Source organism: Eubalaena glacialis, chromosome 3 (genome assembly GCF_028564815.1).
Source record: "Eubalaena glacialis isolate mEubGla1 chromosome 3, mEubGla1.1.hap2.+ XY, whole genome shotgun sequence".
NCBI classification, from domain to species: Eukaryota; Metazoa; Chordata; class Mammalia; order Artiodactyla; family Balaenidae; genus Eubalaena; species Eubalaena glacialis.
In genome coordinates, this window is record NC_083718.1 from 136,998,807 (window position 1) to 137,142,985 (window position 144,179).

General features: G+C 37.1%; 2 protein-coding genes across 2 annotated transcripts in view; one reads left to right on the forward strand and one right to left on the reverse strand.

Annotated features, from left to right (window-relative positions):
* Positions 1–8,193: 8,193 nt before the first annotated feature.
* On the reverse strand, positions 8,194–60,137 carry IL23R (interleukin 23 receptor). The gene is made up of 10 exons (XM_061186467.1): positions 60,068–60,137; positions 56,851–57,147; positions 50,325–50,448; positions 39,567–39,727; positions 35,333–35,478; positions 30,007–30,163; positions 17,409–17,498; positions 15,006–15,111; positions 12,405–12,495; positions 8,194–8,841 (listed from the first exon to the last, which is right to left on the reverse strand). Exons 1-10 carry the CDS (start codon positions 60,135–60,137, stop codon positions 8,194–8,196), a joined length of 1,890 nt encoding a protein of 629 aa, XP_061042450.1.
* A 44,009-nt stretch (positions 60,138–104,146) lies between these two features.
* Positions 104,147–144,179, forward strand: part of C3H1orf141 (chromosome 3 C1orf141 homolog) — a 44,924-nt gene continuing 4,891 nt past the window's right edge. Inside the window, 5 exon segments of the mRNA XM_061183949.1 lie at positions 104,147–104,221; positions 107,710–107,867; positions 124,839–124,951; positions 131,468–131,535; positions 142,110–142,252. Coding sequence (XP_061039932.1) covers positions 104,147–104,221; positions 107,710–107,867; positions 124,839–124,951; positions 131,468–131,535; positions 142,110–142,252 — 557 coding nt within the window.

Below are 144,179 nucleotides of genomic sequence, written 5' to 3' on the forward strand. Positions count from 1 at the left end.
CTATATGGAAGAGCCTCAGAAAACACACTGAGGCCTGAAAGTTCTCTGATGCCTTCATGTAATATTGTTTTCCTTCTCATGGGAAACAGATGGAATTAATAAATTGTGTCATTGTCTATTATTCATTTACTCTTTTAACAAATATTTATTGAGCACCTACGATGTGCCAGGCACTCTTCTAAGCATTAAAGATTGGTGGGGAAAAAAGCAGACAAAATTTCTGCCCTCCTGGATCTTACATTGTAGTAGGTGACAATGAACAATGTATGAAATATGCAGTATGTTTGATTTTAGATGGTGGTGAGTACAATAAATAAAGAAAAGGGAGGGGAGGAGAGTAGGAAGTATGGGGGGCAGGTTTCCAATTTTAGATAGAGTGACCAGGGAAGGCCCAGAGGTAGTGTGCTAGTGAGCAATGCAACAACCTTGGGGAAGAGCATTCCAGGAAGAGGGAACAGCAAGGCAAAGGCCCTGAGGTGTTTGCTAGGTGGCCAGGGGACAGAGAGAGGTACACCAGGTAGGGCTTCACAGGTCACTGTAGTGACTTGGACTACTATTGTTTGTGGGATGGGGAGCCATTGACAGGTTTTGAACAGACAACATTATTTTAGCAGGATCATCCAGTTACTGTATTGAAGATGATCTGTAGGAGACTTTTGCAATGACCCAGGCAAGGGATGATGGTGGTTTGAACTAGGGTGGTCGAGCAGAGGTAGTAAGAAGTGATTTAATTTCTGGATATATTTTAAAGGTGGGGTGAATGGGTTTTCCTGAAAGAGTAGACATGAGGAGTAAGAGCAAAAAAAAAAAAAAAAAAAATCAAGGATGACACCAAGATTTGTGAGCAGTACTATTTACTGAGATGGGGATGCCTGTGAGAAGAGAAGTCTTGGGAGATCATCTTGTATTGGGTCTTACAGCCTGCGATGAGGTGCAAATGGACATGTCAGACAGACAATTGAATGTATGAGTCTGGAGTTCAGGGTCAAGGTCGGGCTAATCTGTTTTCATGACATGTAGATAGTGCTTTAAGCCACAAGAATGGACGAGATCACCAAAGGAGAAACAAAGGCCTGAGCTGTGGGGCCTCCAGCATTTATGTGACAGAGAGGCCTAGGAGAAACCTGAAAAGGAGGCTGAGAATGAGTAGCCAGAGAAAGAGGTCATGGGCTAGCAGTGTCCTGGGAGTGAAACGAAGAGAGTGTTTCAGGAAGGAGAGAGTAGTCAACTCAGTCAAATCTTCTTCTGCAAGGTACACCAAGATCCGTGTCCCTGTCCCAGAAAATAGGATGAGGAGAGAGAACATGAAACTCCAGTGATTGCCCAGGGTCACACACTTGGCATGTGATAGATTTGAGATTCAAAAACCCTGATTGTTTAACCTTTATCCAAGCTCTTAAAGGGAAAATAAAACAAAGTGTAGTCCACCTACTTGCAACATCAGTTGTATTTGTAGCTCTACATGCTTTTCTGCAAATTTTTTGTTAAAAAAATTTGGATTTTTAACAGAAGGATTTCCATGCTTAGTAAAACAAAGGAAACAAAATGGGAAAAAAATAAGAGTTTTAAAAAGTGCTTTTAAAAATCATCATTTCATTAAAGTTATGAGGATAGGCTGAAACCAACATCTAGCATTTTTCCAAAGTGTTTCTGGGTTTGTTTGTTTGTTGCATTCGAATTGCTTTTCTGCATTACACTGGGCTTTAGTGAGCTCCTTCCCCATCCCTCACAAGGTTCTACATATGCTGCCTCTGTTCAATCAAGTAGAATCTCTGAAGTAGCATGCTGGGTGGAATGTGCAATGAATACTAAAAAAGGAAAAATGAACCTGCAAATACTTGGCAGCTGGCAGCTTCTTAAAATCCTAATCTCATTTAATGAAATACAAGTGATTTTCAATTTTAGCTACTAAAATAATATTCTGTGTTGAATACCAAAGTAAAATGAGTGCTGAACTTTGTTTAAATCCAGATGAGAAGAGGTTTTAAATAAGCATCACATCAGCCAGTATCCAATGAATATCAAACTTTGCATGTTTACCATGAAATCCTGAACACTGAAACAAAACAGCAGGAGTATGATGAGAGTTTAGGGTTGGTGTTGTTTACTAGGTGGACATGAGCAGCCTGCACTACCTAAAATGCATGCTTTTCAACTTTTCTAGTCCTTTTTCCTCCTCTTCAGTCTGCAAGTCTAGTGACACGTCCTGCCTCTCCTCTCAGGTACCTCATATTCCCATTCTTGCTGTCTCCATTTAAGTATCTATCCCTTCCCCCAGACTCACATATGTGTATACAGACATATATAAGAGGATTCATTACAGGAATGGGTATACTAGTGAAAAATTGGAAACAATCTAAATGTCCGTTAACAGGAGAATAGGTAAATATATTAAAACACATTTATTCTATGGAATACTATGCAACTGTTTAAAGGAGTAAAATAAGGTTAAATATAATGATGTAAAGATTTCCAAGATACATTGATAGATGAAAATAACAAGTCACAGAATAATACTATATGTTAACCACATAGGTAGAAAACATATTGGAAAGAACACCATTAACTTGTTGAGAGTCACTATTTTTGATGATGGGGATGACACATGGGAAGCAAGGGTGGGAAGAGGCACTGTCACTTTTCATTCCATTTACATTGGTATTGCTTAGATTTGTTTTTTTCATGTATAACTGTATAGCTTAAAACTATATATATATTTTACTATTGTACTCTTTCTTTCTCACTCACTTCTAATAAAATTCTCAGGCAGGATGTGAACAGAAAGAAACAGGTTTATGGACTTCCGCATCTCACACTTGGGTTCCAGTGTTTGACTATTTATGATTTCCTTCCTGTGCTCTGACAAAGTCACTAATTTTAGGTATGCCTTTATGGTTAGAAACAGCATTTTGTTTTGCTTGAATTTTTGAACCAGTGATCTCAAGAACTGTGTTTCTGCAACACTTGCTTAGTGTATATATATATATATATATAATATATATATATATATTTATTTTTCCTCATAAAGCTAGGCCTGAATCCTCTTCCTACCCCAAACAAAAAGGGATCATTTACGAATAAGTTCTTAATTTGTTGCTAAATGCTAATTATGAGAATTAGATAATAAGTTGTTTTCCTGTCATAAACATAAAGGAAATGCATCTTCAGAAAATCGATGGAAATTCTGTATATAAAAGATGCAGATTATTTATCCTAAATTAAATTAAAAAGTGAAATTAGCAAAATGGCTAGGGTAGTCCTAACATGAAACATTAATTGGGATTTAATGGCGATAATCTTAGCAGTAGGAAAGAGACATAATAACATTCTATCAGACCTTTGTTAGATATCCTTGTAATATTGCCTTAACGATAGCATCCAGGAAAGTTGCACACAATCCACTCCATGAATCAGAATCCAATTATTTTATATTGGTTTCATGCTTTTACCCAAGAGAGATCCATAAATTGTTTTTAATCACTTCTTTTATCTTAAATCAATAGTGTCTGCCAAGTGGGTAATGTTTTCCATTAAAACATCATCTCCCTATAATTAGTATGATTACTTCATAAAGAGATAAACTGCAGCACAATTTGGCAGTCTTTGGGTTTATAAAATCTAATTATATTCACAACACAATATTTTATTCTTAGTAATCACAAAAAGAACATAAACTTGAACAAAACCCAGACATTTATGATGAAGTAACTGGAAAGAAACAAGTTAATTATTGCATATAGTACCACCTCTATTAGTAGTCTCCGAGAGAAAGCTTTTTACAAAGTCATTCAGAGTGCAGGGAGGTTCGAGGGAGTTCTGGTCCCCTTTGCCTGGTGGCAACCTTGTGGCTGAGATGGGGAGTTTAGTGCAATCCTGAGGTCCAGGCTTCTCAAGGCTGGGCTAGGACCCGGATCACCCAGGTGTGAACTAGAAATTCCCCAGCCTTGGATTTTCATACGCAAGCCTATGCATGGATGCATAGGCTGCTTCAGCAGCAGCTACAGAGGAGGGGTAGCAGGGACAAGCATGAACGTCACCCTCTGTTTCAACAGAATATTTGCTTTCACTTGTTTTATATTTGGGGCTTCTGCAACAGATTTCATTTGGAGAAAGGGGATCAGTTGCTAAAATTTATTTTTGAAAACCTCTGCCCTATGCCATAGTCATGTTCTGCCTCTATGTCAAAGGGACTGAAAGTAGAAGGAAAGAAAAGAAGCTGGGAACACCTTCTGACTGAACCAGGAGGGCCAAACAGCAACCCATGTTACCCAAAAACTGCATGCTAAAACTCTAAAGCCCTCTTATAGCATCAATATTATTTCTAACTCTGGCAAAAACAAATTCCTAATTTAAAAAAGGGTAAAACACACACACAAACCAAGAAGATACCCCCAAATTGTACTTCAATTTTTCCTCCCCATATTGCTTCTATGTAAGAAAAGAGGTAGGAGGCAAAGAAGATTCAAGAACAGGAGGAAATTGGATGTCCCTTAATCAGCTTCAGTATTGTCCAGAACCAAGGTGTTCCATTTTGCTTCAGCATCACTGCATATTAATCTACCTTTCTTTCTTTATATTTCTCTCCCCTTCTTTCCTCTCAATGGTGTCTCGAGGGGCTTTTTCTCTCTTTCTTCCTCCTTCTCCGTAACCCACACCAATAAGTATGACACATTCATTTAGGAAGCAGCAACTTAGAAAGATTGTGAGACTCAGAGAAAGAAAGTTAATAATAAGCCCAAGGGCTAGATGGAAAGATGAAAAGATACAAAGTTGTCCCCTAAAGCTACAGAAAATTCTGACTGAGGAAGGGACAGGTGGCAGAGGTCTGGGGTTAGGGGCAACTTGTCCAGGAGGGAAAGAAGTAGAGACATTAGCTCTGGAGAATTCTTCTATAAAAGGGACTTATCAGTGGCAAGCTGATTCTCACGTGCAGCTCCTACCTGTGATTCAGATTGCAATGTCCCCTCCTGGGAGAGACCTTCCCTGACTGCCCAGCTCAAAGTGGCCACCAAGTCCTTCTCTATCACATTATCCCATTTTACCTCTCTACATGGCACTCATTATCTGGCTTTTTTTTTTTTAAAGAAATTTATTTATTTATTTTTGGCTGCATTGGATCTTCGTCGCTACGCATGGGCTTTCTCTAGTTGCGGCTAGTGGGGGCTACTCTTTGTTGTGGTGCGCAGGCTTCTCATTGCGGTGGCCTCTCTTGTTGCAGAGCACGGGCTCCAGGGCACTTGGGCTTCAGTAGTTGTGGCCCACGGGCTTAGTTGCTCCGCGGCATGTGGGATCCTCCCGGACCAGGACTTGAACCCGTGTCTCCTGCATTGGCAGGCGGACCCTCAACCACTGTGCTACCAGGGAAGCCCTATCTGGCATTTTTCTTCTTTATTTTTTTCTGCCTCTCTCCATCTCCTATCCTCACCCTCTTCCCCACCAAAAGCTCCCTGAAGGGCAGTGATTTGGTTCCATGTGCTATCTGCTTCTTGCAGATAGCTCTAAGGCTGCAAGGACTTGGCTGGTTTTGTTAACATCTATATTGGTTCAAAGTGCCTTACACATAGTAGGGGCATTCAGCACTTCATTGAATACTTGTTGAATAAAGAATCATAGAAAGATGGGCTTCCCTGGTGGCACAGTGGTTAAGAATCTGCCTGCCAATGCAGGGAACATGGGTTTGAGCCCTGGTCCAGGAAGATCCCACATGCCGTGGAGCAACTAAGTTCGTGCACCACAACTACTGAGTCTGCACTCTAGAGCCCACAAGCCACAACTACTGAGCCCGCATGCCACAACTACTGAAGCCCACGCACCTAGAGCCCATGCTCTGCAACAAGAGCAGCCAGGATGATGAGGCGCACCACAACAAAGAGTAGCCCCTGCTCACAGCAACTAGAGAAAGCCCGCGCACAGCAGCGAAGACCCAATGCAGCGAAAAATAAATAAAATAGATAACTTTATTTAAAAAAAGAATCATAGAAAGAAAACCCTTTGCCGTTTACCAAGGTTGCATTGTGATGAAGCAGTTGAAATTTTCTCTGAGTTGGGGCAATGGCAAGCATATTGCTTTGTTTATAGGTATAGCCTCAAATTTTAGTCCGTTGGGACCAACAAGGGCCAATGGCATGGATGGAACTAGAAGTGTCTCCTCCATTCTTAATGTGATGTGGGTGTGAGGAGGACACTATAGGAAAAGAAAGCAGCCCCCTTCCTGCTCCAGGGGGACAAGAAGGAGATGTTCTAAAGGAAGCACTGACTGCATTGAAAGCACACACAGAAGATCAAATAATGCTGCAATCCTATAAGCTTGACAAAAGCTTTTTTGATGTGTGGCAGGTTACAATTATACTGAAATACACTATGAAAATATTTTTCACTTGTTAACAGATGTCTTCAGCAGATTGGTAAACATCAAAGATTCATCTTGGTCTTTTGTTATTTCTATCTCAAATACTACCTGCCTCTTTGCTTCATTATATTCTCCCATTGGATAAGGAATAACACAAAGGCATATGATCATTTACAAGTCAAGATATTTAATATTAGCATTTCATTAGTGATTTAAAACATACACCTTTCAGAATATGTGAAGTACAACAAATATATACATATTTTAGGGTAAACAGAATAGAATTTCACAGCAGGAGATACATTTTTTACACTAATTGTATGTTCATTTTGGAGTACAATGGCTTTAGTAAATGATATAAAGTAAAGAGGACCATCAAGGCAAAAAAAAAGAGATGAATTGTGATAAATTATTTATATGTTGGACATTAAACAGTCTTCATAGACAGAGTGACCAAATGATTTATCATCCAAAGGGATGTTTCTGAGAGGGAAAAGGCACACTGGCCATAATCAACACTGGGACAACAGACAAAAACCAGGATAAACCAGGATGTGTGGTCATCCTCCTCATGGGGACATTTAATGACAACAAAACTGCTTTTGTGGTTTTTTTTTTTTTTTTCAAAAGCCAAAACAAAACAAAATAGCTTGCTCATGTGCTAACAACCGGTCCTTTTTTGATTAACTGCTTTGTTTGCTAAAATAAAACTATTTAATCTGAATATAAATTATTGCTGACAACTGTTAGAAGAGAAACTCAATGTGTAAGCTATTCAATTTTCAAATTGTTCTGATCACTAGAAAAAAGTTCCCCCTGATGTAAAAATTAATCATAATAGAGAAGTCTGCTGGGTACCATTTCTCAATTAAAATATGCATTTTATATTTTTAAGATCACCCACTTCCAATATTGACCTGGTTGGCAGATAGAGTTCATCTCCAGTCCCAGCCCTTATTGACTGCGGCCATCGGGAGCACTGTGTTGAGAGGATTCTGAGGCCACCTTAGGGCTCAGCAGAAAGGCACATGGTGGTGAGTTGGAGATGTTTACAGGAGACCTAGGATATGGGGCAGTGACAGGTGTGGCAAGCATTGCCATCCTAGATTTGGAAAAATACCTGGTTTAACAATAATTTTCTGACAGATATCTAATATAAAAGAAATAATTACACCTTGTTGATCCTGCATCTTCTACCTCAATAAGTCTACTACAGTGTAATTAATACACCAACTACATCACAGGAGAACAATGCCATCACTCTGAACTGGAATGAAGACAACTATCTAATGATTTCCACACATCACTGTTTTACAACTCTCTCAGTCCAAAATCAAAATAAGGAAGATCAAATTCTTAACATCTGAATAGAAAGTAGTAGGGCAAAAACCCAACACAGTAAACATGCAATTAATTGTTCCTCTGTTTCCATCCCTTACCTATTTTGTTGTCTGTGGGCTGTATTTTTATCTACTCGAGAGAACACTAAGTAATAAAATGAAAATTAAACTTGCTTTTCCTCTTGTAAGCGAATACTAATATCTCGATTTCAAAGAACGATTTTCAGCATTTATTTCACTACCACATATTTTGTATTATTTATCCTTCATACAAAAGAGAGATCTGTTTTGTGCCTTGTAATGAGGAAAATTTAAAAAGATATAGTTGATACATCTTCTAAAATATAGGAGGCGTCCCTAATATTGTTGCTGCTTTTGTGGCCATGAATTATGTTCCATCTTTGGATCTTAATTCTCCAATTAAAAAAAAATAGGGCAGAATTAAATTTGTGTCGAGGGAGAGAGCCATCTTCAAATTGCAAGGCAGCTTTTGACTACACAGCTCTACTTTTCTAAGAGTGTAATCCTGTTGAAGTGGCTTTCCAAAATATTTTGTGGAAAATAAGAATTTATAGACGGTAACGCCTCGTTCATGCTCCCCAAACAGGTGACGAATTCATCAGGCAGCAGGGTCTGTTCTGGAATAGTTTCATTTGGTGATGTATTTTCCAAAAGCATGGTGGTTTCCCCCTCTACAGGGTTTTGCATGTCTGGAGGACTGCATTCTCCTTGATTTAAAATGAGGCTTAATTCTTCAAGAAGTAGTGTGTTGCTTAGCGAATTCATACTTGAGACAGAGAAAGAAAAATTAGGATATTTTTTAAACCTGGCATTCTTTCCCAGGTTTAAGCAATCAGCTGGTGGTTCCAGAGTTGAGGAAGCTGTTTCATTATTGCTGAGATGGTTTCCCCCAGTGAGAAAATTTGAAATCTGGGGTTTATACCCAGTGTTGAGATCAGGAATGTATACAACTGTAGTGTTGGTGAGTAGTGACTTTTGCAGGCTGTCGTTTGTCTCCAGGGATCCTGTATTCTTTTCCCTCTTGTAGTCCATGGGTTTTTCTTCTGGGAGAAAGATTTCTATCTCTGTAATCACTGGATCAACATATAGGACCTGTTCGCTGGAATTATTATTCATAAACTCACTTTTTTCCTAGAAAGAAAAGACATTGTTTTATTTTACAAAAGAAGTTTAAAGGAGCCAACTGGATAATTGAGGAAGGACTGGAATTTTGCTTTCCCTCAACTTTCCTTTCCCCCTCATTTTTCTTCATATTGTTTCTCTTCCCATATGATTTCCTCCTTTTGTCTTTTGTTATCCTGCTCCATTCCAAATGTTTGTTAAATTCTCCCAGGAGGAGACTGAAGGAAAGGAGTAATAAAAATAATCCATGCTGTAAGCACATGCCTTTATTTAAAAATTTTAAAGAGAAAGAAGCCTCTTTCATATTAACTTGCAAATTATTTCAGGGCCTTTTAAAATTTTGGACTATTTCTTAATATTATAGTTCCTTTCTACAAGAAAATACTTTGTTGCTTAAATAAAAGAAAGTTTGTGGGGGTGGGGGTAGTGCGTGGAGAATCCTATTTTGCTTCCATTTGAGAATAAGGTTGTAGTAAATGCTTTGTGCTGTGGTTCTAAAAGTGTGCAGCTAGCTGCTCATAATTCAGACATGTCTGTGATGATCAATCAGGAGGGTAGGTGAAGAAAGTTTTTATTTGTATAAAAGCCTGATGACTCTTCTGGTAAGAAAAGGACCCGAGGCCTTCCAGCTGATGGCTGGTTTCCCAGGGCAAATAACTCTCACCCAACACAATTACAAAATTATAGCCACTTGCTATGGACTGAATGTTTGAGTCCCTCCAAAATTCATATGTTGAAGCCCTAACCCCCAATGTGATGGTATTAGGAGGTGGGGTCTTTGGGAGGTAGTTAGGTCATGAGGGTGGAGCCCTCATGAATAGGATTAGTGTTCTCATAAGAAAAGACACGAGAGAGCTGATCTCTCTGTCTGCCGTGTGAGGACACAACCAGAAAGCAGCCATCTGCAAGAGAGCTCTCACCAGGAACCAGATCTGCTGGTGTCTTGATCTTGGACTTCCCAGCCTCCAGGACTGTGAGAAATAGATGTTTGTCATTTAAGCCACCCAGTCTATGGTATTCTGTTGGAGCAGCTTGAACTGACTAGAACACTACCCCTTAGTCTTTGGGCAGAAAACAAAACCTCATCTGAAGGAAACCCTAAGGTTCATTTCTAATTCCAGGAGCCCAGAATGGGAAGGAAGTTTGACAAAGACGAAGACCTTGAACAAAGCAGCGTGAAGGGTCATTCAAATTTTCTTCGGCTCTGCCTCCCCAAGGCACTTGCCAGGTTTGGGTTGGGAAGGGCAGACATGTAGTCATGGGTCAGATGAAGTCAAAGGAGCTAGAGTTGCTATAGTAAACTGAGAGGAAGGGGGTGTTTTCCCCTCTTCAGGCTGGCAGCTGAGTGGAGAAGTGGATGGGAGTCAGACCATAGTGAAGAACATAGAAAAGCAACAGGGACTATCCAATGTGAGGACAGTAAAAGAAGAGGAGAATCTGATCACAGTGAGGGCAGGGACAATTCTCTGAATCACAGAATGTCCCCGGTTCCCTAGGATAACTAGTGGGGGAGCAAGACAGAACGACTAAGTGGAATGCATATCAAGACCACAGTATTTATTAGTTGTAGTTTGGTGACTATGTACTTGTCCTTCAGTCAGTTGTTAACTATGTACTTTATTCTATATGTGGGTTCAGTTATTCCAGACCACCCATCCACCGTGTAGGCAACATTACCTCCTTCAAAATCAACCACGTCCACACCCTTTCTCTCCTTCAAGGATCCAGAGACAAGGATCCCTCCTCTTGCTCCAGGTGAGCCTTTCCTCCTCATCCCTTCATAGTTGTGCTTGATCAGTCCCCTCCCTCCCCCCCCCCCATACTAGTCCTCTCAAGCCCGTTCAATTTAGTACAAACACGCTTCTGAGTCCATACTGCTCTGGAGCTACTGTTAATACATTCGTTGCATCAGTATTGAGAGTATTTGATCATGTGTCAGCATAGCCCCTTTCTTACTTCCCTTCTTGTCTACACTCATCAAAAGATGTCTCCACTCTCAGTCCCCTTCCATTCACTTCTAACTGAACCCCTGGACCGGGACCACCAGTGACCTACTCCTTGTCACGTTCCACAGATGCATTCCACTTCTTATGTTACAGACCCTCTACAAAGTCAGCACAAGGACCCTTGCTTCTCGACACTTGGCCCACAACTCACGATGCTCATTTCTCTACCTTCCCATTCTTCCTCTTTCCTAGGACCATTCCTATTCCAATGGACACCCCCTCACTGACTCCTCGCTGTCTTTAGCAATAGTTTTCAACCCCTTAACAGTGTTCTCAGCATGGGCTGTGTAGTGGAATCACTTGGGAAGCTTTGGAAAATGCTGAAGCCTGGGTCTCCCCCTGCCCTCCCTCCCCCAAAGACCCTGGGTTGTGGCCTGGGAATCAGGATTCTAGCATGCAACCAAGGCTGAGAACTGTTGCCTTAAGGACTCCCCACCTGGAGCTAGGGAAGGAGTTGGTTAACGGGCTCACTAGATCTCCAAATCGAGCCACTTTTTCTTGTTTTACAAATACTTGTCTTCCTCACATCATTTGAACAAAGGGTTCCTAGGCTAAAAATAACTTTTTTTTCAAGTTTGAAAACTACTGATTGGCAGAATGAAGTCTGAGTTCCATAATAGGGCCTCCTGTGATCTGATCCCACTCTGCATTCCCACATTATTCCAGCCACTCCTCACATCAAGTGTTTCCACAAAGCAACACCCAACATGCTCTTCTCACCTCTGTGCCTTTGCTCATGTAGCCTGTCTATTTTGAATGTCTTCCGGTTCTCCTGATCAACTCCTTGCTGTCTTTTAATATGTTTCCTCTATACTCTCATCATGTTTGGTCTCATCTCTGTCGCTGTACTACGTCACTGCATTGCAATGCTTGAATGATGTGTCTGTCCCATCAACTGAGTTTTGAACCCCTTGACAGCCAGGCTGGAGAGCCAGAAAGTTTAGGAGCACACATAGCAGATGACTTCCCCTCTTCCGTAATCAGCAGCAGCTCCTCCATAACCAGCAAAGTCCCCTGTAGCCTCAGGGTCTTCCTGGGGCACACTTCTATTCTTTGCTAAACTGGAAACCTGGCCTACCCCTGGTGACGCCATCTGCCATAGTCTCCTCACATTCATCTTCTCGAATTCCACTGGGTCTCAGGAGCAAAGTGGTGTCCTCCTTGGGCTCCACCTGCTTCTGCAGTCTCATGTAAAACAGAAGCCCCTTTGTGTCTCTGAGGCTCGATCTATTGAGATTTTCTTCCCTCTTCCTTTTGTCCCTGAAGACACCTTCCAATTGCTTGGCCACCAAGTGGCTCTGGCACCTGGCTTACAATCTTCCATTCACTCTTCTCTTTTGAATGGCATTGCTTCTCTCTTTCATCTCTTTTTTCTTCCCCTAGTCCATTCTCTCATCTCTCTTAAGTATGATTTGAAATATGTATAATTTTATCTCTACATAAGCTATACAGTTGTGCAAATATGCACACATATTTCTTTATTTGAACGGAAATTCTACTCTAATTATTGGACTGCACTCTTAGTTTCAGCTGCCATTTAGTTTGTATTTGATGGTGTTTAGTTACCTGTAGCATTTTCACAACATTGCTATTTTCTATATTAGGTATATCTTCATAAAGCCACTTCGGTATTAGCAATAAGATTCTTCTTTTAATTCTAAAAAACAAAAAATGACTAAGAATAAGCATCTTACTTGAGGATTGGTGCAGGCAATCATCTTGGAGATTAGGAAATCAACTAGAATGGAATGCATAATTAAAACCAAACTTTCCGATGCAGAAACTAAGATTTCCATCTCTTACTTTAAAAAGTTATGTGGGAAGTTGATTCAATATCTTTTCAGATTTTCCTCTTCTCTCTATTGCTCTGCCTGTCTCTAATAAGCCGGAACATTACAGAACACTCACACTAGATTCAAGATAAATGGGAGAACCACCCAGGAAGTGAAGCTATACACATGTTAAATATGGCAAACCATTATAAGCGGAGATGTCAGTGTGGAAAAGTTTGTAAAACCTAAGGGATATTTTGTAAAACTTTCCAAGGGGACCATAACCACAGAGAAATATTAAAGAAGAGAATGTCATATAATAAAACTATAATATTTGAGCTCCTCTAATTGTAATGATTCTAAATAAGGTTGAGATGATAGTGGTGGCTCCAGACTTTCCTTATGTAGTTGGAGCAGGAGTCCGGGGAAGTTGTCTTGCAGTTGTGTGGCATGGTGAGAACACCAGTTTTTACTTAGGCTGTGTGCTTATTACGGATCTCTGGGATCGGGTGATGGAAGGAAGAGTGAGAAGCTGTAAACACCTCACTTTTCCTCCTAAGCTACCCCTTGGCACTGCCACTGTGTTGAAAGCACTTTCTGCATTTACATAAAAATTGATTTGAGCAAAAATGTTGTCCCGGGAGCTTCGAAGAGACTACACTGATCTCTGGCACATTATTATGTGTTAACAATGCACCACAACAGATCAGACTCTTGTATCTGTTTATGCAGCTTCTCTAAGAACTTTTACTAAGTAACAACCAAACTAGCTGCATGGACTTTGCTTGCCCAGTTTGACCTTGAACTGTAGGGTAAAAAATAATTTCTTTACACATATTTATACAATGTTTTATAGTTCAGTTTTTTAAATAATTCACACTCCCTTTGTATACCTAAAATTAGACCAAATTAGTAAGTTCATGCTATTGAAGAAAAGTTTTTATACAGCATACTGATACAGTGAGAAAAATATATATGTGTGTGTGTATATATATATATAGATACCACTCTTGTTTTCATTATATTTAAAATTGTTTTGCTCTCCATTTTCCAGTTCTGTTTCTGAAATAAGGCTTTTATAAACAATGTAAAGTTATAGTAAAAACAGTATCTGCTCATATGTAAAATAGTAATATTGGAATTATCTCTAGTTTTATCTTTTTAAAAAGAATGCTTATTTAAATAATTAAATTACCAAAGAATTGTTTTATTTTCTTATTTATTGTTACCAGTAGGAAGTTAATTTTTAGTTCATAACAAACTTAATGTTATTTAAAATTTTACACTCTCTAGGACATCTTTGGATAATAACACAAATATTAATATGCTTATGCACTACAAGTTGGAACATTAAGATATTTCAAAGGGTTTTATAATCAAGTATATTTTAAAACAACCTAAAACAAAGTTCCATATTAGTTTTCTCACCTCACAAGGGTACCAGGGATATATTTATTAATGTGTAATTTAAAAGCTTAGGTTTTGAGGAAAAAGCCTACGTAAATTAAAAAAAAATCACTAGTGTACTTTATTCACAATAGCTCATTCTGAATCTCTCTACTGCATTTTGATTATAAATTTCAAAGAAAGAAGGATTATCTCATGAAGCAAGTGATGGCAAGAAATAGAAACTCAGTGCCAATTAGGCAAAGAACATTCACATGTGTTAAATTTGTGCGTCACTGGACGAACTGGGGGACTGCCACATCAAACAACTCTATTAACCAATTAGAAATAGTGCATCTGGTAAAATTTAGGGTGTCAAAGGCCTTGCTTCCCTCAAAGTCTCATTTTAAAATAATTAGGCATTGATCTTTATTATACTAATACCATATTGGAAAAAAATGACTGAAGGAGGCCAAGGGGAATGGGCATTGGGGCTGGATGCTAAAACACTAACACGATTGGTATCAAAGTGATGAATTCACACGTTGCCACACTTCTCTTCACACTGATTCAGGGGATTTGCTTGGGTAGAACTTGAGGTAGGTTACGACTTAACTACTGTGAAGAATTCAGGCACTGTAGACAGACTTGAGGGCACAATGAAAAGGCTGCGTAGGGAAAGAGAGAACATGGGCTGAGACGTCAGCTGCGTCTGGACTCCTGGCTTAGTGTTTGGTGACCTTGGGCTGAGCACTTAACCTCTCTAAGCCTCGTGTAAGTCATCTGTAAAATAGGCCACTGAGCTTTTCTGGCAGGATCTTGCAAGGATTAAATGAATGACATTTGTAAAGAGTTTGGCATGGGTGGGTACTCATTAAACAGTTTCTTCTGTTTTGTCTTTCTCTCAAGAAAAATGTTGATGAACTTTTCTAGTAAATCACAGAATTGACTACATTTTGATGGTACCAATATATGTCTAAATGAGAAAACAAATTGTACAAAAACTTACTCAGTTCTGAGCGATCTGTTAAATATCCCAATCAAAGAAAGAATTGATAAAATAACGGCAAAGAAGACCATTCCCAATAGAAGCCCAATGTCTTGTTGCCCATTGTCTGAAAGGAAAGAAAAATAATTTTAGGTATAATTTCCATCTATGTGACGCCAGAATCATTGTTCTTTCTACTCTGCTCCAAGTGAAGGTCATTGATCTCAAAGGAAATAGGAAGGGGAAATAAAATTAACCTTTACCTTGGGCTGTAAAGTGACTGCCCTTCCAAACTGCACGACAATACCTTTTGTTTGAGAGAATTGGGCTGCATGTATCTGATGTCAGTGAATTGAGTCTCTGGCAAATGTGGTCAGCATTAGACATTTTTCTGAGCTTGTGCTTGCATATTTTATATAAAAAAGGTTTAGTGATAAACATCATTTGGTTTGTTCGACACGAGTGAGAATTCCCAGTTGCTTGCGACAGAGTCTAAAGCTGGCCACAATCACACCTGAGTTTTTTTTTTTTTTTAACCTTTTGTACAAGACAGAAGTTATGTACAACTTGTCACCATTCTTCGAAATTTATTGTTCATGAATTTTTTCCTGCTGAAAAAGAACATTCACTCTACTTAGAACAATGTATGTTATAAGAGAGAAATCCAAATTGCCATATATCTTACACTGACATTTTATTTTAAAAACAATGCTTTTTTTGAATTTTGAAGTGGAATTAATCACCTGTAATCTTTAAATAATTATTATATTCAGCATGTGTTACCTACCAGGCTCATCCCATTTTCTCCCTAGTACATGAAAAACCCTATTTTCTATTTTCAAATGTAAACTTTAATTTGGACATGACTTGTCATGCTGGAGTTGGTTCTGAGCCATGCTGGGTATTGGCCCCTTCCATCCTCCTTCCTCCCTTGCTTTGGCAGACGTTTATCGGATACTTACCATGTGTCAGACACTGAATTGGCCCTGCCCTAGTTATTCCCCAGCTGCACCTAACATACACTTGGGGGTCTCCACGCTGTCCAGCCCCTCTCCTAAAGCCACTGGTGGGCCAGGGCCAGTGTGGCATGGAATTAGTGTTTTCCTAGGACTAAAATACTATTGCTAAGGATTTCAAGCAACTAACGGGAGGTACTGGCTTCCACATATCCTTGTGCATTAGTCCTGGAGGAGGATGAGGAATTCCCAAGTTAACATGGGGCCAGGTAAAGGGGTTTGAGGAGTAGAGCAGAGTCACCAAGAGAATAACCTGAGATACCTGGGTTCAAACTAGATGCTGCCCCTTATCAGCTCTGTAACATCAGAGCATAATAATGAACTTGCTGAAGCTCAAGTTTCCTCTTCTGTAAAATAATACCTATCTAATAGAGCAGCCATGAGTTCCTAGCCTCCACAATTCCCACAGAAATATCAAGGTGCAGGTCTGTGCAGGCATTTGTAATTAGGGATCTGTGCTGAACCTAAGCACTTGGCCCATAATTGATTCACAACACAAATTCAGAGTACCCTTACATTGCTTCATTCCCTTTATAACACTTGCTGCCACCTTCCTTTTCTTGTTTTGTTTGTGGTTTCCCCCACTCCCACCCCACCCTGTCTGTCTGGAATGGAAGCTCCATGAAGACAGGGACTTTGTTCATTTTTTTCACTGCTGATTCCCCAGTACTCAGAATAGTGCCTGGCACATAAAATATGTGCCTGGCAACATAGAATATTTTTTGAATAAATAAACAGAAGTCCAAAGAATATCAATATCACCTGCCAAAGTTTTTATACTATTCTTGCCAGATTTCTATGCAAGGAGATAAATGCTCTACAACCTGATCTAATATCGTTTTTATGCCTAAAACATTTAGGTATGCTTATCAATGGAAAATACTAAGTCATACTAACAAATAAAATGGGAGCTGATTTGTATAAGAGAAAGAGCACAGACTTCAAGATTTGAAAATTGGATTTGAATTTTAGTCCAAACAAGTTCCTCAACCTCTCTGAGCTCCAGTTTTCCCAGCTGTAAAACAGATACATAGCACTTACCTCAACAGGTTGTTTTGAAGATTGATAAAGATTTTGAAGATTGAAAAAGATGATGTATATGAAATTCCTAGCACATGGTAGACACTCAAATAATGGTATTTTTTAGGAAGAATTTTTGAGGTCTTGAGCCCCAGCACCAATTGAAATGAACATGTATCTAACCCAGAGCAAAAGCTGGCAAAATCTACCTAAACCAATCCTTAAATTCAATTTTAAGCAGATTTTTGTTCGATTATTTTCCTATGGAAAGCATGTGGCATATCTTACTGTCAAGAAACTTATGGCTGACACATGATTTTTCAGTATGGAGCATTCAAATGGATGATTAGGAAAGACTACTCAACAAACCTAAGCAGTATTTTCTTACCAGAAGTAAGGTGTCCTTCAAAGATGGAAGCAATTAGAAGCCCAGAATTCTGAGTATCATGTTGAAATGATTGCAGTGTGACCTGGGGAACTTTTGAACAAAAAGAAAACAGTGTCAGCTTTTTACTTTTTGCACTCAGGTTACCCAATTTCCTAAGAGAGTTTCTTCACTTGTTTGGAGATGATTAAAGTAAACCAGTAACTTTAATAGGCTGGAAAGATGGAGTAAAAGCAAAAACCTGTGTGTGTGTGTGTGTGTGTGTGTGTGTGTGTCTTTTCTTCTTTTTATTAAATTGGGTAAATCCTAAAGGAGGAAACATTCAAAGGACAATAAAAACTACCTAGGGTTTGTAAGACTTGAAGGTGTGTCCACTAATTTCATGAGGCTTCTAGGCAACAAATTCCAAGGAGCTTTATTTCATTCACCGAGCCAGAAAAAAAGACACAACTGGTCTCTACTTGATTCCTTCCAATAGATGATGCAATAAAGTTTAGGTTTCCTTAAGAGCCTCCAAGATGTGTTACTTTTGCCTTTGCACAGTCTTAGAGATGCTGTTCGTGAACAGCCTCTTGGCTTCATATAAGAAGCCCAGTTTTGATTAGCAGACACTTTGAGGTTATAACATAAGGGTGGAATGCCATTAATGACTTCCCTCTGCTCCTTCCCTGCGGGCAAGGATCCTGGCCAGCCCTGTCTACCCATAAAGCCTGTCAGAACACTGCTAATGAAATCTTCTGACGAGGGTGGGGTCAGCTGCCTTGGTAGCTAACTTGTTTTCAGTCTGAACTCAGAAGAGTCCTGGATGGGCTTCCCTGGTGGCTCAGTGGTTAAGAATCCGCCTGCCAATGCAGGGGACACGGGTTTGAACCCTGGTTGGGGAAGATCCCACATGCCGCGGAGCAACTAAGCCCGTGCACCACAACTACTGAAGCCTGTGCACTACAATTACTGAAGCCTGTGCACCACAACTACTGAAGCCTGTGCACCACAACTACTGAAGCCCGCGCACCTAGAGCCCATGCTCCACAACAAGAGAAGCCACCAAATAAGTAGCCCGCACACCTCACCTCAATGAAGACCCAATGCAGCCAAAAAAATAATAATGATAATAATAAAATAAAATAAATAAATTTATAAAAGAAAAAATAGGAGTCCTGGAGTTTCCTTACCCACCTCCTCCCTCCTGATAATTAAAAGCTGCCAGAGGTGACTTCAAGGACACAATTCTCCCAGCTGACAGAAGATATTCCTGAAAATGGTTCTAAGCTGTGGATCTCCAAGAGGGCCTCAAGCCCTATTTATTCAGTCATTCTGATTTCAGTGTTCAAATTCTTCTATTAAAAGAATTACTTTGGGGGCCAGGGAGAAATCACAACTTGAGGTGTCCTTAACTGCTACGGAGATATCATAGGCTTGTATAACATGCTATGTGGCCAGGGCAACTCTCTTTGAGAAAAATATCACAGAGTTCCAATAAAAAGATTCCTATGGGTCTTTGGAAATGTTTTAAAAAGGCTGATCTGGGTGCAAACACAGGCTCGATTGAAGAGTAGTTTTCTAAGAACAATGGGTAGGGAATTTTAGAAGATGAAAACATCAGAAAAGCCAAAAGTTCTTTCCTGTGTTTTTATTCTCACTTCTCCACAGCAAGAGGGAAATGTTTCACTGTGAATTGTGACAAATCAGACTCTTTCTGGCTCCTCAATGCTTCACTACGTCTCTTTTTTCCATAAGTATGTGGTTCCATCCCCAGTGGTCAACAGCCAGGTTTATTCATCTAAATTAGTATTTTACAGGCTTATGTTCATTCTCAGGGAGCCCAAGCAGGAGTCTGCATCTACATTATTTTACAATTTTAAGAAAAATATTACATTAAAATGTAACACAACTTTCAATTTTGCAAAATCATGGGTTTATAGCATACGTTGCTGGATTATTTTTGTTTTCACTTTTATTATTTTAAAATTAACATTTTTATTTAAAAATAATATATGGTGCTGTTGGCTTTTAATACAGGTTAATATAATTATGTTGTATAAACTACAGGTGGTTATTTGGCAATGAAACGTCAGTTATTAATTTGCATCACATAAAAATAATTTTCATATCTGACTAGGGCTTTATTAGCCCTAATAGAGAACAAACATAATCTTCCTTTAGAGTCTTTTTGTTATCATAGTTGCAAATCAACCAGGTGTATTAATTTAAATTAGATTAAAGTCATTTAAAAGAGATGCTTAATTATAAGAGGGTAATTTCACAAAGAATCAGATATCTGAAGTAAGACAGTTTATAAACAAAACTGTCAGAGAAGAAATCAAGCCAATGACAAATTTTTTTTATTAATGTGTATTGGAGTATAGTTGCTTTACAATGTTGTGTTAGTTTCTGCTGTACAGCAAAGTGAATCAGTTATACGTATATATGCTGTACCTATATCCACTCTTTTTAGATTTCCTTCCCATTTAGGTCACCATAGATCGTTGAGTAGAGTTCCCTGTGCTACACAGTAGGTTCTCATTAGTTACCTATTTTATACATGGTAGTGTATATATGTCAATAACAAAATTTTTAAGCGAAGGACTGAAATGAAGCCATATAAACTATTATCTTCATGACATACTGCCACCAAGTGGCTAGGTCATTTCTTCTTAAATCATACTTAATATTTTTCATTATAAAAGCAGTAACTATAGTAGGAGAAAATAATTTTAATACGAAAAATAAAAGAGAGAGGGAAAAAAACTCTAATACATCCCCTTAATCCACCTGCCATGACTGAAAAACATTGTTTATATCAACACTAATCATCAGTGTATTGCCTAAAATGCTAGAAAAAAATCTCATGGTATTTTCGTTATTTATTTAATATCTGCGGTGTTATGTCTGTAAAGAGACAGTTCTGTCCCTGCAGTGGAATATTAAATTATGCTTTATTACTCTCACAGCATATATTTGAGTATACTCAGAAACCCCAAATCATCTCTAATTTGGTAAGAATTTTTATATAACTTATACACACTGACATTGGACACTAGAGTTAGTCTTAACAGAAGACAGTATGTTTATAGGGAGTTTAGAATGGTTTTTAAAAAAGATGTAGTTTCTTGTTCTTGGACAAAACTAGAAGCATAACTACATTCTTTGGCCTACCAAATACCAGCTTAATTTAATCAAATCCACTCAAAAGGAATTAGTTTTAGCAATAATGTATTCCATCTGTTTCTTAGGGATAATGTCAAATCAGTCTCCTCAGCCTTTCCCTCTACGTCTACCATGGGGCAAAGTGTGTTTTGTTATTCTTTTAAAGTGATGATTTATCGAGTACTAATTATGTTCCAGATACTGTACTAGACTTTACATGCTTTCTCTCATTTAATCCTTACAACAACCCAATCAGGTAGATAGTACTATTGTCCTCATTTTATGGATGAGGAAACAAAGGCATAAAAAGGATAAATGACTTGTCCAAAGTCACCTAGGTAGAGGTCCAAGAGTGAAAATTCCTACCTGGTTCTGGCATGTAATTTTTGCTGGTCACTGGCTCCATTAATTAATAATCTCACTTTTGTAGCAGGATGGCTCCAGGTGGGGTAGCTGAGTCAGCCTTGCAAGCAGTGCTCCCATGCTGAGACTTAGCCATTGCTCCCTGGAGGCTGGGCAGTGTGTTGGAGCTGCCTGGCCTTGTAGGGCTCGGAACCCACCACAATGGACGATGGTTGGGCTAACCATTGAGCACTGATTCTCAGACTCTTCCAGCCTAGAGTTATCTTCTTCTGAACACCAACTATTTCCCTTTTATACAAGCAATACGTGCTAATTGTAGGATGCTTGAAAAGTATAGAAGAGTATGAAAAAGAAAATACAATTTTACATTTGTTCACAAACTAGAAACAATCATTTTTTTGCATTTGTTAACAGTCTTTTGTGTATATCTGTACCCTAGTTGAGACCATGCTCTTTACTAAATGCTGTGTCTGGGATTTTAAAATTTAATATTATATCATGAACATTTTTAAATTTTATTAAAAATTGTTCAGAATCATCATACTAATGGCAATTTAATATTTCATGATGTTTGTACTCTGTTTATTCAATCATCCCCCATTGAGAAAGTGTATAGCTTGGTGATTTCAAACACCAGCTTTGGATTCAGATGAAACTTAGTTCAAATCCCGGCCCTACCACTTGGAGTTGCTAGGCCCTGGGCACGTTGCTTAACTGCTTTGAGACTCAGTATCTTCATTTGTAAAATTGGATAATAACAACGCTTCATTCATCAGGTTTGATGAGATAGTTCATACAAAGCGCTTAGTACCATGCCTTATACAAATTAAAAGCTTAATAAGCGTTAGCTATGGCTATGATTGGACTTTTAGATTGTTACCAAATTCTTACTTTTATAATTAGCTTTTAAATAAATATCATTGTACGTAAGACTCCTTTCCATAGCTCTGCTTATTTCCTAAGGCTAGATTTCTATAAGTGGAATTACTGGGCCAAAGGGTATGGATATTTATAAGGCTCCTTTGTTTATTTTTGTCCTTGCCAGTCTTGGTGTCAGAGCCACACTAATCAAGGCCTGCATCTTAGAGGTTTGACCAGAGCTGACACAGGGACCTTTCTAGACCTTTCTCTTTCAGAAGTTTCTAGATATTTAAGAAAGAGGAACCATATTAAAGGTGTGTTTTTCAAGTTAGTGAAGGTTTTTTTTTGTATCTTGTTTTTCTTAAAACACAAACATCTCCTTTTGATTTCTTTCTTTCTATTCTCCTTCTTCTAATAATCTCAGCTATTCACAGCATTTACATGCTATCTGCCTAGGCCAATTTAGCTCTATGGTTGGAATTCAACATTATTGGGCCAAGGGTGAAGATTTGACCCCAGTCCATGTCAGATGGCAAAGCAAAAGACAGTGGCCAGACCTATCAAATAGGCACCAGAAGCCTAGGGCAGAGAAAACAATACATCAGAACAAACTCTTTACCACACCTCGAAAAACAAGTCAAACGATGAATCATTTCATGAGTTACCATGTTATCCTTGTATATTAATGATAGGAGGTTGTGCCTAGGCATATTCAAGGGACCGTCTTCATGCTTATATTCCTAGGCTGTAAGTACTTGGTACACAGAGAGTAAAGAAGGTAAGAAATATGTATATGGCAATCATATTGTTAAAGAGAAAGAATAAGAGAAGGAAAAGGTAAAAAGCAGCAGCCACCTAGACATTTTCTTGAGTGACGTGGACCACACAGAGGTGAGGGTCTGATGTCAAAGTGTAGCAAAATTCTATGTGCAAGAATGGGCAGCTTCCAAGTTTTACCCAGTGGTTTAGGATTCTTCAAAGGTGCAACCTTGCTGTCAAGCCAGCATGTACCTGTTCCTGAGTCTGAACAGTCTAGTGGACATTTGCCATTTTTCAGTTGCCCAGCACCAGGACTTACTCTGTGGGCATCCTAGGGTAGGTAGGAGGCCAGTAGGGCCTCCCACTGTGGTAGCCTCAATGGAGCAGAGACTGCCTCTCCCCACAGCCAGCAAGTAGCTGCAAGCAGATGACCTAAGCCTAGCTCATCAGATGTCCTCTTCCCCACCTCGCACAGGACACACAGCTCCAGGAAATCACTTAGAATCCAATATGAGTGCAGCAGCTATATCCAGGGCCTGGTAACAGCAGCACCAGTGGAGTGTCCAGGGCACAGGGCAGGCAGTGGCAGTGACCATAGTGCCAGCTGCAGAGTTCTCACCAGGTTCTTCCTAGGCTGCGATTTTGGCTGTGGTTCTAGTTCCTGCAGTCCCTTGGATCCTGCTCGTGATCATTTTGCCAGCCTTTCTACTACTTTCCAGCTATCTTTCCCACAATTCCCTTCCTGCTTAAGAGAACCAGATTTTATTTCTTTTGCTTGCACCTAATCGCAGTGAAAAACTGTGTAGTTGGTAAAAATTGCAATTGTTGGTAGTGGGTGGTTAGGTGAGGAGACATGGTAGGACAATAATGACCCCACAAAGATGACCATGCTCTAATCCCTGGAATTTGTGTAATAGATTACCTTATATGGCAAAAGGGATTTGAGATGGAGAGATGATCCTAAATTACAGGGGCGAAATTTCAAGGGTCTTTATAAGAAGGAGGCAGAAGGGTCAGAGAAAGAGATTGGCAGATGCTATACTTCTGGCTTTGAAGATGAAAGATGAGGCTGCAAGCCAAGAAATGCAGGCAGCCTCTAGGGTCTGGAAAGCGCACTGAAACTGACTCTCTCCTAGAGTTTCCGGAAGGAACACAGTCCTGCCAATGCCTTGGTTTTGGCCCAGTGATATTTATTTTGGATTTCTCACCTCCATAACTGCTAGATAATACCTTTGTATTGTTTTAAGTTACTGAATTTATGCTAACATTTTACAGAAGCAATAGGAAACTAATACAGGAGATTATTACTTCCTCATGAAAAAGCATAATCTTTATTCTCTATTACCGGATTGCAAACCTCAGAGAAATTGTGAAACTCTTTTATGAATTGCTTTCTATTCTACAAAACCCTGGTGGTTTATTAGGGACAGGACCCAAAGATTAAATAAATCCAGATGAAGGGTCTAAAATGATTAGTATTTCAAGGAACATTGTGTATATGTTTAACCCAGTTTAGTAACCACAAATCTACAAATTTATAATCCATCTCAATATGAATGAATCAGAAATCTCTAATTACAAATGACAGAATTTTTGCAGGAGTACATTCTGTGTGCCACTTCTAATTTGCATTATATTTAATGCCACCTATATTTGGTTCCATTGATATAACATTTGTTTTAGTGGCTAAAAAGCCACTAAAAGTCCTGGAAGATTAGTGAGAATCTTTGAGTCACTGGTAATGCAACAACAAACAGTATTTTGTGAGAACAAAGTACGATGTGGTTTAATATCTTGCTTATACTTGCCTTCCTCTGGAGAATTGTCAAAAAAAAAAAGAAGAATATGATTTCTCTGGGAAACTTTTCTACTGCAAGCTGCAATTCAAGCAAGTTAATTAGTCATTATGAAATGTGACTGCCCTTCCCTCAGGCTTCTGACTTGTCTTTAAAGGGATTATAGAGCCTCTACCTTTTCTTCATTAAAAAGGGATCTGTATTACAATGCAGAATTGAAAAACATTCCTGCCAGGAAGACCTCTTCTCACAATGGTAGTAGGGAATTCATGTTCACATTTTCAGTGTTGGTTTTTTATGCTGACAAACCATCTTTTCCCCTTTGGGGCTCTTTCTGTACTGCTTAAAGACCCCAGGAATTTTTACAGCGACTATCCAGGTTGGTGGTCTAGAAGCTGCCATTTCAGCAGCCCCTGGAGGTCTTCAAAGCCTCTGCTGAAACCTCACACCCAGAGGCAGGGGAGGGTGTAGGCAGAGGGGGTAATGTGGGACGTGATGGTTTACTGGAGCCTCGGTCCTGCATCCCGTGCTTCTTGGGATCCTGGGCTGCCAAGAGAGTTGGGGTGCCCAGTGACTGAGGAAGCGGTGGGCAGGAGGAAAAGGAATAGAGAGGGAACCGGACAGTACTAGAGAGAGTGGCCTGAGACTCTCATGTACCCACCCTTTTCTGGCCCCCAGAACCACTCTTACCAAGGCAATGGCTTGGGCACTCTGTTCTCCCCCTTTCTGTCCACATTTCCTACCCACACCCTTCATGACACTTCTCCCTCTTAAAGGGTGTGTCCAACTTCCAGAACACTGGTTTTTACACTTCGCTGCAGAAGTATCACTAGACTAGAGGCTGAGGAATCTGTATTTTAAACTAGTACCAAGCATTTCTAATGTAGATGGTCCACAGACCCCACTCTGAGAAGCATTGCTTTCAAGACATTTTCCTGAGCCAGGGCCAGCTGGAAAAACACACTATGCATTTCCCTGTGGTGCCTTGTCTTGGGCAAGGTCACCTTTCCCATCTATACTTTGTCCTCATCTCAGACTGCACTGTCCTATCCCAAGGTTTCTATTGTTTCATTCTCATCACTTTAACCCAAACGTGCTTCCACATCTTGTATTCATTGCCAAAGTAGAAATAGTTGATAGCATCTTACAGTTCCCTCTTCTCTCATTTATTTGCATTTCATAACAAGCATTACATTAAATGAAGTTACGTTGGCATATTAGCTAATGTGTAGAGGAGAATATGGTTAGGTGGCCCAGGGGAGGTTGACATGGGACCCTCCTAGGTCTCTTAGGAAGGAGACCAGCAGAGCTACAGGGTAAGTGCTGGAATCCTACAGCCTGAGCTCTGCCCTGGCCCTACCATTTCCCAGCTTTATAATGTTCAGCCAACTGCTTAACCTCCCTGAGCCTCATCTCTTCATCTGCACAGTTGGAATAACAGTTTTATAGGGCTGCAGTGATGAGTAAAATCCTTATCGCGGTGCCCAGCACACAATAAGCATCCAGTAAATGTTAGCTATATTATTTATTATCCTGAAGTCACCTGGATTCAGTCACTGAATTAGCCTCTTGTTATTATACCAGTATAGAAAAATGTGAGTCTCTAATCTAGAGAAATTTCTCCTATGTTAAAGCCCAAGAGTAAGTAATCAACTAAGGTTGATTTTTTTTTTTTTCATTTTTAGTACAGGAGTCCCCCCTTATCCAACGTTTTGCTTTCCTTGGTTTGTAACCTTGGTCAACTGGGTCCAAAAATATTAAATGGAAAATTCCAGAAATAAACAATTCTTAAGTTTTAAGTTGCACACCATTCTGAGTAGTGTGATGAAATCTCATGTTGTCCAGCTCTGTCCCACTCCAGATGGGAATCATCCACGGATCTGGCCTGTTAGTCACTTAGTAGCTATCTTGGTTATCAGAACACCGTCTTGGTTATCATGGTGCTTGTGTTCAAGTGACCCTTATTTTACATAATAATGGCCCAAAGTACAAGTGCAGTGATGCTGGCAATTTGGATATGCCAAAGAGAAGCCGTAAAGTGCTCCCTTTAAGTGAAAAGATTCAAGTTCTCGACTTATTAAGGAAGGAAAAATAATCCTATGCTGAGGTTGCTATCTTGTACGGTAAGAATGAATCTTCTATCCTTGACATTGTGAAGAGGGAAAAAGAAATTTGTGCTAGTTTTGCTGTCATACCTGAAACTGCAAAAGTTACAGCTATAGAGTGTGATAAGTGCTTAGTTAAGATGCAAAAGGCATTAAATTTCCACAAGATATTTTGAAAGAGAGAGACTACGTTCACATAGCTTTTACTATAGTATATTGTTATAGTTGTTCTATTTTATTACTAACTATTGTTGTTAATCTCTTGCTGTGCCTAATTTAGAAATTAAACTTTATCATAAGTGTGTATGTACTGGAAAAAAAACATAGCATATATAAGGTTCGATACTATCCGTGGTTTCAGGCATCCACTAGGGGGCTTGGAATATATCTCCCACCTGTAAGGGGGGACTACTGTGTAAGGCTTTGTTTTCCATTGAAGTCTAAATACTCTAAGGAAGGAAAAGATAACACGTCATTTAACCCTTATTATAATTGAGTTCCTTTGGTTTCTTTTGGAGACCAGGTTTTTAAAGACCAAGGAAAGGCACTATCCAGAGGGAAAGTGATACAGAAGAATGCTAGGGGCCTGCAGGAAAAGCCATACCTACTTCATGATTTGTCCTGCTGTGCCATCTGGGCATAATTTTGAAAACACATTGTTTCAGGATGAATCAATTTAGTGATACACATATGAGAATTTTAGAGAACAAAAACAGGAAATTCCTGCATGGAGGGTGAAGTATTGCCTGGGCTGTGTTTCTTCAAACATAAATAAACCTTAATTACTGGGAAAGTTTAGCCAAAAAACCCCATTATTAAACAAGTTGGTTATGAAACAATTCAAACTTCAGTTGTGAGGTTTGATTCTTACTGTTTGTATTTCTATATTTATAATGTTATATACTTTTGTATTGACTGTCTTCTCTAGAATTAAGGGATCTTTGTCTCTGCTTACTGAGGTTCTGCAAGTACCTAGCAAGTGTCTGGTTCATGGTAGAGGATACATGAATACTTCATGAACAACTTAAATGAATTGCTGTCTTTTCATGGATACCTTTTTTAAAAGAAATTGATATTAAAGATTTACTGAAAAGCAGTTTGGCAACTTGCATCAAACATCTTAAAATGTGCTTAACTCTTGATCCAAAAAGACCTAAAGACATAAGGAGAGTCCATATACAAAGCTATTCAAAGAAGTTTATTGATAACGGAAAAAATGCAATAACCTAGATATTGTTTAAATAGAGAAATGATTAAATGGTACTACATCCATAAACTGGAATGCACCCATTAATAGGTTTTTAAATTCAACAAGGTAGATTAAGTAAGAAAGTCAGGATATAAAACAGTACATATACCACAGCATCAACCATTTAAAAAATATGTGCATAGGAAAAAACTAGTATTAAATCCATTAAAATGTAAACAACACATTTCTAGCTTGCATATTACAACAGACTTGCATTGCTTTTACAAATAGAAAAAAAGATAAATTTTTGAAAAGATTTAATACTAGCACTTTCCCTAACCCACTTTCCCTGTTTCTTCTTTAATGTGTCTTAGAAAGGAACTTGTACCAAGAGAATAGTTTATGGTTCCTCTTAGCTAACATGTTAAACATGGATAGATGCAAGTTTTCAGGGATATTTCATCTTAACTGGCATTTTTGCCTCTTAAGTGGTTTTTTCCCCGTTAGAAAACAAAGACTTTACGTTTAGAATTGTTGCGGGGTAGCTGATGTTCCTGTTCCTTCTATGTGAGGCTTACGGCCTTTACTTTTAAAGGAGAACATTTGTGGTCCTATACAGTAGTCCCTTGGTATCTATGGGGGATTAGTTCCAGGACCCCCCCCCCCCCGCGGATACAAAAATCCGAGGAAGCTCGAGTCCCTTAATTAAAATGGAGTAGTATTTTCCCATAACCTATGCACATCCTTCCGTATACTTTAAATCATCTCTAGATTATTTATAATGCCCAGTACAATGTAAATGCTATGTAAATAGTTGTAAATACAATGTAAATGCTATGGAAATAGTTGCTGGTGTGAGGCAAATTCAAGCTTTGCTTTTGGAACTTTCCAGACTTTTTTTCCCCAAATATTTTCTATCTGTGGTTGGTTGAATCTGTGGATGTGGAACCCAGGAATATGGAGAGCTGACTGTACTTAACCTGTAGGATATTTTAGTAAGCTGTTCCTCCACTTTGATGTATAGTTGACCCTTGAACAACACAGAGGTTGGGGTGCTGACCCTCCACACAGCCAAAAATCCCCGTATAATTTATAGTTGGCCCTCAGTATTCTGGGTTCCACTGCATCCCAGTTTTGCATCCGTGGATTCAACCAACCACAGATTGTGTAGTACTGTAGCATTTATTGACAAAAATCTGTGTATAAGTGAATTCGCAGAGTTCAAACCCATGTTGTTAAAGGGTCAACTGTAATTGGTTAAAGAAAGAAATTGATGACACTACTGAGGGCTGGTGGTGAGTAAGAAAACTCGTGTTCTCCTTTAACTGCTGTTTACCCACTAGCAATGAAGCAAATCATGCTTCAGTTTCCTCATTTGTAAAATGATGCCAATTACACTACCAAATATGACTAATGTAAAGGTAAAACAAGCTTATATATAGTAGTACTTTGTAAGTGGTAAGTAAATGTTAATTATCAATTGGAATAATCTTGCTAAACAATTCTAGATTTCATTAAAATAGATTATCAACTAAATTCTGACTCTTCTAAAATGGCATCTGAAGTCCTAAGAATTTTAACAATATCAACTTAAAACAGAATACCTTAAATTAAAAAATTACTTTAAAAAAAGAGAACTGATAACCAGTATTGTAAATGATTCCCTTAATAATGTGTTTCTGAGATTTTGGCAGTAGGGGGCACCAAAAGAACTTCTTAGCTTGTCTGGCTCTTGGCACCTTCTACTTATTTGGTGTCCATCAATATTTATAATGTATGTCAAAGTGTGTTGAAAACATAAAACACAATTCCAAGACGTATTATAGTAAGAACGATATTAACAATGCTGTGATTACAATTAAGTACTTCAGTTCTGAAAAAAAAATTTTTTATCTAGTGTATAAGCTACCTACAGTAGGGAGACATCTTCAGGATAATGGGGCCACTATGGAGTATTATGAAAATTACTATAGATTCATTTTATGATTTGCTTACAATTGAGTCTATTTGGCTAAGATTTTATTGAACGATGTGTAAATGACTAGAAAATTAAACGAATAATATTAAGAGCAGGAAAATACCTAAAGATAATAGCTCAGCTAGATTTTATTGAGAAGAGAATTACGTAATCCCATGCATACTAAACAAGCACCCCCAGGTGGTTTTTATTGGTTTTTATGCCCTGGAATGTTTGAGAACCACTACATAAACTGTAGTCAGCCTTAACAAAATCAAAGGAAAATGGCAATTTAAATGTTATCACCTACCCTAGAATAGTTTTGTCGATTTTGATAGAAATTAAGGAGAAACAAATATATACTTAGAAAAGAGACAGAAGTCAAAAGAGAAGCCTAAGAGATTAAATATATAAATACACTCACCTATTTCAGGAGTTTTATGAAAAAAGGGTGAACTCCAGGGCTGCCAGTACCTTTTAGCTTTTTCTTGACATCTTACTTGAAATACGTACTTAGTGTTTGGCTGCAAGTAGAATTCTGACTGTTGCACGTATGTAAAATTGGTGTCAAATTCTTTAACCTAAAATAGATGAATAATCATAGTGAAATACCATAAAGAAATGATGCAGTGTGCTTTTAAAACAATTATTCCATTTAGCAGAAATGTATGGGACACTTAATTATGTTCCAGGACCCTGGGAAAACAGAGAGGAATAGGCTACTTTGTATAAAAGATGGCCAAAGATAATCAAATACATGTTATTTAACCTTAAAAGTGAAATACATGTTGCTTAGTGTTTGACAACTCTTTCAAGCTTTTAAATATCAAGAAATTCCAAAATGTAATATATTCTTAATTTTGGAACAGCTGATTTTAATAGGGTGGGAGAAAGGGGGACATAATAGCAATTGTTTGAATTCAGTCTTTCTTCCCTCGTCTTGCTCTCTCTCTCTGCAGTTGCATATTTAGATCAATAATTCTTCCTGAATGATGAAATAATTTCACTTGTGAATGATGACTTTTGGAAAAAATTACCTACAAACTAAGCTGTTAAATTGGTCCTTATTGCAGATCTATGCATTCTACAAGGATATATATATCCTTTCTCATATATATATGAGAAAACAAAACATTTAAGACTGTTGAAACATGAAAATCCAATGGAAGATAAGCAAGAAAATAGCTGAGGGATAAACTTAAAAATCATTTTTCTGGGACTACAACCTGCTATAAAATATAATGAAAAAGGACCCCCAGACAAGCTGGTTCAGATGGGAGAGAAAAACCAAGGCATTTACACAGCGCCTTAGTGTGTTGTAATAGTGGATCTACTGAAAAAAGTGAAGCACAATTGAAATGTAAACATATAAAAGTCTAGAAATGCATTTATTCAGCAACTGGGAGAAAACAGTTACCATGAAAGAGAAAGTTAAAACTATCACGATTAAAACACACACACACACACACACACACACAAGGTATACACGTCATTTAGAGATTCTAATGTTAAAACCCAGTCTTAACATAAATCTTTAAAACTTGCAATGCATTGAAAATGTAAAAATCATAAAAATACCTGTTTTGGGATATCACGTTTCCTGAAAGATATCATTCAGAGTTTCCATGAGCCACATTTCTACCCACGGCCCTTGAAATTTTCTGCTCTTCTAAATATGACTGAAGGCCCCTAGAGTCTACTGGGATCCAGGAGAGATTTTATTAGTGCCAAAAGTTTGACTTCCATATGCACCCTGCTTCATATGAGCTGCTTTTGGAGGGGAGTTGCTGTTCTCCAATATGTCTCTTGCCATTATGTTTATAGATAAGTCCTCTAAGAAGAGAAATACCCTAAAGTACAGCCAGAGTTCTAAAATAGAAAGAAGAATTTTATGGAACTGTTAACAGTTGTTTCTACTAAGAGGCCAACCAGGTGCCTGCTTAGGGCCTTGCAAGCTGAAGATGGTAGCTTCAAAATGATACTTTCAGAGGCTACAATGGACATTGAGAGAGCTGGACCTAACTGTGTTCCTATGCAGAGGGTATGACCTCAAGGGCCAGAAATATAACTTTATTTTTATAGCAGCTGCTTTCTTTTTAGAGCCTCAATTCTGAAGGCATGAGGCCTGGAAACTTAATCTCCATCATTTTGAGGTACCTCTTTTCTTAGGGTTACACCTAAATTTCTGGGAGCATCCTTGGGTGAAGGGGAGAATCTCAACCTATTCAGAGTTCTATAATCCCAACTTCCTCTGACTCCCAACCTGGGGCATGGCCCAGAATGAGGGGTCCTGCTCAGTAACCACCCAAGTCTAAACTCTATTTGTTCTCTCCCCTTACCAACCTCTTCCCCTCACCCATTTCCCCCTCTCTCTGCTCAGGAATCTTTATCTAGTGTTTGGTGTGAGAGGGAAGGGGGATGGGGATTGAGAAACCCAGTCATGACTAATCACATGTTCTTACAAGTCTTCTGTCCTATACTAGCATTGACACTTTTGAAATGCAAAGGCCAAGGATTTGAGCCTTGGCTATCTGCCTGCCGTTCTAGTAGCCATTCCGGGAAAAAAATGAATGCTTGGTTTTGTGCAGCCCATGAGCTAAGAAGAGTTTTTACATTTTTTAAATGGTTGAAAGAAAATCCAAAGAAGACGATTTCAATGATGCATGGAAATAATCTAAAATTCAAATTTCAGTGTCCAAAAGTAAAATTTTACTGGAACACAACAATGTCCATTCATTTACATATTGTCTATGGCTGCTTTCATGCTACAAATGCAGAGTTGAATAGTTGGGACAGAGATCTTATGGTCTGCAAAGCCTAAATTGTTTACTATTTGGCCCTTGAATAAAAAGTTTGCCAATACCCTGGTCTAGCTTAATCAGAGACTCGAGTCACTGTTAATCCATTCACTTGAACTTCTAGTCAAGATTTCCCTACTTTACTATCACTGCTGTTGGCACCATTAAAGGCAAATAATAATAATACTAATAGCTAATGTGTCAAAATATTATCTGTGGGAACCAGACATTATAAATGTCAATGGAAATACAAAAATGATTATGGAACAGTCCTGTCTTCCAGGGGCTCATAGTTAAAGGATGGGAAAATACATGTGTAAACACGTAAATACAAACAACATGGCAAATGTTCCTGAGATAAGGTACACAGAAGTGGGCAAGAATGCCAGGGAGGTAGGGAGACAGTCCATGAAGATAACCAACAAGTAGATATTCTCCCCATGGTGTCAGCCTTGCAGGTTCACCTGAAGGACTGGCTGATACCTCGTAATCTATATGCAGCTTAGCTAAAAACAGCTGAAAACACCCTCAATGCACTGATTTTGATTTTCAGGTGGGCATCCTTGGCTCGACCACACCTGCTGCATGGCTCTCCTGGAGGTTAAGATGAAGCGGAACAGTAACAGCCAGCATTTACTGAACATTATCTCTATTCCAGGCTCTGGGCTAGCTTCTTCCATCATTTGATCATCCCCCAAACCATATGAGGTAGGTGCTTATCTTATCCCTCTTTTAGGTGTGGTAATAATGAGGCCCAGAGAAGCTAGGGAACTTGCCCAAGGCTGCACCACCAGAAAGTGGCAGAGCCAGGCTTTGAACTCTAGAGCCTATGTGCTTAGCCACAAGGCTTTCTGCATAGCTGTCTGCCACTTTGAAGTAAAGAGCTTCCCTCCATCAGTTATCTGATGCAGGCAGAGCTGAGGTGGAAGAGCAAATCGGTAATCCTTTGTGTCTGCCCACTCTTCCTGACTCTCGCTTCCCGTCTCCTTACAAGGAGGTAAAGACAACATTTTATGCATGATCCAGATGAAACTGATGGGTAACAAATGTAAAAAACAAAGCATCATTCTGGCTGTTACCAACTGGACTTGGGTCATCTGTGTGAGTAATTACATTTGGAGGAATCATGGTAAAAGGGATAGGATACAGATTTTGAATTGAAACTGGTTCCTTCATTTTCCAAACATTTTTGGGGTACCCAAAGTGATGTAGGGTCTGTAAGAGGCACTAAGTTACTAACGCTGTAAGCTTGGAGAACCTGGCTTAAGCTTTTTTCAAGCCCTATGTCCTCATTTCGATGATGGAGCTGATACTACCTATCACAAAAGATTGTGATGAAGATGAAATGAGGTAACAAATATTCTTTCAGCTCCTTCATTTGCCTGCTTCTGATAAAGAGAAGGTTTTGAAAAGGGAGCTCAGATTTACCTCTGAGTTACCAAGTCTCACAGTGGCATATGTAGCACCGCCAAGGGGAGCAGAGAACAAGAATTTCAACAAGAAAACAGTTGGTTTCTGAAAATCTATTCAGAGATACTGATACTGTAACTCCTTTCTATTTTCTAAACATTCTTATAGCTTATTACTTCCTCCTAATTATGCCAAATAAAGAAATTTCATGTTCTCAATATCATCCTATGACCCTGACACTACCCAGGTGTCTTATTAGAGTAAAGCCTCATCCACTCAAAATCTAGGATGAGAGTTTCATTTGGGTTGTTTTCAAATTTACCTAAATTCCACATATGCAAAAGATTGGCTGTGAAGTTTTTAATCTTGCTTGTCCTAGGCTTCAAACACGGGTGCACACAAATGCCGCAGTTATTTAGTCAACGAGTCCAGCAGGATCTTCATTTGGTTACTGACCAAATGTTGCAGAACATGGACTTGCATCCAAGTGTAATCTAAACAACTAAAAGGTCACATTTCTCAGGTACATTAACAAGGGTAAATAAACAACTTGGCATCAGGGATTTCTTTTTAAAGAGCAGTCTTTAGAGTATGTCATGAAATCAGTATAGTTTTACCCTCATTTTCTTGACACTCTTTAAACATATTGTTCTACAGCAAAGCCAGTATCGTTCATGTTCAGAATGATGAAGACTTTGGAGCCATGCTAATCACCACAGAATAAATATATATCATTTCACTTAACTCTCTGAAAACTGGTAAATTCATACATGACACATAACTATTAATTAAGCAAAGCCATAAACTCCATTCCTTAATTATTTTGACTAAATGGCAGTTTATTGTACTTAAAAATAATAAAATGGCATTTGTTTTCAAATACACTAAAATTGGTACTTTTTCTTCAGTCAGGCTAGTGTTGCCCTGTAGTTCAAATTAGTGAGTTTTTATTATAATGTTCACAGGTGCTGTCATGTGATGTGATTTTATTAATGCACCTTGTACCTATGCCTCTCCTAAGACGCTTGCTAACTTACCATTGGTATTTAAGGATGGTTAATTTGCCTAGACATTCACTTTTTACCTTATGCTCATCTAAGACTAATATAGTAACAAATTTTATATTTTGGATTGCACATTTTTCATTTAAAAAGAGACACCCATAAATCTGAAGCTTTTTGAACAGATTTTATTTCCCCGGATGGCTGTTAAATTTCAGCATAGAATACTTACATTTTATATTCATAATCACTGATATAAATCTCACCCTAAGAGACAGTGAATTACAAGGAGCTAAATAGATGAATCTGTCCTAGTTGGACATTTGTCTATTTAGCAGTTTACAAAAGGCAAAAGATCTTTTCGGGAAACACCTCTCTATTTGGAAGCATCATTATTAAAAGTAGAGTGGTTTGAATATTACATGAACAATCAGATAAAAACATGTAAAATAGATCATTATACATCCACTGTGGTCACTGACTATTGGCTGGCTTTTCTTTCACTCACTTACATGCAAAAGAATAGTGAAAGTTAGCTTACATTCCAAGTTTGGTTTGTTGCAGCCTTGTATCTCATTTCACAGGAAACCTTTTCAATTGATGTTTGACTATTCCAGTGGATTACGGTTTTGGGCACTGTAGTATTTATATCCTCAGCCCTGGAAATAATGGTTGCAGAAGGTATCACTAAAGAAAAACAAAAACAGAAATCCAGCAGCTTAAAACTTGCCTAGGGAGCAATCAATATTTTTTCATCAATATTTAGACATGTTAAAACTCAAAGTACCAAAAAAAAAAAAAATCTCATGATCTAATTAACATGAAATTTTTCTTGTTTTCTAATCTATTATGTAGGAGAAAACTGCTGTTCTTAAGTAAAATTCTATTCCACCCATTCTCCATTTCTGTTAAATGGAGTTCTGTCTTGTCCTTTCCCACCTCATACTCCCCTGTATTCTGAACTAATGAAATTCTGAAGCCTGGCCTATTAACAAAAGAATGTAAAAAGGAGGTAAAGAAGATATCTCTTCTTTCCCGCATCTGTTTAGGGAGAAATGATGTTCTGCATCCTAAATTTAGTTCAGAGTATCTAATTTGGTAAGATGTAAAATTAAGATCGTTCACAATAATATTTTTATTCTCTTGTGTCATAGGGAAACTTGTATGAATATTTATATCTATTGCTAACTTGTTTTGTTATCTATTAAAATAAATCTGTACTTGAAAGTATGATTTGAACAAGGAGTCTCACAAGACTCTAAGACTTTACAAATTATTGCTGTGTTCTGTGATTATGATTTTCAAAAGGAAACTGAAATTCTGATTGGTTATCTTACTAGTTATTTTTTGTACTAGGTGTAATGGTGTAACTGGAAGCTCTGTATTTCTAAACTGTGTAAATTCTTGTAAATTTGTTCTGTCTGAACAGAATAAAATCATGGGCACTTCCCATTTCTCCTATATGCATAGTAGAACAGTAAAAACTTATAACTTTGTTAGATGTATTATTTAACAAAGAACTCAAGAACCTGTATGTGTGTTTTTAGAGGCCATTATTACAGCTTAATATTCTCTATGAATTAGTTTCCTTTTTGTTTATTCTAAGTTTATAAAGTATTCTTTGGGAATTTGTTTTATTTTCAATGAATAATATTATCTAAAATTATGTGCACAGATATATGATTTATAGAAAAATATAAAAATTAAAGATTTGCTTTCTAGTAGCACTGACCTAAAATAAAATCCTTGGGCTAAACCCAGTATAGAACATAAGTAGTAGTAGCAGGATTAATCTAATTAAAGAGCTTACCATACTGAAGTTTTATCATCTGAATTCCATAGGTGGTTTCCTTTTGCTAGTTTAAGCTTCTTGTAATGAGAATCAGAATTCAGAGATTTCTAGAGTCAGGGAAGTGGATCTCCAGGGCTCTGAAACCACTTGGGACCATTTAAGCACCCTCAAGGCTACAAATTACCTACCCCCTCCTGTCTCCCACCTCTGAGTGTGACCTGCCACAGACGTAACAGCACAAGCATTCCGAGACCCTTTTGCAGAAAGAAATATTCTGGGGAGGAAGCAAAAGTCTGCTTAGTCCTATGAGAAATGCAGATAGAACAGTAAGTCCGGTTTAAGATAGAGTCTTAGCACAGAGCAGATCAATGCAATAAAGATCTGACGGTTTAGGTTTGAATGAGCTTATATTTTTCAAATAAAAACATGTTATGTAATATGTACTTGAACATTAGTTTGTTACACAAGACTCAGAATGTTGAATTTTTGCTCTCATTGCTTTGGTTTCGTACATTCCCATTAGATCTTACATTTTTTTAAAAAACCGTCAATTCCATCGTAGATGCCATATCTTTAGTTTCCACTTATATTGAAATAAAGAACCATATTGTAGTTCTTTGGTATCTTTCTAACAACATGTATTTACTTATAATTATTCAGTGGGGAGAACTAATGTTCAAAATGGCAGCCAGAAGGCACTGCATTTTCCGTATTGAAACTTATTTCTCTATAAGAGAAGTTTAAGCATTCCTCTCACATGTCATTTTGGCAGTGTTACTGCACTATTAATTCAGCCCTGCCTTTCAGCATATCTTCCTAACTTAATTAAAGACCAATCCCATAGCCGTTACGTGGAAATTGCTCCCAGGAGAGTCCTCTGTCTTCAGTTTCATAGAACAGTTCATATATCTAACTTGCAATGTCTTATTCTTAAAGTGCCACAAATGAATATAGTTTATCCGTTAATAACCTAGGGGTTCTGTTGGGAGTAGCCTCCTACACTGTCAACCTGTGCTTTTCAACCTGAGTTTCTAAGAGTCCATTTTGGGATACTGAGAAAGGAGGAGGAGGAGGAGGTGGAGTAACTCTAAACAAGAGGCTCCCTGGTTCAGTGTGAAAAGCAGATTTGGAGGTGACAGCCAGATGAGATTTTCCCTTTACGGGAGGTGGGGTGGTGGTTAACTACAGCAAGTTGGCAAGTCTGAGATGAAATCTGGCTCTCCTCCTTACTAGCTATGTGCTTTGAGCAAATTATTTTATCTCTTTCTTCATCTATAAAATGGGCACAGTGGTACCATGCATGATTGTTTTCAGAATTAAATGTGATTTGCATGTTAATTGTCTGGAACACTATAGGTGTTCAATAAATGGATGCAATGACACTAAGATCATAATAAGATAACAATGGTAATAATAGCAGTAATACTAATAGTAATAATCTAGTTCCTAAAAATGATACTGCCAAAATGATACTGAACACGATAGCCTTTAAACATCATTAATCCACTGAGGGGAACCTGTTTTTAAGATAAGGGCATGTTATGGCTATATCCTACCTCAAAATGTAAACTTACAAAAATGTGGAGAACTATAACTCCAAGAATATACAGCACAATGGAGTTACTATTCATCATCGTAGTCAGCAGTGCTTGTTTTCAAAGCCAATATTCATAGCATAAGGACAGATTTTTAGACCAATCTTATTAGTTGAGATAGTTCAGTTTAGTTGAGACGTTGAGATATTAGTTCCAATAGAAGACCCCAGTAGTCCCCAAAGGATACCCGTGTTGTGCCCCAAGAGGTGTCACATCCCCTAGAACATTAATCAGCAGGAAAGTTGTCAGACACATTGCAGTGTGCTTTTAAATAAAGACTGAGGATAAGAGTTGAGGATACTAGAACTAGAGGCTTCCTAGCTCTGCAAACTCAACTTCTAATGCCACCTAGCCTTGGTTTCCTCATGTATAAATTATAATCTCTTCTACAAAATAGGACTGTTGTGAGGGTTAAATAAGATAATGTATGTAAAAGCAGTTATCACTGAAGAAAGTGTGCCATAAATGTTAGCTACTGAAATCATCTTTAGTAATAAAAACAGGAATAATTGGCACTAGAATCTCCAAAGAGAAGGTGATTCACACTTGGTGCTCTTTGGCTGAACTCTGGCTTTAGGACTAGGATATAGTTGTAAAAGGCTCAAGGGCAATCACTTTTTGGAAGTTATCTTAAGGAAAAAAACAACTACTATGCAAAAATTCAGCCAAAAGGTTGTCCATGGCAGTGTAGTTTATGATGGTGAAAAATTGAGAACAGTAATAAGGGACTGATTAAAGATATTAATTAAAAATAAGATTATAGATTAAATTAATAGAAATATGTATTCTATATTATTATTTTTTTAAAAGGCAAGTTCTAAAATACCTGAAGCAAAAAATGTTAACTTTTGTTGAATCTGGCTGGTGTACATAGAGATGTCTACATAATTCTCCACAATTTTCTATGTTTTTTGTAGAACTTTTCAAACAAAATCAAACAAAAACATAACTTCCAAAATAGCGTGTACAGTAGAATGCTTTAGTATGCTGTACTTCTGACAACATAAGACTCATCACACTTTATTATAATCCTTATTTCTTTCCCTCTTCCCTGGTAGATTGCAAGATATTTAGGACAGGAAGTATATTCCTTGTCTATCTCATTCTCCCTAGCCCTTAGAACAATGGTTAAACATAAGAAGTTCTCAGTAAATATTGTGAAAAGACATACCCCATGTAGAAATAAGACTGGAAGAATATACAACACAATGGCAGCCTTACTTATCTTTGGCTTGTCTCAGGCAGTGGCTTATGGGTAATTCTTGTTTTCTGTATCAGATCTTCAGGAACTTTAGGGAAATTCTTTTCAGATCTCAACTTCATTTGATTAGGTCAGAACAAATTAGTTGTTTATTTGTAAAGCCATTACAGAATTTCTTATTCTTTACCTATATCGTCCAGGTGAATTTGCACTTGTTTTGACTTCTCCGTGCCCAGTACATTTGAAGCTTGGACCCAAACCAAATACTTCTTGCCACCTTGTAATGAATCAGTGGAGATGTTAATATAACTTGAAGTGAGATACTCTTGTTCTTCTTCTGTCTCTAAACTTAAAAAAAAAGATTATGATCACCAGTTATGTTGGTTTGAATGAATTATTCCTCAATTTTTTTGATGCTGTCTTTTTAGCTTGCTTTCAGAAGGCAACCTTTCACTTAAAAATGAATCAGAATTGGTTTCACTTTTAGAATTTTTTAAAACAAAGTCAAGACCATCCAGGGCCACAGTATGACTTTCATGGGCCCTAAGCACTTTTGCCTTCATAGACCCCTTCTTCCATTAACATAAAAAAGTTTATATGTGTGTAGGTATGTTTATGTTTATATATATATATATATATATATATATATATACACACACACACACACACATATTCATATAGATTATGTTTCACAACTGCTGATATAAAAGCAACTATATTAATATCACATATTAAACCATTTTCTTTGACCTAATGGTTCATTTTTTCCTGTGATTTTAAATGCAATTAAACATCTTGTAGACTCCTGAAAGTTTGGCGAGCCCTGGGTACTGTGCCTACTGTACCTCTTTGGGAAGGACAGCTGTGGACATGGCTTGAACTAAATGAGCTCCCTCTGAGAAGGAGCATTACACAGGGGTTCCATGCGAGGGCTTTGTAATAAGGAATGCTAACTTCATGGTAAATAAGTATTCAAATGTGAAAATAAGAGAATGGCAATTATGTGTAAGTAGTAAGTAGGGCATCTTTGAATATTTTCCAGTTAGAGAAAACCACATACATGTTGTTAATTGGTTTGTGGCTAATTCTTTTATCACACGTATTGAGACCACAAGTCAAAATGGAAATGTATTCTCAAACCGACATTAACCATAGCTACTAGGTAATTTAATTCTTCTTTTAAAGTCTACCCCTCATATCAGCACCTAGACCACAAAGCACTATTTTAGATGAAGAATCTAATTGTAATGACTGACTATATACTTTAGGACAATTTTTGCATACAACTGTATGTTACAAAGTTTTTTAAATTTCTTACTTCTATTTCTTTTTTTCTTGTGCTAATTAATACATAACAGATTATTTGTTGAAGGGAGTCAGCATGATTTATATTTTTCTGAAGTTTCCATTCCACCTAATCCTAGTTGTAGTTAATAGATTTTTAATAAACACTGCTGATTTGTGGTGATAATGGTGAACAGTATTTTTTAATTTAATCATTCATTCAACAAATATTTATTTAACAGCCACTATATTCCAAGCACTACTTTAGACACTGGGGCTACCACAGTGAACAAAACAGGTAAAGTCCCAACCTTTGTGGAGCACACATTCTGGTGGAAACAAATACATATATAATATGTCTTGTGGTGATAAACATTCAGAAGAGAAAAGAAAGGGGTTAGGAAATGCCAGGAGTAGGTGTGGGGGTATTTTTTTTTTTTTTTTTTTTTTTAGGGAGATTGGGAAGACCTATCTGAGCATCGGAGAAGGTAACACTAGAGCAGTAAAGAATCAGGTCTTGTGGCTCTTTGGAGGAAGAGCATTCTAGATGATATGCAAAGGCCCTGAGGCAGGACCTTGCCTGTCCTGTTCAAGAACAGTAAGGAGGTCATTGAGGCTTGGTAGACTGAGGGATGGAAAGGGATGAAATGATATCAGAGAGTCCTAGGGGAGGGGGAGATTTAGAAGGCATTGTAAGGTCACATAAGGCCATGGAAGGGTGCTGCCTTTGATCTCTGCGTGAAATGGGAGATTTTGAGCAGAGGAGTGACATCTGATGTGCATGTGAAAAGGATTACTCTGACTACTTGTGAATAATAGACTGTAGCAGGGCAAAGGTGAAGGCTAGAGCACCAGTTTACTAACGCAGGTGTGAGATGATATGTCTTGGACCAGGCAGTGAGAAGTCAGTTTTTTAAAGACAGATCCAATAGGTTTTGCTGATCAGTTGAATGGGGGGCGTGTTAGAGAGGAATCCAGAAGGACTCCAATGATTTTAACCTGAATACTGCAAAGGATGGTGTTACCACTTACTGAGATAAGGAATGCGAGTCTGGGGAAAGGAAACTGGGTATTTGGTTTTGAAAGTGTTAGCTTGAAAATACCTTTTGGACATCTAAGAGGAAATATTGAGTAAGATGTTAGATAAATAAATGATGGCTGCATTTCAGGAGAGATACCTGGACTGGAGATATAGATTAGGGAGTTTTACACCATAAATTTGGATGAGATCTTTTAGGTAATGAGTGTAGATAGAGATAATAAGAGGTCCTAGGATAGAGCTCTGGGTCACCATTACTTTACTGGAATAAAGGGGAATTGGCAAAAGACACTGAAAAAAAGCATCCAGGAAGGTAGGAGGAGAACCAAAAGGGAGTGCTGTCCTGGAAGCCAAATGAAGGAAGTAAAAAGCTAAGTTAAATGCTCCTGAGAGTAAATCCTCCTGATAAGGAGGGTGGGAACTGAGAATAAACCATTGCACCTGGCAATGGGGAAGTCATTAGTGACACTGTTAAGACCTGGAGGTGGAGGGTAAAAACTTGACTAGGTTAAAGAGACGATGAAAAGAGAGGAAGTAGAGGCAGAAAGTACAAACAACTCTTTTGAGGAGTTTGCCATAGAAGGAGCAGAGAAATAGATTAGTGGAAGGCAAGGACCAAGAGAGGGTTGTATTTTCAAGAGAGCAGATACTACAGCATCTTTGAAAGCTGATGAGGAGATCCAGTAAAGATAGAAAAGGTGATGATACAGAAGAAAGAGAGGAGTATTGTTGGAGCGATGTCCTCTAGTAGGCAGGCAGGGTAAGATCTGGTACACAGTGGAGAGCTGGCATCAGGGCAATGGTAGTTCATCCACAGTACTAGAAGGGAAGACCAAGTATGTGGGTACAGATGTCAGTGTGTCAGCAGATGAGGGAGGCTGTGGTATTTCTCATTACTCCTATTTTCTCAATGAAATAGAAAGCAGGTCATCAATAGAGTGAAGAAGGGGAGAAGATGTTGGAGACCAGAGATGAGAGAAAGAGTAATGAAATAATTACCTGGTTAGTGGGGGAGTGACTTGGCCAGTGAAGCGCAGTAGGACTACTGGGTGGCTACCTGGGTCCAGTTGAGGTGAGTGGTCATGAATATAAAGTAATATCAGTCAGTAAGTTTGTGTTTGTCCCCAGCCACAATTAGCTCTCCAAGCACTGGTGCAGAATCGGTGAGGAGATGGATTTTAACATATGAACTGGTTATTGAACTCAGTAGAAATATAACATCACAGCCTCAAATATATTTGGAGTTATATCTAAGAACTCTGGTTATAATGAATATGCATATGGAGAGGAAGATGTGGCAAAAACAAGCAGGCCTTGTGAACTGGAAGAGTAGGCAGTTGTTTTTAGGGGTCTCATTAAAACTAAAAGACGCTATTGGTCTTTCATGGTACCTGAAAATTCTACCATTGGTGCTGTTCTAAACAGTTTATAAACTTGTCATGCACAGACATGTTGCGTATTTAAAAAAATTTTCTAGGATTTAACATAGTTCCAAGAAGACATGAAATACTAAATACATATTTGTTAAATTGACTTGAATAAAATAGAATGAAGGGCCATCATGCACTTATTTTCATTCAACAAGCTATTTATTGAGTAGAAGGTACTGTGCCAGACATTGCAAGAGTATCCAAGATAAAGAAAGAACATATTTACATGAAGCTGTTGAGCGTAATGGGACAACAGTAAGTAGATATTTATTAGCAGAGATTCATTTTTTTTTTCTATCACCACCCACTGGTACATAGCAAAATACGAAGGGGTTGAGGAGTGTATGTGAATGGACATGCAGCTCTGCTGGTGGGGTCACCACAAAGGTTCTGGGGAGAAAGAAGACTCTTGAAGCAACACAGACACAATTCCTCTACTTTACAACTTCAATCCAACACCAGACGGAGGCCCTGATGGCCCCTATGCTGCCATAGAGGGAATGCCATCAACTGCCACTGTGGAAACAAGTGGGTGGGCTGAGGTGAAATGCCTCTCTCTATATGTGATTTTACTGGAAAACAGAACCACATGAGTTGGAAGTGAAACCTTGCAAATGCTGATCTCTACCTATCTGCCCAAGTGGAAAATACCCTGAGAACCCAGGATCTAGAAAAGCCTTTTAAAATCTGATACCACTTCAACCACAAAATTCATTATAACTCACCTTTTTCCTAGGGGGAAAGGCCTTCTTAACCATAAGTTAGAAAAATGGATTTCTCTAATTTTTCTCAACTCGTGGGTGCATTTTTAATTAATCGTAAGACAAACAGATGTTTATTTTCTTTTCCAATTTGTCTGTGCTTATAGGAGCTCATTCTTTGAATTTGCTAGAGGAGAACATTTGTTTTTATGGTAACCATTCACATCTTTTATGATAACATAAAGTTTTTTAAAATTCCATTAATCTGGACTCAATCAAGTCAGAATTTGGGTTAGGTTTGCCTAAGTTTGGCTATAATTTGCTCTTGGTTTCAGAAAAGACAGTAAAAAAAGTTTTTTTAATATATAGGACCTTGTAGTATTATTAGTTAACTAGATTGTGAAGGGAGGATGCAGGAAATGTTTATTTCTAGTTATCAGAATAATCACTCAACGAGTGTTTAGTGAGCGCTTACTATGTGCCAGGCCTCATCCTGGGCTCAAGCAATATAGCAATGAACAAAACAAACAAAAATTCTTGCCCACATTGGGTTTACATTTCTAGTTTGAATAAATGAGTGACTTTACTACTGACATATGTACAACAGCTAGAAAATTAGTCTTACTTATTAGAGCACATTTAACAATCTTTCTAGATAGTCATCTGTCCAAAATTACTGTTACTTGAAAATAACATAAATAAAGTTATTGTTTATAATATCCTGTAAGTGATCATTTTTTATGGCTTTACATTAATCTTGTCTCCCAAATCAGTCAGGTTTTGATTTTGGAACAAATCAAACAAGTCTAGAGAGCCAGCCTTGAGTTTCACCCTAATGTTCTAATATTCTAACATCGCCTTTTTGTCAGTTTCTAAGCATTTCCAATTTGTGAGCCCTTTCTTAGAATTTGCTTTCTTGTAAGTTTTATAACACTCAGTATGGTATTACTTATACTCATTTCTCAGGAGGCTGAGGCTTAGCAAAGCTAAACAAATTTACCAAGATCCCTCAGCTAGCAATTGTGGCAGATAACTATTAGATGACAGTACTGAACTCTACCCGTAACACCCCTCTCTGAGGTTCCCATCCTGACAGAGTAGACATGTAACTCAATTCTGGCCAATGAAATGCAAGTGGAAGTCCATGGGAGAATGTCCTTTTCCCTTCACCTCTTTTCTTCCTGAAACTTGGATGAGAAGCCTGGATGTGTAGCATCTGAGGATTAAGGCCAACACACTAAAGGCTGCAGAGGAGAAAAGTGGAAAGAGCCTGGTTCCTTGGGGTATCATTGAATTAACATGCTAGCTCCGTACTACCTACCACTATGGCCTTGTCTGTTTAAGTCACTGCACTTGGGTTTTCAGATATTTGTACCATAAAAGACATCTAACTGATAAGTCTCAGAACTGGAATTCAAACATAAAACTCTAAAGCCTGTGCTCTTTCCAATGGATATTTCTGACAGTTTGCTCTTTAATAAATCTATTCTTAAGATTTTCAAAGTGACTTTTTGGGTACTGAGAACAATTTCAGTACTCACAACTACTGCAAGTATTCCTCACTTGATAAAGAAGATGTGTCCCTCAAAAACCATGTGTAAATAATTTAGACAGATATAATTGTTAATGCATTAATGGCTTTTAAAAGAGATATATAATAATCTTACAAAATATTAAGAGAACATTTTTATGGTACTAAATAGAAAATTAGGGGTAGCCAACAGGTAGCCAACAGGCACATGAAAAAATGCTCAACATTGCTAATCATTAGAGAAATGCAAAACAAAACAACAATGAGAGGGACCCTGGCGGTCCAGTTGTTAGGACTACGCGCTCTCATTGCCGAGGGCCTGGGTTCAATCCCTGGTCGGGGAACTGAGATCCCACAAGACGTGCGGCATGGCCAAAACAAAACAGAACAAAACAATGAGATACCACCTCACACCTGTCAGAATGGTTATTATCAAAAAGTCTACAAATAACAAATGTTGCCAAGGATGTGGAGAAAAGGAAACCCTAGTACACAGTTGATGGGATTGAAAATTGGTGCAGCCACTATGGAGAACAGTATGGAGGTTCCTCAAAAAACTAAAAATAGAACTACCATATGATCCAGCAATTCCCCTGCTGAGTATATATCGGAAGAAAATGAAAACAGTAATTCAAAAAGAGACATGCATCCCAATGTTCATAACAGCATTATTTACAATAGCCAAGATATGGAAGCAACCTAAGTATCCATCAACGGATGAATGGACAAAGAAGATGTGGTGTATATATATATATACAATGGAATATTACTCAGACACAAAAAAGAATGAAACTATGCCATTTGTAACAACATGGATGGACCTAGAGAGTATTATGCTTAGTGAAATAAGTCAGACAGAGAAAGACAAATACTCTGTTATCACTTATATGTGGAATCTAAAAAATAAAACAAATGTATGTAACAAAACAGAAACAGACTCACAGATACAGAAAACAAACTAGTGGTTACTAGTGGGGGGGGCAAGATAGGGGTATGAGATTAGGAGATACAAACTATTATTTATAAAATAAATAAGCAACAAAAAATATATTGTACAGCACTGGGAAACACAGCCATTATTTTGCAATAACTTTAAAGGGAATATGACCTATAAAAATATTGAATCATTATGCTGTACACCTGAAACCAACATAATATTGTAAATCAACTATACTTCAATTAAAAAAAGCAGTATGGCAGTTCCTCAAAAGTTTAAACTGAGTTTCCATATGACCTAGCAATTCTATTCCTAAGTATCAATATATGCTCAAGAGAAATGAAAACATATGTCTATACATAATCTTGTACATGAATGTTAGTAGAGCATTATTCATAGTAGCCCCAAAAATGGAAACAACCCAAATGTCCATCAACTAAAGAATGGATAAATGTGATATATTCATATAATAATGGAACATTATTCAGCCATGAAAAGGAATGAAGTACTGATACATGCCACACCATGGATGAACCTTGAAAACCTTACACTAAGTGAAAGAAGCTAGTGTAATATGAAATACCACAAATTGTATGATTCCTTTTATATAAAATGTCCAGAGTAGGCAAATGCACAGAGGACGCCTAGGGCTGGGAGGGTTGAGGGGAGATGGGGAGTAACTGCTAATGGAGATGGGGTTTCTTTCTGGCATGAAGAAAATGTGCTAATATTGTGGTGATGGTTGCACAACTCTTTGAATATACTAAAATCATTGAATTGTACACTTTAAATTGTATGGTATGTTAATTATACTCAATAAAGCTGTTATATTAAAAGAAAAAGAATTAACCAACTAATCAAGATCAGTGGGTCCATGAGATAGTAAAAGTTCCAGGAGATAGCAAAGCCTAGGCATTCTCTGTCAATCTGGCACTATCTAACTTTTCTTTGAGCTTAAACTGTGGTGTTTGCTCCCATACTGCCCTCATTTTCACATTCCTAAAGTTGCCTTTGCAATGAGATTCTTGTCCTCATGGACTCTTTTCATCTCGAGGGGGCAAGGAGGATTGGTTAAGTCTTGAACACCTGTTAGAATCCTGGCTCCCTTATGTCTAAGGGGAAGTAACATAAGCTCTGTAAAGGGGACAATTCTAATAGTTACTGCGCAAGGTTAAGCTGAGGATTGAAGATATAAGGCACGTGAAGTACGGAGTGCAGTGCTTAATATATTATATATTTGACAACACAACCCATCACTGATCTCAGTGTTTCTATCATCCCTTTGCTACCTGACCATACCTCTACTTAGTGAAAGATGTGAGCTTCTTGCCCATGACATGTAGCCAGTAAGCCCAGGCTTAGCAATGTATTCATATAATCTGTCTAGTTTTTACCCAAAATGTCTTGAACATAGAGGTGTTACTTTTTATGTTTCACTTAATAAAAGTTATTCTGAGTACCTAACAGATGGAGAGAGAGAGCAAGATTGGAAGGTTATTCTTTCCCATAATGATGAGACCTGCATAGCATCTCTCAAATATGCCCTGTGATCTGGGTTCCCACACCACTTCAGCAGAAAAGACTAAACTAGGAAGAAAGCAGTCAGGCCACCCCAGATTCAAATCCCACCTCTCCCTCTCATAGCTGCATGGCCCTGGATGCATCACCTAACCTAGCTGAGCCTCAGTCACCAGTCTACAAAAATCGGAAAAATAATCATATGTACCATACAAGGTTGTATAAGGGATTAAATGAGGTAGCACATATAAAGCTTTTGGCCCAGTGCTTGGCAAACAGTAGGAGTCCAATAAATAATTTTTCTTTTAAGTATAAAAAAGTAGTTTGTGAAACTTTTGAGCTAGAAAAAACGTGTACTTCAAATACAGTTGACCCTTGAACAACATGGGTTTGAACTGCGCAGGTCCACTTATAGGTGGATTATTTTCAATAAATATATTGGAAAAATTTTAGGAGATTTGCGACAATTTGGAAAAAACTCACAGATGAACTGCATAGCCTAGAGATATCAAAAAATTAAGAAAAACTTAGGTATGCCATAAATGCATAAAATATTTGTAGATGCTAGTAGATACTAGTCTATCCTTACATAGGCATAAAGTGTGTGATATTTAATATAAAATTAATAATGTGTTAGTTTTCTTACTGTTCTATAACTTTGCTTTCAAAGAATTACATTACCATACAGTATGCCTGTTTTTCCTAATCAGAGAAACTGCGTATTGACCTATCATCACAGGTAAGTGGTTTTTTAAAAAATGTAACAAAGTTTCCAATGCTGTATTATGAATATGACTGCAATATTGTAAGCCATAAAAATTTTATAATGATTCATTCATTAGTGTTTAGGCTAGGCTACTATGAAGCAATCATATCAGTTATACTAGGCTATTATAAAGCAATCATATTGCTGCTTCTTCCCTATCAATGCATGAATTGTGACACCTGTAAATAAACATGAATTTCTTTTTCACATGATCTTTTCATTTTTGATGTCAGTACTAAGAGATGATTAGTCTTATAAACAGACAACATTAACTTACAGTATCAAGAAATACAGTACAGTATTATAAATGTATTTTATCTTCCTTATGATTTTCTTAATAACATATTCTTTTCTCTAGCTTACTTTATTGTAAGAATACAGTATATAATACATATAACACATAAAATATGTCAATCAACTGTTTATGTTATCAGTAAGGTTTCTGGTCAACAGTAGACTATTAGTAGCTAAGTTTTGGGAGAGTCAAAAGTTACACGAAGGGGTCAGCACCCCAACCCCTGCATTTTTCAAGGATCAATTGTACAAAACTAAAGGCATTCTTTAAAAAAAAAATAAACGAAACAAAACAAGGATAGGGTGACCAACGTAGCCCAGTTTGCCCACAATTTTTTCCCCCAAATTAATGGTATTATTTCCATCTTTAACACTAGCAAAGGAGTCCAACACAGACTGACATACATGGATATAGTTTAGATGTAATAGTGAAACATTTTTTTTTGTAAGGGATAGAAGAGAGTTTTATTCAAGCCAAGCTGAGGACTGTAGCCCAGGAGACAGCCTCTCAGTAGCTCTGAGGAACTGCTCTAACAGTGAAACATTTGAACTATGTACATTCAGGAAGGAAAAGATTTTTTTCACATCAACCTTTTCCTATTTTGCAGTTTCTGAATAGCAGAAACTAAAGATACATTTCTCCCAATTTAATTTAGTATGAAGTAATATAACTTTTATGATCAATTATTTGTCTTTAAGCATAAAACTTAAGAGATTTTGGCTGCATGGTTGTCTGGCTCCTGAAGTCTGGTTATTGTTAGAACGTAACAAAAGAGCGTTTCCACAAAGCCCTCCTCAACTCCAATTAGAAAATTATTACTTTCATTCAATTATTACTTTCAGTTTTAAAATTGAAAGTCCTGTGTCCTGATAGCTCCCTTAGTCTCAGGCAAACCAGGGAAGATGGTTAGCCTACACAGACACCAAATTTAAGATTTAGGGGTCATTATTAATAACTAATAGCTTCCATGAATGTAGTGCTGCCTATGGACCTGGCACAGTGATACACACTTAAAAAGCCAAATTCCACTTAAATAATTAGAATTACCCTGTGCATTAGGTTTTATTTTTAAACCCATTTTAAAGATAAAGAAATGGCAATTTGGAGAGATTAAGTTGCCTAAACCCTAGAAGGAGGATAGAGCTGGGATTTGAGTAAAGATCCTTTTAAAACTGTGCTGTGCTGTATCCCATTAGGCCCTTGCCCCCAATTACCTCCAATGAGTAAAAAGAGTAGAAAGATTATGGAACACATTGTCCCACAGAGTGAAAATATTAATGTCCTGAAAAGGGTTTTGGTAGCTTCCTTGATCATAATTAGGGAGTTGGTGATAAAAAGGATGCATTTAATATTTAAAGTTGATTTCTTGGATCTCTGCTGGAGGCACAGCATGGGCTGGACTGGAGTGGAATTGCTCAGGTTAGACTGTTAGGAGGGAACCTACCTCTGCACGTACACCACATACTTGGTGTCTATGTAGGTGGGCTTCCCAGGGTTCCAGGTACAAGTCATGTTGCCTGAATATTCATAAATGACACAGGTTACTTTGTCAGGGACATCTGGTGGATCTGCAACAAAATATATCACTTAGGAGCATAGAAACATAAAGTTTTTTATAGTTAGTTGATAAACTTTCCATTTTATTTGGAAAACCAGGCCAGTTGGTACACAGCACCTCCCCCATTCCATCCCTACCAGCTCACCTTGCAACCCACTTTGCCCTCAAACATTGTTACTTTCCTCCATATACTTTCTATATTCTCCCCTCCTTTGGGGATACTAAGGTGATCAAGTTCCTCCCATCCAAAAAAAAAATTCCTCTCCAAATTGTCTCCCCTCAGCTGCCAACGTATCTTTCTCCTTTTCATAATAGCTTTTTTTTTTTTAAGTCCATTATACTGGTCTTTTTCCTCAACTCCCATTTACTCTTGAACCCCAAACAATCAAGATTCAGACCCGCAATTCCACCAGAACCACTGTTGTTAAGGTCATTGTGACTTTCTAATCCACAAATCCCATGATTTCTGTGAAGTCATCATTGAGCTTGACCTCTGCAGCATTTGCTATTTTGGTCACTCCCACCTTGAAACCTCTCTGCCTTTTGGCTCTTGTGAAAGGGTTCTCCATGGTGTTTTTCTTCTACTCTGGCAACTATCTACTTCTCCAGCACCTATTCCACTACCCACTTTAAAAGTCTGGTGTTCATACATACAATGGAGTATTACTGAGCCTTTAAAAGAAAGGGAATTCTGACATGCTACAACATGGATGAACCTTGAGGACATTATGCTAAATAAAATAAGCCAGACATGGAAGTACAAACACTATATGATTCCACTTATAGGAGGTATCTAGAACAGTCAAACACACAGAGACTGAAAGTAGAATGATGGTGGCTGGGGAGATGGGGGATATGGGGAGTTGTTGTTTAATGGGTACAGAGTTTTGGGTTTGCAAGATGAAAAATGTTCTGGAAATGGATGGTAGTGATGGTTACACAGTGATGTGAATGTACAATATGCTTAATGCCACAGAACTGTGCACTTAAGAATAGTTAAAATGGTACATTTTACTACAATAAAAAAAGATTAAAAATTTTTGGCATTCACAGAATTCTATTTCTAGTTTCTCTCTCTTTTACCCTTCTCCCATGCCCTCAACTCTTTCTCCGAGTGGCCCTATTATGGGGAATATTGTTAGTTTTTGTCTGCTACCATCTTTCCCTTTGAGAATTGACATCTCCCTCACTCCCAACCTCATCCCCACTCCACCCCTATGCCAAGGGCTGTCAATCACACAGAAGTGTACCCTTGACCTAGGCTAACTAATCAGAGTATTTCCCTTGGGAATGAACACATGACTCAAGATGACCAATCAGAGTTATCCAAGGATCTTCTTCTGGAGCCATTGTAAAAGAGGTGCTTCTCCCCCGCTGAAACTGCTATCTCTGAGTAACATGTGAGCTGTGAGTTGTTGATGGCCATCTTGCTGTCATAGTGAAACAGTCTATTTAAGAATGAAGCCAACACAGGGGAAAACAAAACCCAAGAAATGAGAAAAGATGAGAGAGTTCTAATGACATTGTTTGAGCCCTTGGAGCCTCTGAAGCCTGTGAAACCCCAGCAACTATAGAACTGCATCTGGAATTTCAGATGCATCATCCAATAATAAATTACCAAGAATCAAGATAAAAAAGAAGTATGGAAATACTGAGTGTTTACCATATGCTCACTTTTCAGGTGTGGCTCTCTCAGCTTGTGCCTACATTTGCAATACTGCCTGGGAAACTTGACGACTCAAAAAATGACAAGAGGGATTTCCCTGGTGGTCCAGTGGTTAAGACTCCACACTTCCACTTCAGGGGGCGTGGGTTCGATCCCTGCTCGGGGAACTAAGATCCCACATGCCTCGCTGTGCGCCCAAAACAAAAGGAAAAAAAAAAAGAGAAAATGATAATTCTTTCCCATTAAAAAAAAAAGGAAAGAATGGGGGCTCAGAAAGAATAAAAATACAGACATTTATGCACCTGAAGTTATACCCAAAGCTTTATCTTAAATACAAATATGTTCTTGCACTTCACCTGTAAATCATCTACCAAGAATACTACTTATAAAAGAAGAAATAAATATATGAAAAATTTATCCTCATTGCAGATTAAACTAATAATAGATGTCACTTAGATCTATCAAATTGGCAAGGATTTTGAAAAATGTTAATCCACAGTATTGGAATGAACTCAGGGAAATCCTCTAACACACTACTGGTGGGAATGCAAATTGATACAACCTTTATGGAGAGCACTTTACATATCACAATCTTTAAAAGTGGGAGTAATATCTTGCGACCCAGCAATTTTAAATCTAGGAATGCAACCTTATTGAAATGTTCATAGATATACAAAAATATTTGGCTAAAAAGGGTTTGCCTCTTAAAGTGTTGTTCCTAATAATGGAAGAATTGGAGACCACCTTAACACCCCAAAATACACTCCTAAAATACATCCAAAAACAAAGTTGTAGAAGACAGTTTAAGTATATGGCCTTTGGAAGGCACTAGAAATATGTTTAATTAAGTAAGTAAGTACTGGCCATATGATAAAGTGAAAAAAATAGTATAGTATAGTGGTCTCATTTGAGAGACAAACAGAGAGATAGAGAGGGGGAGAGAGAGAAAAAGACTGAAACTTGAAAGACATATTCCAAATTATTAAAGAGGGATTCTGTTAGTAGTGAGATTATGGGATTATAGAAATGATGGGTATTTCTTTTTTGTTGGTCCAAAATTTTAAAAACTTTCTACATGAATGCAATTTGATTTTACAATTAAAAAACGTATTTTCGAGGAGATATGGGGATATATGTATATGGTTAGCTGATTTACTTTGTTATAAAACAGAAACTAACACACCATTGTAAAGCAATTATACTCTGATAAAGATGTTAAAAAAAATAAAAATAAAACTGTAACTTGGCCTTCTCAAAAAAAAAAACAAAAAAACCCCAAAAAACCGTGTTTTCAAACAGTAAGAACACACTAAAATGATTTAGAATATTTTGGTGAGTTGTAGTATCAAGTTACAATGGGGAGAAACTGGACTCCAAGTAGGATAGAAGAAATCTTTAAGTTTTCTTTGAGCCTTGAAGGAGGTAGCTGTGGAAACATAAATTTAAATCATTTTGGATATTGATTGAGTTGGGGTCCCTCAGTGATCTGTGCTGAAGTTATTTTTTCCCTCTGGTTTCAGAGTATCACTGATTTGGCCATCCTAAAAGACAATTGTCAGTCTTTTGGGCTATGTTATTCCACAGCATTCTCTCTGAAGTGTCTGGTAACTAATTAACTTTGCAAAAGAGCAAAAAGATTATATACACACATGCAAATATACGCACTATTTGTTAATGTGAAGCTATGTAAAGAAGGGAATGTGAATATGGTTATAAGAATAAGACCGAATTGTTTTTAGATCTCATTGCCAGGTTATTCAATGTCCATGGATAAAAACCTTCTGTACAGCCAGATAGCAGAAGACACTCTGCTCTCTCCTACTAATTGCACCTCTCCCCTACCACTGGGTCCCTCACTATTCACAGGCCAGGTTTCTTGTTAATTCAGAGTTTAGCCAAGTATCGTTTTCTACTGAGAGCTTCTTGAAGGCACTGTCTGTGATCCCCTCTTCTCTGAATTTCTGTCGTTTAACACATTTTTGGTGCATACCAACCACTTAGTAAAGTTTATTTCATGACTTGATTGGCTTGATTAATAAAATGACAATGAGAAGAATTTAAAATTAAAAGAAAGTCAATACTTCTGGCAAAGATCACTCCATAATTCCTTACCTAAGGAGCGCACAGACCAGCCTATTGTGTCACTAATGAGACTTAGTAGCAATGTTAAAGACGCATATTCAGTGCCTTCTACTGGATAACACGATGACAGGTAGAGATCAAAGATGGTTAAAATTTAGGTCAAAGATATTTCAACTTTTAAATAAATGATTATGTGGAAATATGACTGTTTCATGAATAGTTTAATCTGGTGTTTTTAAATGAATAAAGACATCTTATAGTATTTTATCCCGTGATTGGTGTGACTCTGATAGAATACTTTTCATAATATGCATGCATTTAATCACAGATAAGAATCTAGGAAGTCTTCAAGATTATGGCTAAAAATGAAAACTGTGATAATAATAGTTTGTATTTCACAAATTACACATTAAGGTACAGAACCTTTTTAATATGTTTAGATATCTTTTTAGGAACAGCAACGACTCATTTATCTTCTCTTTGTCTTTTATGATTTGTCTCCAGTTTAAAAAAATACACAATCATTTTGTTCAGAACAGTAATGATAAGTTGACACAGTAAAGCTCACAGGATGAATATCCTGTAATCAAAGTGATCCAGTGAAAGCAATGTGATTTCTAGAATACCACAAAACCCCTCAAAAACCTTTGCTTGACCTACTTAAATAGGAAGTTCTGTTTGCTAGGAGTGCAGAGCCCGAGAACACAGGGGTTCTTGAATCCAGGGGTTTGAGTACACCCTTACATGGCAGTTACAATTTCACGCTCATAACCAGAGGTCTATGTAAGAAGTTCCAACTCACAAAGTAAATAAGTGGAAAGGGTGATCTTTCTAAGCAGCCATCAGCAAAAAGAATAAGTGCTTCTAATATGCTGTCCTAGAAGGGGAGAAAAGGCCATTCCCTGGCCCTAAACATCACCTGGTGGTTGTGTTTGAGGGCAGAGGGCCTCAGGCAACACAGGGAGAGCGGTTGGCAATAACCTGTCACCCAAACTGCAACAGAGGGAAGGAGGCTACTTCTTTTGCCTCCCTTCTTACTCTGGCTTTAATTAAAAACTAACCTTTCCACACAACTGTGAAAGTTACTCATTTGCCCTCTAAAGAAATATTCTCTCAACACCCCACCACACCCCCAAAGAATAAATAGGAAAGTATTTAAGCATGAAGGGTTATTTCTGTTTCCTGAGGATGTGGACAAGCTAAGAAGTCCTTAGATATCAGATAAGATGTCTACTTGTGGTTTAAATTCTTACAATTTAGGGCAAGTTTAGCATGTTAGTATTATCTTAAGGCATAAGTTTTTTCTTTGACTCCAAAACCTACTAATTTCCTTCCTTAGTTCACCTCTACCACTTCCCATGGCTCTTCTCTCTTGAAAATCATAGAGATCAGGAGCCCAGCAGGACGATAGCCTTACTTGAGAACAAGGAAGCCTCCTGCTTCTCAGACATCCCCTCAAGGGGCAGGTGGAGGTGGCCAGGTGAGCTTGCTCTGTCTAGCTGAGGACTGGAGATGAGGAAGAACTCAGATTTGATTCTCAAAAGTATGGAGAAAGGGAGCATGACAAAGACCCAAAGCCCTCTATCTTTCACTGAAAATGGGCCCAGATGCTGTAGGGAATGAACCCCTGGGTTAAAACCGTGCTGAACTTACTGATTTTTCCTTCATAATAGTAGAACCAAGAATTAAATATATAATTATACAAGCCAGCCCATATTACTATAGTAACTTAAACACCTTCAGAATACCATGAACACAAATTGAACTTACCAAATATGTTAAAAATTAACTTAATTAATTTTTTTCTTAATAATTATAATAAACACAATTATTCACAATTGGGGCAGTGACATTAGGAGCAGGGAATTGTATCAGAATCTCCCCATGTTTTATCAAAAGGATGCATTTAAAAGGGTTTAGGCACATTAATGTTGTAGTTTAAAGTGTATAATATGCTTTCAAATCAATTATTGAAATTTGATGCTTACCATAGCCAATATAATTAGCCTCATTTTACAGACATGAAATTGAGGCTCAGACTAGTTAAGCAACTTGCCCGAGGTCACACAGCTGGTAAGAAGTATAGCAGGGACACAAAGCTAATGTTGCAAATGTTTTTTTCCTTCCTAAATCTTAGCCTCAAAATTTTTCAATGGGATCTGCTTCAAGGTTGATATTATTGAATAGTTTGGAAAACAATGTTAAGTAAAAAAAAGATGAAAAGAGCAACAGTGAAAATCTGAGGATGCTGCCCTTCACATATGCTGTGCTTGGCCAGACTAGTGTTGAAAAATTATTTTTTGAATGCATTGGCATACAAACATTTAAAGTTTGTAGAGTTCACATTGAAAATTTACACTTCTGTCTTCTTTTGAAGTGTCCAAAGATCTAGGGATACTGGGCCCTCATAGATGCTAAAGCTGGGCAGTGGCTGAGCCCAGTAGACCATCTCTGTGCTTTCCTCTCTGCACGGATCCCACCAGTCTCCTTAACTCACACATTTCACCAACCTGGCCCCTGGAGACATTTGAATTTGCAACTCCTACATTAAACTAATAGAAGTGAACTATATTAATTTGCCTCTATTTTTAGACAAGATTGGTAATTACCAGTTAATTGTTAGACTAACTTTCATTTGGATTTTGAATGCACCTCAACACTTACATCCAGAAGAAATGTCTTTTCCACATATCAGTGTCTCTTGAAAATATCCGGGACATTCAGCAGTACAGTACATAAAGGCTTGTGGCTCCAGAAAGTTGTTATACCAAAGGCGGGCCGTTGTTTTATTAATTCTTGTGATTTGAAATCTTTCTTTGATGCCATTTTTATAAAAATAAAGTTTCCTTGGTTGGCAGTTCTTAATTGCTGCTTGGCAATATATAGAGATATTCATACCCATCTTAAAAATTGTGGCTGGTTCTACCCAGATGCGTCCAGAGCAGTTTATATTTGTAATTCCTGGAAACAAATAGATAAAATTAAAAATTCCATGTAGAGCATTAAAACCAGAGATTCAGAAGAATGTGCTATTGCATTTAAAAATTTTTTTCGATTAATTGAATAATTTCCATTGGAAAAGTTTTAGGACTCAGAGTATCATTTGTTTAGTTTATCAAAGTGTGTTTTTACCATGTTCTATTGATGTTTGGCAGCATGACACAAGACTAGAGTCAGCTTTCAGCCTTTAAGTTTCTCTAGTTGTCTAAAGAGCAAATATGATTAGCTCTCCTATTTTAAAGGTGAGGACTGAGACATTTTGAGTCTACCTCATTTTTCAAAGGTAACATTAGGAATAAGAATTGGCACTGCAGAATCCAAACCCCATTCACCAGCTACTCAGTCAATCTTTCATTCTTTGATAAAGGCTACTTTTAACAGAAAACTATGAGTTTAATGAGTAAAATCATTACTAATTGCAAAAATTTATTGCTTGGGCTTCCCTGGCGGCGCAGTAGTTGAGAATCTGCCTGCCAATGCAGGGCACACGGGTTCGAGCCCTGGTCTGGGAAGATCCCACATGCCGCGGAGCACCTAGGCCCGTGAGCCACAACTAGTGAGCCTGCGCGTCTGGAGCCTGTGCTCCACAACAAGAGAGGCCGCGACAGTGAAAAGCCCGCGCACCGCGATGAAGAGTGGCCCCCGCTTGCCACAACTAGAGAAAGCCCTCGCACAGAAACGAAGACCCAACACAGCCATAAATAAATAAATAAATAAATAAATAAATAAATAAATAAATAAATAAAATCCAGCCATTCATATTAAAAAAAAAATTCATTGCTTGACAACCACTTAAAATTCATCATTTTTAAGTTGAAAAGCAAGTTTCAAAACAACATATTTAATGGAGGCTCAATGTTAAAAATAACTTGATGAATGAATTAAAGAGAAATACGCTAAGATATTAATGATAATCTCTGTGTGTTAGAGTAATTTTTTTATTTTTAATTGTATATTTCTGTGTTTTAAAAATTATATAATAACGTATTATTTTTATAACCAAAAGACAATAATTTAAAGTTATTTTCATAAACTTGAATGACAATGCAATGCAATATCAATTAAATTAAATTCACATCAAGGAAAATTTATTGTAGGCTTTTTCTGGAAATACCTGTATCAGAATATCTTAAAACCGTATCAAAATAGTGATAATTAAAGGTCAGTATTTGATTTTTAAAAGTTCTTTTCTTTGGAATTCAAAGCTTAAAGAATTAACTTTTTTATAATATAAACATAATTGAATATGGCCATTTATGTAATGAACATTTACATATGTTATAAACATTTAAATGTTGAAGTAATGATAAAAATAATTCCATCATTATCAATAGGGAATTGAAGGCAAAGACATGAAAAGAAGTTTTAAGAAAGCATCTGACTGCTTTAAATAAGCTCAACAATTCAAGTTCAGTCAAACTGCATCTTGAGCACCTTAAAAAATATGTGAATACTTTCATGAAACCATTGCAAGTAGTGTTCGAGAATACACAGAAAATATCAAAAATGTCAGAAGATTTCAGATTTGGACAAATATTCTCCTGGTTTTCAAAAGTGGAATAAAGAAGAACCCCAGAAACACTGGACCGCTGAGCTTCACAACATTCAAGAATGAATTAGTAAGTTGATAATTTTTCACTACATAGAAAAAAATCAGTAATCGGCAGGAATCAACATGGATTATATAAGAATAAGTCATACGAAAAATTGTCAATTTCTCTTTTTAATATGTTAAAATAAGTCATATAAAATGTTAATTTCTTCTTTTTTTTAGATTGGTCAGAGGAATGCTAAACATAGTATATTTTTTATTCAGCAAAGCCATTAAAAAGGGGTAAAATATTGTTCTAGTAGAAAACGTGGAAAAGATAGTCTGGATGATATTAAAAATATTCATAGCAGATTGAATAATAATATATAAAATAATTTTTAATGGACAGCTGGTAGGTCTCTAATGCCACATGACACGGGCTTGTCTTATTTCTCTAGGCTTTATATTAATCACTTGGATATATAAACAGAAGTCCTACTTATCATTTGCATATTTCCAGAAGCTGGAAAAAGTAGCTGGTGTCTTATTTTTACTAAATCTTCTTGGATAGCTGTTGGTCTGACTCTGGAAGTGTCCAATATCCTGCTGGAAGGATTCTAGTTCTCAAGGTGGGGCTACTTCTATATCTCTAATATAATGTGTCCCAACCTACAGAAGACAGTTTTGCTTTTGTCACTATTCTGAGTAACTTGCATGATTTGCAAAACTTCCTTCAAGGTCTAGAACCCTACCTTGGTGTTGCTTATCTCCTAGTAAATGAATCCCTGTCACCTGCCCAGGATGCTATGCAGAAACTCTCAAATGCTGATGGCTGCCCTGCCTGAACTTCTGATGATCTCCCTCCTGGACTCCTAAAATCTGTGTATGCCTTTGTCATAATGCCAGATGTTTGTGTGAATTACAAAATAGGAATAATAATAGCACATAATACTACTGCACAAAGGAATACAAGGCTTAGCACAGCACCTGACACGCGGTAACCGTCAATAAATGGTTTGTGGAATTGAATTAAGTTGAAATGTTTGATGAGTTATCGTATAAGTTAAATTTGTTCAAAGATAGACTATGCCAACTCAAAATAATAAGCTCTTTCGTGGAAATGTTGGTATAAGAATTAGACGTCTGTCTGTTAGGATGCTTGATAAAGGAATCCTGCATTAGGAGGCAGGTTGGACTTTATTTCATTCCACATAATTTTATGTGCATATAATTTTTTTGAATATAATAAGTTTTTATTCTTCAGAGATCCTAGCATAATGCCATGAACATAATAAACACTCAATATTTTATTTGAATAAAAAATAGCAATAGGTACTCAAAATACTGTACCTCCATGACACCAATTGAAGAAGATGTAAAGAGCTATTGCCACGTCCCATTGAATTGTGACCTGATTCATGCCTGAAAGCAGGAAAAAGCTCTTTGTCGCCCTCTAGAAAAAATATGAAAAATGTTTAAATTGTAATATTTTAATAAAATAACAATAAAATACTAAAAGGCATAACATTTTTTCTAACAGTTGTTTTTGATGAGAATCTTTAATTAGGAAGAAAAAAAGGAAGGAAAGAAGGAAGGAAGGGGGAGGTGAAGGAAACAGGGCAAAGACGAGTTACTGGAGTGTGAGGAGGTATAATACAGGTGGAGGAGTAAAGCAAAAGTATGGAATTTTATACCCTCCAAAAATCACTATGAATTACCTTAGTAGGACATTTTGACTCTTGATAAAATATAATTCCTCCTAATCTTGTCTCTCTCATCAGAAATCTCTTTCTGCTCTAACTCCTGGTGCTCAGTTCTTTTCCTGACCCGGTTTACATGCCTATCAAGCTCCAGAAATATTAGTCTTTGATAAGTAAAACTCAGGAAAAGCCAAAAATGTCAGAAGTTCCAGAAAAAAAAGCATTCAAAATGAAGAAAGAGAAAGTGAGACAAAGACTTATGTGCTATCACCAGTTAAATCTACAGAAAGCCCGTTTATCTGTAGAGAGTTCAAAAGAAATACCTTATAGAAATTCCAAACAATATTGCCATTAGTTTACAACTGGAGTTACATTATTCAGTTAATCAGTTACCTACATTATTGAATAAATTATTCAATAATTAACATTATTCAGTTATTTTTATCTCTTAGTAAAATCTGAGCCTTTCATATAAAACAACAAAACTCATGACTCATCAAATAGCACAAGATATCTGATAACACTTTTAAAAACTGGGGTCCCCGTGACTTCTGAATATAAGGATCCCTTTCATAATTTGTTAACAATAATAGGTCTTCACTTTATAAATAATAGGCAAAACAAGCCCTAAAATATTCCTAGTTAGGAGTTAACTACTCACTTAATAGAATATATGCAATAATATTATTCAAAGTGATGTGATAGACAATATTACAGGTTCAACTTCCATCAGTAACCACTGTATGAAATACCACAAGAACTTATAAGAGAAGACAACTTGGCCCATGCATTTCCAAAAGAAAATATAGCTGTTTTTGAGTATTTAGATGATCGTTGTCTCTTTACCTTTCAACCTGTTTGAAGCACATGATTCCACTTCAGAGCCAGGCTGTCTCCTGTGTCACATCTTCTTTCCTCACTGCCTGCCTGTCAACGATCACTTCAGGTTTTCAGTGATGAGGCAAATGGAAATGTCAGCAAAGCACTGACCTACATTTCAGATTCTCAAAGAGGAACTCAAACCGTCCAATTCAAAATGACTGGCTCTTATGTCACTATTTGGGAAAACCCAGATAACTGAAAGTGAACTGCTTTGTCAGTGCTTTTTTTTCCTCATCTTAATTTAAAATAATCTGTCTCATCCAAGAAGTAGAACACATATATATGCTTTATCTATCAAAATCTTTGACACCAAAGATATGATGCTTAGTTTTCATTTGCAACCAACATTGATATCCATTATAAACCCATTTCTTAAGAAAAGAAAGTTTAAATGCTACTGTTGACCATTCATTTATTTAACAAGCATTTTTGAGCATCTAATATGTGCCAGGTATTGTTCGGGGTATTAAAGATATAATGGTGATTAATCACAGAACATCTGCTTTATTGTATTGTTTACATGATAAAATTACAGATTAGTGGCTTTGAACTATTGTTTAGCAGGATCTTACGACCAAATAAAAAATTATCAAATTATTTGGTTGGTTTATAGGAAGCATCACCAGGAGACTTCTGCGACACACCTTTTCTTGCCTCCTTATTTGTTCTACATGAATATCTTTTCACTCTATGTACTCGTTTATATTGTAAATGACAATTAATTTATTCATTTCCTCCACAGTGAATTTCTTGAAGTTAGAAACTCCATACTGTCTTTTTAATTTTTTTATCTTTAGTACCTAGCACATTAGAATACTCTGGGGGAATATTTAAAACATTCCTATGCTCAAATTTATTGTACCCAATGAAATCAGAATTTCTGTGAGTGGATGTTTGTACATCGATATTTTTATTTTTATTTATTTATTTTTTTCCGCAGGAAAATTGCAGTTTTTTTATTGTACTTTAGCTATCATAAATGTTGAAAGTGAGTATCAAACATACCTTATAAAAATAAATGTGTTACTTATTTACAATTTTATTGACTTTTTTAATACATAGGTTTTTGAGTCACCATATACAGTTTTATAATTATTTTAATTCTAATTTTCACAAAGAAATTACAAAAATTTCTTAACCATGAAAGAGTTCGGACTCTGAATGAGATGTTTCAACTGTCGGATTTGTGACCTATGTAGTCAATGAGTGATGGATTAGGAGCAAAAGGGTTAAGCCATGTGTGTGCTTCTACGCTTTAGCCAAGAAGTAAGTTCAGGACACCATAGTTCAGATAGGTCAAAGCCTAGTGAAGGCAAAGATCAGGGAAACGAAGGGTTCAGAGAGCTGGGGACCTGGAGAAACCTGTGTTTCTCCAGGTCATCGATATTTTTAAAAAGCCTCTCCTGGTAGTTATAAGGAACAGCCAGGGCTGAGGACCACTGGAATACACGAATAAGAGTGTCTTTGACTATCAACTGGGTTTTAATCACCAGTAACAATTTTCTAAACTGTGAAGGAGAGGGTATGGGAGAACATTTCACATACCAAGAACAGAAGGTGCAAGTAAATTGTTTGGGACTGGCAGGTTGTTTCTCCAGGTTGAAGCAAAAAGGATTTGAGCTGGAAAATTAGGTTAGTGGCAGAATGTAATGGGCTTTGTATTTCTGTGTATTCCTGTCCGTCCTCCCATTCACCCAGGTGCACATCGCCACCTGGCCATTGCTTGTCAGGCTACACAGCTGAAAAAAACCCAAAACAACAACAAAAAAACCCCAACTTCCTTTATCAGAAAGTGTCAGAGATAGCAAAGATTGTTAGGCAGAGAAATACGTAATCAAGTGGGATTTTTAGAAAGTTAATTCTAATTACTGTGTGGAGAATTGAATGAGGGTAGAGAGTCCAGTTAGGAGGCTATGGAAAACCAAAGTCTGATGAAGGCCTAAGGCAAAGCAAAGGCAGTGAGAACTGAGAGGAGGAAACACACCTGAGAGCTCTGTGGAGGCCGATTCAGCAGCTGTGCAGTGAACAACCGGTGTGTGGGGCTAAGAATTTGGAGCTTAAGGATTGACTCTGTGGCTACTTTTGCTGCCTCAGCAGATAACAGCATTAACTGAGCACACAAAAGGAGGAGTGAGGGTGGGGAAGTAATGAATTTGGTTCTGATCATGGTGATTTGGAGGAGCTTACAGCATGTTCAGAGAAGACTGTCTGGTAGGATGTTGGAGACATGGGTAAACTTGAGAGAGAAGTTTGAGCTGAAGATCTAAATTTAGAAGATTTCAGCATGTCCATAGTATTAAAAATAAGATTAGAATAAGAGAACTCAAAGAGAACATCCAGGGAACTAAGGGAAGGGAGTAGGTGGCCAGAACAAAAAATCTTGGCCAAAGGACAGAAGAAGAGATATGAGAAGAAGTGTGTGACTAGTGTCAAATTGTCACAGATTAAATATGATAGGAACTAACAGGTAGTGTTGCATTTGACAAAAGTCTGTCTTCCCTGAGAATAGTTCCAGAAAAGAAATGGAGGCAGAAGGGAGATTGAAGTGAATTAGAATAGAAAATAAAGGAGAGGACATCATCTAATCTTTCAGGAATTTAGACAGTGGAGATGAGATTGATGGACAGCTCAGTGCAAATCAGGATTCATTTATTTGTTTTAATGGGGGCTGGTGGTTCTTCTTATATCTTTTCAAAGATATTTGCCATGCATATCTCTTTTTTGGTGAACAGTCTGTTCAAATCTTTTGTCCATTTTTATTGGTTTATTATGTTTCTTATTATTGAGTTTTGAGAGTTCTGTATGTGGTTTGGAAACTAGTTCTTTATCAGACATACGTTTCGCAAATATTTTGTCCTAGTCTGTACCTTATCTTTTCATTTTCTTACCAACATCTTTTGAAAGAAGTTTTTAATTTTGATTAAGTCCAATTCATTAATTATTTTAGTGATTCTTTCTTTTGTTTCTTTGTCCTGTGAGTCTCTGCTTACAATTTTATCGATGGATCAATACGTAATATTGCTTTATGTGTGTTTCTGTTTAAAGACAGTTTATATTGTTGACTCATTAACATTGAACTTAGGGCCAACAGCCCTATAATTCATATCTGAACAAAGCTTACGTAACACGGGTGTTCTTTGTAGTGTACATTGCAGACTTCTTACACTTAAGAGCACTAGACAATACTACAGGACTATACTTGGGGGCCATGTTAAACTGCAAAATCACCAAAAAAAAAAGCACAGAATGTGAAAAATGTAGCACTAAATAGACTTGAGAAAGAACACTTGATTCCAGTATCATGCCGAAACAAGTTTCTTAGCTGGGAACTTGCACATTGTGTGACTCAAATCTTTCGCCACTCTGTAAATCTCAGCAAATGACTGACAAAGTGCGGCAAATGTTGACTTTGGGGTTACAAATAAATTTTAGTTAGTAAATAAATTCACAAATACAGAATTGGAATGATGAGGATCGACTATATAAAATCTTTTATGTAAATGGTTTAACTTCACTTGCTAATCAGATAGCATCAAAACCCATTGTCTTGGCTTTCTTTCCATAGGCTGGGTTGCCATCTGGGTACCCTGGGACAGTCCAATTTAAACTTGTCCCAAGGTAATTACACATAACACTCCATTTTATTTTCAAAATTATTCCATTTTGGAAGATATCTTGTCACCATCTTACAAGCCTGCAAGTAATAAACCTTGTTTATTTTCTAAAAGTCACACAATTTCAAGTTTTTCTCTAGCATTTGGTAAAAGTTTGGAATGGTTGTTGGCTGAGGGGATGAAAAGGGTGATTGAGTGTAAAATGCATGATCTTGAAAATATATCATATTAAATTAGTAAGTATATTTTGAGTTAACACATCACAGGGTAAATACATTTAATGCAACAATTAGCTTTATTCCAACTTAAAAAAAAATCCACTTTAGGGAACTTCAGAACAGAAGAAAACAGCTAGAACTGTAGTCCTTATGCAATTGTGCTTTTCTGTAAATTTACCTGCCTATTGTGGATTGAAAATATCTCCAGTTTCCCTGTCCAGTGGCAACATTGTCATAAACCAACTGACTACTAGAAGGAACTCCTTGAAGTGGATTGGTTAGGATCTTCCAGTTTAAGAAGTATAGCTGGACCAAGACCTGGAATGTTAAACTGTTGCCTAGCAACATTGGTCTAGCATTGGGGAGGAGACCTAGAGGGATCTATCTTGCCTCAGAACTCAAATGCCCTATATGGGTGGGAATGAGAAGAACAAGGAGTGGACTGTTGATCCCTGAAATGGGAACTTAGTGACTCCCTGACCCTGAATAGAGGTGGAAAACCTACCACCTCTATATAGGGAAGTGATATGGCAGCCCCAGCATTTTTAAATAAGCCTGGCTTAGGGCAGATAATCTGGTTAGAGAGGAGGACTAGGAAACTCTTGAATTTGTGCTTGCATAGCAGGTACACTATTTCTACTTTGATTACTGCGTTTCTTTGAAGTGGCTTTAGTAGGGGAGAATGTCTGAATATTATCATGTGTAAAGCTCCTAAGCCATCCCTTTGAAGGTACCACTAAATATGCAAATCCCATTAAGTAGACCTGATTTGGGAGGCTTAAAGTTTTGTGCCATAGTAATCTAGCGATTCTGTATGGAAAAAGGAAATCAATATTATGGAAGGGTGGGGAGACTGATGGGTGTTTGGATGAATTGTTTTTTGAAGGAGAGAAGATGACAACGGCTACCCATAGAGGCCAGAGGAAGTCCCCTAATATATGGATATGCTCAGGGCAGACATTTGTACATATCTGCACAATTCTTGGTAGCTAGGATACAGTGGTACAGCCCAGTCTCTCTCTACACCGTGTAAAACAGGTGTCCCCATTTGAGAGGGCTTGCTGTACTACAATGACTAAAGTGTGCCTGGATCCCTCCTCACTCCCTGCCAGGGGCAAGACATGTATCCACTCTCCTCCTTGGGCAGTCACAAATCGAACCAAGATGACAGAAGAGGGCCTTTAGAAACTGCAGCACAAAGATAAGACAGAGGGCTTCTTTTTCCTTAGGCAAATAACAGCAGTTACGCTTTGAAACAGTTCCCCAATTCATAGTGGAATAATAGTCTAATTGTTTAATAGACATTTGGCTAGGAAAGTGGCTTCCTCCTCCCAATTTCTTCTTTAAACATTCAAAAGAGAGGCAACTGCATGGGTGGGCCCCCCAAAATTTAGGATGAGAGAAGAAAAGCCCACTCTGACTGTGGATGGACTCGTGCAGGGGCAGTGAGCCACTCCTCAGGTCTATTTAAGGTGGTTTCTGTATATACTGCAATAAGGGGCTTGAGCCTGGAGTAAAGAACCATTTTGCACTCTTCAATATACTGACGTTTGCATGTGCAATTGAAGACTTATTTGGATAATTGACTGTGTCACCCTGCCCTTCTGTTGTTACAGGCCAAATAAAGGGGCCTTAAGTGCCTTCAGTGCACCAGCATAGACTGGCTAAGTGTTGTGACTACAGAAGAGGATGTTAGTGGCTTTCAAGGACCCTGAAGTAGGAAAGAAGATTGTATTTAAAAATTACAATAAAAACATAAGATGCTAATAGAAAGATATGAAAACAGTTAGGGGATCAGAGAGGAATATACAGGAGCCTCAGGTTCACACTTTTGCAAGCTTCAGCCCTGAATGCCAACTCCTGTAGGGCAAAGTTTACCTGATCTGGGTCAGTGACTCAGGCTTGGTTTCTTACCTGTTCCCTCCAGTTTGATCTCACTCTTGTGACTCTGAACTAGATTTTATGGTACCAAATAACTCTGGTTTCTCTTCAGATCGTGTAAATCTTTTGCCTTTTTATGGTACCAGCATTCCTCTTTCACCTGCCTCTACTTCTACCCTATCATCCTCCAATGGGTGTGTACCACACCATATCACTTTGCTTCACCAACAGTGCCCAGCTCACTGTCTGGGCCTGCCCTACTTTTCAAAACTCACAACTGAGTAATTACAAAAAGTACAATTTCAGTTCCACAGTCTTAAGAATGTAACAGACAGTATTATTCATTTCAGAAAACTTTTTGTCAAAAATGTTGAACTTATTTTTGTAACTTCATGGCCTTGAGGTTATAATTTTCTTGACGATACTTTTACCTGGAAAAACTCATTCTTCTAATATGCCAGATAAAAGAGGTGTCACTTTATTGATTTTCTCAACTACTGAATTAATAATCCCATTATTCATAAAGAGTTAATGTAGCTGCTTTGAAGAGAAATAAATACCATAAATCTTTTGACTCATCCAAAGGACCCTACATGTACCCTACATGCATCTGCTCAATATTTCTCAGTACCAAATGCCTTATGGCTCATTCAGCTCTATCAGAGGAGTGGGTGCTACTGGCTGAATCATCACCATTTCCTGTGAGGTGTGCATTAAAGGTCAACTTTATCTTATTTCCTATGAGCTTCTTAGAGACTTAAGAATGCTCAGAAGTGGAGGTGAACTCAAAACCTTCAATGTACAACTGTAGCTCTTGGAGACTTCATGCATACTCCTAAGGAGATCAGTTTCCAGATTTCCACCTTCCTAATGTGCACTTTCCTACATTTGATTTCTCTGAGAATGAGCCTGGGTTCGCAGCAGTCATTCTTTCGCTTCTTAAAGGATGGTATCCCTCCATCCCAAATCTCAGTGTTGTGCATGACCCTGGGTATAATTAGCTCCAGGGTACCAAACAAACAGAGAAATGGAGATACTGGTTTCAAGGAGAACTCTTCTGATTACTAATCAAAGCGTGTTAAACTCATAAGGCTTCTAATCTTTTCCTGCATTGTATACATTTTTTAGAAAAGTGAAGCTTACTAAAATACTTGTATTTCAGCCCATGTTGATGTACTCTGAATTTTAGCCCATTTGGGGATATTTGGGCCCATTTTGGAATAGTCTGAATGCTGAGCATCAGAAGTAATATGGGGGACTTATGGTTATCCTCTTAAATGTAAATGAGATTTTTGATGGACTGTCATATTTTTTCTGGACACATTGGATAAAATTCATGTGTAACTACCTTATCAACAAAGTACAGCAAATCTGAAAGAAATCAAGTAAAATTTTAAAGGTTTTGTTATCAAACTATATTATGGCATATTTGTCCCTATTTCAGCCTTGTCTCACTTATTTCATCTTATAAAACATGCAATAATTTCTATTTAAAAGGAAGTAAACTTTTTTAGACTTATGTTTAATATTTTAGACATTAATTTAAAAATATGCAATAGGATACCTAATTTTTAAAGTTTATTTTAAGGGTATTTAAGGAAAACATTTGGAAGACCACTGTACTAGTGCTCACCTATGCTAGCCAAACAAAATCCGTATGTGGAAAAAATACACCAAAATATTAATAGTGGTTTCTTTGGATTATGGAATTATGGTTACTTTTTCTTCCTTTTGCTTTTCTATAACTTCCTATTTTTTAGGATGAGTATATTGTATATGATGATTTAAAAACATTTAAAAAATACTAAACACATTAAGGACAGGAAGTCTTTAAAGGGAGGGATATAAAGAGGAGATTACTTCCTAGTCGATTCTAAAATATGAGGCAGCTGGAGGGAATTATTGATATGTCTACTGATGTACACATTTATTTATGCAAGTTCAACTCTAAGTGGAGGGGGGGAAGAGTTTTTATCCCATTAAATTCTCCTTCATTGTTCTACCATCTTCTTTAAAAGAGACCTTAAGTCTTTAGTGACTCAAAGAAAAGAAGGCCATACCAGAAATGCAATAATAATAAATATTTTTTAAATTGAGGTATAATTGACAAATAAAATTGTATTCAATATATATTTAAAATGTACAATGTGATGATTTGGTATATGTATACATATGTTAAATGATTACCACAATCAAGATAATCAGTGCATTCATCACCTCACATAGTTACTCTTTTTCTTTCTTTCTCTCTCTTTTTTTTTTTTTTTTTGTGAGAACACTTCAGATCTACTCTCTTAGCAAGTATACGATATGGTATTATGAACTATATTCACCATGCTGTATGTTAGATCCTCAGAACTTATTCATCTTATAAATAAAGTTTGCACCCCTGGATCAACATCTCCCTATTTCCCCCACCCCACAGCCTCTGGGAACTACCATTCTACTCTCTGTTTCTATGAGTTTCACTTTTTATTTTTTTTAGATTCCTCATATAAGTGATACCAAATAGTATTTATCTTTCTCTGTCTTGTGTATTTCATTTTGTGTTCTCCAAATTCATCCATGTTGTTGCAAATGGCAGGATTCCTTTCTTTCTCATGGCTGAATAATATTCCATTGTATATATACATCACATCTTTTTATCCATTCATCTTGTCAGACACTTAGGTTGTTTCCATAGCTTGGTTATTGCGTATATTGTGTATAAAGGCAATGAACATGGGTGTGCAGATATCTCTTTGGATACTGATTTCAGTTCCTTCAGATATATACCCAGGAGTGGGATTGTTGGATCATATGGTAGTTCAATTTTTAATTTTTTAAGGAACCTCTATACTATCTCCAATAATGGCTGTACCATTTTACATTCCCACCGACAGTGTAGAAGTGTTCGCTTTTCTCCACATCTTCCCCAACATTTGTTATCTCTTGTCTTTTTGATAAAAAAGTCATTCTAACAAGTGTGAGGTAATATCTCACTGTAGTTTTTATGTGAATTTCCCTCATGATTAGTGATGTTGAGCACCTTCTCTGTTACCAGTTGGCCATTTGTGTATCTTTTTTGGAAAAATGTCTATTCAGTTCCTCTGCCCATTTTTTAATCAGATTGTTTTTCTGCTATTGAGTTGTATGTTCCTTATATATTTTATTTTATTTTATTAATTAATTAATTTTTAAAAAAAATTTTTGGCTGTGTTGGGTCTTCGTTTCTGTGCGAGGGCTTTCTCTAGTTGCGGCGAGCGGGTGCCACTCTTCATCACAGTGCGTGGGCCTCTCACTGTCGCGGCCTCTCTTGTTGCGGAGCACAGGCTCCAGACGCGCAGGCTCAGTAGTTGTGGCTCACAGGCCCAGTTGCTCCATGGCATGTGGGATCTTCGCAGACCAGGGCTCGAACCCGCGTCCCCTGCACTGGCAGGCAGATTCTCAACCACTGCACCACCAGGGAAGCCCTCCTTATATATTTTAGATATTAACCCCTTATCAGATATATAGTTTGCAATTATTTTCTCTCATTCTATAGGTTGCCTTTCCTTTGTGTTGATTGTTTTCTTTGCTGTGCAGAAGCTTTTCAGTTTGATGTAGTCCCACTTGCTTATTTTTGCTTTTGTTGTCTGGGCTTTTCGTGTCATATCCAAAAAATCATTGCCAAGACCAGTGTCAAGGAGCTTTTTCTCTGTGTTTTCTTCCAGGAGTTTTATGGGTTCAGGTCTTACATTTAAGTCTTTAATTAATTTCAAGTTAATTTTTTTGAATGATGTAAGATAGGGGTCTAATTTCATTCTTTTGCATGTGGAAATCCAGTTTTCTCAGCACCATTTATTGAAGAGACTACACTTTCCCCATTGTGTGTTCTTGGTGTTTTTGTCAAAAATTAGTTGATCATATATGCATAAGTTTATTTCTGGGCTTTTTCTTCTCTTCCATTGGTCTGTGTGTCTATTTTTATGCCAGCACCAAACTTATTTGATTACTATAGCTTTGTAATATAGTTTGAAATCAGGAAGTGTAACGCCTTCAACTTTGTTCTTCTTTTCAAGATTGCTTTGGCCATTCAAGGTATTTTTTGGTTCTATACAAATACTAGGATTGTTTTTTCTATTTCTGTGAAAAATGCCATTGGACTTTTGATAGGTATTGCATTGAATCTGTAGATTGCTTCAGATAGTATGAACATTTTAGCAATATTAATTTTTCCAATCCAAGGACCCAGGATAGCTTTTCTTTTCTTTTTAATTGAAGTACAGTTGATTTACAATGTTGTGTTAGTTTCAGGTGTACAGTAAAGTGATTCTGTTATATATATTATATATAAATATATTCTTTTTTCCATTATAGTTTATTATAAGATATTGAATATAGTTCCCTGTGCTATACAGTAGGACCTTGTTGATTATCTATTTTATATATAGTGTGTATATGTTAATCCCAAATTTCTAATTTATCCCCTACCCCTTTACTCTTTGGTAACCATAAGTTTGTTTTCTATGTCAGTGAGTCTATTTCTGTTTCATAAATAAGTTCATTTGTTTTTTTTTTTTAGATTCTACATATAAGTGATATCATATGGCATTTGTCTTTCTCTATCTGACTTACTTCACTTAGTATGATAATCTCTAGGTCCATCCACGTTGCTGCAAATGGCATTATTTCATTCTTTTTTATATAAGATGTGAGACATACATATATCTCTCACATCTTCTCTATGCATTCCTCTGTCAATGGACATTTAGGTTACTTTCATGGCTTGGCTGTTGTAAATAGTGCTGCTATGAAAATTGGGGTGCATGTATCTTTTTTAATTATAGTTTTCTCTGGATATATGCCCAGGAGTGGGATTGCTGGGTCATATGGCAGCTCTCTTTTTAGTTTTTTAAGGAACCTCCATACTGTTTTCCATAGTGGCTGCACCAATTTACATTCCCACCAACAATGTAGGAGAGTTCCCTTTTCTCCACACCCTCTCCAGCATTTATTATTTGTAGACTTTTTAATGATGGCCTTTCTGACCAGTGTGAGGTGATACCTCATTGTAGTTTTGATTTGCATTTCTCTAATAGTTAGCAATGTTGAGAAACTTTTCATGTGCCTGTTGGCCATCTGTATGTCTTCCTTGGGGAAATGTCTATTTAGGTCTTCTGCCCATTTTTTGATTGGGTTGTTTGGTTTTTTTGGTTATTGAGTTGTATGAGCTGTTTGTGTATTTTGGAAATTAATCCCTTGTTGGTCGCATTATTTGCAAATATTTTCTCCAAGTCCGTAGTTTGTATTTTCATTTTGTTTATGGTTTCCTTTGCTGTGCAAAAGTTTATAAGTTTGATTAGGTCCCATTTGTTTATTTATTTATTTTTATTTCTATTACTTTGGGAGACTAACCTAAGAATACATTGCTACAATTTATGTTAGAGAATGTTTTGCCTATATTGTCTTCTAGGAGTTTTATGGTGTCATGTCTTATATTTAAGTCTTTAAGCCATTTTGAGTTTATTTTTGTGTATGGTGTGAGGGAGTGTTCTAACTTCATTGATTAACATCAGGGTATCTTTTCATTCATATTTATATCTTCTTCAGTTTCTTTCATCAGTGTCTTATAGTTTTCAGTGTATAGATCTTTCACTTCTTTGGTTAAATTTATTCTTAAATATTTTATTGTTTTTGATGCTATTTAAGTGGATTGTTTTCTTAATTTCACTTTCAGATATTTTTGTTGTTAGTGTATAGAAATGCAACTGGTTTTTGTGTTTTGATGTTGTATCCTGAAACTGTGCTGAATTCATTTATTAACTCTAGTTACTTTTTGGTGGAATCTTTAGGGTTACTCTATATATAAAATTGTGTCATCTGCAAACAGAGACAATTTCTTTTTCAATTTGGGTAGCTTTGATTTATTTTTCTTGCCTAATTGCTCTGGCTTGGACTTCCAGTACCATGTTGAATAGAAGTGATGGGAGTGGACATCCTTGTCTTATTCCTGATCTTAGAGGAAAAGCTTTTAGCTTTTTACTGTTGAGGATGATGTTATCTGTGGGATTGTCATATACGGCCTTTTTTATGTTGAGGTGCATTCCTTCTATACGTAATTTATTGAGAGTTTTTACCATGAAAGGATGTTGAATTCTTGTCAAATGCTCTTTCTGCATCTATTGAGATGATCATATGATTCTTATCCTTCATTCTATTAATGTGTATCACATTCATTGATTTGAATATCAATAAATGGATGTTGAACCATCCTTGTATCCCAGGGATAAACACTGCTTGATCATGGTGTATGACCTTTTTAATGTGCTGTTGAATTTAGTTTGCTAGTATTTTATTGAGTATTTGTGCATATATGTTCATCAGGGATATTGACCTGTAATTTTCTTTTCTTATGGTCTTGTCTGGCTTTGTTATCATGGTAATGCTGGCCTTATAAAATGAGTTTGGAAATGTTCCTTCCTCTTCAATTTTTTGGAAGTTTGAGAAGGATTGGTGTTAACATTCTTAAAATGTTTGGTAGAATTCCCAAGTGAAGCCATCTTGTCTTGAACTTTTCTTTGTTAGGAGATTTTGGATTACTGATTCAATCTCCTTAATAGTTATAGGTCTTCATATTTTCTATTTCTCCATGATTCAATGTTGGTAGGTTATCTGTTTCTAGGAATTTATCTATTTATTCTAGGTTATCCAATTTGTTGGCATATGGTTGTTCATAGTAGTCCATGATCTTTATATTTCTGCAGCATCAGTTTTAATGTCTCTTCTTTCATTTCTGATTTCATTTATTTGAGTTGCTCTCTTTTTCTCTTAGTCTAGGTTTGTCAGTTTTGTTCATCTTTTCAAAAAATTGGCTCTTAGTTTCATTGATCTTTTCTATTGCTTTTCTAGTCTCTGTTTCATTTATTTCTGCTCTGATCTTTGTTATTTCCTTCCTTCTGCTAACCTTGAGCTTAATGTTTCCTTCTTTTTCTAGTTTCTTGAGATGTAAATTTAGGTTGTTTATTTGTGATCTTTTTTCTCAATGTAGGTGTTTACTGCTATAAAGATAATTATTATTAACAATGAAACTTATTATCATTTATTATTATTATTATTGGCTTTGATGGAAAATTTATATCATTTGCTAAAAATAATAGAAAGTAATAGAAGAAAAGAGTTTTCTTTATCCATTTACTGCTGCCAATCGGTGGGAAAAAATATTTATGAAGTGTTTCATGATATTAAAATATTTTTAGAGAATTTTTCAGATAAAGAATAATAGAATATAGCATGATCAAGACACATTCATCACTCTGTTTTTCAGCCCCCTCATTCACTTGGCCTTCATGTATAATTATAATGGAAGCTCACATTGTAAGGGTGATTTTAAGCTGTTCAAATTAGCAGAGATATCAATAAGATATTCTAATTTTAAACCCATTCATGAAAACAATTTTGAAGATTGAAGGCTTTCTTCAGAAAGATTTAGAGTTCTATCAACTCAAATGAAAGAGTGAGGACTTGGGCGCATGGAAGCTAATGATCTTCAGTGGTTTTCATTGCCTCTGTTCATCTCTTTGAAAAATAAACATCTGAGATTTAAGAGAACTTTGGATGATACAATTGACAATTTGAAAAGCATCATTTAAATACTCCTCTTCAGTTTTCATGTGTGTGCTCAGGGGGATTTTGCTGGTGCATCCAAACAGGACTAGATTATGCTTCTAGGGCAACCATTTTAATACTCCAGTACTCAACATTCAACAGCTTTTCAAAGTGACATTTCAATTTAATGCTGAAAAGAATGCAGGAATGGGCTTGAAAATTGAGTATGTAAGAAAACATACTAGTGAACAGCATCATCCGTTACCCATTCTATGAACAGTTCCAAGAGGAGGTTCACTATGATCATGGATAGGCCTGAATCCCACTCCTGTAATTCGTGTGGTATACAAATTACCACAGCTCTTCCTGTTGTAGCCTCACCTTAAAAAGTCACATCCAGAAGATCGCAGCTGTGATATGCTAGCTTTGTTTTTCCTAACACACATTAAAATAATCACATGGGGGCTTCCCTGGTGGCGCAGTGGTTGAGAATCTGCCTGCCAATGCAGGGGACATGGGTTCGAGCCCTAGTCTGGGAAGATCCCACATGCGGCGGAGCAACTGGGCCCGTGAGCCACAACTACTGAGCCTGCGCGTCTGGAGCCTGTGCTCCGCAACAAGAGAGGCCGCGATAGTGAGAGGCCCGCGCACCGCGATGAAGAGTGGCCCCCGCTTGCCACAACTAGAGAAAACCCTCGCACAGAAACGAAGACCCAACACAGCCATAAATAAATAAAAATAAATAAATTTTTTTAAAAAGTTGTCTTTAAAAAATAAATAATAATAATCACATGGCTATTAAATGAAAATGTTTACCTGTGTACCATCTAAAATTACTCACTTATCACCAGAAGTACTCTGCCCTAAGGAAACTTGTTTAGAGTATCCTCTGTAGCAAACTAAATTTTTAGAGAGCCAAAAATCCTTTTTTTTTCTTTTTGCTTTACTTTGGCATATTTTCTCTGCCATTCTACCCATGTGTATTTTTAAAAAATAACTGAATGAGAGTGTTTTTTTTAATTAACAATGTAAAATGTACCATGGAGTCATTCTTGCCATCTAGACACATTCATTGAAAGGTATAATTCGAGTGAAAGAAAATTATTCTTCATCATTTTGTTCTGTCTATATTTGTTGTGAACTTATGTATCTACTTTGAGAACATTCATTTATTCAAGAGATATTTACTGAGTATTTACTATGTTTCAGTAATTATTCCAGCACTGAGAATAAAGGGGTAAACAAAACAGACAAAAATCTAGTCCTCATGGAGCTTAGATTCTAATGTGAGGAGACAGTAAGTAAAATAAGTGAAATGTAGTTTTAGATGGTGGTACCATTTGGAGAGAAATTAAGTGGGAAAGAAAGACAGAGTTCAGTGTGCTCAGAGAAGCTCTTGCTGGAATATAATATTTGAGCAAAGATCTGGTAGACTTGAGTGAGGGGCCACGGAGTTAATTTGAAGAAGTGTGCTTCAGGCAGGCAGAACAGTGGGGGGGCAGGGAAGGGGAAGAAAAGAAGCTCTGGGCTGCATTTGAGTACGGGTAAGGAGGCCAGTGTGGGAGGAGCTTAGTAAACAAGGGGAGATGAAAGTGGGAGATAAAATCAGAAGGAAACGAGGTTAGAGAAGTAACTGCAGTGAAGGGGTGGTGGGCAATAGTGTCAGGCTCCATGGGCCTTCAGCTCTTCTGACAGTTGAGATGAGAAGCTATTGGAGTGTTTTAAGAAGAGGAGTGACCGTGATTTGACTTCAAGGATTCTCGCCTAAGCAACTAGAAAGGTTGGGTAAAGTGGCCATTAATTGAGATGGGGTAAAACTTGAAGACGAAGATATTTTGCAGAGGAATGGGGAAACAAATTAGGAATTTATTTTAGAACATGTTAGGTTTAGAATGCCTATTATGCATCCAGACAGTGATGTTGAATAAACAGTTGGTCCTATCAGTCTGAATTTCAGAGGAGGGATACAGGTGGGATACAAAATTTGAGTGTCTTCTGCACAGAGATGAATTTAAAGCCACAAGCAGAGTGAGATTACCAAGAAAGTAGATATAAACTAGAGGTAGAAAAGGGAAGAAGCCCTAGGACTGAGCCCAGAACATTCCTATGTAAAGATATAAGGAAAAATAAACCAAGGCAAATTTTCTAGCTATCCTTAAGAAGGTTACCTGGAAATTCATTTATTTATGATTGGAAAAAAGAATTAACTGTATATATCACAAAGCTAAAGAATCTCAAAGCTAAAGTATGTCATAACCTAAAGGATGATCAAATTCAACCTGTTGGCCTTTTGGCAACAAATATTTTGACCTTTAAAAAACTAGCTGACTCATTTGCCCAATGTAATTTAGGGGTTTAATTTCAGTCAAATGATGGGAAATGATTGAAATATGAACCTCCAGCATAAAGTAGGTGGATTAGAGTAAACATGGGCTTACTTGGACAAAAGAGGGGATCTAGTTTTAACTCAGGGGTTTGGGTGAGAGACCACTTAATTCCACAAATATTTACTGAGTGCCAATTATGTGTAAGACACTTGAAAGAGTAATTTGGGAAATGCAAATTTGATTAGGAGACTGTCTTTTTCTTCAGAAAGATTACAACAGAAAAATAGAAAGTAACACAAGTAAAGTGTGATAAGAGACACAGAAAGACAGAAATACTTTATGGAAGTTCAAGTTAAAGAAAGTGATTCTCCACTGGGAACATCTTAGATGCTCCATAGAGGACATGACATTTCAGATAGCCCCTGAACTATGGGTAGGATGGGATTTGACAGGTAGAAGGTATAATATGGCCAAGGCCCCGGTGTGAGAAAGCTCAGGAGTATGTTTCACTGGTGGGTGTTTGTGTCCTCAAACCACTGTTATTATCGTCTATATTTCTTTCATTTTTTTTCTCCCAAAGTGGAGAAGCAGAGATTGCACAAGAAATTATGGGTTTGAATCCATTAAGAAAATATGTATATATTCACACATATATTCCCATCTTCATGGCAGCATTATTCACAATAGCCGTGAGGTGAAAGCAATCTAAATGTCCACTGATGGATGAATGGATAAAGAAAATGTGGTATATACATATAATGGAATATTATGCATCCCTAAAAAGAAGGAAATTCTGTCATATGTTATGATGTGGATGAACTTTGAGGACATTATGCTAAGTGAAATAAGCTGGTCACAAAAAGACATATAGCTCATAATTCCACATATATGAAGTATCTAAAGTAATTAAACTCAAAGAAACAGAAAGTAGAATGGTAGTTTTCAGGGGAAGGAAGGATGTGAAAAAGAGGAATTGTTGGTCAGTGGATATAGAGTTTCAGTTTTACAAGACAAAAAAGTTCTAGAGATCTGTTGCACAACAGTGTGTATATAGTATGCACTACTGTACTGCATACTTAAAAATGGTTAAGATGGTAAATTTTACATAATATGGTTTCACCACAATTTTTTAAAAAAGGAAGAGAAAAAATGTGTATGGGTCAATACTCATTCAATTGCAAGAGACTAAACTCAGCCAAAATAGCTTAGTCAAACTAAGGAGAAATTTATTGGTTCAGAGAACCTAAGACAGGTTAAGGATGCAGTGAGGCCTTAATAACTGCAACCAGGGACTCTAACGAGCCCCTAGGTGTTGCTCTTCACCTCCTGACTCATCTTTCTCACTGCAGATCTGCTTTCTCCACAGGGCGGCCAAAATGGCTGAGGATAACTCCTAGGTTTTATACCTTAGACGTTCTGCCACAGGAAGAGCGCCCCCATGTTCTCCCTCCAAGTTCAAAACATTGAGAAGAGCTCTAAGTAGCCCAGTCTGCCTCTGGACCAGCTGTTGACAGCATCTTGTACGAAGATTACAAAGGGTCAGGTTTGTAAGAAGAACTTGGTAAGTTCTGTGAGAACCATGTGACTGGGAGTGGGGTGTGGTGGGAGGTAGTTAGTTAGCTATTACCACTTTAGTGCTGTCTAACAAAGCACCCCAAACTAGTTGTTTAAAACAACTATCATTTATTTCTACAGATCTGCACATTGGCTGAGGCAGCTCTGCTTTAGGCTGTGGTGACTAGGGTGGCTGTATTCTACACACTGGTCATCTACCTCTTGGAGCAAGCGAAGTAGTCACGGCACATGGGAGGCCTCTGAAGTTTAGGCTCTGAACCATCCTGACACTGCCACTCCCACTCACATGCTACTGATCAATGCCAGCCACATGGCTAAACTCTAAGTCAAGGGGCAGAGAAACACTTTCTGCCCACAGTGAAGCTATAGTCAGAGTGCGATACAGGGGAGGGAGGAGGATGGGGCTAAATCATTTAATCTACCACAAGGTGTGAATGTGAGAAACAGTTTCCAGAGGAAATTTGGATGTTGGGCAAACAAGACAATAGGAGTCCTGTATAGTATTATTACATAGATACAAATACAGTAATATCAAGTAGTAGGTTTTATCAATCCCCAAATGCTAAAGTAGAGAGCATTGGAAGAGAACCAGTTATCCCTTACAATGTTATGAGCAGTATACTAGGAATTTTATAGCTATTATCTCAAAGGAGAAGCAATAAAAGCTATCATTAACCTGAAACAGTGTCATTTTGCACATAAACTCTCTTAAGTTGCAAAGAAAGTGTCCTTGAGGATTCCAAGTTAATAACCTCTTTTCCAGTTGGCACTTCTTTAAGAGTAGGTCATGCCTATTAAACTTTCTAATCTTTATGTCTGTGAAACAAATGCACCAGCATGGAATAATGGGAAAGAGAAATATTCTGGAGCCAGAGAAACCTAAGTTTAAATTCAAGTTCGGCCACTTACTTGTTGAATAACCTTAGACAAGTCACAAGCCCATTTTACCATTAGTTTTCTTCTCTGTAAAATATGGGTAATAATACATACCATATAGGATTTGGGGGAGAATTGAATGAGATCACATCTATAAATGTATATCACAGTGTCTGGCACATAATTATGCAATAAATGTTAGTTTCTTGGTATGGTGATAACAAATGGAATAAGGCAAGAGTCCTGTCTTGAGTTCAGTGCTGTGTTCCTTTCCACACTAAAATCAAATACTATTACAGAATGGAAAAAGTCTCAAATAAAATGGAGCACACGTTTACACAAGAGAAAAAAAGTACAACATTGAATTCATTGGCGCTATACTTGAAACCAAAATTCGACTGAAAAACAAAAAAGCAGTTGTTTGTTTTGTCAACTATTTCTGTCAGGAGAATCTTCTGGTAACCTAACTGTGAGAGTTTTGCTTCACCTCTCAGTCAGTAGTGGAGCACATGTAGCTTCTTGTTAAACTGTTAGAGTACGGTGGTCTAAACACTGAGGAGCTTAACACAACTTTCACTAACCACAATTTACAGGTGTGATTCAATTTTTTTAACATAGGAGAGATGTTAACTTTATCGTCAGTAGCTAACCAACTTTCTCTTTCAGGATATTTCTTCCATGTGCCTCCTTTTCTTCACAGTATTGGGAAATCAAAGTGTTCACACTTGTAAGTACATTGTAAAAAGGCAATTTATAGTATAAATTAGGTTGTCAATTTTCTACTTTCCTGTTTGACAGAGTATATCTTGGAAGATTAATTTAATTAATTTGTCTTCTTTAGATACCTTTATACTTTACGCATTTCACAAGTGGTCCTTGCTGCAGCCTTGTTTACAAGAACCTTTATATTTTGCTGAGATTTCCTTCTTAGTTTAATACTAATTAGCTGTTAAATAAAAGAATGATTTAATATGTTATCATTAAACATTTGTACATGTTTTATGCTATAAACCAACAAAAAACTTCATTAATCCAGAGCATAGTATTATTCAATAGTAAAGAATTCTCAGAGTTTCATTACTTCATATTGTATTGTGTATCTTTTCTTTTCTGGATGGCAAAATTATAGAGAATTTTTTTTTTTAAAAAAACCAAATTTTCGAATTGGAGTTGCAAGAGAAAATGGGAAAGCTGAGTAACTTTTAAGATTGTCATTTTACTCCAATGAAGCATACATTTTTCCCTAAATTTTTCCCATTACAAAAAACTCTGAAAATCTAATTTTCATTTCTTAAACAATTTGTTAAGCTCATCAGATTGTGGCAACCACAAATTATATACCATAGCACATTGATTTCTTATTAGGTAACTCTTTAAATATACTGCAACTTCAGCTCTTTTTACTTTAAGTCATTTTCCCATTATGAATATAAGGCAGATAAATTAAAAACAAGAAAAAATATTTTTATCATTTTGGTGTGCTTGTATTTGCAATAGTCAGAATTTTTTAAACTGTAACTGCTAGAAATCCAACTCAAACTACTTAAGTAAAAAAATGGGAATTAATGGGAAAAGCATGCGGCCCATTATAGAATTGATGGAATTTCTGTGGGGAGCAGGTAACTTCAGGTATCTCAGGGAGAGAAACTTCCAACTTGACATAACTAGGACTTAACTCTCTTTCATACCATTCGTCTCTCATCTGCTTAATTCTTCTAGGCTTTATTTTCTCAAAATATTTTCCACATAGAAGCCTAGGACTACAACTTTCTTATTTTGTGCCTCAAGAAAGAAGGAGTCTTTTCCTGAAAAAAATCTCAGAGAAGACTGGGCTAAGCTGCCCTGTCTTGGGACCTGTACTTATCCTTTAGAATAATCCCTTTTCCTAGAGAGATGGGGTACTATGATTGACCAGAACAAGGTCATGTTCTCATCCCTATAGGCCAGGTGGAGTGATGTACTGTAGTTGACAGTCCAACCAAAACTAATTGGAGGGACTTCCCTGGCGGCACAGTGGTTAAGAATCCACCTGCTGATGCAGAGGACACGGGTTCGAGCCCTGATCCGGGAAGATCCCACATGCCGCGGAGCAACTAAGCCCGTGCGCCACAACTACTGAGCCTGCACCTAGAGCCTGTGCTCCGCAACAAGAGAAGCCACAGCAATGAGAAGCCCGTGCACCGCAACAAAGAGTAGCTCCCGCTCACCACAACTAGCGAAAGCCCACGCACAGCAACGAAGACCTAACACAGCCAACAATTAATTAATTAATTAATTAAAAAAACTAATTGGAAAGGGGGAAGGGCAGTTTCCCCAAGGAGAAGGGTAGCTTTTAGCAAATGAAAGTGGGAAGAGGAGAGGTATTCTGCACTTAAACATATGAATGAATAAATATCTCCAGTCGTAATTCTACTAGAATCTGGGCATGTTGAGCCTCTTGGTTTCAGTCTTCTCTGGTCATGTCTGAAGGTCTGGTGGGGTTCACATCCTAGGATCTGTATACATGAAGGACCTTGGTGCCTCGTTGGAGAAATTTTAATCCAAGGGAAGGGAATGTCATGGCACAAAAGTATGGCTTAAGGACAGTGGGCCAGGATAAAGGAGGAGAAATGATTATGAATGTGGCACTATTTCTGTCTATCACTCAGATTATTTAGTGGCCCATCCCCGACAGATTCATGCCTGAGTCCTAGAGTGAAAGGGACGCAATAAAAATGTGATCAGATCTGAAGGGCTTTTTCACAATGATCTCTGTGGGATAATGAAGTGCAAGAGGTCAGCAGTATTCATGACAACAACTTCTGTAGTGACCTGAGACTGCACCCCAGTGTAGACATCTGCACTCTCAACATCGAGTGCCGGCAATGTTAGCGTAGACATTGGCAGGCACTGGTAACTGTGGCAAAGACTTAGAAGGCAGCAGAATTGTCACTTTTGTCATTACACACGTAGGAGACATGATCACATGAAGCCAGAATAGGAGAGAAGGAGATGACTGGGCTAAGCTGAAAGGTTCTTCTGTCCTACATGATGTTGACTGGAGTTGCAGTTGTCTGTGGCTCAACTAGTCTGGAACACCCAAGATGGCTCATTCACATGGCTGGCAGCTTGTGCTGGCTGCCATCTGGGAAATCAGCTGGGACTGCTGACCAGAGTGCCTCAGTTTTCCTCCCTATGTCATTGCCATGGTTTGGACTAACCACAGCATATTGGTTGGTTTCCAAAAGGGAATATCCCAATCAGAAAAATTGGAACCTGCAGATATTTAAAGCCCAACCTTAGAAGTTGCACTATATCCATTCTTCCATGTTCTATTGATTAAAACTAATTACAGAGCCAGTTCAGACTCAATGTGGGAATTGTTTACATAAGGGTGTGAATACTGGGAGACATGGTTCACTGGGGGCCGTCCTTGGAAACTAGTTACCACAGCAAGAGAATGCAATTTTGCGACTATTTTAGTGATCTTGTGTTGTCTGCAGTTTATCTAGGAAACACATTATAGCTAAAAATATTATTCATTCATTCATGTATTTATTAATTCATTCAGCAAATATTTAATTATCCAGTAGTGCCAGACACTGTGCATGCATGGTAGTGAAGATATTAACATGAATATGACAGTTAGTGAAATGAACACAGATATAGGAAAAAAGAGCTACAATGCAGTGGCATGAGGGCTAGAAGAGAGGGAGGCCATGGGAGCACAGAAAAGAGGAGATGGAATAAAGTGTCAGGGAAGATTTCTTCCTGAAAGGCAACAACTAAGTTGAATTTCAAAAGATGCATAGGAGAGGCATTCCCAAAAGGAGCAGCATGTTAGAAAGCAGAATAAGGGGAATGTGGGGACCTGAATGAAATGAACATGAGGTTGAGGGGAGTGGCCTGTGAGGTGGGTGTTATCAAGCTTGTCAAGGATCTTGTGGCCCTTGCTGAGAAGACTGGCTGTTATCTGCTGGGGAATGGGAAGCTGTTTTAAAATGTTAAGTAAGAACAGGACATTAATATAATATTATTTTAGAACGATGACTCTAGCTGCACAGTGGAGTATGGATTGGAGATGGTTGAGGATGGAGGCAGGAAGATGAGTTATTTAGAAGGATTTAGGAGCTGTCCCAATTAGAGAAATAATGAGGACTTAAGAGAGGAAGAAGAATTAAGGAGGAATGAAAAGATTTGGTAATTGATCTATCTGATGTGGATAGTGAAGGAGAAGGAGGAATTTATTGGCACGTCACTTGTATCAGTCAGGATAGGCTAGCATTCACAGTGATAACAACAAACTGAAATCTCCGGAACTTACCACAAAGGTATTTTTCCTTAACCATATGGCGTCTCCTCCAGCTTGTAACTATGCCATCTGGAATTCATGGCTTCTAAGGTTGCCACAACTGAGGGAAAAAGGGATTGAGGGGAATACAATTTCTTTAAGTGCCTTGGCCTGGAAGAGACACACATCACTTCCATTCCCATTTCATTGGCCAGAACTAGATAGATGATCCCAACCTAGTTGCAAGGGAGGTGAGAAAATGTTTAGACACATGGATATTTGGTGCTGCTCCTGTTAAGTGTGGGTTAGCAGTATGGACTCTGAAAACACCGAGTTTACGTCTCAGTTCCTCTACTTACTAGCCATGTACATGTAGGCAAGTCTGTTTCCTCATTTGTAAAATGGTTTTAACAATAGTACTTACCTCATAGGCTTGTTTTGAGCATTAAATAAGGTAATGCATATAAAAGACTCAGAACTCAATTAATAATTTTAATTATTATTATTATTATTCACATTAAAATGACTCCAATATTTCATTCTCAGTGACCAAGTGAAAGGGCAAAAGGGTGCGGGATGGAACAAATTTAGGAAGGGACATAAATTAACAAGTAGACATGTTGAATTTGCAGTGCTTGTGGGACCTCCAGTGGAAATGTTTAACAGGCCATCACAAAATGAATGGAGCTTCAGAGAGAAATGGGACTGGAAAGATAAACCTAGGTCATAAACCTATGGTCATAGTTATCAGCTTTTATGATGATTTTTTTGTCAGCATTTTGATAAGACAACTCCTCTCTTACTGAAAGAAAAATCTTCGTCTTTCTGTAAGGAATGCCAACGTAAGGAGACAAATCAGGCCTCAGTAGCAGCAAAAAGTAAAGAGATATACAAAGTAAGAAAGTGGTTTAAGCATTAATTCAATAGTTTCACTGGATTGTAATAGTAATTTCATGACTATTATAATAGTATAAAAATGGGCAGGGGCTGGGGGAGAAGGGACACATTGGAGAAAGAATTTTTCTCAAAAGCCTACACTATAGTAAGAGTAGCTTAATCTCCAACTGGAAAATGACACATTTTGGGGAAATTGTTTTGCAGCCATTATCATGAGATATTTAGTGTCCTTTCAAGTCATTACTACTATTTTTTTAGTTTCAATCATCTAAACTTTTATATACTGCCATCAAGTGGTAGAAGGGTGTGTGAAATAAGAGAATATTGTTTTTCTCTTCATTTTATTCTTTGAACCTACTTCTGAAACTGCATTTTATTCTACTAAAGTTACACACACACACGCACACACACACACACGCACGCAGTTATTTACTGGACTCTGTTGATGTCCTACTTGAATCCCCTCAATTCACTCTTTTTTTTAAATTTTTTATTTATTTATTTACTTATTTCTGGCTGTGTTGGGTCTTCGTTGCTGTGCGCAGCCTTTCTCTAGTTGTGGCAAGTGGGGGCTGCTCTTCCTTGCAGAGCATAGGCTCTAGGCGCATGGGCTTTGGTAGTTGTGGTGCATGGGCTTCTCATTGCGGTGGTTTTTCTTGTTGCGGAGCATGGGCTCTAGGCACATGGGCTTCAGTAGTTGTGGCTCGCAGGCTCTAGAGCACAGGCTCAGTAGTTGTGGCTCACAGGCTTAGTTGCTTCGTGGCATGTGGGATCTTCCTGGACCAGGGCTTGAACCCGTGTCCCCTGCATTGGCAGGTGGATTCTTAACCACTGTGCCACCAGGGAAGCCCCTCAATTCACTCTTGATGTCACTTGCAGCTTCAAGAAGAATTGCTTTATATGCCAAGAGCATCTCACCTCAAGCATCTGTGTCTTTCTGCCTAGAGACTTTCTCTGGCCTCAGGAGTGAGCTCAGCCCATTTGTGGGGCAGGGTCGAAGTGCCAGGAATATAATGGCTCAGAATAATCATCAATCAGTGAAGGATGAGTGTTGTGGATAAACCCTAGCTTCCTCACCCATCGTAGGGACAATTATGTCATCGGTTCTACATCAATTCCATCAACTCTCAGAATTACCCAGGGAAACTGAGCCCCAGTTGCCCACAGCAGTAACCCATTCATTAAAGCATTGACTTTTCTTCTTTCCTTTCCTTGTTTCACTTCTTCATCACACTTCGTGGGATCGCCTCCTAAATAAAGTCCTTATACCAAATCCTTGTTTTCGCTTGGTCTGCTTTTGGGAGAACCCAAGTAAGACAACAATTCACCTTTAATTTTACTTTTAAAGCAAAAATCCTTCCCAGCACTATATCCTAAGTCATGCTATTCATTGCCAAACAATCTAAAGATTGTTTATCTATTAGTCTGTAAAATTTGTCTTGTGTCACAGATAGGATATTCACTCTGCTTAGGTTTTGCCTTTGAAGCACATGTATAGCCTTTGATTTTGTTTTGCTGTGAGGTGGAGTAGAAAGCTCCTGGCTTTGAAAAAAAAAAAATTTACCTCTTTCTACCTAAGTAGCTTTGTCAAATTACTTAACCTGTCCAAGTGTCAGTTTTCTCATCTATGAAATGGGGATAATAATACCTACCTCTTAAGCCTGTGGGGAGGACTAAGTGAGGTTATGCCCTGAATACGGGGTCCAATTAAAAGTGGTTCATTCTTTTTTTTAATGTATTTTATTTTTATTTTGTTTATTTATTTGGCTGTGTTGGGTCTTAGTTGCGGCACGCAGGATCTTCGTTGCGGCATGTGGGATCTTTGGTTGCGGTGCGTGGACTCTTCATTGCGGTGCACAGGCTCTCTAGTTGTGGCACGTGGGCTCCAGAGCGCGTGGGCTCAGTAGTTGCAGCACATGGGCTTCTCTCTAGTTGTGGCGCATGGGCTCCAGAGTACCCGGGATCAGTAGTTGCGGCGCACAGGCTTGTCTCTAGTTGTGGCGCGCAGGCTCTAGAGCATGCAGGCTTAGTTGCCCCGTGGCATGTGTGACCTTAGTTCCCTGACCAGGGATCAAACCCGAGTCTCCTGCATTGCAAGGCGGATTCTTAACCACTGGACGACCAGGGAAGTCCCAAAAGTTGTTCATTCTTAATATTGACATTTGCAGCGACATGGATGGACATATCACGTGAAGCAAGTCAGACAGAGAAAGACAAATGTTATATGATATCACTTATATGTGGAATCTAAAAAATAATACAAATGAATTTATTTACAAAACAGAAACCGACTCACAGACATAGAAAACAAACTTATGGTTACCAGAGGGGAAAGGGAAGGGGAGATAAATTAGGAGTTTGAGATTAACAGATACACACTACTATATATAAAATAGATAAACAACAAGGACCTACTGTATAACACATGGAACTATATTCAATTGTTTGTAATAAACTATAATGGAAAATAATCTCAAATATATATATATATATAACTGAAAAAAAGTGGTTCATCTTTTAATGAAATAAATAGATAAAACATCTAGCAAAATACCTCGCACATGTGTCTTAGTTCCTTTCTCCTTAACTTCTTTCCCTTAAAGTATTACCTTCTTTCTCTAAATAGTACCGAAAAGAAGAAAATAACAAAAGTGCTATCTAGGGCATATTCTTATTTGTACCATAAAACCGTCATGATTATTTTTCCTTATTTAGACATAAATTATTTATTTGCTCTTTAATACTCTTCCCTCCTATTCAGTTTATTCTTATTTCTCTCTCTGTCCTTTTTATCTTTCTCCTACCTTCCCTGCCTCAGTTTAACTTTGCCTGGTTTGTCACTGGTCTACTAGGACTATAATAATAATATTTTTCCAATTTAGTTTTAGGGTATTTTTGAACAGTTTAAAGTAATAAGACAGATTTCCTAGGATTTTCCTAAAAGTGACAGAATCCCTTGCAAAATATTTCTAATAAAACATATATTTAAAAATCACAGCCTAGGGTTCGTGTCCCTGTCCAGGCACTATGGATGTGTGTTTGGGACTTCCCTGGTGGTCCTGTGGTTAAGAATCAGCCTTCCAGTGCAGGGATGCGGGTTCAGTCCCTGGTCGGGGAACTAAGATCCCACATCCTGTGGGACAACCAGGCCCACGTGCTGCAGCTGCAGAGTCCATGTGCTCTGGAGCCTGCACGCCACAAATAGAGAGAAGCCCGAGCGCTGCAATGAAAGATCCCGCGTGCTGCAACTAAGACTCGACGCAGCCAAAAAAATTGAATAAATAAATAAATTTTTTTTTTTTTTCAAGAAAAGTAAAATAAAAATCACGTTAAACTGGTTTTCTATCACAGTTGTAGAAAAGTTGAAAAACTGATTTTGGAATTATAATAAGATTCCCAGCACTAAGTTCATCTAAGCAGGAATTCTCAGTTCAACTCAGCATAAGAGATTGTATTAATTCAGTTGAGTGTACCCTCACTAGTTTTGAACAATAAAAATGTTTACATCTGATGTTATAAGTCATAGGAGCAACTAATCTATTATTTCCACTCTAGGATACAATCTATATTTAGGAGTCTTGATGTCAGAGTTAAAGTGTCTTGACCATTTCAGATTTTTCCTGCCTTAGGATCAAAGCAGATTGCTGTATTGTATTTGTAAAACATCTTTGAGAGCAGGCCAGTTGGAGGGGCTCCAGCTCTTACTCACACAAAAGTGTCTTGACCCCTCCCTCAGGTAAAAGTGCCATAGCCTGGAACAGACAATAGAAGCATTTTAAAGGGGATTGCTATCAAATTATCAGCAATTTTCCTCTTGTCTACTCTCAGCTTTTTTTTTTTTTTTAATGTATTTATTTATTTATTTGGCTGCATTGAGTCTTTGTTGCTGCACGTGGGCTTTTTCTAGTTGTGGTAAGCGGGGGCTAATCTTCATTGCGGTGCACAGGCCTCTCATTACAGTGGGTTCTCGCTGCATAGCACTGGTTCTAGGCACGCAGGCTTCAGTAGTTGTGGCACGTAGGCTCAGTAGTTGTGGCTTGCAGGCTCTAGAGCGCAGGCTCAGTAGTTGTGGTGCATGGGCTTAGTTGCTCCGCAGCATGTGGGATCTTCCCGGACCAGGGCTCGAACCCATGTCCCCTGCATTGGCAGGCGGATTGTTAACCACTGCGCCACCAGGGAAGTCCTACGCTCAGCTTTTCTATTTTTCATTGGTTTATCCCTTACTTTTGAAATCATTAAATTATTATTTTTTAAATCTTTAGGTTTATGTACTTTTATTCAAACTTTTTTGAATGCCAAATGGAAAGACATTTCAAACTTTTTTTCAAAGAGAATCTTGCCTTTTCAAATTTCACAAGAAGAAAAAAAATTGGGGCTTCCCTGGTGGTGCAGTGGTTGAGAATCTGCCTGCTAATGCAGGGGACACGGGTTCGATCCCTGGTCTGGGATGATCCCACATGCCGCGGAGCAACTGGGCCTGTGAACCACAACTACTGAGCCTGCGCGTCTGGAGCCTATGCTCCGCAACAAGAGAGGCCACGATAGTGAGAGGCCCGCGCACCGCGATGAAGAGTGGCCCCCACTTGCCACAACTAGAGAAAGCCCTCGTACAGAAACGAAGACCCAATACAGCCAAAAATAAGATAAATAAAAATAAATTAAAAACTAATTCCTTTAAAAAAAAAAAGGGGGGGGGGAAGTCTGCATTAGTGACTTTTCCCTCTAGTGATAAAAAAAAAAAAAAAAAAAAAGAAAAAAAAAAAGAAAAAAAATTGGGGGCCATATTTAAGTATTTTAATAACTTGGATGCAAATATAATACATATTCATACGTAGTCTCTACTACGCATTAGTCTTTTGTGCATTTAGAAAATGGAAAAGAGTACAAAGTAGCAAAAAAAATTCCAAGGAATAGTTTTACCACCCTAAGATAACCATCTTTTAAGAGTGTTTTATTGCAGATCTTTTCTGTGAACGTAGACCCATACTTCGTTAAAAAAATAATAATAATTCTAAATGTAAATATGTAAAGTTCTATAATCTGATTTTTTTTCAACTAACACAACATCATGAACAGTTTCCTATATCATTAAGTATTCCTTTACATCACTTTCAATAGCTGCATCATATGTAACATCCTATGGCTGGACAAAAGCTTGACAAGCAAATCTGAAAATAGTAGTAAAGATTATAGGCTTTGGAAACAGATATAACTGGGTTTAAATTCTGAATCTGCCACTTACTAGCTTTATGATCTTAACCAAGATACTTAAAGTCTCTGAATCCAACTTGTAATCTATAAAATGAAGAATAAATGAGACAATATATGTGAAATTCAGTATAGTACTTGATACATAATACATTTAGTAATTGAGAATTCAATAAATAATAATTAGATGCTATTATCCTATTTTTTATTTTTCACACCATTATAAAGAATGTTACACTAACAGCATTGTGCCTAATTCTTTGTGCATTTCTATGATTAATTTCTAAATATAAATTCTTGAAAATGGAATTGCTGGGCCAAAGTTTACATATATTTTGAAAGATTTCCTACAAATTGTAAATCACCATTCTGACAATTCATACTTCCACTGGTACAGCATAGGTGTGCATATTTCTCTGTTTCTTTCCCCAGATTGCCAGTAGGATAAGGAAAAAGTTATATTTTGTAGGTTTAATGCATATGGCTTTGAATATTTTGTTGATAATTAAAAATATAATTAATGGTCATTTGTAGGTATTCTTTTGCAAGTGGACTGTTTATATTCAACACACATTTTTTTCCCATTATTGTGTTTGTCCTCTTCTTAATGATTCCTAAGATTTTTGAGATACTTTTTGTTTACACATGTTGGGTAGTTTTCCAAGTTTAACATGTTTTGATGTTTTTTGACATGCAGAAATTTTAAATATTTATGAAGCCAGATTTTACAATCCTTTACTTTAAATATTGTGTTTTTGCATGTAAAGCAAGCAAAACATTTTAAGATACTATACAAAGGAATATGTTTAAAGTTGTGGTCTTAAACAGGAGGAAAGGATTTATGGGGGAAAACTCTAGGATTTAATAATTTAAATATTTGAGAATATGTACTTTCTTAGTACTATAAAATCAAGTTCAGGTGGCAATTTTGAATTGTGCTGTGTGGACTTTGTGGAGATAGGGAGGGGGGCTAGGGACACAGAAACATAATGAAAGTTTTGAGAATCTGCTTTTGTTAGGCACTGGGCTTGGTGCTTCAGATTGGTAAATCATTTAATTCTCAGACCAGCCCTATGAGATCATTAATCTACCTATTTTACGGTTTCCATTCATTTGACAAATATTTGTTGAGCATAGTATCAGTTTTTAGATTTCCTTTTATAGGAAGTGAAAAAATAAATCCAAACTGGTTTGTGCACAAAGAGAATTTATTTTATCATGAAAAAGTCTGGCAGTAGTTCTAACTTCCATGGTAGCTTGACCCAGGGCCCTAACTGGCCTCACGTGAGTCATGTGCCTCTCCCTGAGTCAATCACTGTGGTCAGGGGGTACAGTCAGTGGTCTCATTGGCATAGCATAGACAACATGTTCTCCCCTTGGAGCTTTGGGATTAAGTTCCTCTAAAGTGTCTGTACTGAGGGAGCAGCATAAACAAAGGCACAAAGGTATGAAAACCTGAAACATCTGAAAAATGTACATGAACAGATAAGGCTGTCATTTTGTATACCAGGGATTGGCTGAGATTTAAAAAAAAAAAAAATCAGAACTCAGTTCAACATAAACTGGACTCAGATGGTAAAAATTTCCATATCCATATTCTTTGCTGTGTAATTTGGACTGTGTTCTGAGGGCAATGTCAAGGCCAGGAAGGGAACTGAAACTGCACACCTCAGATGGGACTCGAACCCAGCCAAAACTCAGATTGGTACTTGAACCCCTGGGCTGAGGCTCTTAGCCAAAACTCTAAGACTTGAACCCATGGGCTGAGACTTTTACTCAGCCAAAACTCAGATTGGAACTTGAACCCACGGGCTAGGACTCGAACCTACTGTCTTTTAATTGAGATCGGACACCTGGTCTCAGGACTTAGTGAAGCTCAGGTTCTTCATGTCTCAGTGCAGAAGGAATTCAGCAAGAGGCAAATTGATAGGTAAGAAGTGGATTTATTTAGAAAGACACACATTCCACAGACAAAGTGTAGTCTGTCTCAAAAGGTGAGAGCAGCCCCGAGATATGGGGTGGTCAGTTGTTATGGGCTGGGTAATTTCACGGGCTACCAAGTGGGAGGACTGTTCCAACTATTTTAGGGAAGGGCTGGGGATTTCCAGGAATTGGGCCATCACTCTCTTTTTGGCCTCTTATGGTCAGCCTCAGAACTGCCTTGGCGCCGGTGGTTGTGTCATTTAGCTGATGTATTACAATGAGTGCATAATGAGGCCCAGACATCTACTGGAAGTCAAATCATCTGCCATCTTGGGGCAAATCGGTTCTAACCCGTTATGTTGTATCCTCAACAGCTATGTCATTCTTTTAAAGGTTGTGCCCTGTCCCCTTCCCTCCTGTTTCAGAACGAAGGAAGATAATAACAGGAAAGAATCTCAGGGTAGAATAGTATTTGAGGAGTGAGCAGAGGAATAGGAGTCCATAAAGGAGAGTAATAAGAAAATTCTCAGTAAGGCAGGAGAAGTAGGCAGGAGAAGTAGGAGAGAGTAGCATCCCTTGAAGCCAAGGAACATTTCAAGGAGCCAGAAGTCAACAGTGTCAAATTCAAAACAGAGGTCAAATAACATAGGGTCTGAAAGATGTCCATTGGATTTTCAAATAAGAGAGATGGAAGTAAGGGGTCACTAAGGGGCCAAAGAGCCCATTATCTAGAAGTAAGAGAGGTGATAGGCTAAAGGAATGAGAGTTTGTGATCTAAGGTGATCTATTAAAGCTCAAGATTTCAGAATTTCAGTTTTAGTGGACAATGAAGTAAAGATAGCTTTAATCTGGGAGGTTAATGAGTGTTGAGGTGAAACTATTGACTTCATAAATTTAATATAGAGACGGAGAAAGGTCCCAAGTCCATAAAAGTGAGAAATGGCTGGGAATTTATTAATAAGTAGGTATGGAGAGATGGTTGGCACAAACTTCATAAAAGGAAGACTTTCCTAAGGAAGAAGAAAAATAGAGGTATGAAAGGGACAATAGGAAAGTTGAAGAATAATGACAATTCTCCCAGGCCTCATGATTTGTGTGGGGCAAGAAAAGAAATTCTCCCTTTTCTACAGAGGACAGAAGGTGGGGAAAGACAGGATTTCACCATTTCTGAATGGCTAAATAAAAATCTGGATATTTTCTGAACAAGATATAGTCAGTATGTAGTAAAGAATATATAATAAAGAATCTCTTGCCCAAAAAGATGCTCTGGACTTTGCCCTTGGCTTCTGGGAGGTAATCTCTGGATCCTAGGAATGTTGTGCCTGATAGAGTGTCTTTGTTTGCCTGGGGGCCTTGGGTCACACTGGATAGTCCAACAATGTGATTTAGGGTGGAGGGCTGGCTCCTCCCGCATAGTCTTAGGGGTGGGGAATGACCACTCCAGAAAGACCAACAATGTGACTTAAAGTGGGCGCTTTGGATCAGTCAACCTGGAGACTGAGATTAACCATGTGTGCAATTAATCAGTCAATCATGCCTATATGATGAACCTCCACTAAAAACTCTGGGCACAAAACTCAGGTGAGCTTCCCGGGTTGGCTGTGCTCCTTATGCATTGTCATAAGTCGATACTGGGAGAGTAAGCTGTTCCTGACCCCAGGAAAAGGACAAAAGAAGCTCTGCATTTGGCAGTTCTCCTGGACTCTGCCCTATGTGTTTTTTTCCTTGGTTGATTTTAACCTGTATCCTTTCCTTGTAATAAACCCTAACCTTGAGTATAATGGCTTTCAGTGAGTTCTGTGAGTCCTTCTAGCTAATTATTGAACCTGAGGATTCAAACTTGGTGTCAGAAGTGAGTGGTCTTGGGGAAGATGCCCTCTAACTTTGTGGTTGGCCTAAACACCTTGCAGGAGGAAAAAGTCTGCAGATACTACTTTCTTTGCTTTCTTATATCGGTAGAATACAGTTTATGTTTTAAGATAGTGTTGTTTGTTTGTTTATGTTTTAAGACATTGTATACTTTTAAAATAAAGCATTCATTAGACTCCTTTACCCAATATTTATCTATAATAGGTTCATGAGCTCATTCAGTAAATACCTGTTGAATTTAACTGAGAGCAATTAAGGAAGTTAGGAAAGAATCCATTTAAATTGTTTCTGGTGTACATTTTATCAAATGTTTTTTATTAAAGAGAAAATACTTTATGTTATATTAATGCTTAATAATTGTATAATATTGGGCAAATCACATCATTTCTTTGCGTTTGATCATTTCTAAAATTGAAGATAATACCTTTCTCATACATACTAATTAAAGATTAAGGATTAATGAAAGATGAAGGATTGAATGAGCGATGTTATTAAAAATTTCTAGTCTAGTATCTGGCACATAGTTGTGTTCCATAAATATTAACTGATATAATGATAATATTCTAAGAATTTTATATAAGATTCATGTTTTATAAATTTTATTGACTAAAAATTGGTAAGTGGCTAACAATTCTGAACTCAATTCTCCTTTATTTAAGAAGCTAATTTCACCTTTGTGCAAATTTGAGGTGAAGGCATTATAATAATATTAGTTAAATGTCCACTAGATTCTATTTACCAATTCCATACAAATCATTGTACTTGAATGGATATGGTTTTAAAAATATGATAGAATTAAACTGCCTTATACTTTCATCATTGAAAATCTTATATTTAAATAAATTGATTCCAATTTTTTCATACATTGGCTATGAATAACAATTTCTAGCTCAATTTTTATTACTACATAGTTAAAACTACTTTTTTTGCAAAGTTCTGTCATTGCCACTAGCATGGACTTGTGTTGTGATAATTAATGCTCTTTTCTAAAGCTTTTACTTCTATTTTGATTTGCATCAGTTAAGGCACATTCCTGAAATAGTTATCAACATAACTTTTGACTAAAAAATTAATCATTGTTGTAGAAATGCTCCACCATTCTTGAGCAAATCAAGAATGTTTTCAAGTCAGTCATTTTTAGATTATGATTCTGTGGTGTGTATGAATGGTGTAGGGTGTGTGTGTGTGTGTGTGTGTGGCCAAAGCTGCTATACAACTTGTAAAATACAAGGGTGATCTTACCAATCACACGGGCGGTTTCTTGGCCTCAGGAATAAGAATGGGTTTTCTTTTGTTTGTTTGTTTGTTTAATGTCATAAGTCATGAAAGCAATCTTTCATCAAGTATTCAAAAATAGATTGTCAACTTCCATTCAGAGCTGCAAACTGCATGGAGGAAGCTTTAAGCTTCTTTTTGAAATTCTGCGTTTCCAAGAAAGTACAAAAGGAAGAAGGAAATAAAGAGAAGCAAAGTCGCTGCTCCCCAGTTCTTTTTACTTGATTTTCTTCTTTCCTTAACCTCTCTCTCCTTCCAGTCTTCAGCATAATAGTTTTTATATCCCTAAGGATTTGGTGAGTCATTTTGACTTTTAGTGACAGAAGTATGGGGTCGAAAACCCCTTGGAGGAGAGAGAACTCTGCTCTCAAGACCTTTTCAAGGTAGGGAAAGCTCAGGAAACTGTTTCTGTGGACACAGGACGCATTGCCAAGGGGCTAAAGCGGGCAGAAAAGAGCTACCAGAGGCAGAAGAGAAAAGAAAGAAGTAGATGCAGTCTGGGGAGGTAGAGGCGCTGGAAGGCTGGAAATTAAAATTTGTATGGAGATGGAAGGCGAAATAAGAAATGCATAGTTTTGGGGCTTCCCAGGTGGTGCAGTGGTTGGGAATCTGCCTGCCAATGCAGGAGACACGGGCTCGAGCCCTGGCCCGGGAGGATCCCACATGCCGCAGAGCAGCTAGGCCGGTGTACCACAACTACTGAGCCTGCGCTCTAGAGCCCGCGAGCCACAACTACTGAAGCCCGCGTGCCACAACTACTGAAGCCTGCGCGACTAGAGCCCGTGCTCCCAACAACAGAAGCCACCGCAATGAGAAGCCCGCGCACCGCAACGAAGAGTAGCCCCCGCTCGCCGCAACCAGAGAAAAGCCTGCGTGCAGCAGCAAAGACCCAGTGCAGCCAAAAATAAATAAATAAAATAAAATAAATTAATTTTAAAAAATAAAGAAATGCATAGTTTTATTAAGTCTTAGACCCCTCCTGCCCTGGTTGTGGTAATTTCTCCAGCGAGATCTGACTGGGGAGGGATTGGGTGAGAGGCGTCGCCATCACGCTGGGTTGCGGGCTTGCTCTTGCCACGCTTTCTCAGGTGAGTGTGGGCTGCAGGTGGGAGGCCGGCCTCAGGGGCTTTTCCCAGGTTCCTTGAAAAGACCTTTGCTTCTTCTATACTTAATTTTAAGGAGCTTCCTCAATCAAAACATCTTTGATATTTTGGCTTCCTATTTAAGGATCGTAGGCATAGAGTGAGCAGGGCCCTTGTATTCCACGTGCACCTGTGCCCCTGCGCCCCGCCGGCGGTTCCTGCGGTGGAGGCTCCCTGGGGAAGCAGAACTGGAGGGCGGGCATGTGGTGCAAGCCGACTCTGGGCTGCATAATTGGTGCACTTCAAACTTCCCAAAACAGAACGGGCCTGGACTGGGCTGGCTGGAGTTGATCACTCCTGCAATAATTGTGGTGGGATTTCGAATTTGCCAATGGATTCTTCCAATCGTTATCTCATTGGTTGCCCACAGTAATACTCCCCAGAACATATACATCATACTTTTAAAACATCTTTGATATTTGCCATTAGAATCTTACCATCCAACCTCAAATTGGTTGACCGGCAAATTTTAGTAATGTTTGAAAAAGAAGAGGCAATTTCCTCTCCTGCTCTCTTATAACAAAAAGGGGACAAGAAATTATACGGTGTGGATGTATGCACGTAGGCCAGCTTTAATAATTAATTCTTCTAATAATGAGTTTTTAAATTAGTTCTCGTGATTTGTGGGCTGTATTAGTTTTCTGGGGCTGCCATAACACCATACCACAGATGGTGTGACTTAAACAACAGTAATTTATTCCTCACAATTCTGGAGGCTAGAAGTTCAAAACCAAGGTGTCTGCAGAGTTGGTTTCTTCTTAGGCCTCCCTCCTTGGCTTGCAGATGGATGCCTTTTCCCTGTGTTCTCACATGGTCTTTCCTTTGTGCATATTGTCTATGTCTTAATCTTCTCTTCCTATATGACACTAGTCATAGTGGATCAAGGCCCACTCTCATGACCTCATTTTAACTTAATTACCTCTTTAAAATAAAGGCCCTCCCTCCAAATACATCCACATTCTGAGATACTTGGAATTAGGGCTTCAACATACAAATTTGGGGGTGACATAAGTCAGCCTATAATATGAGTCATTTATCAACATTTTAGACTAAAAAAAGAATTCCCTTGTGTGTGTATTTGGAATGTGAGGTAAAGAAATTCAGCCAGTTATCTCATTATTGAGCAAAAAGTAATCATTTAACAGAGTGCTTACTCTGTGTTCAATACAGTGTTTAGTGGACTGTGTCAGGTACAAGTATAAGACAGAGGCCTTGCCTGCAAGGAGTAAACATTTGAACTGGTAAAGCCAGGTAATGGAGTAAATTTTAATTTGAGCCTCCCCATTTTCTAGATAGTTGCTCAGTCGTGCTCTTTAGTTTGTGAGTTTAGAGCCACTTTCAGTTTTCCTAAGTTCTTCCTTTAATAGGAGACATTTGCAGCTTGCTGAAGAAGTCTTCTTAGCAGAGCCGATTGTGTTGGCAACGTTGGGCTTTTTGTTTGTTTGGTTTTTGACTTTTTTTTCAAAGTGCTAACTGTTAAAATGAATTAATGCTCTTAAAAGTAACTTTTTAGTTTGGTATTGTTATTTTTAGTAACAACTCAGTCTCTGATGTGCTTATAATGTTGGCCTTGCAACCTTGAAATTGTTTGTTGATGTAGCCAAGTCTTTGCAGTGAGCCCCGTGGATGATTTGCTATGAGAGTGACTGGGGATTTTATTCTGCTCTAGTTGGCAAGTTCTCTATTTCATTGTGTTCTTTTTCAAAAAACTGTCATTACTGAGCCAGTAATTAAGAACATAAATCCAAGTTTCCTTTGAAAATAATTTTACTGAGTTTAGATTTGGCAAGAACCAAATTTTATAATTCACTCAACTTCATATTTCATCCCCAGTAAATCATTATGAATTAATATCATCCATTACAGATAAACTGGGATTACTCCCCCTAAACCGTTTTATTCAGAGACATCTCCAAACGAAATTATAATTTTCAGATCCCAGTTAGGTATAAAATCCTTTGCCTGGTGCTGAGATTCAAAGGTAGGTAAATCAATTCTTGCTTTAAATGAGCTTTTAACACAGTGAGGAAGAAATTTGTCAAGTGGTAAATCTCTGTAGCACAATGTGCCAAGTTCTATAATGAAGGACAAAGTATGATAGGAGCACACAAGAAAATGAAACTGTCACCGGGACAAAGAATGAAAGAATGTCAAGCAAAGTCTCACAGAAGAGGTTGCCTTTACATTAGGAGTTGAGAAAGAATAGGCTTTTGACTGGAAGACATGAGGAAAGAACATCCCAAGTGGAAGGAAAAACAGGAGTGAAGGACATGCTTGGAAAGGGGCAGGATGTGTCTGGGGAATAGGAGTAGTAGCATATGGCAGAAGAAGATGGGCTATGGTGGGAGATTAACTGGAAAGGTAGACTGAGCCAGGTCCTGGACTGTTTTCTTGAACTGTCTTGTATGTCATCTGCAGAGTTTGCGTGTTATTCTGCAGGTAATGGGGAGCAAGCCGAGGTTTGTGGGCTGGAGCTGGACCTGATCAGTGTCCTGTTTAATAAAGACAGCTCTGATGGCATTTTGAAGGACCAATATTTGAGGGATATTGAGGAGGAAGGTTAGGGGCCAGCAAATTAGGGAGATTAGAAGCGTAGTAACTGAGAGGAGGGAAAATGAACACCTGAAGGTCTGAAGGAAGACGTGACAATGAAAATAAAAGCAAAGATCAGAAAGGTCTTGTCCATTTGGGGTCAATGTTGCCTCACTGTTCGTGGAATCATGTGAAAGACTATTGACCCATCTTAACCCCAAGATTCTATGGGTTAGGTTTCTGTGACCACATAAGAACTCTCTATTCCAGAAGGGAGGATTTCCCAGCAACCATAAGTATATATAAGAATGCTTCAGATATATCGATACATATTTAAGAAGTGAGATCATCTCTTTCATCCCTAGTTAATATATCAGTTGAAAGGGGGATGATTAGATCTATTTACTTGAACACAAACTAATTTTGTTTTTTGATGAGTCTCCAGTATGGCAACATAGTAATGCTTATCAAGGTAGTGTCCCTAAACAGTTACTATGTATTCAAGGCCTACACTAACACTTTATGGGACAATGAGTTTTAGTTTCTGTTCACTGAACTCAGAATAAGAATTTAATAAAAAACTGAGAAGTAAAACTATGAGAAAATTAGAGAAGGAAAGGAAACAAGATAATAGATGACATGGTACAGAAGATACTGAATTACTGGATTAAAATAGAAGATACTGACTTGCTGAATACTTATTGTTTCCCAAGTTCCAAGCATTTAGTACAGGTATAATTGAAGAAATATACTGTGAAGGAAGCAAGTAGGCCATAAGACGTATGGAAACCATTGGTGATTGCATGGTGACAGGTATGCAGAAAAAACCAAAATGATATGCATATGAGGAACATGCATTTTGCAGAATTTATACGTAATCTCACACATCTTAACCCTAACTGGTAAGTGTATCATTACTTATATTACTTCTTTTCTTATCAAGCACTTAATGTGTCACCTGCATTCACTCAATTAAACCTCATAACCCTATGAAGTAGGATCTAGAAGAACCTCAACAGGACTCTGTCAAAGATTTATGTATACTCGTAAATGCAGGATGAAAGCAAATGTAGCATTTACTGTTTTCCATTTCCTTTATGGCTGATGGTTAATTCATTTATTCAGTTTGTTAGGTATTAGGGGTGCAAAGATGAATTAGACATGGTTCCTGCCTTCAAGAAACAGTATAGGGGGGAATAAAGTATATCAAATGCTTTAATAAAGTGTGATTAAGTACTAGGATAGCAGTATACATAGACTATCATGTGAACACAGACGTTGGACATTTAAATCACAGTGTAGCAGGGAAAGCCTCCCAGCAGAGGTATTATTTGTGTTGGGTCTTGAGAGATGAATGGGACTTAGAAATACAGGGAATGGATAACAGCATTGTAGGCAGAAGGAACAGCAAAGACAAAGCAACAAGTAAAGGAAAATACAACACATTCAAGAATTGCAAGTTATTCATTAGGACTGGAATATCAAAAGTATACGTGAGGGAGAGGCAGGTGAGGTTAAAGGCTTAGTCAGAGGCCAAACCATGAGCCTTGCATGATAAATCAAGGAGCTTGACCTTTGTCCTGAAAGCTATAGGGAGGCGTTGAAGCTGCAATCAGGGAGGCATGTGATTGTATTTTTCTTGAAAAAATAATTCAGGCAAAAGTGAAGAATAAAATGGATAGGATGGAACAAATGTACAGACATATTTTGAAACTACTACAATAATCCAGACAACAAGTTATGGAATCTTAAACTGAGGCAATAGCAATGTGAATGGATAAGAGGAAAAAAACTAAAAAGATATGTAGGATGTAGCATATACAAGAGAAAGTGATTGTTGTATATTTAGGGAAAGGGTGGGAGGGAGTTTTCCAGGAGAGTGGTGACAAAATTCTGGTTTGGGGAACGGCTGCATCAGAATGGCTTTAAAAAATAGATCCCGGGTCTTTACCTCCGTAAATCCTGACTTAGTGGATCTGAGGTGGTAACTGGGAATTTGTATTTCTTCAAACCGTTTGAGTTCATTCTGCAGTGTAACTAGGATTGAGAACCATTACAACTCCTAAGTTTATGGGCTGGATGCCTAAGATACAACCTGTGTGATAATAAAGAGATGCCTATGTGATAATAAAGGTTGGAAGAGATTTTTGGCTAAGGGAGCAGAAGAATGGATTTACTTTTAGACCTACCTTTGGGCTACCTGTGGGAAATCTGGATTGAGTGAGGTATATAGGTTTGGAACTCAGAAGAGAGATTTTCTTTAGAAATAAATGGTGGTAGATGAAGCCATGGGTTTGGAAGCTCATCCTGGAAGAATATATGGAATAGTGGAAAAGATGGCTGAACATTTAGGAACACTAGTATTTAGGAAGCGGTCTGAGAAAGAAGAGCAAGTTGAAGACATTGGCAAGGAATGTTCAGAGAAGGTAAGAAGATGTGACTGTTGTCACAGAAACCAAGAGAAGGGAGACCCATAGGAAGGGGTGGTCAACATTAGCAAAAGTTATAAAAACTCAAATAAGGTAAATAAGAGCAGAAAAGTGCCCACCTATGTATAAGATGGTGACCCTCGTGACTTATGAGAGCAGATTTAGAGGAATAGTTTAAGAGGAAGTCAAATGATGGCTGACTGAGAAGGAAAAGGGATGTAAAAAATTAGAAAACCTAAGTATAGACAACTAGCTTAAGAAATTTGGCAATAAAGGGAAGATGAGAGAATAATGGCTAGCAAGGTTAGAGGAGGAATTTTTTCCTTTTTTCTTTTTTTAAATAGAAGAGACTTGAGCATGCTAAGGAGAAGAAATTGGGGAAGAAAACCAATGAAAGATAGAGGAAAGAGGGGATAAAAAATGGAAGTAATTCGTTTAGGAGGCCAGAGATAGTAGAACCTAGAGTATTTGGGAGGGATTAGCTTTGGATGGGAGAGGAAATACTTCTATTAAAATTAAAATACAGGTGAGATGGGAATGGATGCCGATGAGACTTTGGTATGAGAAGTGGAAGTTGAAGAAGTTCTTACCTGAAATAGGAGAGACTATTTGCCTTGCCTAGGAAGATGGGTGTCACAAGAAAAATGTCTGCCAGGTGCCAACTTACTCAATAAATTTGGTAGAATACCTAGCACAGTGTCTTTCATGTAATAGAGTTAGTAGCTGGAGGCCAAATGAAATGTTTATCATTAAATGAAAATGTATGCTCATAGAAATAGGACAATGAAGCAGAATTTATGCCCATGGAAGTATAAATATGAAGCAGAAGTATGAAGCCAATATGCTGGTTTAAAATAGACATTAAAAAGTATCAATAAAAGATTAAATCAAGAAAGGACTGAAACACAGAAGGTCAAATTGAAGAACGTTTAATACAGTAGATGCATTTTGCATCAAACGATTAGTTTTTACTTCATGCAAAAGCAGTTGGGATGCATCATCATATTAGACCTGATGTTCCTTTGCTCTCAGCATTTACTTGAGGAGACACAGCTAGGTCCTTGGAACCCTTGGTATAATGATGAAAGCAAGCAAGTTAGTCTGTAGTGTTAGTCTCACCTCCACTCTCTCCCAGTGCCCTTCCTCCACTGGGAACCATTGGCACATTGCCAAAGACCTATGAAAACATTTGCAAACTGAAAAAGGAAGTATTGGTTCCAAAATATGAAAATAAAACTGCAAAACTGAAACTAATAACATTCCGTCAATTTCATTAAGTGTCAAATTTCGTATTCTTCACTTCAAAGAAACTTATGATATGCACAGTGGTTTGCCAGAAATCATATCATAGCTAAATAACTTACTCATAGCAAAATAATTTTAAATCAAAAACATAAAAATTCTTTCAAATTGCAGCTCTGTGTGCGTGTGTGTGTGTAAAAAATGGGATGATGTGGTATAGCTTAAAATGTCTGATGTGATGTTAAAGATGAGGGACTCTAAAAGTAAGAGGCATAAGACATTTTACCCTTTAAAAGGACCTGCTTTCCATCCCTCTCACAGTAAGCAGCATGTCTCAGTTCCCTTATGTAATTTTTACCTTCCCCAAACTTGGAAATGCATTTGTTTCAATATGCCGGTTCCTCTAGTTATTTACCTCTCTCTCTCATTTAGAAATAGAAATCTTTGTCCCCAATAAAATAAATTTTGGGGAGAAATATAGCATTCTTCCCCATACTTGAAGTCATATTATGTTTAAGGGAAACACAGAAACTAAAATTCCTGAAGTTGTTTTTTGGATATATAAGAGGGGTGGTTCCTGAATCTGAAAAGACAGTATATAGCGTCCAGATAATCTCTGTTCTCTTCCAAAATCTCTCCCCTCCTCTCCTGTAGGAGACCCAGAGAGTCTGAGATATTCACACTGTGCTAACACCCTTGCCCTGCATCTCTCCTTTCCAACCTGCAACCCAAGGTTATGTGGTTCATAACAAGGCAGGCTATCTGCCCACAGCCTCATAGCCCACAAAAGCCCTTTGTCACATTGGATTACATCATGGGACAGAGGTGAAGTATTTAGATGTAGCAAAATGTCAGAGGGCATGCTGGGATGGAAAGACACTAGGAGAGCACCAGGAATTCACTCCCAGGGCAATAGGTAGTAAAGGAAAGAAAGTAGAAAAGAGAGCTAAAAGAAACCAAGTACAAAATAATAGGAGCTTTTGGCATAGGATTCTTAATTCTTGTCTTTTCATGATTTATTGTCTCTGTGTGATATTGATTGAATAATATACAATATGGGAGACACTGCATAAAATTTTTTTGAGCTAGAAAGAACCTTAGTGTTGACATTGATGTTCATTAGAAATATTAATGAATTCAATACTTTCTGTGAACTTTTACATTTAAATGCCGCTGGAGCCCATTCAATTCACTGAGCAAAAATATGTCAAATGCCTAAATGTCTACTCAAATTTTAAAAATAAATAAAATAGAGGGAGATTTGGGTTAATATTCCTGATCCTTGCCTCCACTCTGCCCCTAGCTATTTGTATTGCATTGTAAGGTACTTTGTGGCTTTTAATTTTCTCATCTGAAAGTGGAAATAAATTAGACCAGGTCCTGATGGCTAACACTCAGGTCCCCAAAACTAATGTGGACCATCTGACCCCAGATGAAATTTTCAGCAAATTAATTAACTGGAAAAAGAACTATTACGGCAACAGAACCTCACCAGTTTGGTTGCTGCTCCTTCTGTGTGACTGATTGTCTTCTAAGTGCTGTATTAACAGTTTTGGATCATTGACCAATTTAATTGGAATGTAATTAATTCTATAAATGTGAGCTCTTCTTACTTACTTTCATTAAAATTAAATCATGACAAAAAGAAAATAGGTATAAATCAAGCTGCATGCCCTTGCTTCAGGTATGAGTCACATCTGGTTCTCATACAGTCATCTTGAACTTTCTCCAACTCACCATTATCATACATTTAAAAATTCCTGGGGCCCACATGCTTCTGGGAATTCTGATCATATGAGCTTCTATCTAAAAAACTTGGGTACCTCTACAATTCTGTGGTCTATTCCATGATCTATACAGTTCTTTTCTTTACCTAAAACAGTATTGTAAAGGTGGATCTCTTAATTTATGCCTAAATAATTGATTATATGTTTAAATTTTAATTGCTGTGGAGATTTATTATTTTTTCCCCTCCTTTTAAAATAGGAATTTACTGACTGACAATGGCAAAAAAAATCTTAGAGAAGTTAGATATTCTGGATGAGCAAGCAAAGACACTCTTGGCCATAAGAGCAAAGGTTTGTAAATTATAGGCTACAATTCAATTTTCCATTAAAAGGTTATCATTTCAAATGTGAACGATTTTTACTTTTTAGTTAATGATGCATTAGTATGAGGCTACAAACCAATTTGTAAAAAACGAATAATTATATTAGTTGAAAAAGTCATCTATGTAATACTATAAAGAATATATTAGTTGAAAAAGTCATCTATGTAATACTATAAAGAATTAATTAAATATACAAGGTAACTTTTAGGTAGCTGCTGTATTTGGTTATGATGTATCTAACCTGCTTAAAAAAAAAAAAAAATCCTGGGTTTCCCTGGTGGTGCAGTGGTTAAGAATCCGCCTGCCAATGTAGGGGACACGGATTTGAGCCCTGGTCCGGGAAGATCCCATGTGCCGCGGAGCAGCTAAGCCCATGCACCACAACTACTGAGCCTGTGCTCTAGAGCCCACGAACCACAACTACTGAAGCCCGTGTGCCTAGAGCCCATGCTCTGCAACAGGAGAAGCCACTGCAATGAGAAGCCCGTGCACTGCAACGAAGAGTAGCCCCCGCTCACCGCAAAAGCCCGCGCGCAGCAACAAAGACCCAACGCAGCCAAAAATAAATAAATAAAATAAGTAAATTAAAAATAAAAGAATCCTAAGCAGTCAAATAGTAAATGTGACTACTCCTATAGTTCTTACTAACCTGTTAAACATAAAAACTTGTTTAGCTGGTTCTTTAAAAGGAAGAAAATATTTGGTATAGCTACCAAATTAGAAATAAAGTTCATAGAAAATAATTAAACTAAAAAGGGTGAGTCTCATAAAATCCAATATAAAATATTAATAAAGAATACAGTTCTGAAACACCAGATTTTTTACCATATGTGAGCAATTTAATTTGGTTGCAAAAAGACTTGTAAAATAATATAACAATGTGAATAAATGAGGCATATATAAGGAACAATAGAGTCTGAGAAATCAAGGAAGACATCACAGAGAGAAACTCTTAAGTGAATGAACATATTTGCAATTTGAAAATGAAAACGTTGGTGTTTGAATAATAATTTGGTTTCTTTTTAATTTTTCATAATTATCTCCTTTCAGAAAATAAAGTAAAGGAATACTGAAAAATGGAATAAATTAATTCTGTTATAGCTATCAAAATTTTGAATAGCAAACCAGGGGTAACTTAACTAAAGCAAACCTTTTAGACTTCGACACCCCAAAGTTTATTGCTTTTTTATTTTTTGTTTAAAATGAATTGTAATATACTTTAAAAAATATAATCAGAGATAAATCTATTAAATTTGTCACAAAATTCCCTTTTACATAAAATTTTAAGTTATAATTAGTAATAATAATTCTTACTTTTCCTGGGAGCTTCCTTTGGGCAAAGCATTTCCACATATTTTCTCATTTTGTGTTACTATTCATGTGTTACTAATAGAAAATTCTCTGGAGATTCTTCTGAAAGTATATATAATCATTTTTAAAACCTTTTCTTAATTTTCAAATTACACTGTTGGAAACAAGTTAAGCAACATATAGATATGTATAAAGAAAATTATACAAAAGGAAAATTATATAAAGAAATATTAATAGTCTTTGGCCTCTTCCCTCTAATCCTTTCCTCTGAGACAGACACATTTTAGCAGTTGAGGTTTATTCATCCACATCTTTTGTACTCTTACAAAGATATACAAGTATGAATATCTGTATGTATACATACATTTATCTTTACTTACAAATATCCATAATATAAATATACATGTACATATATACATACATATACATTTATGAAGGTGGATTATCTATTTTTTTCTATTGACAAAAAAATGAAATACAGTATATAAATCACTTTGGTAATTGTTTTTTAATTTTTTAAAAACTTTTATTTTGAAATAATCATAGACTCACAGGAAGTTGCAGAAATAGTACAAAGAGTTCCATGTACCTTTCACCCAGTTGACCCCATCGGTGACATCTTACAGAGTTGTAGTTCAGTAGCAAAACCAGTATGAGTCACATCCAACATTGACACGGGTGTATTACTGTTAACTAGACTACAGACTTTATTGAGTTGTCACCATTTTTTAACCTTCATTCATTTGGGTCTGTAGTTTTATGCAATTTTATCCCACTACAGATATACGGAAATCACCGCAATCAAGACACAGCACACTTCCATCCTATAAAAGTACTCCCTCATGTTACTTCTTTATATTTGTATCCATGCCCTCACCTCAGTTCTCTGTCTCTAACCCCAGCAAAGACTAATCTGTTCTCCATATCTATAATTTTGTAATTTTGAGAATGGTATATAAATGGAATTATTCAGTGTGTAAAATTTTCAGATTGACTATTTCACTATGCCCCTGAGGTCCATCTAAGTTTTTGCATGAAGCAATAGCTTTTATATGATAAATAATATATAAATTTTATTGCCGAGTAGTATTCCATTATATGGATGTACAGAGTTTCAACTGCTCACCCATTGAAGGACATTTGGGTTGTTTTCAATATTTTGCTTTTAAAAATAAAGGTGCTAAAAAAATAAGATGAAGTAAAACTGCTATGAATATTTGTGTACAGGTTTTTGTATGAACGTAAGTTTTCATTTCTCTGGGGTGAATGCCCAAGAGCGTGATTGCTGGTGCAGGGTCTATCTCTCAAACTCAACAAGGTCAGAGCCACAAGCTTTGGTTTGAGTTCCCCCTCCTTGCACGTCAGTCCAGAAACTGCCTCCAAGAAGTAAGCTAGGCTATTGTAGGGTTTACCTAATTTGTTTCCCTTTTTCCAGGGATCATGGTCCTGCTCTGCCTGTTTCCTAATGCCTGATTGTAGTTGCTTTCACATACTTTGTCTGGTTTTTCTACTTGTGTATAGCATAAGGGCAATTCCTGTAGCACTTAATCCCTCACTGGCAGAAGCAGAAGTTCCCATATCCTTTGACTTCCTTTTCAAGTTTTTATCTCTTTATTCCTCTGTGCTGTGCTCTGAGAGAATGTTTTAAAGAAGATTTTCGGCTCCTTAACTCACTCTTTAGCTTTACCCTTTTCCCTCTTCAGTCCATCTGTATAAATATGTGAACAAAGTTCTCTTTTGATTGCTTTCTTAACTCTATTTCTGGCTCACGTTCCACCATGTGTGTGGCTCCAGGGAGAGGAGCAGGTTGGAGAGAGCTGCCAGCTATAGTTCCAATAACTCTACGTATCAATATTGTCTTTGCTAAATATATAGGTCGTTCTTAAATTCTGGACTTTAGAATTTGGAGGGAGACTTCATGATCATCTAGTCCAACACCCTCATTTCATAGATAGAAAAAGAGTTGGTACACAAGGCCTCCAATTTTCAGTCTGCGTTATTTTTCCATTGTTGCCTGCCACATAAATTCTGTGTGTGAGTGTGTGTATGTATGAAGTGAGATTAATTTTGTCGTTTCCATACCAGATTTTCCTTATATGAAAAGTGCTCCCTTTTTCACTGAGTTATATTTTGGATTTGCTGCAGAAAAACTGCCTTCAGAGTGAAGTAAAGAAAAAGATTTCAGTGATACCCCTGACATTTGATTTTCAGTTGGAATTTGAAAAGGATATTGCTACTTCCATATCTGAGGCAGAATCAAAGATCACAAAAGACAGATCATATGGCATTAAAAAAACAAAAAGGTAATCATCATAACTACCTCAAACTTTCAGTTTGAAATTTTAAAGCATTATTTTATATTGTCTTAGATTATGCAATCTATATTAAATGTAAGCTTTGTCAAACAGGTATATTTCATAATGGTTACGAGTTACAATATGCTAGATTAGCATTCTGAATATTCCTAGTTTATAAAATATTTATTATAATATTTCACTATTGCAGATGATAATTGTATATAGTAATTATAATTCCAAATTTTTAAAGAAAGACTTATTGAGCTTTATTATATCTCCCCAAATTAATGTCAGGATTTATTTCAAACTTTAACCAATATACTGCAAAAAAAGGTAGGCCTAGAAAACTAAGTAAGGCAGTTTCTCTGTGTACTTACAAGGGGTAGCCTGAATATGTAATAATTGGTCTTTCACTGGCATTGTGTATGTATGTAATGCTATATAATTTTCTAGGCATCAGAAATGTGGAGGAGAGCCCAGAAAAAAGAAATACTCAGGTGTAGAATCAATAGGACTTCAAATCAATTGGACATTGGTGGTAGTGTGTTCTTACCTCATTTATTCTGTAGTAAATCAGTGTATTAAGTGCAGTTTTACAGATGCCAAACCCAAGTCTTGATGAGGTAAAATAACTTGCCCAAAGTCACAAAGCTAACAAGTGGCAGAAGCTGGATTTAGACATAGCAGTCTGATTTCTGAGCCTATGCTCTTATCACTACCACATTCAACAGAACGATTTCCAGCCTTTGATCTTGGTGACTAGATGTACTTTGGTGTTTTGTACTTAGGTGGAGATCATAGGATGAAAAGCAGATTGGAGTGGATAAGAGATTAGAGTGAGAAATGCTGAGCTTTATTTTGGATATGTTAAGTTTTAGATGCCTGTGGGGCATCCAGGTGATAGTGTCTAGAAGACAGTTGGACAAATATGTCTTAATCTAAAGTAAAACAAGATCATTTAGACTCAAAATACAGCTTACTCAGATTTTTGTTGTTTATGATTTACCAGGATGTCAGAACACGTTTCCATTGTGCAGCCATAAAAAAAAGGAGTTTGTTTCTAACACAAATAAATATTAGTGGTTTATGTAATTCAGCTTTATCACAAACTTCTTTCACTACAACTTTGTTTTTATGTAGATACAGCCAATACTTTTACTTCGAAATCATTTATAGAACTATCCATGTTAAAATAGAATATTTTAACAATACATAGAAAAAGTTGCATAAAATGGAAGTTGGGCATGTAGGGAAGGGAAAAATAATATTGTATATTATGTATTATAGAATTATAATTATATATATTTTATATTTGTATATATTTATATTTTTGAATTGATATATATGTATACCGTTATGTGATAGCATAATATATGGCTAATGACCCATTAGACACATTTAAAGATAACGTGCAGTGTGTTTTATGACAGTATTTTCCAGGATGATACTGTTGCTTTCCCTTTCCTGTCTATAGTTTGTAAGTAGTTTATAAAGGCATCATTGATCCTGTCTTTAGTGATGATATCAATAGCTGAGTAATGTTCCTTTTGAGTTGTTTACGTCTGGCTGAGTTGAAGTTTGAAATCAGAGTCTAAAATAAAGACAAACAGGCACATAGTTTCAAGATTCAAAGATCAAGTAAATTTTGCTTGATCGGTGCTCAGAGGACCAAAACTATCACACACACACACACACACACACACACACACACACACAAGTACAGGAAAATGTCAAGAATTTAAACAAGAATTAGGGTGTAACCCAGGCCAAAAGAAAGAAAATTTGGTTGAAGAAATTAAGAGGATCTAGTACATACAGATAAGTCCAACTGGCAGCATATCTAGGCTCTGAGTTTTGCTTTTAAGACCACTTCTAACATTTGCCTCTCTTCAAGTAACTTTGTGGCAATTTTGTACTATCACTCATGCTTGAATGATTGGCCCTAAACCAAGTTCAAATAAAAAATTCTTACAGACAACTTCATTTTAATTTTTGTTAACAGTAGCTCTGCTATCCCATATGACTGTAATTTTAATTTATTGATTTTCTTCTACAAATGTTTACTGAGTGACTACTGTACTCTGGGAATATGACAGCAAGAGTGAAATATATCTCTTCAATGGAGATTCAGATAAGTGAAGAGGCAAACATCAGTTGCCACAGAGAGATTCCTAATGTGAGGATCTGCAAAAGTTTCCTAGAGGAGGTGGCCCCTCAGGCTATACAAGCCTACCTCAAGAAACAAGAAAAATGTCAAGTAAACAATCTAACCTTACACCTAAAGGAACTAGAGAAAGAAGAAAAAACAAAACCCAAAGTTAGCAAAAGGAAAGAAATCATAAAGATCAGAGCGGAAATAAATGAAAGAGAAACAAAGAAAACAATGGCAAAGATCAATAAAACTAAAAGCTGGTTCTTTGAGAAGATAAACAAAATTGATAAACCATTAGCCAGACTCATCAAGAAAAAGAGGGAGAGGACTCAAATCAATAAAATTAGAAATGAAAAAGGAGAAGCTACAACAGGCACCACAGAAATACAAAGCATCCTAAGAGACTACTACAAGCAACTCTATGCCAATAAAATGGACAACCTGGAAGAAATGGACAAATTCTTAGGAAGTATAACCTTCCAAGACTGAACCAGGAAGAAACAGAAAATATGAACAGACCAATCACAAGTAATGAAATTGAAACTGTGATTAAAAGTCTTCCAACAAACAAAAGTCCAGGACAGATGGCTTCACAGGTGAATTCTATCAAACATTTAGAGAAGAGCTATAACACCCATCCTTCTCAAACTCTTCCAAAAAATTGCAGAGGAAGGAACACTCCCAAACTCATTCTATGAGGCCACCATCACCCTGATACCAAAACCAGACAAAGATACTACAAAAAAAGAAAATTACAGACCAATATCACTGATGAATATAGATGCAAAAATCCTCAACAAAATACTAGCAAACAGAATCCAATAACACATTAAAAGGATCATACACCATGATCAAGTGGGATTTATCCCAGGGATGCAAGGATTCTTCAATATATGCAAATCAATCAATGTGATACACCATATTAACAAATTGAAGAATACAAACCATATCATCATCTCAATAGATGCAGAAAAAGCTTTTGACAAAATTCAACACCGATTTATGATAAAGACTCTCCAGAAAGTGGGCATAGAGGGAACCTACCTCCACATAATAAAGGCCATCTACGACAAACCCACAGCAAACATCATTCTCAACGGTGAAAAACTGAAAACATTTCCTCTAAGATCAGGAACGAGACAAGGTTGACCACTCTCACCACTACTATTCAACATAGTTTTGGAAGTCCTAGCCAGGGCAATCAGAGAAGAAAAAGAAATAAAAGGAATACAAATTGGAAAAGAAGAAGTAAAACTGTCACTGTTTGCAGATGACATGATACTACACATAGAGAATCCTAAAGATGCCACCAGAAAACTACTAGAGCTAATCAATGAATTTGGTAAAGTAGCAGGATGCAAAATTAATGCACAGAAATCTCTTGCATTCCTATACACTAATGATGAAAAATCTGAAAGAGAAATTATGGAAACACTCCCATTTACCATTGCGACAAAAAGAATAAAATACCTAGGGAAACAAAAAAAATGACAATCCAGGAAACTGCTATTCGGATGAATCATCATTTATATTTGAGAACAAAAGAGAGACAAGTTTTTGGACATGAAAGACTTTAGAATGTAAACTGCTTATTTACTCTTTCTGAGGAACTTGGAGAAATATTTTTATCCAAATTTAAATTAAATATGAATAAAATAAAGATCCAAACTGGGTATCTTTATTACACAAAAATGCATTTGAAAATTTCCCACGGTGTCTGAATGAAACTCTGGACTTCGATCTCAAAGTGGCTGTTCTATAAAAACATAAAACGTTCCAAAGAATTACCAGGTAAGTGGTCCATAAGAGATTTCAAGTTGGGAAGAGGCAGCTTTAGCTCAACCCCCATCCTCCCATCTGAGCAGTACTTTTCTCTGGGTTTCCTCCTTTGTTTGCCAGTGCCACTTCAACGGTCCATCCCAGACACATGCAGCAGCCTTCTTTTAATTCCAGCCCATGCAGCACAAATCAAGGCCTTTACTTGTATTCCCTTTAACTCAACTGCAACAGGATGTAATTTCACAGGGCATTTTTCTAACTATAAGACAAAAAAAGTGGGGGAGGGAAAAGGATGAATTTTTAAAAATTCGAGCAGCCCCAAACCAATACAACTTACAAAAAACAGATTTATAAATTTATGCTAGTGAACTAACCTACCAAATTTATAACTCCAATTCCATTCCTCATATTCTATGAAAACCCAGTTCTAGGAACACAGTTTTTATTCCTAGGCTCGTATCCATCCCATTCCTTCTTCCTACTGTTGGGGGAAAATTCTCCATGGATCTCCTGTATTTCTGTACATCTTGTGAGCAGAAGCACTGGCTGCCTTTGTTCCTATCTTTTCAAGGATGTTTGTATGACAGACAGCCTCGGAAGACAGAGAAAGAGCCTTCCTCTGAACAAGAACAGGAATATTACCGTCCATTATAAAAGATTTGGGTTCCCTAAACTCAAGGTTCCATTCCTGTAACATAACCCAGTGTGTGTGCAGGTGACATCTGGCCCTCTGCTTGTTGCCCTGTGGAATTGGGGCTCAGAGAACCGACGCAGAAGGTGCTACTCCTGTTGCTGTGCATAAGAAACTGTCCTTTGTCTCTGACCCAGGAGTCTCATGTCTTCTGCCAGAAGAGATGAAACTGTGGCAGGCTAACTTGTTGCTTTGTAAGTAGGGCCAAATCTCCAACCTTTCACAGTTCTTCACACCTACTTGGAGGGAAGGAGCTTTGCAGGTAGAATGAGAGCAAACTTGGACCTTCTCACAAACTGAGTGGTAAAAGTAGTTGTGGCTCATTCCTCAGTGAATAATAGAGCATCCTTATCCAGGCCCCTGTGAGCCTAGAAGGAGCCTATTTATATACCCATTTTATCTATCCTATAAGTCTATCTGCTTCTAGGTAGCAGGATTTATAATTTAGTTATACCTAAACTAAGTCCACAAAATTAATCCATATAATAAAATTTTTAAAAAGAAAGAAAACACCATGACAAGGGACTACGTAAACTAGAAAAGAAAGACGTGATTAGTTGGGGACAGAATTTGTGTAAAGTTAATTTTATAAACCAAATATCTAGAACTTAGTTCAATTTATTTTTTACAAATTACATTAACAACTGATGGGAACATACTGTATAGCACAGGGAACTCTACCTAATGCACTGTGATAACCTAAATGGGAGGGAAGTCCAAAAGGGAGGGGATATCTGTAGGTATATGGCTGATTCATTTTGTTGTGCAGTGGAGGCTAACACAACATTGTAGAGCAACCATACTCCAATAAAAATTTTAAAAAAAAGAATAGCAAAAATAAAAATTATGTTAAGTGTGCATTTACTGAAGGACCAAATATAAATGAATAAATAAAGCTGTCAGGGGAGACCTTCAAGATGGAGGAGGAGTAAGATGTAGAGATCACCTTCCTCCCCACAAATACATCAGAAATACATCTACATGTGGAACAACTACAGAACACCTACTGAACGCTGACAGAAGACCTCAGACCTTCCAAAAGGCAAGAAACACCCCAGGTACCTGGGTAGGGCAAAAGAAAAAAGAAAAAACAGACAAAAGAATAGGGACAGGACCTGCACCTCAGGGAGGGAGCTGTGAAGGAGGAAAGGTTTCCACACACTAGGAAGCCCCTTCACTGGCGGAGGCGGGGGGAAGCTTTGGAGCCACGGAGGAGAGCACAGCAACAGGGGTGCGGAGGGCAAAGCAGAGAGATTCCCGCACAGAGGATCGGTGCTGACCAGCACTCACCAGCCCGAGAGGCTTGTCTGCTCACCTGCCGGGGCGGGCGGGGGCTGGGAGCTGAGGCTTGGGCTTCCATCGGATCCCAGGGAGAGGACTGGGGTTGGCTGTGTGAACACAGCCTGAAGGGGGCTAGTGCACCACAGCTAGCTGGGAGGGAGTCCGGGAAAAAGTCTGGAACTGCCTAAGAGGCAAGAGACCATTGTTTCGGGGTGTGCAAGGAGAGGGGATTCAGAGCGCCACCTAAACGAGCTCCAGAGACCAGCGCGAGCCGCGGCTATCAGCACGGACTCCAGAGATGGGCGTGAGATGCTAAGGCTGCTGCGGCAGCCACCAAGAAGCCTGTGTGCAAGCACAGGTCACTATCCATACCTCCCCTTCCGGGAGCCTGTGCAGCCCGCCACTGCCAGGGTCCCGTGATCCAGGGACAACTTCCCCGGGAGAACACATGGCGCGCCTCAGGCTGGTGCAACGTCACACTGGGCTCTGCTGCTGTAGGCTCACCCTGCATTCCATACCCCTACATCCCCCCAGCCTGAGTGAGCCAGAGCCCCCCGAATCAGCTGCTCCTTTAACCCCATCCTGTCTGGGCGAAGAACAGACGCCCTCAGGCGACCTACACACAGAGGAGGGGGCTAATCCAAAGCTGAACCTCAGGAGCTGTGCAAACAAAGAAGAGAAAGGGAAATCTCTCCCAGCAGCCTCAGGAGCAGCGGATTAAATCTCCACAGTCAACTTGATGTACCCAGCATCTCTGGAATACCTGAATAGACAACAAATCATCCCAAAATTGAGGCGGTGGACTTTGGGAGCAACTGTAGACTTGGGGTTTGCTTTCTGCATCTAATTTGTTTCTGGTCCTATGTTTATCATAGTTTAGTATTTAGAGTTTATTATCATTGGTAGATTTGTTTATTGATTTGGTTGCTCTCTTCATTATTTTTTTTTTATATATAGATACATATGTATTTTTCCTTTTTCTCTTTTTATGAGTGTGTATGTGTATGCTTCTTTGTGTGATTTTGTCTGTATAGCTTTGCTTTACCATTTGCCCTAGGGTTCTCTCTGTCTTTTTTTGTTTGTTTGTTTTTAGTATACTTTTTAGCACTTGTTATCATTGGTGGATTTGTTTTTTGGTTTGGTTGCTCTCTTCTTTCTTTTTTTTTTTCTTTTTCTTTTTTTTATTACTTTAAAATTTTTTTTAATTTTTAATAATTAAAAAAATTTTTTAATTTTAATAACTTTCTTTTCTTTTCTTTCTTTCTTCCTTCCTTCCTTCCTCCCTTCCTCCCTTCCTCCCTTCCTTTCTTTCTTTCTTTCTTTCTTTCTTCTTTCTTTCTTTCCTTCCTTCCTTCCTTCCTTCCTTCCTTTCTTCCTTCCCTCCTTCCTTCCTTTCTTTCTTTCTTTCTTTCTTTCTTTCTTTCTTTCTTTCTTTCTTTCCTTCCTTCCTTCCTTCCTTCCTTCCTTCCTTCTTTCTTTCTTTCTTTCTTTCTTTCTTTCTTTCTTTCTTTCTTTCTTTCTTTCTTTTCTTCCTTCCTTCCTTCCTTCCTTCCTTTCTTTCTTCCTTTCTTTCTTTCCTTCTTTCTTTCTTTCTTTCTTTCCTTCCTTCCTTCCTTCCTTCCTTCCTTCCTTTCCTTCCTTCCTTCCTTCCTTCCTTCCTTCCTTCCTTCCTTCTTTCTTTCTTTCTTTCTTTCTTTCTTTCTTTCTTTCTTTCTTTCTTTCTTTCTTTCTTTCGTTCTTTCTTTCTTTCTCTCTTTCCTCCCTTTTCTTCGGAGCCTTGTGGCTGACAGGGTCTTCATGCTCTGGCCAGGTGTCAGGTCTGTGCCTCTCAGGTGGGAGAGCCGAGTTCAGGACACTGGTCCACCAGAGACCTCCCAGCTCCACATAATATCAAATGGCGAAAGCTCTCCCAGAGATCTCCATCTCAACGCTAAGACCCAGCTCCACTCAACGACTAGCAAGCTACAGTGCTGGACACTCTATGCCAAACAACTAGCAAGACAGGAACACAACCCCACCCATTAGCAGAGAGGCTGCCTAAAAACATAATAAGGTCACAGACACCCCAAAACACACCACCAGACGTGGTCCTGCCCACCAGAAAGACAAGATCCAGCCTCATGCACCAGAACACAGGCACCAGTCCCCTCCACCAGGAAACCTACAAAACCCACTGAGCCAACCTTAGCCACTGGGGCAGACACCAAAAACAACATGAACTACGAGCCTGCAGCCTGCGAAAAGGAGACCCCAAACACAGTAAGTTAAGCAAAATGAGAAGACAGAGAAACACACAGCAGATGAAGGAGCAAGGTAAAACCCCACCAGACTAAATAAATGAAGAGGAAATAGGCAGTCTACCTGAAAAAGAATTCAGAGTAATGATAGTAAAGATGATCCAAAATCGTGGAAATAGAATAGAGAAAATACAAGAAACGTTTAACAAGGACCTCGAAGAACTAAAGTGCAAACAAACAATGATGAACAACACAATAAATGAAATTAAAAATTCTCTAGAAGGAATCAATAGCAGAATAACTGAGGCAGAAGAACGGATAAGTGACCTGGAAGATAAAATAGTGGAAATAACTACTGCAGAGCGGAATAAAGAAAAAAGAATGAAAAGAACTGAGGACAGTCTCAGAGACCTCTGGGACAACATTAAATGCATCAACATTCTAATTATAGGGGTCCCAGAAGAAGAAGAGAAAAAGAAAGGGACTGAGAAAATATTTGAAGAGATTATAGTTGAAATCCCTAATATGGGAAAGGAAATAGTCAATCAAGTCCAGGAAGCACAGAGAGTCCCATACAGGATAAATCCAAGGAGAAACACACCAAGACACATATTAATCAAACTATCAAAAATTAAATACAAAGAAAAAATATGAAAAGCAGCAAGGGAAAAACAACAAATAGCATACAAGGGAATCCCCATAAGGTTAACAGCTGATCTTTCAGCAGAAACTCCACAAGCCAGAGGGAATGGCAGGACATATCTAAAGTGATGAAAGGGAAAAACCTACAACCAAGATTACCCAGCAAGGATCTCATTTAGATACGACAGAGAAAATAAAAGCTTTTCAGACAAGCAAAAGCTAAGAGAATTCAGCACCACCAAAACAGCTTTACAACAAATTCTAAAGAAACTTCTCTAGGCGGGAAACACAAGAAAAGAAAAAGACGCACAAAAACAAACCCAAAACAATTAAGAAAATGGTAATAGGAACATACATATTGATAACTACCTTAAATGTAAAAAGATTAAATGCTCCAACCAAAATACATAGACTGGCTGAATGGATACAAAAACAAGACCCATATATATGCTGTCTACAAATGACCCACTTCAGACCTAGGGACACATACAAACTGAAAGTGAGAGGATGGAAAAAGATATTCCATGCAAATGGAAATCAAAAGAAAGCTGAAGTAGCAATTCTCATATCAGAAAAAATAGACTTTAAAATAAAGACTATTACAAGAGACAAAGAAGGACACTACATAATCATCAAGGGATTGATCCAAGAAGAAGACATAACAATGGTAAATATTTATGCAGCCAACATAGGAGCACCTCAATACATAAGGCAAATGCTAACAGCCATAAAAGGGGAAATCGACAGTAACACAATCATAGTAGGGGACTTTAACACCCCACTTTCACCAATGGACAGATCATCCAAAATGAAAATAAATAAGAAAACACAAGCTTTAAATGATACATAAAACAAGATGGACTTAATTGATATTAATAGGACATTCCATCCAAAAACAGCAGAATACACTTTCTTCTCAAGTGCTCGTGGAACATTCTCCAGGATAGATCATACCTTGGGTCACAAATCAAGCCTTGGTCAATTTAAGTAAATTGAAATCATATCAAGTGTCTTTTCCAACCACAATGCTATGAGATTAGATATCAATTACAGGAAAAAAATCTGTAAAAACATACAAACACATGGAGGCTAAACAATACACTACTTAATAACCAAGAGATCGTTGAAGACATCAAAGAGGAAATCAAAAAATACCTAGAAACAAATGACAGTGAAAACACGATAACCCAAAACCTGTGGGATGCAGCAAAAGCAGTTCTAAGAGGGAAGTTTATAGCAATACAATCCTACCGCAAAAAACAAGAAACATCTCAAATAAACAACTTAACCTTACACCTAAAGCAATTAGAGAAAGAAGAACAAAAAAACCCCAAAGTTAGCAGAAGGAAAGAAATCATAAAGATTAGATCAGAAATAAATGAAAAACAAATGAAGGAAACGATAGCAAAGATCAATAAAACTAAAAGCTGGTTCTTTGAGAAGATAAACCAAATTGATAAACCATTAGCCAAACTCATCAAGAAAAAAAGGGAGAAGACTCAAAACAACAGTATTAGAAATGAAAAAGGAGAAGAAACAACTGACACTGCAGAAATACAAAGGATCATGAGAGATTACTGCAAGCAACTATATACCAATAAAATGGACAACCTGGAAGAAATGGACAAATTCTTGGAAAAGTACAACCTTCCGAGATTGAACCAGGAAGAAATAGAAAATATAAACAGACCAATCACAAGCACTGAAATTGAGACTGTGATTAAAAATGTTCCAACAAACAAAAGCCAAGGACCAGATGGCTTCACATGCGAATTCTATCAAACATTTAGAGAAGAGCTAACACCTATCCTTCTCAAAGTCTTCCAAAATATAGCAGAGGGAGGAACACTCCCCAACTCATTCTACCAGGCCACCATCACCCTGATACCAAAACCAGACAAAGATGTCACAAAGAAAGAAAACTACAGGCCAATATCACTGATGAACATAGATGCAAAAATCCTCAACAAAATACTAGCAAACAGAACCCAAGAGCACATTAAAAGGAGCATACACCATGACCAAGTGGGGTTTATCCCAGGAACACAAGGATTCTTCAATATACGCAATCAACCAATGTGATAAACCATATTAACAAATTGAAGGAGAAAAACCATATGATCCTCTCAATAGATGTAGAAAAGCTTTTGACAAAATTCAACACCTATTTATGATAAAAAAACCCCAGAAAGTGGGCACAGAGGGAACTTACCTCAACATAATAAAGGCCATATATGACAAACCCACAGCCAACATCATTCTCAATGGTGAAAAACTGAAACCATTTCCTCTAAGATCAGGAACAAGACAAGGTTGCCCACTCTCACCACTATTATTCAACGTAGTTTTGGAAGTTTTAGCCATAGCAATCAGAGAAGAAAAAGAAATAAAAGGAATACAAATTGGAAAAGAAGAAGTAAAGCTGTCACTGTTTGCAGATGACATGATACTGTACATAGAGAACCCTAAAGATGCTACCAGAAAACTATTAGAGCTAATCAATGAATGTGGCAAAGTAGCAGGATACAAAATTAATGCACAGAAATCTCTTGCATTCCTATATACTAATGATGAAAAATCTGAAAGAGAAATTAAGGAAACACTCCCATTTACCATTGCAGCAAAGAGAATAAAATACCTAGGAATAAACCTACCTAAGGAGACAAAAGACCGGTATGCAGTAAACTATAAGATACTGATGAAAGAAATTAAAGATGATACAAACAGATGGAGAGATATACCATGTTCTTGGATTGGAAGAATCAACATTGTGAAAATGACTCTACTACCCAAAGCAATCTACAGATTCAATGCAATCCCTATCAAACTACCAGTGGCATTTTTCAGAGAACTAGAACAAAAAGAATTCACAATTTGTATGGAAACACAAAAGACCCTGAATAGCCAAAGCAATCTTGAGAAAGAAAAACAGAGCTGGAGGAATCAGGCTCCTAGACTTCAAAGTATACTACAAAGCTATAGAAATCAAGACAGTACAGTACTGGCACAAAAAAAGAAATATAGATCAATGAAACAGGATAGAAAGCCCAGAGATTAAACCCACATACATATGGTCACCTTATTTTTGATAAAGGAGGCAAGAATATACAATGGAGAAAAGACAGCCTCTTTTCTGGGAAAACTGGACAGCTACATGTAAAACAATGAAATTAGAACACTCCTAACACCATACACAAAAATAAACTCAAAATGGATTAAAGACCTAAATGTAAGGCCAGACAATATAAAACTCTTAGAGGAAAACGTAGGCAGAACACTCTATGACATAAATCACAGCAAGGTCCTTTTTGACCCACCTCCTAGAGAAATGGAAATAAAAACAAAGATAAACAAATGGAACCTAATGAAACTTAAAAGCTTTTGCACAGCAAAGGAAACCATAAACAAGACGAAAAGACAACCCTCAGAATGGGAGAAAATATTTGCAACTGAAGCAGCTGACAAAGGATTAATCTCCCAAATTTACAAGCAGCTCGTGCAGCTCAATATCAAAAAAACAAACAACCCAATCCAAAAATAGGCAGAAGACCTAAATAGACATTTCTCCAAAGAAGATATACAGATTGCCAACAAACACATGAAAGGATGCTCAACATCACTAATCATTAGAGAAATGCAAATCAAAACTACAATGGGGTATCACCTCACACCAGTCAGAATGGCCATCATCAAAAAATCTACAAACAATAAACGCTGGAGAGGGTGTGGAGAAAAGGGAACCCTCTTGCACTGTTGGTGGGAATGTAAATTGATACAGCCACTATTGAGAACAGTATGGAAGTTCCTTAAAAAACTGAAAATAGAACTACCATATGACCCAGCAATCCCACTACTGGGCATATGCCCTGAGAAAACCATAATTCAAAAAGAGTTATGTACCACAATGTTCATTGCAGCTCTATTTACAATAGCCAGGACATGGAAGCAACCTAAGTGTCCATCAACAGATGAATGGATAAAGAAGATGTGGCACATATATACAATGGACTATTACTCAGCCATAAAAAGAAACGAAATTGAGTTATTTGTAGTGAGTTTGATGGACCTAGAGACTGTCACAGAGTGAAGTAAGTCAGAAAGAGAAAAACAAATACCATATGCTAACACATATATATGGATTCTAAAGAAAAAAAAAAAGGTTCTGAAGAACACAGGGGCAGAACAGGTATAAAGACGCAGGCGTAGAGAATGGACTTGAGGACACAGGAAGGGGGAAAGGTAAGCTGGGATGAAGTGAGAGAGTGGCATGGACATATATACACTACCAAATATAAAATAGAAAGCTAGTGGGAAGCAGCTGCATAGTACAGGGAGATCAGCTTGGTGCTTTGTCACCACCTAGAGGAGCAGGATAGAGAGGATGGGAGGGAGACGCAAGAGGGAGGAGATATGGGGATATATGTATATGTATAGCTGATTCACTTTTTTATAAAGCAGAAACCAACACACCATTGTAAAGCAATTATACTTCAATAAAGATAAAAAAAAAAAAAAAAAAAAAGCTGTCATCTCCCAGTACTTCCACCAGACTTTGGCTTTCCTCTCATAAGCACACTGAATCTTTAAGAGCATTTTGCAAAATTAGCATGTTTAAGACCTCCCCAAAGAATGTTAAAATGACCATAATTTAAGAAATTGAAGAGAAGAAACAGACAACATAAAGGCACAATATTAGTAATGAGAAAGGAGCTATGCCAATGGACGTAGAAGAAATTAAAATAATTATAATGAGTACTTCATATAACTGTGCTGCTTTGAAACATGAGTCAGATAGTGGATAATCTGGGAAAATATAAATGGTGAAAATAGAATAAACAAGAAAAAGAAAACGTAACTAAATCAATAACTAGAAAATTTTGAGAAATTGTCAAAGAACTATCTTTTACAAAAGCACCGTCTTGAAGCTGTGTCAGGGTGACTCCAACGTTTCAAAGAACTATTTAAATGGTTTCTGAGCATAGAGATGAAATAGTTCCAATTCTTTTTATAAAGATAGCTTTGAACCTCAAGTCTGACCACAAGAATGTAAAACCATTGCAGTGTCTCGCTTATAAATATAGATTTTTTAAAAATCTAAAATAAAAATATTTGCTTAACTGTTTCACTGCCTTTCTCAACTTGGGAACATATAACATAAAGCAGTTTTATATTTATTTCTCCAATTTCACTCTGATCATTTTTGGTTATTAAAAGTCTGACCAGTTTAGTATTTTGATCCCACGTATTAGTTGAGGTTTCCCCTTCCCCCATATAAGCCAGTTTAGTGACCTGAAATGAAAAGGGGTATGGCCAGCAATTTGATTCTTCCTGTCCTGACCTGTAAGTGGGAGATGGGTGTGGTCTTCCTCTAGCGCACCTCCTCTTCTTCCCTCTTTTAATCTTTTTTTTTCTTCTGGTGTGGGATCATTGGTGTGCTAGAGCCAGCTCCCAACAATTTGTTAGAGCTGATTGTTGAATCTTCAGGGATTGTGTTAGATGGTTATTAAACACAGTCATTATTTAAATTAAATATGTAAACTAAAAATTCAGTGACATACTAAAAAAGATAAAACTCATCACCTCCTAATTATTTTATTACATTTCACTATTATCTAATGTTTTTTGTTTGTTTGTTATTTGAAGGCCCAGTGTTTGATTTTATTTCATCCAACAGAAGGTTCTATTTGTGGTAGCGAACAGACGCTGGGGATTAGGGCTGAGAGGGGGCAGGAGAAGGGGAAAAAAGCCACATCCACTACCACGCATAGGTTTTCCCCGGAATTGCCGCGTGGGGATGAATGAGTGATTCTGCAATTTATCACCTTCTCTCTCCTCCCTTCCTCTGACTACCGCTGGGTCTCGATAACGCCCATGTCTTCAACAGGAGGTCCCAAGGCGCGGGGCAGTGGGGAGATCTCCGGGGGAAAAGGCGTCACCTCGCGGCTGCAGTGAGCGGCGGGTGCCTATCTAATGTAAATAATTCTTATAACAACCCCAAGAGGTAAATATTACCCTCATTTGGCATATGAGGGACTGAGATTCAGAGAAACTCAATATTCTGCAGAAGTTTACACAGAGTCTAGATGCAAAGTATGGTCTAACCTCAAAGCCCATGCTCTTTGGTTCACTGTAAGGAAATCCATATCTGAACATCTCTATATATTCTGCAGATGTATTTGAAAAAATACCATAGTAAGATAAGTATTTAAAAATCATCTCCTTAACAAGACTATGTAGCCAACAACATTAGGGTGGAATCTTTGACACATTCCCATTTAAATTAGAAACAGAGGGATGCCCATTCTCACTAGTATAACAAACTATTCTGGAAGTACTTGCCAATGATATTAAATAACAACATAAGATACAAATTTAAATGTTTTGAAAGGAACAGATAAATTATTTTATGAAGATTAAATGATTGTTTATTGAAAAACCTAAAGAGAATAAACTGAAAACTCATTGGAAATTATAAGATTATAAGAGAGTTCAATCAAAATTTACCAAAACAATTCATACATTCAGCAAATATTTATTATATGTGTACTATGTGCCAGTCACTGTTCTAGGTGCTAGGAATACAACAGTGACTAAAACAAAGACCCTGCCCTCAATTTGCATTCTAGGGTAAGGTGGAGAGACAGATAACAAATAAACAAGCAAATGAATGTATAATATAAATTCACTAGTGATAAATGCTATGAAGAAAAATATAGTAAATTAACGGAATTAGGATTGATTCCCTTAATTTACTATATTAGATGAGAGGGGGCGCAAAAAGACCTTTCTGGAGAGATGGGAATTTGAGTAAAGACTTATGAAATACATCTCTTATGATTTAAGTGAGTAAACCTTGCAATACCTAGGGGAAGAATATTACAGGCAGAGGGAAGAGCAAGGGTCAAGGTACTTACGTGAGAGCATAAGTTCCTTTCCTTAAACCAAACAGCCAAAAAACTCACTCTGCTTCCATGTGGAGGAGAGGGGTAAAGGGATGCACAGAGAGAGGCCTGGAGGGGCATTCAATGGAAGCTCCTCTACTTGGAAATACAAGAATTGGGAGGAAGGTTTCTGTCTTGCAATGAGAATTGTGAATTTCATTTCAGTGTGACAGGAAACAGTTGGAGGGAAATGACAGTCTCATTTATATTTTACAGGTGCCACCATGGTTGCATTGGGAAAATACTGCTGGGCACAAGAGTGACAGCAGAGAGAGCAGATAGAAGAAGATGAGGGATGTAGAGAAGCAGTTCAGATGAGAGATGAAGGGGCCTTGGACTAGGGTAGATGTGATGAGGAAGGAAGTGGTTGGATTTGGAATGTATTTCAAAGAAAGATCCAATGAGATGTGCTGAGATATCGGGAATGGGGAACGAGAGAAAGAAAAGTCAAAGATGATTGCAGAGTTTTTGGCCTAAGCCTCTGGCTGAATGGAAATGAGAAAACCTGGGGAAGGAACAGATTGGAAAGGAAGTGGAAGCAAACATTTGGTTTTGAATATGTTTGAAATTCCCATGATATATCTAACTGCAGAAATCATGTAGCAGTTGGATATATAAATCTGGAGCTCAGGGAAGAGTTTGGGGTCTGTACTATAAATCTGGAGGACATCAACCTATAGATAATGAAAGGTGGGAGACTGGATGATATAAACTAAAGGTGAGTGTCTGAGATCTGAGTCATAGCATTTAGAGGTCAGAAATATCATAAATTATATAATTATTATAATTACATACCATCAATAGTCAGTTAAAGAATTTAGTGGAAAAAAATTTCTGTTTACAGTAAATAGATTCTGTGATCCTATCTGGTATACTATTCTGGAATCTGAGCTGACCCTAACTGCATATCCCACCACTATGACTCGGCTTAGCAATGTCCCCAATATCTCATTTAACAAATTTCCAATGTATTTTTCTAAAAGGGTTAATTAGCTTGTGAACAGTAGTTTCCTGAGTGCCCTCAATTTTATGACAACAGCAGTTTTCTCTCTCTGTTTCCAGTGATTACCACTAATATTTTCAGCTCCTGCTTAATCAGTCCCAATCTTTTACACTTTGTACTATAATATATTAAAACAGTAACATTCAAATCTATATAACTGGGACTTGACCACATTTCTCCAAATTTATTTTTTAGATTAGTTTTGTAAATTTTCTGATTATTTTAATTTAGATTAATTTTATTTCTTTCAGATATGTCTCCTTCAAAAATATGCCTGAACCTAAAAAGAGTGATTTTGAAAAGTCAAATTTAAGACCACACTTTGTACCAACAAAAATAAAAATTCAAGAAATCAAGTCAGTAGGTAATGCTGTGTATATTTACCTCTGTTTCGATGTATTAATGAAGTGCTTTTATTAAATACTTTATTATTTATTAATGTTTGTTTTATAAGTTCTTATAATTTGATGTTTCTGTTGAAAGCATTTGCTTGAAAGCCTATGGGTTATAACTGCAGTGTGAAAGATGTCAGTGAGCTATAAAGAAGAATTTCCTAAGAGAAAGAGATGATAAATGTCAGAATAGACATTTGTACAATTCACAAATTAAGAATATATTTTTATGTTTATTTTTCTGGAAAGAAAATCTCTGGATTTCCTTTCAGCTCAATCCTGAGTTTTCTTGTAATTGTTTTTAAAAAATCACTCAAGCTTGTACATCTTACTTAGTAGAAATTTACTTTACAGGGACTGTAAAGGAACTCACTTTCCTAGAAACTTAAGGAATCTGTGAGCTAGGAACCAGTGTTATAGATCCTCAGAAAATTTGAGTGTTTTATGTTGTCTTTGTTTTTCTTTCTCTGGCATTATCAAAAAAAACCATCTAATTGTGTCATGCTCATCAACAACCCTGACTGAGGCTCCTTGAATCCACATTGCCCCATATTGCCTCATTTCTGTGACTCTTCGTAATCTAATTCCTCAAAAGATTTGTTTACGTATACTGTCTCTACTCCCTCAACTTTTGTTTAAACTTCAGCCTACTCCAAATTGGTCTTGCCTCCACCATTCTACTGAAGTTACACTGATTAAGAGTACCAGTGATCTCCATGTTGCTAAATCTGAAGGATATTTTTCTGCCACCTCTCAATACCAGTATAGTTAGTTGATCACTCCCTCCTGCTTAAAACTCTGTTTTTCTGCTATCTCACCCTTTCTCAGTCTCTCTTTTTAATTTCTCTTCTCCATCCTTATAATACTGTATTTGCTCAGAGCTCAATCCTGAGCCTGCCTCTGCTTCTACATTCTTTCTCCTTGGGTGATCTAATCCAGTCTTACGGATTAGATCACCCAACCGTATTTTAAATCTCTATGGTTTAAAATACCGTAGAGATACCGTTAAATCCTTCATTTATATCTCAATCCAGACTAATCCTCTGAAGGGCAGGTGCCTACACTGAGCTACCTATTTGATATCTCCACTCAAACTTCTCATTACATCTTAAACCTAATATCCAGAACTGGTCTCATGATTCCCTATCCTAGCCATCCTCTCAAACTTTCTCTCCCATCCCCTCCCTGCAACAGCATTCCATTCTCAGTACATTGGGCCAATTTGCGCCAACTGGCTCAAGTCTAAAACCTAGAAGCAATCCTTGATCTCTCCTTTCCCTCCTCCCCAAAGTTCAATATATCAACAAGCTCTTTTCATTCTAACTCATCTTGAATTAATCTGTTTTCACCATGTCTGCTGTCACCACCCTAATCCAAATCATCATCATCTTTGTGTGTCAACTATAGTAGCTTGCCGACAGGTATTTCTTCTTTCATTCTTGCCCTCTTTCTAATCACTTTCCTTTTTAATTAAACCATTTAAAATTATGAAATAACATACATTATGAAAAGTGAATATAGCATAAAATGTACAGTATAATAACCAATTATTAAAAAAAACTTATATAACCATATTGCACATCAAGAAATAGAGCATTGCCAACATCACCACTTGACCTTTCCCAAATCACCTCTCCCTTCCTTGTCCCTGGGAGTTACTACTGTCCTGATTTCTGTGGTAATCACTTCCTTACTTTTCTTTAAATTTTTACCATCTATTGTTTGCATCTCTAAAGAATATTGTTTAGTTTGCTTGCTTTTTACTGTATATGAATGTAATCATGCCGTATGCATTCATTTGTATTTTTTTTTCTTAGCATTGTTTGTAAGATTCACTCATATTGTTCTGTGGAGGTGTAGTTGCATCATTTTCATTGCTGTTAAGTATTCCATTGCATGAATATATCACACTTCGTCCGTACTACTCTTGAAATTTGGGGTTTTTAGTTTGTCAGTCATTGCAATGCTGAAATGAATATTTTTGTTTAGGCATCCTGCTGCATCTGTGTAAAAGTTTCTTGAGAGTGTATATCCAGGATTTACATTACCGGGGATGCTTATCTCCAACTATAATAGATAATGTCAACTTTCCAAAGTGTTTTTACCAATTTATGCTCCCATCAGATTTGTGAGGGTTCTTTTTGTTCTGCTTCCTAACACTTGGAATTGTCAGTTTTCCATTTTAGCAATCTACTGGGTATATAATAGTATATCATTATGGTTTAATTTGCATTTCTGTGATTACTAATAGGTTTGAGAACTTTTTCATAGACTATTGACAAATTGGATTTATACTCTTGGAAATCATCCAAGTTTTACCTTATTTTAAAATTAGTTTTTTTATCCTTTTCTTGTTGATTTTCAAATATATTCTTTTTACTAGTTCTTTGTTGGTTTTGCGTGTTGTGAATATCTTCCCCTTTTCTATAGGTTTTCTTTTCGCTCTCTTTATGGTGTCTTTTTGATGAACAAAAATTCTTCCACTTTAATAAGGTCAAATATACCAAATCTTTTCTCATTTGATAAGTACTTTTTGTACCATATCTAAGAAATCTTTTCCTACTCTGTGGTCATGAATATCTTTTTCTATTTATCTTGCAAAAGATTTTAGTTCTTCTTTTTACCTTTAGGTCTAAAGTCTACCTGGAATTACATTTTGAGTGAAGTAAGAGTCAAATTTAGTTTTTGTTCATGTGAATACCCAGCTATCCCAGCGTGGTATTAAAAAGGCTATTCTTTCCCTAATGCTCTGGGCTCTTTGTTCTGGAGTTCTTATTATGTTTCATTATATTATTTATCCATTTCAATATCAATACCACACAACATTAATTTCTGTAGCTTAAAATAACCCTTGATATCTGGTAGAGCAAGTCTTCCCACCTTGCTCTTCAAGAGTATCATGGTTATTTTCTGTTTTCCATTATGATTTCTTCTTCTGACCCATTGGTTATTTAGAAGTTTATGTCTTAATTCAAAATATATGAGGCTTTTCTAATTATCTTTTGTTTATAAATTTTTAGCACAATTACATTGTAGTTTGAGGATATACTCCATAGGATTTCAGTCCTATGTAATTAGTTAGCACTTGTATTTTCACCCAGTATATGGTCGATTGTTGTAAATGTTCAGTATGTGCTTGAGAATAAAGTATATTCTGCAGCTGTTGGGTGCAGTGTTCTACATATGTCTTTTAGGTCAAATTTCTTCATTGTTTTTCAACTCTTCTATATCCTTACTGATTTTTCTGCTTGCTTATTCTGTCAATTGCTGAGAAATTTCAGACTTATTTATTTTTTCCTTGTAGAGTTATCAAATTTTGCTTTACAGATTTTTAATATAGTTTAGGCTGTGTTATTAATTGCATAAAATTTTTGAATTATTATATATTTCTAGTGAGTTATTATATATTTCTAGTGAATTATATATTTCTAGTGAATTGAACCCTTTTAAATTACAAAGTGATTGTCTTGTTATCCAATATTACTGTAGTTACCCCAGCTTTCTTTTGGCTAACATTTACATGGTATATCTTTTTCCATCATCTTGTTGCCACATTTCTGTAACATTATGATCTCTTACATAAGAGACTTATCTCTTATAAACATCAAATTGTTAGATTTAAAAATCTACTCTGTAATCTTTGTCTTTGAAATGGAGCATTTAGTCCATTTGTACTTAATGTAACTACTTATATCTTTGGATTTAAATCTGCCAGCTTATTTTGTTCTTTCTATCTCTCCTGTTGATTCTGTGTTTCCTTTTCTGTCCTCTTATGTCTTATTTAGGATTGAGTTTTTAAAATTTCAACTTTTCCCCTTTACTAATTTGGTAGTTATGCATTCTGTTTCTATTCTTTAAATGATTACCCTAGATATTACAATATTCAGCCTTTCAAAATATATTGTTACCCTTCTTCTGGACAATAAAGGAATCCTAGAACATGTTAGTTATTTTACTGCCATACTGAGTTTTATGTTATTACTAAAGTCCAAAGTCTCACCTAAAGATCGTCTAAATCAGCTATGGTGAGACTCAAGGTATGATTGATCCTGAGGCAAAATTCCTCTCCAGCTTGAACCTGTGGAATCAAACAAATTATGTGCTTCCAAAATACAGAGTTGGGACAGGAATAGGATAGACATTCTCATTCCAAAAGGGAGAAATAGGAAAGAAGAATGGAGTAATGGGTCCCAAGGAAGTTTAAAACCTACTAAGACAAACTTCATGAGATCTTAAGGCTCAAGGATAATCTTCTTTGGCTTGATGCTCTGCCTTCCTGACCCACTGGGGCAGAGGTCCTGCTCTCACAACTCTGCTCGGTTGGGGGTCACATCTCCCCCACTTCCCCACTGGGACTCTCCTAGGCCAGGATTTCATCCCCAGGACTATCTAGTGGGAGTGTTGGCCCACCCCCAAGGGCTCCATAGGCAGAAACTGAGGCAGTGGCCTCTGATTTTGAAACTGAGGCAGGCCTGATGATCTTTGAGTCACCTTCATGGTCATTCTTCCCTTGTCTTGAGGAATAGCACGTTTGCAGTGCATAGCTCTGTGATCCTATCCTGTAAAACCCAAGAAGTTCGACAGCCTTCCTTCATTTTATCCTGTCTCTATCCCCTTCACTTCAAACTGACAGTGTCTCTGCTGGGATGGCTGATTAGGTCCATGTTTCACACCCATACCAATCTCCTTATCTCCTTATCAAATGGTCAGTGCACCACAGCCTTAGTGTTCTCTTTTGAATGTGATTTCTCAGTTTTTGTAATATGAGAATTTTCTAAATTCTTAAGTTCTGTTTCCATTTTGCTTAACAATTTTGTCTTCAATTCATTTCTCTTGTCTTGCATTTTACTACAAGTAGTCAGGAGAAATCAAGCCTCTTCTTTAACACTTTGCTTAGAAATCTCAGCTAACTATCCAATTTCATCACTCACAAGTTCTACCTTCCACAAAAAAACAGAACACAAACACAAGTCAGCCAAGTTCTTTGCCACTTTATAACAAGGATCACCTTTGCTCCATTGTCCAATAGCATGTTCCCCATTTCTGTCTGAGACCTCATCAGAATGGCCTTTACCATCCGTATTTCTACCAACATTTCTGTATATGGTTATTCATGTATTCTCAGTGAAAATGGAAGCTTCCTCAATGGTTCTCCTCTTTCTTTCTGAGTTCTCACCAGAATTGCCTTTAAAAATCTCTTCATGGCCATATTAGCTTTTTCTAGCATGCACCTCACAACTCTTTTGGCCTCTACCCACTACACAGTTCCAAAGGTTCTTTTATATTTTTAGGTATTTGTTACGGCAGCACCCCACCTCTCAGTCCCAATTTCTCTCTTATTCAGGCTGCTGTAACAAACTACTATAAACTGGGTGGCTTAAACAACAAATATTTATTTCTCACAGTTCTGGAGGCTGGAAGTCTGAGATCAGTAGGATCAGGTTCTGTTGAGAGTCTTCTTCTTGGTTTGCAGACAGCCACCTTCTTACTTTATTCTCACATGGCGGAGAGAGCATTATTCTCATCAAGGGCATTCTACCCTCATCACCTCATCTAAACCTAATTACCTCCCCAAAGCCCAACTCCCAAAACCACCACATTGAGACTTAGAGCTTCAACATATGAATTGTGGGAGGGACACAAACATTCAATCCATAGCAACTACCCTATCTAAATTATACCTCCCTCTAATGCTGTCCCTCACCAAAATCTGTCTATGTCTGTCACAGCATGCATCTCAATTTATAATTGTTCACTCCTTTGTTTCTTTACTTAATTCTTTTCTGTACTATCCAATAAAATGTGTGCATCATTGGGCAGAAATCACAATTCCAGAGTCCAACACCAGTGCCTGGCACATTGCAGGTGATCAACAAATAACTGTTGATTGAAGGAATACCAGATGTAAGTTTGTTACATCTATTATCTCATTTAATCCTCACAGCATCCCTGTTACATAAGTACTATTATTTCCACTTAACAGATGGGGAAACTAAAGCTCAGAGGGGTTAAATGATTTTCCTAAAGCTACATAACTCACAAACAGAAAAGTAGTTTTTGGTCCCAAGCTATCTACATCCAAAGTCTGCATGCTTGACCCTACATTATACCTACGTAAAAAAAAAATCCATTATATGTTAATCCAAATTAGTAAAACTCATAATTGGAGATGGGGGATTCCAGTTGAGGGGAATCTTTCTCTTTTCAAAGGAATTAATGAGAAGATTTATTTGACTATCAAGTATGATTCTGTTTTATTTAGAAATCATTTTTTTCTAAGAAAATACAGCTTTATTGTATAATAGTAATTGAATGTTATATTCTGTTAATAGAAATTCTTTTTAAAAGCAAATTATTCTAGAATATATTTAGCTCTAACAAACTACATTTCTAAAAAGTTTACAAGTAGAGAAAATGGTTTGTTGAGTCAAATTAGAAGTAGTCTAACAGTATAGAAATATCATTTATGTTTGGATTTGTTTCTTTAGAGCCAGTAGAAGAATATCTAAAATCAAGATCTATTAGATCTTTTCATTATCTTAAGGATACAACTGAGGTAGGTTTAATTTGCATGCTTACAATTATTTAATAGAAATTCAGATTATCACTAATAGTTTTATACATTTTTCTACAAATCCCAAATTCAAATGAATTTTAGGATTCAGAAGCACAAAATTTTAAAGTGATTTCATCTCTGATATTATGCAAAACTATATATGGCAATAATAGAGAAAATAATATGTTATTTGTTGGACAGGCAATACAGTGGAAATTATTTATTGAATATGAGAAGTACTAGCAGTTATCATAAAGTCAGTTAAGACAGGGCCTCATAGAAAATTATACATGCATAATTTAAATATTTTATTTTAATTTAGAATATGAAAATATACATCCATTTGTTAATCTTTTGATGTATAGCCAAGACCATTTCTGTTATAGTTATTTAACTCACATAATTACAATAGCAATGATTATAACGGGTTTAGCACCAATACTATTGGGAACATTTGTTAAAAATTTATTTTATTGAAGTATAGTTGATTTACAATGTTGTATTAATTTCTGCTGTATAGCAAAATGATTCAGTTATACATATATATACATTCTTTCATATTCTTTTGCATTATGGTTTATCACAGGATATTGAATATAGTTCTCTGTACTATGCAGTAGGACCTTGTTGTTTATCCATTCTACATATAATAGTTTGCATCTGCTAATCCTAAACTCCTAATCCATCCCTCCCCTACACCTCTCCCTCTTGGCAACCCCAAGTCTGTTCTCTATGTCTGTAGCACCAGCACTATTGACTCTTGCTAACAACCTGAGCAGAGGTACATGGGCATCCTGAAAAGTGACCAACAAGCCTTGACCATTGAGCATGCCTGGATATTATTCAGGAGGTTTTATCTAGGAGACTAGAGAGAGAAATTAATACAGAGAATCAGCAAAGGGAAATCATTTAAGAGAGTCTCTTAGGTGTTAATTTACTTATTATTGTTATTATTATTTAATTAATTTATTTATTTTTTAAACACAAAAGGGAATTCATTGGCTCATGTACATGAAATGTCCAGGGCTGTCTAGCTTCAGGCACAGCTGGATCCAGGGGCTGATATGATGCCATAATGGCTCAGTCTCCATCTCTCAACAATGGTTTCCTGCCTTGGCTTTCCACTCTGTGGCAAGATGGCAGCTGAAGTGCTGGACCTCCTTCCCCTCTTCTCAGCAGGCTCTTTCTTTTTTTTTTTTTTAACATCTTTATTGGAGTATAATTGTTTTACAATGGTGTGTTAGTTTCTGCTTTAGAACAAAGTGAATCAGCTATACATATACATATATCCCCATATCTCCTCCCTCTTGCGTCTCCCTCCCACCCTCCCTACCCCACCCCTCTAGGTGATCACAAAGCACCAAGCTGATCTCCCTGTGCTATGTGGCTGCTTCCCACTAGCTATCTATTTTACATTTGGTAGTATTTGTAAGTCCATGCCACTCTCTCACTTAATTTACTTATTATTAACCCTGTTTATTGCTAATTTGGAGAATGAAACATGAAGAAATACATACTTTGCACCATAATTAATAACATGTTATCATTTTATTGCATATTTATACCTTTTATACTTTTTAAAAATATTGACAAAATACACTGTCTGGCTTATTAGTTTTATCCTCATCTACATGTTTTATATAGGTTTGTGTTTAATAAAAATCTCCCAAGAAATATAAATATATTGTAACATCATCATGATTACTCATCATAATAAATTTACTAACATCTTATATAAAACATTTTAATTTTTAAAAAACAAATTAAAATATACATATGCCTTTTTAAATTAAATTATACAGAAAGGCTAATAAGAACACAAAGCCCTTGCACCCATTCTTCCTGTTCTAATTTCCTCTTTTCAGAAGCAACCATGTTTAACCTTTTGGGGTTTCAATTCCTCTTATGATTAACTCTATAATTCTAAAGAATGAGCTTCTACTGCTAATTTTTTATTTTTTTATTTAATTTTTTTAATTTAAGCATTATCTACTGCATAATCAAAAGCAAAGATTTGAATTAGTTTATTTACACTACATCTCACCTCTCTCCCTCTTTCCTCTTCTGTATCTTTGATAGTTACTTTTCTGCTTCTTCTGTTTTAACTTGAAATAATATATCTAAATACTTTTTTCTTTCCTATCAACTTTAATCACTAACTCCTGATTCCTCTTTACATAAGATGAAAGATCTTAGCAGTTTTAGCCTTTCCTCCACATCTTCTTCCCTAGGTCAAGTATATCTTTATTTTTACATTTTTGAAGTCAATGATTATACTCACTTTGCAACTCTGATTAAGCCTTTATGTTTTGTCTATAGATTAATTCTAAAACTAAAAACGCTATAAACAGCATTTATATTATTACATTTTTGTAAATAATTGTTTATTGTAGAACAAAGTAGTGTGCTAGGACTATGTTTCTTCTCAATGGATACAGTATAAAAACAATAGGCTCTCTTTTCTTATTCTCTATCAGTTACTAAAAAATAATGCCATATATTAATTTCCCTTATATTTAGATCTTGACTGTCTTGTGTACTTTTTCTGGAGTTCCTAGTTGCCTTTCTTTTTTCTTGCGGTGAATGATAATAATAGCAAACATCTATGTAGTACTTGAGTGTGCCAAGCACTGTTCAAATGCATATATATACCCATATATTCAAAGATATATATATAATATATAATAGATGTACAATATATTCATTTATATGAAGTATATGTATACATGTATGATTTACACCTTCAAGAACCCAGTGAAATAAGTACTATTATTATTCCTATTTTATAGATGAGAAAAAAGAGGCACAAAGAAAATAAGGAACTTGGCTGAAATCAAATTATAAGTAACAGTGCCAGGAAGAACCCAGCAATGTAATTCATGCTCTTTACCCCTAAGATATGCCGCCTCCAATATGTGAATATGATTAAGTTTCCTTTCTCATTCTGTTTAGTGGAATCCATTCCCGTCTTCTTGGAGGAATTGTTCATGGAGCCCAGAGACTTCTTGCTCTACATTTGACTCACTGCTTTTAAGCCTGCTCTGCAGTTGTCACTGGGTCATCCCACTCCTGGTTTAGTTTCCAGATTCTAATATCCCATGCCTTATTTCTGCTTGGATTTAATCTTTACTTTCCTAGAGTACATCTTCAAGAAACTTCCCTAGAAATGGTACATGAATGTCTGAGAGTGTATTTATTTTCCCCATATACTTGACTAATAATTTGGCTGAGTAGAAAATCTTTTTTTCTCTAAACTTTAGAGACAATGCCCCACTGTCCTATACCATTCAAAGTTGCTAATGAAAAGTTCCAGGTCTTTTGTAAGTGATATTTTTTTCTCTGGAAAACTTTAGGATCTTCTCTTTATCAATGTTGTTTTGAAATGTCTTGAGGTTATGCCTAAGTGTGCTTTATTCAGGTCTAAAAAATGTCTTTCCATTACTTCTTTTATTTATTTATATATTTATTTATGGCTGTGTTGGGTCTTCGTTTCTGTGCGAGGGCTTTCTCTAGTTGTAGCAAGTGGGGGCCACTCTTCATCGCGGTGCGCGGGCCTCTCACTGTCGCGGCCTCCCTTGTTGCAGAGCACAGGCTCCAGACGCGCAGGCTCAGCAATTGTGGCTCACGGGCCTAGTCGCTCCACGGCATGTTGGATCTTCCCAGACCAGGGCTCGAACTCGTGTCCCCTGCATTGGCAGGCAGACTCTCAACCACTGCGCCACCAGGGAAGCCCCCTCCATTACTTCTTTTCCATTTTCCTTTCCACTATTTTTTCTGTTCTCTAATGGCCAAATATTAGACATCTTGGATTGATTCTCTACATCACTTTTCTCTATTTTTGTCTCTTTGAAAATTTTCCCTGTATTATGGAATGTTTCCTTAACTCTTTCTTCTGGTCTTTTTATTGCATTTTTGTTCAGTAATCATATTTTAAATTTCCAAAATTTCTTTATTGTTCTTGGTTATGTTTTTTTTTTAATTTTCATAGAATCCTATTAACATTTGTTCTCTAATTTTTCTGAGGAGAGTTCATATTTTCTTAAGTTATTTTCTGTTTCTTGAATTATCTGTTTCTTCTGGTATTCTTTTTGTTCTGTCCTTTTTCTTTATCATCATATGTACCATTGAAGTTGCTGATTTTTATCATATCTGGTAAATCTTCATTTGTTCATATTTAAAAATAAAGATATGAGTTAATTTTTCCATGAAACTGCCATTAATTTTATAAATGAGTCTCTCTCCAGAATTGAACACTAACTGTTCTGTGTATATGGTAGAGTTCTCAACCAGCTAGCTTTACTTTAGGATCAGAAGGCAGAGAGTAGGCAGTTTGCCTGGTAGCCTTCCTCCCAGATGCTAACATGTGAAGAGCTTTACTTTGGGGAGCCAAAACCCATACTAGCAGAAGTTTATTAAGAGAAAGCCACTTATTTTAGCCTGGGATTAATTTCCTGTAACTCTCTATGTGGAATAGGGTAACTAGGAGATGGGGGAATTGGCAACTGGCTCAGAAATTTCATAACAGAATTTCAGTTAACGTGTCTCTTTTACAACTCTTGTTCTCATTCCCGTCTTCAATATCTGCCAACTTTAAGCCAACTTTAAGCCAAAAGATAGAAAGATAACAATTTTTTTTAGTGACCCCCCCACTACTATGCTACTAGCTTCAGTTAACTTTATGTCTTTCAGAAATCTGTTTGAACTCTCCCATGTGCTAACACCTCTCTCTTTCTCTCTCTCTCTCTCTCTGACACACATGCGCACACACACCCCTACCTGTTCACTTTCTATTATAGGTTGATTCTTTTTTTTACTCCTTTGCCACAATTGTAAAGGGCTCTCAATAAGATATGGCTGTAAACAGCATGGTCCATCACACTGACTCAGAAAGCCCCCTCCCCTTTAAAACTACTAACACCTTTATCAGTTCCCCTCATCTACATTCACACTGACTCCTGAAAGGCCTTGCTCATTCAATGAGTTTTTGTTTGACTTTTACCAAAATAATTCTTAGACAAATGTATCATCTGTTGCTATATCTTTTCCATAAATCGACAAGGTAAGAGATGTTGAGGCACTGAACCAAAGTAGTAGCAATGGGAATGTAGTGGAGGGCACTGATTGGAGAGAAATAAAGTAGTTAGAAACTATATGGTGGGGCTTCCCTGGTGGCGCAGTGGTTAAGAATCCACCTGCCAAGGTAGGAGACACGGGTTTGAGCCCTGGTCTGGGAAGATCTCACATGCCGCGGAGCAACTAAGCCCATGAGCCACAACTACTGAGCCCTCGTGCCACAACTACTGAAGCCTGCACTCCTAGAGCCTGTGCTCTGCAACAAGAGAAGCCACCACAATGAGAAGCCTGTGCACCTCAATGAAGAGTAGCCCCCTCTCACTGCAACTAGAGAAAGCCCACGTGCAGCAACGAAGACCCAACACAGCCAAAAATAAATAAATAAAAATTTATTTAAAAAAAAAAAGAAACTGTATGGTAATGTATGGAAACTAAATTTTTGGTGGTGAGCACACTGTAAGGTATACAGAAGTAGAAATATATGCTCTACACATGAAACATATATAATGTTATAAACCAATGTTACCTCAATAAAAAAACATTTTTAAGGCAAAAAAAAAAAAGAAATTAGGTAGTTAAACTTGACAGAATTTTTTAAGTGACTGGATATGGTGCTTAGAATAGTAATCCCCAAATTTCTTTTTCAGAGAACTGGAAAAATTATGGTGCCATTAACTAAAATTCCATTAATTTTAATATGTTATATTTACACTGTCATTCAGTTTGAAAAATTATCTAATTTCTTATATGATTTCTTCCTTAAAACATGAATCCTGCAGAAGTGTGTTGTAGAAGTTCCAAATATTTGGAGTCTTTCTAGATATCTTACTTTATTGATTTCTAATTTTCATTGTGGTTAGAGAACATATTCTGTAGGATTTCAATCTTTCTAAACTTATTGAGACTTGTTTTAAGATTCAACATATGGTTTGTTTTATTGAAAGTATTATGTGCACTTGGATAGAATGTGTATTTGGCAGTTATAGGGTGTGTTCTATAAGTATATATTTATAAACATATGAATATATCTATATGTTATAGATGTATAAATATGTAACTATACCTATAAGTTAGGTTAAGGTGATAGTTTTGTTCAGATCATCTGTATCTTTAGTGAGTGTTTAGCTAGTCATTCTACCAGTTGCAGAGAGATGGGTGTTAAAACCTCTATTATTATAAAGTTGCCTGTTCTCCATTTTATTCTGTCAATTTGCTTCGTGTATTTTACAACTCTGTTATCAGGTACATACATATTTATGAATTTTATGTCTTACTGATGAATTGATCATCTTTATCTCTGCAAATACTGTGTCTTGAAGTCTATTTTGTCTGATACTAATAAAGCCACCATATGCATCCTGTTTACACAGTATATATTTTTCCAACAATTTACTTTTAACTTACATTTAAAGTACATTTCTTATAAACAGCATATAACTGGGTCTTGCTTTTTTCCCATTCTGAGAATTTCTTTTAATTGGAATGTTTAGTCCATTAATATTTAATGTAATTTTTGACATGAATGAATTTAAGACTAATATTGGGGGGGTTGTTTGTCTCTCCATTTTTTTGTTCCTCTGTTCTTCTTTTCCTGTCTTCTTTTGGATAATTTGAATATTTTTTAACATTTTGTTTTAATTTATTGACTTTTAGCTGTACCTCTTTGTGTTTGGATTTTTTAGTGGTATCTTTAGGGATTAAAATATACATCATCAACTTTTCAAAGCCTACTTAGAGTAAAATTGTACTATTTCACATAAAGATTTAGAAGCCTTTAAATTGTATAAATCCATTTACAAACCCTGTCTTTCATAATATAGTTTTCATGTATTACTATAAACCCCATAGGACAATACCATAAGTTTTGCTTTCAACACTCCTATATGTTTTAAAGAAAGTAACAGAGTAAAAAAACAACCAAATACAACCAGATCTGATGCTCTTCAGTACTTCCTGAAGATATATTTCCATCTGTTATCATTTCCCTTTAGCCTGAAGAACTCCCTTAAGTATATTTTATAGTGAAGGTCTGCTGGCAACAAATTCTCTGTTTTCTTTTACCTGAAAGTGTCTTAAGGATATTCTGAAGGAAATTTTTGCTTGACACAAAATTTTGGCTGATAATTTTTTTTTCTTTCAGCATATTGATGATGTTCCAGTATCTACTGGCCTTCACAGTTCTGACCGCCATAGTTTCTGATGAGAAGTCAGGGGTGTTTTGAATTGTTCCCCTGTGTGTATAACTTATTTTTCTCTGGCTGCTTAAAGATGTTTTCCTCATATTTGGTTTTCAGCTGTTTGATTATGTGCTTAAGCATGGTGTTTTTCTCATTATCCTGCTTAGGGTTCATAAAGCTTCTGGAATTTATAAATTTATGTCTTTCATCAAATCAAGATCATATTTCATCTGACCACTATTTATTTAAATATTTTTCTACCCCATTCTACCTTTCCTCTCCTTCTGGGACTCTTGTTACACATATATCAGACTTTTCTTTTTTTCTTTTTTGAGTTCAGCAAGTATTTATTGAGTTCCTATAGCAGCCAGCCTCCTGTCCAGAGACTTGTGGCCTGAGATCACAGGGTAGGTGAGCAGGCTCAGACTTTTCATTATTGTTTTCTCACAGGGACACATATGTCTCTGAATCCCTCTAAAAAAAAAATTTCTCCTCTCTTTTTTCATATTGGGTAACTTCTATTGGTCTGTATTAAAGTTCCCTGACTCTTTGCTCTGATGTCTCCATTCTGTTTTAAAGTCAACCAGTGAGCTTTTTTTATTTCAGGTATTATATATTTTCAGTTCTAGAATTTCCATTTTTAAAAATAGTTTCTATTTCTCTAAGATTTCCTTTTTCTTCATTCACTGTGAACATATTTTACTTTTTTCATTGAGCATCATTATAATAGCTGCCATAAAATCTGATAATTCCAACATCTGGGTCATTTCAAGGTTGGTTTTGATTGATTGCCTTCTCTGTTGAGACTAGGTTTCATTTTCCTGGTCTTTGTTTGTTAAGTTGGATTTATCCTGGACACCACAACTGTTATAATGTGGAGACTCCAGAGTCTGTTATATTCCTACAAAGAATAATGATGTTACTGTTTTAGCAGTCAGCTAACTTGGTTGGGCTCAAAATATACTCTGTCCCTATAGCAGCAGCTCAAATTTCAGTTCAGTTGTTATATCATTAGCTGGGCTGCTTGCAGTTTTCCCTAAACGTGCATCGTTCATGGGTCAGCAAGAGACTTGGACAGGGTTTATACATTAAAGATGGGGCTATCATCTTTGGCACTCTTCTTTCTATCATTCCCTTCTCATTTCCCAGAAGTTTTGGTCAGCCTGAACTTTTTCCTCTGGTTCTTCTGGCCAGAAAGAACTTAAGTTTTCTATCAGAGTTTTAGATGTCCTATACTTTGGCCTGCCTTCAAACTAAAAGCCATAAAAATAGAAACTTCACGCTACGCAAGTCAGTAATTCCAAGTTTCAATGCTTTTTCTTTGTCACCTGCTTTTGTTCATTCTCCAGGACCTTCAGGCAATTTGTGTGTGTGTGTATGTGTGTGTATTTTCTAGAGTATTTTGTCTAGAGTTTATAGTTTTTATCTGAGAGAGGGTGGCTCTGATAGAGGCTTACTCAGCCATACTGAATAAGAATTCTCCAGAGTTTCTACTACTTCCATTATCTTCCTACTGCATTGCTCAATATTTCCTAAACATCTATAAATAATAGTGATGATAGGTGTCACTCTTGTCATGCCACACAGTAGCGTATTGTCATTAACCATAATATTAGTTATTGGTTTTATATGGGTATAATTTTTTAAATTTTGCTAAGATATTCTTTATCATATTAAGAAAGTATTCTCTCTAGTTTTATTACAGTTCTTATCAATGATGGTTACTGAATTTATCAAATGTATTTTAAATATTACAGCTATTAAAATAATTACATTATTTTTCTCCTTTGATCTATTGGGAGACAAATTATAATAACTTAGAACTATTAGGAGCTTTTAATTTCTTGATAATTTTGTTTAGCCATTACAAATTGTTCCATTAGTATAGTGTTGAGTAGTATTTTATTTTGAACTTGTGAAATCTCCTGAAGTCATATGTGAAGTCATAGGCTTCTTCTGGTGCATTATCTTTTCAGACTTTGGTGTCAAGACTATGTCAGCTATAAAAAGAACTGAAAAGTCTTTGTTGTTATTTATTTTTTAATTTAACTGATATTATATTGCATAAGAATTATTTGTTGCATAAAAATTTGAAAGAACCTATGTATAAATCTATTTGGGCTGGGTTACTTTTTTAAAGGTAGTTATTTGAAACTTCTTTACATTTCTTTTAAGAATTATTGGTATGCTCAAATTTTCTACTTCTTCTCAAGTCAATTTTGGCCATTTTTCTTTACGTTAAAGTTTATCTGTTTGACTTTGAAGACATCGATAGTCTATCCCTCTCACAACCATCCTTCTTGACTATTGAAACTTACCCTTTATACACAACAAATGATAAATGCTCCCCTGCCCCACCTGGCTTTGAATATGCTGTTGACTGTCTTATGAATACCCTGGATGTATGTTGTTGGCCTCTCCTGATATGTCCTTATCTCCAAATCCCAGCATTAAGTTCTTCCTCACTGATGAAATGTTTCCTGTCTATTCCAGCCCTCTCTTCTAAACTCCTCCTCATTTATAGATTGTATTGATTGGTTTGGTTCTTAGTGATATTATCTTATTACATTATTTGCCAATGATTCATGCATGCTAATCATATATATTTAGAATGTGAATTCTTTATGGCCTGGATTTTTGTCATATTTAAAATTTTTATCTCATATTATCCAGAATGAAATATATTCTGTGCCTAGGGTGAAAAAAAATTGTAGGTACTAAACAAACATTTGTTTGGTTGGTTGATGGACAGTCACAAGTTACGCAGTTTATACTTATATATGCATGTTTGTTTTGGGTATCTAAATAATTATATTTAAATAGAAATATACAGAGACAATCTGAGACACTAGGTAAAGCTGGCTCACTTTTTTACAGTTTCTCCCCCTTTACTCAGAACTATTCTGCTGTACCTGCTCTGTGTATGAGACAGTAAAGTTTCTGTTTAAACCAAGAGGGCTTTTTTCTCAGTATTTAAACTTTAGACTTTCCCTGCATTTGGAGAAATACATTTTATATGAAAATAATGGCTAAGTTTTAGAGACAAAGAAAATAAAAGTTAGTAAAAAGTGTGAGCATAGGCAAATTTTTTAATTTCTGTAGATTTGTTTCCTTATCTATGAAGTGGTAATAACATCTATTTCATAGGGCTTTTTTTTTTGAGGATTAAATAAGCATTATATTTGAAATTATTCAAAGATCTAGTCAGCTGTTAGTTATCATAATTAGCTATTCCAAATAGGAATAATCAAGTATAAATTGTTTATCAATATAGACATGGAAAAAATAATTTCTAAGATAGTTTCCCCTTTTCTTTATGTTTAGGCGGAACATGCTCAGCCCTTCCATGAACTGTATTCACAGCATAGACAACAACAATATAGAAGAACATTGGGTTCTACAATCTTTTCTCCTGTACCCAGCATTCAGTCTAATGCTTATAAGAATGAAAAAGACTCTATTTACAGGTATACACATTGTGTATTTATATTGAAATAACTGAAAATTAACTGCATCTAACTTTAAGATATAGTCATTAAGAAAATCTTTAGCCAAGGAATATCAGTATCTAATCATATTACCACATTATTTCACTACTTAATAACATCTGAAGACTCTATAACAAAAATGGTAAAGCTTAGTTTCCTTAGTATGGCATATAATATCTTTCCAGTCGTCTATTCTGTCCTTTGCTTATACTGAGTCTAATCACAACAAACAGTCTGTTCCAACTACTGTGTGATTGACCCACTCTGTTCTTTATGCTCAGAACATACTTCTTCTGATAGATTCCTATTCATCTTGAATAGTTGGGACACTTTTAGCTGCAATTAAAAGAAAACTAAATATGATTTAGACAAAAAAGATATTTATAATCTCAAATAACAAGAAGTCCATCAGTAAGGTAGCTCCAGGTTAATTCAGGGGTTTAACGATGCCATCAAATATCCAGCTTCTCCATCTTTCCTCAACTTGCCTCTACTGTCTCAGCAGCTAGCTTGTCCTCCTAGCCTTGCTGTACAAGATGGTGACCACTATTCAAGATAACTGGTAACAGCACCCACTGAAAAGGAGAAAAGCTCTTTGACCCTTTTTTTCTTTTAAAGATTTATTTTATTTATTATTTTTGGCTGCGTGGGATCTTAGTTGGAACGCGGGATCTTCATTGAGGCATGTGGGATCTTTCGTTGCGGCATGCAGGCTCTTCCTTGTGGTGCGCAGACTTCTCTCTAGTTGTGGCGTGCGGGTTTTCTCTCTCTAGTTGTGGTGCACAGGCTCCAGGGCGCAAGGGCTCTGTAGTTTGCAGCACACGGGCTCTAGTCGAGGTGTGCAAGCTCAGTAGCTGTGGCGCACGGGCTTAGTTGCACCGTGGCATGTGGGATCTTAGTTCCCTGACCAGGGATGGAACCTGCGTCCCCTACATTGTGAGGCAGATTCTTTATCACTGGACCACCAGGGAAGTCCCTCTTTGACCCTTTTGTAAGAATGAGGAAAATGTTCCCCAAAGCCCTCCAGCAGACCTCCCCTGGTGTCTCCTTGGCTAGAATAGCTTCATACACTCATATCTAAAAACCAGTAAATCATTATCAGCTTTAAACACAACCCACAGTATGAAATACTTTTTATATCACAATGATTGATATCTATATCAATATCTATATGTATCTATCTATCAATCTATCTATCTGTGGAGCAGAAGATTCAGATTCATAGACCCCTAATTATTTGTCTTTCTGTTAGTTGAAATTGATTGCAGTATTTTAGTGTTTTGAACAATTGTTACTAAGGATCCATGTGATACAATCTATTCTATTCTACTTTTTTAAATGTTGGTCAGGAGATGCTAAATTGATTTATTGTCTAAATTGATGGGTTGTAGCTCACATTTTGAAAAGCACAGGCTTAGATTATTCAAGATTCATTCCCTTGATTTAGGAAGGCGCTCAGCCTCCCTTGGAGGACAGGATTGCTTGGAGAAAAATGAATAGGATCAGGGTTCTGTTAGCAAAAAAGGGGGAAAAAGGACTCTTAAGTAGGCAACCCTCTGTTTACCGCATTATCCTTTAAGTTCTACTCAGATGTCACATTTTCTCTGAAATGTTCCTTGATAGCAGTGGTGGGCTGTTCTGCATGTGCCCTTATATGTTTTGGCCCCTGACACCTGTCTCATCTCATCTTACTCCACTGTCCTCATCACTACACTCCAGCAACACTGGCCTTCCAGTGAGCATTCCAAGCTGGTTTCACACTCAGACCTTTACACTTGCTATTCCCCCAGCTCTTCACCTGGCTGCCTCCTTCCCTTTCTCAGATTTCAACTCAAATATCCCCTCCTGAGAGAGGTCTCCCATAGCCACCCTAGATGAAGTGTCATGTTTATATTTTTCTGTAATA

What these genes read in the sequence shown, in the direction of transcription:
- IL23R (XM_061186467.1), bottom strand. Translation starts at nt 60,137, where the DNA reads ATGAATCAGGTCACAATTCAATGGGACGTGGCAATAGCTCTTTACATC. An exon ending in CTTCAATTGGTGTCATGGAG is followed by an intron (nt 57,148 to 60,067) that starts GTACAGTATTTT and finishes ATTTGTTTCCAG; the next exon opens with GAATTACAAATATAAACTGC. An exon ending in AATTCACCTGGACGATATAG is followed by an intron (nt 35,479 to 39,566) that starts GTAAAGAATAAG and finishes GTTTTTCTTTAG; the next exon opens with TGATACCTTCTGCAACCATT.